Source organism: Cyprinus carpio, chromosome A19, assembly GCF_018340385.1.
Source record: "Cyprinus carpio isolate SPL01 chromosome A19, ASM1834038v1, whole genome shotgun sequence".
Lineage (NCBI taxonomy): Eukaryota > Metazoa > Chordata > Actinopteri > Cypriniformes > Cyprinidae > Cyprinus > Cyprinus carpio.
The window spans coordinates 3,131,966-3,276,144 of NC_056590.1; the positions used below are offsets into that span (position 1 = coordinate 3,131,966).

General features: G+C 38.5%; 8 protein-coding genes and 1 long non-coding RNA gene across 15 annotated transcripts; 3 read left to right on the plus strand and 6 right to left on the minus strand.

Moving 5' to 3' along the window:
* Nucleotides 1–12,138: 12,138 nt before the first annotated feature.
* Nucleotides 12,139–17,605, minus strand: LOC109111148 (nuclear receptor subfamily 1 group D member 2-like). Its single transcript, XM_042776070.1, has 8 exons — nt 17,473–17,605; nt 17,137–17,340; nt 16,570–16,658; nt 15,940–16,084; nt 14,832–15,469; nt 14,572–14,757; nt 14,269–14,479; nt 12,139–14,190 (listed from the first exon to the last, which is right to left on the minus strand). Exons 1-8 carry the CDS (start codon nt 17,588–17,590, stop codon nt 13,994–13,996), a joined length of 1,788 nt encoding a protein of 595 aa, XP_042632004.1. The 5' UTR covers nt 17,591–17,605; the 3' UTR covers nt 12,139–13,993.
* Nucleotides 17,606–24,999: 7,394 nt separating this feature from the next.
* LOC109110882 (60S ribosomal protein L15) lies at nt 25,000–28,126 on the minus strand. The gene is made up of 4 exons (XM_042776074.1): nt 28,000–28,126; nt 27,088–27,269; nt 26,827–26,963; nt 25,000–25,353 (listed from the first exon to the last, which is right to left on the minus strand). Exons 2-4 carry the CDS (start codon nt 27,257–27,259, stop codon nt 25,048–25,050), a joined length of 615 nt encoding a protein of 204 aa, XP_042632008.1. The 5' UTR covers nt 27,260–27,269; nt 28,000–28,126; the 3' UTR covers nt 25,000–25,047.
* A 1,276-nt stretch (nt 28,127–29,402) lies between these two features.
* On the plus strand, nt 29,403–34,038 carry nkiras1 (NFKB inhibitor interacting Ras-like 1; the record flags this gene model as incomplete). Its single annotated transcript, XM_042775882.1, has 3 exons — nt 29,403–29,502; nt 31,004–31,245; nt 31,909–34,038. Coding segments are annotated over 3 exons (585 nt in total), but the record flags the coding sequence as incomplete, so codon positions are not given.
* A 379-nt stretch (nt 34,039–34,417) lies between these two features.
* Nucleotides 34,418–58,646, minus strand: LOC109098921 (ubiquitin-conjugating enzyme E2 E1). Of its 3 annotated transcripts, none has more exons than XM_042776072.1 (6): nt 58,538–58,646; nt 57,858–58,012; nt 56,490–56,540; nt 37,139–37,271; nt 35,731–35,878; nt 34,418–35,014 (listed from the first exon to the last, which is right to left on the minus strand). In XM_042776072.1, the coding sequence occupies exons 2-6, from the start codon at nt 58,004–58,006 to the stop codon at nt 34,917–34,919; spliced, it is 579 nt and encodes a 192-aa protein (XP_042632006.1). In that variant the 5' UTR covers nt 58,007–58,012; nt 58,538–58,646; the 3' UTR covers nt 34,418–34,916. The 3 variants fall into 3 exon arrangements, with proteins under 3 accessions (XP_042632006.1, XP_042632005.1, XP_042632007.1); XM_042776071.1 differs by having other exon boundaries at nt 58,446–58,578; XM_042776073.1 differs by lacking the exon at nt 58,538–58,646 and adding an exon at nt 58,148–58,306.
* Nucleotides 58,647–64,590: 5,944 nt separating this feature from the next.
* On the minus strand, nt 64,591–66,441 carry LOC122134200 (ubiquitin-conjugating enzyme E2 E2-like). Its single transcript, XM_042775883.1, has 4 exons — nt 66,396–66,441; nt 66,259–66,297; nt 65,912–66,064; nt 64,591–64,954 (listed from the first exon to the last, which is right to left on the minus strand). The coding sequence occupies exons 1-4, from the start codon at nt 66,439–66,441 to the stop codon at nt 64,746–64,748; spliced, it is 447 nt and encodes a 148-aa protein (XP_042631817.1). The 3' UTR covers nt 64,591–64,745.
* Nucleotides 66,442–85,320: 18,879 nt separating this feature from the next.
* Nucleotides 85,321–94,529, plus strand: LOC109064135 (splicing factor 3A subunit 3). The gene is made up of 17 exons (XM_042776081.1): nt 85,321–85,531; nt 85,971–86,018; nt 86,106–86,158; nt 86,243–86,348; nt 86,428–86,500; nt 86,582–86,673; nt 86,763–86,845; nt 89,184–89,322; nt 90,400–90,468; nt 90,590–90,657; nt 90,815–90,922; nt 91,056–91,125; nt 91,360–91,524; nt 93,062–93,172; nt 93,472–93,562; nt 93,936–93,991; nt 94,135–94,529. The coding sequence occupies exons 1-17, from the start codon at nt 85,436–85,438 to the stop codon at nt 94,210–94,212; spliced, it is 1,506 nt and encodes a 501-aa protein (XP_042632015.1). The 5' UTR covers nt 85,321–85,435; the 3' UTR covers nt 94,213–94,529.
* Nucleotides 94,530–96,609: 2,080 nt separating this feature from the next.
* On the minus strand, nt 96,610–102,555 carry LOC109099479 (tripartite motif-containing protein 16-like). Of its 5 annotated transcripts, none has more exons than XM_042776080.1 (8): nt 102,190–102,555; nt 102,035–102,098; nt 101,283–101,865; nt 99,977–100,072; nt 99,633–99,866; nt 98,950–99,097; nt 98,778–98,825; nt 96,610–97,653 (listed from the first exon to the last, which is right to left on the minus strand). In XM_042776080.1, the coding sequence occupies exons 3-8, from the start codon at nt 101,853–101,855 to the stop codon at nt 97,109–97,111; spliced, it is 1,644 nt and encodes a 547-aa protein (XP_042632014.1). In that variant the 5' UTR covers nt 101,856–101,865; nt 102,035–102,098; nt 102,190–102,555; the 3' UTR covers nt 96,610–97,108. The 5 variants fall into 5 exon arrangements, with proteins under 5 accessions (XP_042632014.1, XP_042632010.1, XP_042632012.1 ...); XM_042776076.1 differs by having other exon boundaries at nt 101,283–101,919; XM_042776078.1 differs by having other exon boundaries at nt 101,283–101,959.
* An 831-nt stretch (nt 102,556–103,386) lies between these two features.
* On the minus strand, nt 103,387–104,616 carry LOC122148860. The gene is made up of 3 exons (XR_006162675.1): nt 104,590–104,616; nt 104,285–104,378; nt 103,387–104,046 (listed from the first exon to the last, which is right to left on the minus strand). It is a non-coding gene; the product is annotated as an uncharacterized LOC122148860 (long non-coding RNA).
* A 20,873-nt stretch (nt 104,617–125,489) lies between these two features.
* On the plus strand, nt 125,490–136,088 carry LOC109056040 (deleted in malignant brain tumors 1 protein-like). The gene is made up of 9 exons (XM_042776082.1): nt 125,490–125,591; nt 126,677–126,700; nt 128,837–128,860; nt 129,014–129,331; nt 129,523–129,828; nt 129,911–130,198; nt 134,775–135,095; nt 135,178–135,315; nt 135,455–136,088. Exons 1-9 carry the CDS (start codon nt 125,561–125,563, stop codon nt 135,520–135,522), a joined length of 1,518 nt encoding a protein of 505 aa, XP_042632016.1. The 5' UTR covers nt 125,490–125,560; the 3' UTR covers nt 135,523–136,088.
* The last annotated feature ends 8,091 nt before the right edge of the window (nt 136,089–144,179 follow it).

The following is a 144,179-nucleotide window of genomic DNA, read 5'->3' on the forward strand; positions in this document are numbered from 1 at the left end:
ATTTATCCACCACTGTGCTGTAAAAGACTGATTTTAAGTCATCAGAAAAGTTTATTTGCAGTTCTTTCTGCTAAAGGTGGTACAAACAGGTTTTAAGTTTAAAGGTGCAGTTAGTTTTTTCACATTGGGAGGTGATGGATAACAATTTTTATTTCATTTAGATATACACAATATTATAAAACAATTTTGTTGAAGAATTGCAATAAACATGTATCTTCATTAGCATAGTTGTGCATCTGAATGTGTTTTATAATCAATAGAGAACACTCCTATAGATTTGATGTTAACATTTATTTTTAATAAATACATTACTAGAAAAAATTGCAGTGCTTCATTTTGCATTAAAGTTGAGTGGTTTGGTTAAGAACATTTTGTCTTTGGATGGCTGTGCTAATTGTTTTGAGAACAAGTACATTGCATTGGAGAAAAGTGTCAAATCAAGTTTTTATTGCCGTGTTTATCTCCTGACCTAGGTCATTTATATAAAGTGAAAATAAAACAGGAGCTAAAATAGATCCCTGTGGGGATCTATTTTAGAGTGACTTTATTTATTTTTAATTCTGTAGAAATGAAATTTTCAGCTGAGACACACTGCATTCTTTCTGTCAGATAATTATTGAACCAATTAGACTAATTTTACTAAAACCCAAGCAACTGAGTCTCTGCAATAAGATTTTGTGATCTACAGAATCAAATTCTTTAGATAGACTAACAAATAGAGCAGCACAGTACTGTTTATTATCAAGGCATGTAATAATACCATTTGTAGTCAACATAGCAGCTGTAATACTGTAGTACTATGACCTGAGTGGGAACCTGATTGAAATTCATTTAAAATATTATTTTCCATTGTTTTACTTGGTCATTTACAAGAGATTCAAATACTTTCGCAATAACTGATAGTCTTGAAATAGGTCTGTAATTGTCTAATTCAAAAGGGTCACCCCCGTTTAACAAAGGGAGAACCATAGCTGATTTCCATGCATGTGGAATTACATTTGAAGTTAAACTTAAATTAAACATAGCAGTAATTGGTTCCGCTATGAAATCTGTCGCAACTTTTAAAAAATAAGGCTCTATATTATTTTATATATTATATTTTTTATATTTTATATATTATTTTAAGGCTATCTGAGTTTTTACAATCTAAATTTAATAGAGCTTTGTGAACTTGTACTATTAAAATATGAGTAAAAAGCTGAGTAGGATGACATAAATCTACACTCAAATTACTAACTACAGAAGTTAAACGAGCAGAAATAAAATGACTATTAACGGCATTAACAATATTTTCTTTTCCCTTTATAATTCTTTCCTTAACCTTTAAATATTCAGGCAAACTAGTAAAAGATTTTAGTCCAGAGACTGATTTGATAAATTTCCAAAATTTAGTTGGATCATTCAGATTTTCATTTATCATGTTTAAATAATAATCACATTAGTTCTTAACTAATTTTGTACAATTATTTCTTAATGTCCTATAATGTACCCAATCCAAATGCTTTATTTGTTTTTTTACTAAATAAACGTTTAACAAAAAGTGGCCCAGTTTAAAGTGGTGCTCCAAAAAAACTTTGTTTTATTTACAAATTCATATATATAGTTAACTATATATAAAATATGGCCATTTATAGCTATATATATATAAACCTTTATCTATATAAATATAATATATTGTTTTTTTTTTTTTTTTTTTAAATCTGTGTAACCAGCTCCAACACACTAGATCTTTGACCGTCTACACACTGATTAGCTGGTTGCTGTATGTAAGGGCTGTCCAGTCCTGCTCCTGGAATGCCAAAGACCTGCAGAGTGTGGCTCCAACCAGCTCCAACACACTTGGCTGGAAGTTTCTAGAGTCTGAAGATCTTGAATTGCTGGTTCAGGGTGCTTAATTAGGGTTGGAGCTAATCTCTGCAGGACAGTGGCTCTCCGGGAACAGGTTTGGACAGACCTGCTGTATACTGAAGTGAGTATGGATTATAAATTCAATAAGAAACAAAGAATTATATATCCATCATAAAAATCCCACTACATATCAAGCTAATTAAGCTTGTGTTTTCCTTTAGAAACATTGGAGTATATAGTGAGCTTATTATTCCCCCTACTGGTCAAGTGAGTTCCCTTCAGGATCCAGAGGCATTAGAGGTTAGTAATTGTTAAGGGGTTACTTCACCCCAAAATGAAAATTTTGTCATTACCTCCATGTTTTTCCAAACCAGTGAAAGCTTTCTTTCATCTTCTGAACACAATTTAAGATATTTTGGATGAAAACCGGGAGGCTTGATACTGTCCCATAGACTGTCAAATAAATAACAGTGTGTCAAGGTCCATAAAAGTATGAAAAGCATCATCGGAATAGTTCAACTATTTGTTCCCTTTGTATCACTCCGCATCACCGTAGCGCCATTTTGGAGAATATGAGCTGAACGCAAGCAGCATACGCTCTTCTGTGTCAGCGGCGCTGCAAGGATGCACTGTTTTCGTTCAAATCAAAGCGTAGAAAATTGTATATAAACAAAACGTATCCTTGAGGCGCAGCTGACACAGAAGACCGTACACTGCTTGCGTTCAGCTCATATTCTCCAAAATGGCAAAATCTATTTCATGTTCCAAACAAAACTGTAAAACTAAATTAACTTATTTTTAGGTTTTATGAGTTACAAGTGTGAAGTTCTTTTATTAGCTTTAAAACGATGCATAACATACAATGAAGGCCCTATTTTGAACCTCAATCATGGAAGGGGCTGTAAATGTTTAAATGAGGAAAAGAGGGCAAAGAAGGCAACCTCTCACCCCCTCCCCACCCCAAAGAATCTGGCAGAAATGTGAGATACCATAAAACAAGAGTCTTAAGGGTCAGAATTTGTATTCATTTCACTGACAGAACCATCAAAGAGCATTGAAAGGAAGGGAATTCAGGAGTTCGCAGTGGATTCACATGTACCACGAGAGGAAATTTAGAAGGAAAGGGAGCAGGTGAACAAAGGGGGAAGTCGAGAAGAGGGAGAGGAGTGACAAAGGAAAAGAAACAATAGAAAAAGGCACTTCTACTCTTTCAGTCACCAGTCTGATGCACCGATCTCTGGAATTAAAACAATATATTTGCACGAAAAAAAAAACAGAAGATGAGCATTATATAAAAAGACTGCAGCCCAAACACCCAACATAGAGAGCATGTAAACAAAGCCAGTTTCTCTGTACAACACCGACTAGACTCGCTTTTGTCGGTGGGAGTGACATTGTTTCTGAGACCATCATTGTCTCTGAGGCTGACATTGTGCCTGAGAACAATCCGTGCTGCAGTAAACAAACGCACTGCTGCATACAACGCAGGGCTCTCGTCGGGGAACATGAATGAGGACAAAACATCGTGTTATGCTCTCCGATGGGCAGTAAAAGCCGCAAAACACAGATACAGGGAACGCATAGGGTCCCATTTCCAACTAAATGACTCCCGACGAATGTGGCAAGGACTAAGAACCATCTGTGCCTTTGTAAAAAAATCATCTGCAGCTGTAAGATCAGATCCGTCACTGGCTGACGGGTTAAACTCTTTCTATGGCTGCTTTGAATGCAACCGCGGCAACGCGAGCCTGCCGATCAGCGTGTCAGGAAGCGGCAGTCAGAGCAGCGATAATCATGTGATCACCCTGTCTGAGGACGAGGTTCGTAGGGCTCTAAAGCGAGTGAACGTCAGGAAAGCAGCAGGTCCTGATGGGATTTCTGGCCGTGTTCTGAGGTCCTGTGCTGGTTTGTTTACATCTATTTTTAATGAGTCCCTTTCTACCTCGGTGGTTCCAACCTCCTTTAAAAAATCTGTCATCACCCCTGTGCCTAAGAACAATAACCCCTCTTGCCTGAATGACTATCGTCCGGTTGCCCTCACGTCAACAGTCATGAAGGTCTTTGAGAGACTTATAAAGAACAACATTTGCTCCTCCATCCCTGATACTTTGGAGCCTCTTCAGTTTGCCTATCGCCCCAATAGATCCACTGAAGATGCCATCTCTCACATCCTGCATTCTTCTCTCACGCACATTGACAGCAATAACAGAAACTATGTAAGGCTGCTATCGACTATAGCTCAGCTTTCAATACTATAGTCCCCATCAAGCTAGCTTATAAACTCATGGACCTCGGCCTGAATTCTTCACTTTGATTTCCTCACCTCAAGTGGTGAAAGTAGGCCAGTACACCTCCAACTCCATCACCCTGAATGTGGGAGCTCCACAGGGCTGTGTCTTCCCACAGCGCCACATCTATTATCAAATTTGCTGATGATACTGTGGTTCCGGGAATCACCCACAGCGCCACATCTATTATCAAATTTGCTGATGATACTGTGGTTCCGGGCCTCAATTCCAACAACAATGAAGCCGCATACATGGATGAGGTAGAGAAACTTACATCATGGTGCAAGGACAACTGTCTCTCTCTGAATGTGAGTAAAACTAAAGAGCTGATTGTGGACTTCAGGAAGAGAAAGCAGAAGCCCTACACTCCTCTTATGATCAGCGGGACCCCTGTGGGGAGGGTGAGCAGCTTCAAGTACCTTGTTGTAAACATCTCCGAGGACCTGACTTGGATTACTCACATTCAAACACAGGTTAATAAAGCCAGGCAAAGACTGTACCATCTGCGTCAGCTGAGAAAATTCAGGGTCTCACCAGCAATCCTGAAAACGTTCTATTCAGGAGCCATAGAAAGTGTATTGACTCAGTGTATCTCAGTGTGGTATGGGAACAGCTCCAGTCAAGACTGCAAGAGCCCTGCAGAGAGTTGCCCTCGTGCACTTAGCTGAGCGCACTCTACGGGGCTGCCCTGGTAACTATCAACTTTGCCCATCTGTAGCCTGATGGCAAAAAACTGAAAGACTTAGGAGGAGCTTCTTCCCCCAGGCCATCAGGCTCCTCAACTCAAACTTAGTGTCTTAACCTCTACATGACTTCACTTAATTATCAGTAAGATACTGAATATACTGACACTGACACTTGCACACAGCAATTTTTATCATTTTTATTTTTATTTATTTACTTTTTTACCTCTATTGCTGCTATGTTAATACCCTGTAGAACCTGTTTGCACATTCTGATCTTGTACATTCCTGCTCATCTTAATATTTATTAAGTCTACAGTATACTGTCCTGCACATTTTTTTTTTATAAGCATCTTATTTTAATCTTATTTTGCACTAATTGCACTGTCCGTGGAGCGGACCTGACTTACATTTCACTTCTGGTCATATGCTCTCCGTATAACCATGTATGTGACAAATAAAAATCTTGAATCTTGAATAAATCTTGCCTCCGCCGTGGTCTAGTAGAACGTCACATAATAGCTACCAGAAAGTTTGATCTGCAATCACCATCGAGACCGAAGGGGAACGGTTGTGTCGCCAGTCCTGCAGAACCACAACAGTTGGTAGCAGCTTCTGACTTCTCTGTAACACGTCAGAAATAAAATCAACATGACTGCAGTGACTGGGTTGAAATCATCGCTAAAGTAAGCATGTGTAAAAAGTCTCTTAAGATTTCTCAATCCGATCCCTGCACTATGTAAATTAAACATATTCTTGTTGAATCCAACTAAAGACAGGTTTTCGACATTTGATCAGAGGTTCTGATCCCATTCGCGATGGTACACATAAAGTGGTGGAACTGGAAAATGGACCCTGAATCATTACTTCTCTTAGTCAGTAAAACAAAAAGTCGAGGAGTTAGTGCTTTAGCCAGCAATGCATAGCATCACAGAACAACTTTTGACCCCCATTTGTGCCGTCACTTGATCTTTCAAGCAAGTAGTTAAGGAAGGAAGGAAGGAAGGGCCAAAGAGAGATGGGTGGAGCAGATGGCACATAAAGTAAAAAGAAAATTGAAAACAGTACAGCAAAGAACAGGTTTGAAGGTAGAGTTGTACGGGGAGAATGCCATTGGAGGGGAATTACCCTTGGGAGTGGGTGTGAGGTTAGGAGTGAGGGGATTAGGTACCTCTCCCCTCTCCGACGGGGGTGGGGGGGTGGTGGTTGGGGGGGGGGGTGTACTGATTTAGTATTTAAGCTTTTTGGGAACTTCCAAAGTGAAAGACTCACGGCCAAAGTGGCTATAGGCGGCGGTGGGCTGGTAGATGGGCTTCTTCAGGTCTAGCTCTGTGAAATTGCACAGGAGACAGAGTAAGACCATTGCCACACACAAAGGAGGATGTTCAGTCAAACTCAATGAGCCTCTCTAATGTTAATGGTGCAAAAGACCAAACTCAGGAAACACAGGAGCAAATGTAAAAAACAACTTGGGAACCATCAAACGGAGAGGCAACGGTTGGGCCGCCACTGAGGAGCACACTTTACCTAATGATGACTCCCAAGCGGAGGTCAAAGCTCTTCTTCATGATCTCCAGCAGCTCCTTCTCTCTCCTCTGTGAGGTCCCATAGTGGAAGATGGAGATTGACAAGGAGTGGGCCACTCCAATGGCGTAAGACAACTTAGGAAACCAGTAAATGGGTAAGACTGTACTTATTCCTTCCCTACTGCACTAATACATGGTGAAAGACTTCTAAATATTCACCTGGACCACAACACACTTGCACAGATCAGCCTTCACCAGAGACTTGGCCACCCAGCGGGCCACATAGGCCACTGAACGGTCAACTTTAGTGTAATCCTTTCCAGAGAAAGCTCCGCCTCCATAAGTGTCTACAATGATCTTACTCATTAAAGGGTTACTCCATCCCAAAATAAAAAAAATGTCATTAATCACTTACCCCCCATGTCGTTCCAAACCCGTAAAAGCTTAGTTCGTCTTCGGAACACAATTTAAGATATTTTGGATGAAAACTTGTAGGCTTGACACTGTCCTATAGACTGCCAAATAAATAACAGTGTCAAGATCCAGGAAAGTATTAAAAGCATCGTCAGAATAGTACATTTGCCATCAGTGATTCAACTGTAGCGTTATGAAGTGACAAGAATACTTTTTGTACACAAAGAAAACAAAAATAACGACTTTATTCAACAATTCCTCTCCTCTGTGTATCTCCAAATCAGCGTAGCGCTATTTTGCCAATTCTGAGCAGTACACAGTGAACGACATGGAGGTAAGTGAATAATGACAAAATTTTCATTCTGGGATGGCGTATTCTTTTAAGATTTGCTAAAACATTTATTTTATGCAATTGTAATTGCAGGGTAAATGCATTCATGCCACCTCCGGGATTCATTAAACAATCTTTGTAAATATACCTAAAACTCGAAGAGCGTATCTGGTACTTGAAACAGCTGCAGCTGAAGAAATAATAATAATAAAAAAAAAAAAAAAAAAAAAAACAGAAGTATAACTTGCCAAGCTGATTTGACAACTTTTTAGGTTAAATGTATAGTAAAGCATTTTAATTGCTACAGAGTGCACCAAAGTGCTGCACATTAAAACTCATCTACCAAAATGTCATTTTTTCTTATTTAACCTCAGTGACAATCAACAGTTCATCATTAAATCATATAACAAATCTAGGCAGGTTTCCTTCCAAATATACTTTCAATCCCTTTTAAAGTGCAATGTTTCTATAACTCAAATACAGTAGCCACAAGAACACCTGCCAAATACATAAATATAAATATTAAGTCTTTATTGGCCTGTATTTCTGGATGTGCAAAGCACAAAAAAGAAAGGGGAAATACTTTTACTCATCTTCTGCCTGAAAAATACTTTGCTAGGAGTCTGAGAGTCACTGTTCCTGATGTGGATCTTTATGAGAGCGTGTGCAAGTGTATTAGTGTGAACAGACCCTCAGGCCCTCGCCTGCTCTAGTCATTTGCTGGAGAAAAAGCCTCAAGACCTCCTTTTCCTCCTCACTGTAACTAAAAACATTGTTACTTTGTTTCTGAGTCTTAAATTATACAATAATTTAAGTTAATTTTGTTGATGGATACAGTTTTAGATGTAATGGGGCAGTGGCAATATTTGGAAATATAGTATGGGCACCTGCACACTCAAGTTTACATTTCAGTTCCACTGATTTCAGTGTAGATGATGTATCACAAAGACACAAGGGGGGAATAGAAATAATAGAAATTAATTTTTAATAAAAATAATTTTCTATTATGTAGCAAAACAAACTGACATATCCTTCATCAGTTACAATTTCAAAGAGGCTGGTACTATAAAAATCTTATTAGTCTTTTTCACAAGATTAATTAATTTAATTTTCATTTGGTTCAGGCCACTGATTCTTTTGAATTTATATACACAGCTGTGTGATTTGGCTTTCACTAGCTCACGTGTTATTAACAGGTATATTCAGTTCAAATCTTTCTGTTACATTTAGTATTTTATTACACAATATTTTATTTATAGAGTTTTTTATATCTTGTTCTTATGCTCCTCCATTATAGTTATTTGAAGTAGTTTACAATGGCCAATCCGGAAGCACACACACACAAAAAAAGTGCGAAAAAAAAAAATCTAAAAACAACTAATAACTCCTCAAAATAATTCACTTACATATTACAGTAATTCATTAACCATAATCTTCACACACTGGATCCACATCACTATCTACCTTACTGCGGAATTCAATTCAACCCTGATCAAACAGCTCATTAAGATCCTCAGAAGCACAGGGTTGAGCTGAACCCTGCAGATCTCCAGAAACAGGATTGGCCACCCTGTCTTAAATTGTCATATGCCAGTGAATTATACAGTTTGCATATTCAGTTATGCTTCCCACTTCAAAACTGTCACAGCTGGTTAATAAAGTGGCAGAAGTATACAGCCTGCATGCTGCCATCTTTGCTCAAGGGAAACTGCTGGTTACCGCTGGTAAAACTACAGCGTCCACCAACAGTGGCACAACTGACGAACATTACCAGCAAACTCCTGCCCCCCTGTGGCCTATTATCACCGAGATAAGTTCATTTTCTGAAAAGAAGCAAGAACAAGAAAGCAATTATTAAAACAATAGTAAAAAATAATAAAAGTGTAAAGAAATAAGAAACCTTAAACTGTAGAAAGCCCAACTTTTTTGCATCTTGGATCATAAATCTTTTCAAGTTAATTTATTTATCTATCTATCTATCTATCTATCTATCTATATATATATATATATATATATATATATAATATATATATATATATATATATACATATTAGAATGTTGTGGAAAAGTTTATTTCAGTAATTCAACTCAGATTGTGAAACTCGTGTATTAAATAAATTCAGTGCACACAGACTGAAGTAGTTTAAGTCTTTGGTTCTTTTAATTGTGATGATTTTGGCTCACATTTACCAAAAACCCACCAATTCACTATCTCAACAAATCAGAATACTTCATTTCAGCGTGAATAAAAAAAAAAAACATTTTTATTGAATTGTTGGCCTTCTGGAAAGTATGTTCAATTACTGTACATGTGCTCAATACTTGGTAGGGGCTCCTTTTGCTTTAATTACTCCCTCAATTCAGCGTGGCATGGAGTTGATCAGTTTGTGGCACTGCTGAGATGGTATGGAAGCCCAGGTTTCTTTGACAGTGGCCTTCAGCTCATCTGCAGTTTTTGGTCTCTTGTTTCTCATTTTCCTCTTGACAATACCCCATAGATTCCTTAGGGTTCAGGTCTGGTGAGTTTGCTGGCCAGTCAAGCACACCAACACCATGATCATTTAACCAACTTTTGGTGCTTTTGGCAGTGTGGGCAGGTGCCAAATCCTGCTGGAAAATGAAATCAGCATCTTCAAAAAGCTGGTCAGCAGACTTTGGTTTTCAAAAAACACAATGGACCAACACCAGCAGATGACATTGCACCCCAAATCATCACAGACTGTGGAAACTTAACACTGGACTTCAAGCAGCTTGGGGCTATGAGCTTCTCCAACCTTCCTCCAGACTCTAGGACCTTGGTTTCCAAATGAAATACAAAACTTGCTCTCATCTGAAAAGAGGACTTTGGAGAACTGGGCAACAGTCCAGTTCTTCTCCTCTTTAGCCCAGGTAAGATGCCTCTGATGGTTGTCTGTGATTCAGGAGTGGCTTAACAAGAGGAATATGACAACTGTAGCCAAATTTCTTGACACGTCTGTGTGTGGTGGCTCTTGATGCCTTGACCCCAGCCTCGGTCCATTCCCTGTGAAGTTCACTCAAATTCTTGAATCGATTTTGCTTGACAATCCTCATAAGGCTGTGGTTTCTCTCGGTTTGGTTGTGCATCTTTTTCTTCCACACTTTTTCCTTCCACTCAACTTTCTGTTAACATCCTTGGATACAGCACTCTCTGAACAGCCAGCTTCTCTCAGGAAACCTTTGCATCTGTGGCTTACCCTCCTTGTGAAGGGTGTCAATGATTGTCTTCTGGACAACTGTCAGACTGAGAGACCATTTTGAAGGCTCAGGAAACCTTTGCAGGTGTTTTGAGTTGATTAGCTAATTGGCATGTCACCATATTCTATTTTGTTGAGATGTGAATTGGTGGGTTTTTGTTAAATGTGAGCCAAAATCATCACAATTAAAAGAACCAAAGACTTAAACTACTTCATTCTGTGTGCATTGAATTTATTTAATACACGAGTTTCACAATTTGAGTTGAATTACTGAAATAAATGAACTTTTCCACGACATTCTATGCACCATTCGATGCACCTGTATATGTATATATATATATATATATATATATATATATATATAGTATGTAATATATATATATATATGTATATATATATATATATATGTGTATATATATATATATATATATATCTATATACACACACACACACAGAGTTCTAGACATTTAAAAGACACAATACATATTCAACTAAAAAAACTAGAAAAAAAGAGTTTTTTTTTTTTTGACTGTTAAGGAGAAAGGGTGTGTTTTAAATCGACGGGTGCCAATCTGATCTCTAAAGGCAGTTTATTTCATAACTGAGACCCAACCACAAAGAAAGCTCAGTCATGAGTAAGAGAATTTTTAAATGAATCTTAAATTGGATATACAGTAGGCAGCCAGTGGAGAATATATGAGTGATGTGTTTGCTTTTACGTCTTTTCTGCAGAAATGTTGTGAAAATCAGCCGCAAGCTGGCGCTATAAAAAGCTAATTAACATTTTTGCTAATAATTCTGAAATCAAAATGGCAAAATTGTTGTCTTCTGAATCCTTGCTTTAAGCCCCAAGAAGTATAAATCTAACTGATTTTTATGTTTATCTATGAAACATACCTGACACTCTACAAAGCCCATTATATTCCATTTCATTTTCAGGGATAAGTTCTTTTTGCAGATTTCTTTCTGCCTCATTAGCTGTTGTATAGAGAAATGCATGTTGTTCAAGGCTTTGCATAAAATATTTATTTTGAATTTGATATGATTAAATGCAGAATAGTTGACGTTAAATTCCATACTGTCTTTACCATTTGACAATGTTATGTTGCAGATTTAAACACTTTTACAATTAACTGATTAAAATGGTATGGCACTCCTCATTACTTCAAAGAACACTAGTATAAGCAATGGTAATGCCATACTTTGTTGTACTTTAATTGTTTTGTGCTGCACAGTTTGGGTTCGCTTTTGAAACGGTCAAATGTGATCAAAATGTGACAGTAAAGTATTTTATAATGTTAGGGAAGATTTCTAGTTCAAATAAAAGCTGCTCTACAAAGAATCCTGAAAAGATGTATCACGGTTTCTACAAAAATATTAAGCAGCAAAAACATTGAAAATAATCAGAAATGTTTCTTGAGCATCAAATCATCATATTAGAATGATTTCTGAAGGATCATGTGACACTGAAGACTGGAGTAATGATGCTGAAAATTCAGCTTGGATCACAGGAATAAATTACATTTTAAACGATATTGTAAAAGAAAAGAAAATTTTAAACTGTAATAATAGTTCACAATATTACTTTTTTTAATAGTTTAATGAATCCCAGCGGGCACCTTGATATCAATTTGACATTAGTCAAGACTCGATCAATACGCTGTAACATCATTTTAAATTCAGTTTGGGCGGCAATTTCAAAACCAAACAAAAATCATAAAGATTCCGACCTTTTAAACGATAGTATGTTTGTCCTTTTGACTTCAGTGGTTTTGTCAATACATTTGCACTTGTGACACACTGATGCAGAAATGACTAAATGCATGGAAAAAATGAGTTCAGCATTTATCTGTTTATTTTCTTATTTTATATGTATTGAATAATATATATTTATACATATATATATATATATATAAATCTAGCTATCTTACAATGCTTTCACAGAAGGAAACTGACAGACTGGATTATGGCAACACAACAATGACACTGAACAATCAGACAGGAACACCAACACCAAACAAAGAGACTTCTTTTCTAGACTATCCATCTACAGCAGCTTTGATATCAAAAGCGACCCCAGAAGAGTTCAGATGCCCAGAGCTGGCAGGGTGATGAGAGGCATTGCCGGTGTTACTTGGTGGTAAGTTTTGGGCAATTTCCTGTTTCCTCTTCCTGTCTGGTCCAACGCTGCTGGAGTATAAGCACTATTTGTTTACTGCAGCTGATCGCACAGACACAATAACTCTACAAGAACTTCCACTGAACAGAAAAAGAAAACATTCAAAAATAGAGAAATGAACAGAATTACAATTATTTGATGGGGAGTGTTTCCTCCCTAAACCATCAGTCAAAAAATCATAAATATTCAGCCTGAAAAGATCACCCATACAGATGCATCGGCAGGTGTCAGTTTATACAGACAGTATGACGTCACTTTGGATGGCTTTGTGTCCCATCAGTACCTGGGAGGAGCATGCACATCTCTTACAGTGAAAAAACACGTATGATCTACTCCTCCTTTTGTCATTTAGCATCATCACACATCACTAAAAGCCCTACGAATCAGGACATATACACAGACGCACCATTATGCAGATCTAAAACCAGAAGCATACTCTATGCAAGAACACAAATGTTTGGCCAAGCCTGCAGTCTGACCGAGTATTGGCGCTATCAAACACTCAAGCAGGCAACGGTCAACTTCAAATGTCTGTGCCAAATGCATCATTAGTCAGGTAGCTAGATATAAATGTGTCAGCAGCTGAACTAACTTCGACTTGCTCAGCAAGATTCTCTTCAAACTCTTGCTCCATCATGGCAGTGGCTGACCTGGAAGAGAAAACTGACTGTAAAGGACAGTTTGTCTGCATGCCACTTGCTAACGGATTCTGGAACGCAACCATCCACAAAAGTGAGCTTGTGTAGCAAGAGGCTTTTGTGTTCACATACTTACATAATATTTGAGGCCTTAAGAGCGGCTTCCTCTGCACTTAACTACAGATTTGAAGACCGAAAACGAACTACAAAAATAGATCAAGTCATTAAACATTCCTGTGTCTTTCTGCCAGAAAGCTCTGATTAGCAGCTTGTTCCACATTCTTCCATTTCTTAGTTGGTGCTTTTTTGTTTTTTCTTAGAAAGGAAGCCAAACTGTGCTCTATGTACTTCGTTTCTCCTTTGCTTTAGGTTTACGTGTAGGAAAATCCCTTCATAATCTCCCCTAAACAACACACAGCATTATGTGGCCACAAGATACCTTACTTCCTCTTCTCTGGAAGTATTAAGAGACCAACAAGGAACAATCCAAAAACAGTGAACGTGTCACTTATTGCACAGGCAGATTTATAAATCTAGAAACTAATTCAAGGTGCCTCTGCGCACACACAAACCCCGTAATCGTACAAACTCTCGTAAGCATCTACAACGAAACCCCTCCAGTTTGTGTCAGCGAGTCGTGTGCGTTAGCACGAGCAGAGGCGTTTTACAGTACGACGATGACCCCCCCCCCCACCTCCATGTTTAACCAGCAGTCCTTTGAATGTCATGGAGAGAAGTGTCAGGAAAGGGGCACTGAGTAAGAACAAGATGCCCATTGAATAACTGGCCCGCAGGAACGGGCCTGGAGGCTCTGGAGGCTCTGGAGGTGGAGGTGGGGGGGGGGTCCACAGTTATGAGGGTTGATGGGTGCTCAGGGGTGGACCTTGAAGGCCAAGAGCTGCTCAGAGTGCATGTTGTTGAGCGAGCGCAGGTCCGGCAGTTTGAGCAGCAGTTTAGTGAAGATGGCGATCTCGTTGGGGTGGTTCTTGGTGATCAAGCTGCGCAGCGCTCGAATCAGAGTTTCCTGAAGGGCCTCAACCGAGTTGACGTTCTCGAGACCAGAGCGATCTGACGGAAACATGGCAGGGGTAAGTCATGGCATCCTCTCAGATACAAAACTACAAAGCGTATGGTCTCTTAACGCACCTGCAGACACCAGCACTACGGCTGTGAAGAGGCTCATCTCTTCCTCGCTGAGGTTCAGAGCTTGCAGCTTCTCGGTGAAGTCAAACATTGAGTTGAGGAGATCTCCAGCACCCATCGAGCGCAGCGCCTCCACACTATACTTCCTGCCGCTCAGAAATGTAACCGTGCGCTCCTTCACATTGAACAGGGATGTAAAGCGCACCACCAGCACCTACAGACCAAACCAATGGAATTAAACTGGATTCAGTCAATTCACAGGAGTGATGTTAGTCTGTTTACTTCCGGGTTTTTGTTTGGACATACCTCAAAGGTGCCGGCCTTCAGCAGGCTGACCTGGTCATGCTGGGACAGGTCTTTGAATCCTGGGATGCGCTTTGCAAATTCTACCACCTCTCTGACGGCTGGGGTGAAGCTCATGGAGAACTCCTCCCAAATACTGTGACCCGACTTCTGAGGATCCACATAGGGCGATGTGTTCATGGGGCAAACCTGTGAACCAGAATCATGAGTATTTCTACAGACTACTGGAATTGTGGTATTGCTATTTTGGTAGTTTAACTCACCAGGTGCATCCTGTTAACCCTTGCAAATGTTGGGACACTACAGCTGCCATTGACTTGGGTCTCGCTGTCATTATGAGCTCTCAGAGAGAGGTTCTGCAGAGACGGTCCAGCGGAGCTGCTGCTGGGCAGTCTGACAGGACAGCCCGAGTCTTCAGGCCCCTGCGGAGCACCGTCTGATGGAGGCTTCTGTTCGCTCTCTGAGGATGCATTGTTCTGTTGGTTCCAGACGTCCTGAGTCTTCTCTGAACAATGGCTGTAGTTGTTGGGGGCCTCTGAAGGCACGCTGGCCTGCTCCTGATTGTACATGAAGGTCTCCTGGTGCGCTCTAGTCACCGTGCCGATGACCTCCTCCTCCCCGCTGTCAGTGGCGCTGGAGGAGTCTGAGCTCTGGCTTGTATCCATGGCGCTCAGCAGCTCGGGGTCAGGGCTGGATTCGGACAGGTGGCTCCGGGGGGAGGTGGAGGGGGAGCGGGAGGAAGGGCCGGAGCCGCTGTGCTCTGAAGCTGCATCGGTGGCTGATGTCTGGTCACTCAGAGGCTGGCTGCCGTGGCTGTTGTTCATCATGTTGTTCATGGCGTTCTGCATCTCGAGGAGCATGCGCTGCTTCTCTCGTTTGGGAATCCGGCCGAAACGCACAGCTGGGGAGCACAGACACGGTCAGCTCACAGACTTTACCAGACTTCTGCTGAGATCTAGACTGACATCTTTTGCTGAGATCTCTCTATCCATCTATCCGTCTGTCTATCAGTCTGTCTGTATCTATCTACCCTATCTATCCATCTGTCTATCTATCTGTCTATCTATCTATCTATCCGTCCAGTCTATCCGTCTGTCTATCGTCTATCCGTCTATCTATCTGTCTATCTATCTATATCTCTATCTATCTATCTATTCATGCAAGGTAAAATACTTTATTTCTTAATTTTCCTTAACAGGGCTCATCTATTCAAGTTTAAATGCTGAGATGTTCATGCAAGGTAAAATACTTTATTTCTTAATTTTCCTTAACAGGGCTCATCTATTCAAGTTTAAATGCTGAGATCACATATGTCGGTCTGTAATCGACTCCATTCTTTGGATCTGGGACACAGCGCCAGCTGGAGCTCACCGTCTCGGGACATGCCCACGAGCAGACACTTCTTAAAGCGGCACTGCTGGCATCGGTTCCTGTTGATGCGCATGATGGGACAGCTTTCGTTCTTAAGGCACTTCTTATACTGAATGTTCTGCTGAATGCTCCTCCTGAAGAAACCCTGCAGGTGCAAAAGTGAAAGAGACAGAGAGCGGTGTCAGGGTCACAGAGCCCACACAGAGAGTAACAGGTGTCAGCCTCGGGGTCTGTATGGAGAGCAGGTGTCCCGCTCAGGATTGATGACACTCTTCTGTCATGGAGCTTTGCTCTGATGGTTAAACAGGCTTTCTAGGCAAAAATAAAGCAAAGTGACATCTCCCTTCAGGACAATGTACAGGTAGATGTGACCCAGATAAGGCATGACAGCCGTGTCACATTGGCCCTACCCAATTCAACATGTGACAGGTTAACAGAGAAACACACTATAAACAAGCACAACCGCCTTTACTGAGTAGTAAGCAAAACCGAACATGAGTTTTTCAGACACCCCTTTCTGAGCTTTTGACTGCTCTGTATCTCAGAAACAACAGAATGAAACCTCTAATTCTTAAAATCATATACTGAAATGTGGCTGACTATTCACACTAACACTTAACATTTTCTCACCTTACATCCCTCACAGGCGTGAACACCGTAGTGAAATCCTGACGCCACATCTCCACACACCACAAAAAGGGTCAGATGAACAAGGAACGCTCTGCGCTCGGATCGGCTTCCTCACACAGCTAGAAAACCATTAACACAATAACAATCTCAAAATTAAAAAAAAAAAAACACCCCATTACATCATTATTATGATTAATGTGACCAATCTACAATACATGTTAACTGAAAATAATCAGCTCATTACATCATTATTATGATTAATGTGACCAATCTACAATACTTGATTTGTTTTCTTTCTGTTACATTTTGAACTCCCTGACATGTTAAACTGCATTAAAAAATAAAATAAAAATAAAAAACATAGGGAATGTAAATACATTGTGTACATTAGGGTAAACATGAGAAAGCATTTGACATGCTTATAATATAATAATTAACACTATGACAACAGAAATGTGAAAAATGAAACATTCATATAGTTGCTTAAAATATTGTTACATTTGTAGATGATCAGTCTTTAAGAACACTCCACAGATTCCTTTATTTTAATTTACGTCAGTCTCTCACTTGTAATGCCACTTTTGGTGGTGGAGGCCGATCTTGCCTTCCCTCCGCGGGACTGAGGGGTCCCCGCGAGAGCCTCGCCCTGTTGGCCCTGCCCCGCGTGGGGCGGAGAGCAGGACTGATAGCTGCTGTTGGAGGAGTCACTGTGGCACGACTCGGGACTGGAGGCCGAGCTGGCGGAGCTAATGTAAGCTATTACTCCACCTGCTGGATGACACACAGAAGAGCAACAAATGTCAAATTATTTTTCAAACTTCATTTTCAAAATCACATGGACCCTAATATGTGGATATAAATTATGAAACATATGAGTACAAGACATGGCCTCGAGACTGATACCAGCGTTTTCATTTATCTGTTGACAACTCTGTTTATCATTAATAATAGAAACAAATATATACACAGTAAATGCAAACCAAATAGGTGGATATTTACTGATAAAATTAAAAAACATCATCTTTGCCTGGAGCTGGTCTTATTGTCAGAAAGTGGACCAGGCTGTATGTATCTCTCTCTCTGTAGGGCTTGACCTGATTTCTACTGCCCTGCTCTCAATGGTTAGGTAACACCGTTACATAATACCTCTCTCAGGGTGTGGGTCTTACCGGCAAACAATTCAACTCAAATGAAACACTGAGAACTAATAAACAGCTTTTTCCAAACGTTAACATGCTATTATTTGTTAATAATTACAAAGATAAAAAATATCAAATTAAATAATAATCACATGATGAGTCAAATAGAAGGAAACAATATATATATATATATATATATATATATATATAATATATATATATATTATATATATAATTATATATATATGGCTAATGGGGCTCAGGGTGCATAATTTTTCTTCCTTTAGCCAAATCCTATTATGAAATTAAATAAATCTAAAATCTAAATGAAAGCTAATCCCAATGACATTTTTTCAATTCAGTTCAACTATTTAATTTATATTTAATTTTCCGCTGAGCTGTTGATTGACGTGTTCTTAGCCCCGCCCCCACGTGTACTCGGCATGTCTTGGGGGCTTGGTTGGATCCACATCTAGGGGTGGAGACGGGTAGGTTTGGGAATCAGGGGGTGGAGACGGATAGGTTTAGGGATATGTACGGTGGGAGGAGCTGGCTCTGGATCCAACCCCGCCCCCTGGATCTTGTGTTCTGCAGTGAGGACCATCTCTCGGAAAGTGGGTCAGACCGCAACCACCTCACGTGTATCAGCAGCTGCAGACGCGTCCATACCGCCATGCAAATTATGCAACACGCACGTCACGACCTCTCTCGACCAATCAGAGCAGACGCACAGGACGCGTAAACACAGATGCACATGGCTAGGCTGAGCGGTCCATGTGAGTCTGCTCAATAGTAACCCACAATCTATGGCATAACAACACAAGCCTGGCGCTGTTAACCTACTTAGAGTTTTCCTGCAGCAGATAAAACAATTAAAGCCCAAAACACACCTCAATGCACATTAAACATTCGCGGCATCACGTGCAACTACATGTTTCGGTGTCATTGAAGGTATCACTGCTTATGAAGTCATATTCAGAAGTAAATGATCTTACCAGCGTTTGTGGAGTCCATGTCCTCCGACAGCTTAGAGCCGCAGTCACCTGTGAGTTAGTGCCGTTTTTACTCAGTTTACAGCAACTATCGAGTCGCTGTGTGATCCCGTGAAGTGAAGCTCTCTCACACACTACCTGAGGAGCATTTATAACAAACCTACCAGACAGAGTCCGAATTAATCACCGGCGTTTTGCTTGGAAAAACACCCTCAGAAAAATACAAATGAATACAAACGTCTGTGTTAGTCGAAATAATTACAAACTCTATAGTAAAACCCGCTAGAGACCAAGTCCACGCGATTTCACGTCTATTGCAGACTCTCTGATAGCTCTGTAAGTCGACTGCACTTGCTGTAGCTCTGAGTTGTGAATAAACCCAGATTTAACGCGGAGAGCGGAACTGTGCGTCTCCAGATCATGTGACCCACTTCAGGGCGGCTCCGCCTCCAGCTGCATTAGTGTCAGTGTAACCCACTGACACACTTTCACTGCTCCTGCGGGGGCCTCCTGCGCCCCTCAGCCCACACCCGGAGTGCCCTGATGACCCCGGGCCCGGGGTGTAGATCCCATGTCCTGCCAACTAACCTCTCAGCACATCAAAGGGACGTTTTAACGGCCAGTAGACTATTTATAGAAATGTGGTGTTTGCTGTGCACCCCAAGTTGAAAAATAGATTTATGCTTATGCTGATTTGGCATACATTATTTGGTAGCCTTATGGGGTGAAAAAAAAGGAAATCTAAATTTCTAATTTTTAGGTTTTAAATTTAGGTGTTGTTTTTAGAACCATTAAAAAGTGTGTATTCTCATTACTATAAAATGTGACCCTGGACCACAAAACCATTCATAAGGGGCAATTTTTTAAGAAACCTGAGATTTATACATAACCTTGAAAGCTGAATAAATAATCTTTCCATTGGTGTATGGTTGGTTAGGACAATATATGGCCAAGATACAACTATTTGAACATCTGGAATCTGAGGATGCAAATATATATATATATATATATATATATATATATATATATATATATATATATATATATATATATATATATATATATATACAGAGAGAGAGAGACAAATCTAAATATTGAGAAAATAAACATTAAAAAAATCAAAATTAAATACTTACAAATGAATGTTACTAACGATAAAACATACTAAATAAAATACATTTTAGAAGGTAGGAAATTTACAAAATATCTTCATAATATGATTTTACATAATAAACTGCACTATTTATTAGTATAAAAATCGATAATGTTGACCCATACAGTGTATTTATGGCTATTGCTACAAATTTACCCCAGCGACTTAAGACTGATTTTGTGCTCCAGGGTCAGATATGATGTTTCAACTGCACTATTTATTAGTGTCTATACTGAATATTCATATAATATTGTAATGAAACAATACTGAGAATAGTGAATTACAGATTTGAGATTTAAAAGTCTGGATACAGTTCAGTAACTGGAATGAGAGTTGTGCTTATCTGTCATGGAAATAATGTTCCATTGCAATCACTGGTAATAACGCTTGAACAGGCTTTGTTTTGGGGCAAAATATAATATACTTACATATTTTGGGGTGTTATGTTTTTACTATGATCAGTTAAGTCAGAGCATATTAAACCTGACTGAGAGACTGGACGGACACACACACATACATGGATGCATTCATAAATAAATACATAAATCAGTTAATCAAATGATTTTTGTTGACATTTTTTGACATGGCTTCTTGATTTCTATTGAACAATTTGATTTTTGAACTTGATGTTAAATCTACACATCACGTTAAGCTTACTTATTCTAAACCATAAAAAAGAAAGCAAAAAGAAATGAAGGACAGAAGGGGTTAATCCTTAAAACCACTATAATTATGAGTCCTAATGTTAGAAAGGAGATGTATTTTCAACACATTATTGATTAGTGTTAAATTGGCATCTATTGCTGATTCAGTAATGTCACTTTAGGCCCAAAGACACAACAGTCTCCAGAAACCTTTAAGTGTGTAATAAGCAGCACTGAAGCGATGAGCAGATGGTTCACACACCAAACACTGCTTAGCTTTTCCATTCCATTTTAGGCTCTGGCCACAGAGGTCAGGGGTCAGAGTGTTAGGACCTCCGGCTAAATATGCATACACAAAAATGAAATTCCAAGGCTAGAGACGCCACAAGGAAGAGTTTAAAAGATTCCCAGGCTCTTCCTGAACTCAAATATGAACTTTTAGTGTTGGGTTCAACATAAGAGTGATTTCTGAATGTTGTTGAATTAGATTTCAATACAAGAGTCAATTTTTTCAAGTTGCTTGTATAATTTTATATCACCATCATGCATCACTCTGTCTGTTACATACTCCATTGGGACACTTGTGTTAAAAGCTTTTTCCACTCATAAATCAGAAGTGCAATTTATATTCTGTGCAGCTGTCATTAAAATGTTCCCCATTCCACTTTGCATAATGCATTGGTAGGATGGAGTAAAATTCACAGTGAGGGGCGGGCTTACCCATTAGGCAAAGGTAGGCGACTGCCTTGGGCCCCCGAAGCCAAGGGCCCCTTAAAATGCTTTTCATATTCGAGATGCGCATTAAGCGCGGACACGCGAACGGTTGCTGTTTACGGTGTTTATTACCACGATAACAGTCTGCGTGTCCGAGTTGAACATGCTTCTTGTGCGTCCTGCTTGTAGCAAATGAAAATATTATGCATCTGAAGCTGACTGCCGCTCGAGCGCGAGGTCTATCTTTCCCAGCGCGCGCGCACACTTCTCTCTCAGCGAGCGGCGGAGCGACTGAAAGGGAGCTTTCGCCTGATGGTCAAGCCTAAAACAGGCAGCATAGGCTGGGATGCTTAATCGAATTTAAATCTACAATCAGGCGAAGTGAAAATGACACCACCGAAATGACCCAACATAGCGAAGCACTGCTATAGGCTATATCTTGTGGCAGTTCATTTAGAAAACCGTGCAAAAAACAGGAGCAGAGCTAACATATAAAAAAGAGAAAAGCCCTGCCCACAGACGCATTAAGTTGATGCAGACATGTTCACCAGAAGGGAGCAGGCCGGTCAGCATTACATTTACATTATATTTACTAGGGGTGGGACGGTTCACTGAAAAAAATCGAACTGTTCGGTTCTCCACGTGCTGGAAACGCTGTTCAACTTAAATCTGACAAAGCATCTGTAATATGGTTTACTATAAATACACGTATACACGTAAAACAAAACAGGGTTTCAGTTAATATATGTTTCTGTTGATGGAAAGCTGAACATTTGGCTTCCCAGACATTACAACAACAGCGATGGAACAAAAAAACCTGTGCAGATTCACTCACTCTTGTTCAATACGAATACAAACACTGTCTTTATATTAATCGAACAGCAACATCATACTTCTTGATTGAAACCTTAGCATATAAAGATTTATCATTTGCCCAATGTTGTCTTTGATTACTAATTCAATTTATGTACACAAAAAAAAAAAACCTGAGTCAACGATTTGTGCACTTGATTATATGTTCTAGGAATTTTATTGTGCAAGGCAATTTTTTCCAACAATCGGTCGCGTTTCAATATTTAACATCCCGTTTTGACAACAAAAAAAGTCAAATATATCAATTTTAAAACAGTTTTGACAAACTAGAAATGCTTTTTACATATGGGGAACTGCATCAAAATACAAGTATGTGGCACAGAGAGGCAAACAAATGTAATAATAAATAATAAATGTACATTTTGCATGTTCAGAAGAAGTGAGCCGCCCTGTCTGCAAAAATGCAAACAGGTTTGTGTAAGTAAAATGAAGAAAAGTTTTCAGCTGAGGCAGCTCAAACATGCACTTTAGTCTGGGACTAGTTTAAGCCTTGTCTGTGAACCCATGTAGAAAAGGTACATTAAGAACAGATAAAAATGTGAAATTAAGTTAGGATTATTCAGGAGTTAACTCATGACAATCATGCAATAAATCGCGATTATATATTTTAGCCCCAAGTTAAAGTGACCTGAAATAAAATGCAACAGGTTTTTTTTCTCATTCTCACTAATTCAAGTTATGGCCTCTGAAGGGAACTAACTCATCAGTGGACTTTCCTCGTCAATATAGACTATATTTATTCACACTTTTCTCATTCTCACTAATTCAAGTTATGGCCTCTGAAGGGAACTGATTGTCTTCAGAAAAGGTTTGATCACATTTTCATTTTACCTGATAAAGTATAATTTATGAGCTGAGCTGCTGTGTTTACAGCCGTTACCGGGGAAACCACTATTTCTGATGTTCCAAAAGCGCCTCCTACTGGCAGAGAATGAATGTGCATTTTCAATAATCCAGTCTGCAGTTTTTATTCACACCAATGCGTAAATTCACCCACATAAATCCATTTTAAATAATATAATAATTTATATTTCCGACTCATCCCTTTTCTTAAAAAAAGATTTAAAGGTTCAGTTGTGAGGTTTATCATTTTATAATTTATTTTGTTTTTTGTTAAAACTTGTATCTCAACGCCTAAATCAATTGCTATTTCATGGTCTATAACATGAAATAACAAAAGTGTCTGCTAAATGAATAAATGTAAATGAAAGAATCCCATTATAACATATACATAAAAATGTAGAAAGATTGGACACAACTATGAGGCATCATTGTGCAGCAGCAAGCATCACAACAACAAAGGAACCTCAAGGTTGATCTAGGTACATGTGTGCAAATGTATATTTGATAATACATTCCTGGGGCCCCCAATTCACTAAATCCGTCCCTGCACCACAACATGCATTGAATGAAAATAAATAAATAATAATAATAATAATAAATAACACTGCTGGATGGGTGTTTCATATACAATTATGTGTGTTTGAGATCTTGTTTAACACACTCTCAGAAAAAAAAGGGGTACAAAAGCAGTCACTTTGTACCTTTTTTTTCTGAGTGCACGTTTAGTTTATTCACAGAGTTCAGAGGATGTCGTTTGCACTGATATTGAGCAAAACTGTGTTCTGGTTTTCAGTAAAGAAGTGAGAATGAGGGTATGTCTATTACAGGGGTCTCTAACCTACCGTCCTAGAGTCTGACACCTTCCGGATCCCTGGCCTATTATTATGATGGTAAACTGATTTTCCACAAAATAATTCAAAGGTGCAATAAATAAAAATAACAATACAAAAAAATAATTAAATAAATCTCACACATAAAAAAAAAAAAAAAAAACTGATTTAAACACAAAATAGATCAGTTTGCATTCTAATAGTCTACTTATTAGCCATAGATCTCACACAGTTCAGACATTATTCTACATAAACTGAGCTGTTTTCCTCATGTGTGGCGTCATTTCTCAATCATGTGACTTGAATAGTCTTAATAGAACAGTTTGAAAGGAATCTTTTTTTTTATGTATATGTTATAACAAAAATGAGTACTCCTTTGCTGGGGCAATGAAGTAGCAGTGGGGCATGATACCACCTGCAGCACCCTTAATCTATCGGCCATCTGAACTCTACAGAACACATAAATACATCTGATATTCTTAATTCATCTATTTGAAGAATGTGTCATTAATGTAAAATAATGACGGACAAATCAGTTCTGACAAAAGATCCCAGCTAGAGACTCCTTAAATAACAAAGATATAGAGATCACTGCTATTCTAATTTTAACTATTCGTTACCATAGTTTGTCGCGTACCAACAAAGTTAGATAACAAACATGGCAAGCAGTTAGCTAAACTGGTTTAATATATATATATATAGCATCTAAAATAGCATCAGTTTTGTCATCACTCTCGCCCTCAAAGACAGAGTTGAAGGTTTACTGATTGTGATCATTATTTTTAGCCAACACTGGTTGAATTTAATTATCTGAGTTGCATCCTAAAATATTAAATCCCAATAGTGTTATTTCCTTTATTATTATTATATATTATATCCCATTAATGCCACTGCTATGAAAACCAGTGTGATTGTAATTACCTGCAAACTCATGCTGCATATAGATCAAGTTGCTTTAATGTGAAAATATTGAGATTTAGAGACAAACACAGGCACAATTGGCAAGGGTTTCAACCCCAGGACGAGTCGAGTAAACCTCACCTTCATACTCAAACTCTCCCATGAAGCAGTCTTAACATCTCGCTTCACAGCCCGAAAAAAACAAGGGGGAGCTACACCTCGTATATCAAAACACATTATTCCTGCGGCCTCAGTCCGGCTGATAGATAAACACCTGCCCTGAAAACTTGTGTATTACAGATTCCCTGCTCATCTGCAAGCTCTCAATAAAGACACGTGATGTTAGCATACAAAGGTACTTTATTTGGGTGAATGTACAGCACGCGTTGTCTAGCGGTAACGGTGCAGCTGCAGGGTGTTGCGTCTCTTCCAGGCCGCGCGCCGGGAGCCGCCGATGGTGAGGTGGAACTTGTGGCCCTTGCCCAAACCACGGCTCTTCTTGCCGGCAGACGTGAGCCCACGCATCTCCCTGTGCTTGTGCACAGCCTTGGTGATCCATTGCGTGTCGGGGTTGCGTCTGATGGCTTTGTGGAAGGTGTCGATGAGGACCACTTCGAAGAACTTGTACGTGGAGTCTTCACCCACCCAGTATGAGCTGAGCACCCGCAGACCTCCACAGTGACGGCCCGCACGCTCCTGAAAACACACCAGGAGCAGAGACGTTAGAACAGACAGAACAAGATTCAGAATAAATGCATGCTTCATTGGTCCATTTGTGAATATGCATGAGACCACTCATCAGCTGCAGGTGGGAGCCTTCACCTAGACATCAAGCTGTGTAACCTGAACCCATAACTAACAGTCAAAATAAAATACATCACAGCACTGAGGGTGTTTGTACACAGACAGAGTGGCTGCTTGACAGCAGGGATCTCTGAAGCACCAGTACTCTGACACTAATATGACGCAGTAATCCCGTCTCAATGGACAAATACATTTCTACATGGTTCATGATTAAGGCCTTTTAAACAGATCAGGTGCTTATTAGGGCTGTGCAATTAATCCAAAAACAGTTTTGGCCTCCGACAATTATGAAAATAGAATAATCGAGATAAAATGATTATTGCGCCTCATTGCACCCCCTTTTGCAGCACTGCGCTTTCATTCCTCCATAAAAGCCCAGTTTCCCGTGCAAATCAGTAAAATCATTTAACACGATTTTTGCAAAATGGGACGTGCTTGATTTAACAAAGTATATTTATTCATGTTTTTAAAAGCCTGAAAGAGAACTTGCGCTGCCGCTCAGGAAGAGATATGCACTCAGAGACGGAGCAGAACACGGACATGTAAAGTCATCTTTTAGCTCAAGGTGCATGCTGCAGGCTCTTAAAGTGACAGTGGGCTATTTTCCTGCTGCGAGTGTGTGCTTATTAATCAAACAACAGAAGTCAAAATCAAACACTGCTCGAGTGAAGCACTTTTGTAGCTTTAATAAGAAACAAAAAAAAAGTTGAATTCTAACAGTGAAGACTGTGGTTTTATTTTACATTTAATTATTCATTTCTGTAGTAAGCTGTAAACTGCTTGAGACTTGCATAAAAAAAAACATTAAAGCACAGTTTGTTTCATGTGTATCGATTTATTCTATTGTATTTGTCCTTTTTTATTACTGAAATTACAATTAAATTAAATAAAACAAATCTGAGAATGAAACTCCGCTGCTCTCTACAATGTAGATGTCATAGCAACCTTATTTACAGGAAATACATATTTGATATGCATCACTATCTTTAAAATCACTCGTATAAAGTTTTGTTCATATGGCCACCTCATAATCATGTTAAATAATCGTGATTACAATATTGATCAAAATAATAGTGATTATGATTTTTGCCATAATCGAGCAGCCCTAGTCACTAAAATTAGTTCCAGTGTAGATCTGTCCATTATAGACATGGATTACAGATCATAAAATCCATAATCCGTCTAACCATAAATCCCTGAACACCCTTTAGGATAAACGTGTGCTTATGTTTTTTAAAAGTGCCCACATACATATAAAACCTGAGCGCGTGCCGATTTTAGCGATCATTTTCACTGCACAAAGTAGCAAGACGTCAGTGTGTCTAGCAGCAGATCAGCTCACAGGCGGAGATGCTGCTCACGTACCTCAGCTACTGACTGCAGGCTGCGTGCAAACTTGATCTGGTTGACGCCGTGGTGCACGGGTTTGCCGTAGGTGGCACCTTTAGGTACGGGGCGCTTGCGGCCTCCACGGCGCACACGTATGCGGTAGATGACGTAGCCTGTCCGGACGAAAGCACAGAGTTAAGATGCACATCTCAAGACAACATCAACCACAGAGAGACGACGTTCAATTGAGTATCACCTAAACCTCTTCGCATCACATACGCTGCTCTCGTCACTCACCCTGCTTGGCCTTGTATCCCAGCCTGCGGGCTTTATCGGGTCTGGTGGGTCTCGGGGCCCGGTGAAGGGCCGACAGCTGACGGTACTGCCAGCACCGCACGCGCAGCAGAAACCTCATCACGTCCGACTGCTTCTTCCTCCATAACTCCTGCATGTACTTGTACGCTCCCATGATGCCTCACCTGCAGCGCCAGGAAAACACAGCAATACGAGTCTCATGCATTAGATTCATCTAAAACGATTATACACTGCATTTTACTCCGCTTTATGATCTTAATTGAGACTATATGGAACTTTTACATTTTTAATACTACAAATGATTTTTTTTAACTAATGAAGGCAAAACAAATTCAGAAACACGTTTTGCATGTCATCGTAAACGACCAGAAACAGTTTAACTCAAATCTCGATGTTTCAGCAGCTTTATATCAAGCATAAACCAGCAAGTGTGTATAAATCCATATTATCATGAGTTATGATATCTCAGTCAGCAGCTCCTTCAGGGGGATTAACGTTAACGTTAAATAATAATAATAATGCAGTGTAATATTTCCCCAACATGGCAACATACAGACACAAAACAACTCTTCAGCCGCGGACAGTGATTTACAAAAAAACCTTTACAGAAAAACCTTTATAAATGTGTAAATACATCTGCCAATGTAACACGTTTAACTCAGTTTTGACAGAAACGGGAGAAAACGTGCAGACTCCGGCGTGACAGCCGCGGCCCTCCTCTCCACAATCCGCTTTAAAATCAGCGCGCGACATCGATATGGCGGGAAATGAGCGTCAGAGAGTAAAGCTCAGATATCCAGCACTCAATACACTAATCGTGTGATTAGGATGACATTAAACGCATACAGATTGTTGATGGATTCTACATTCAGAAACATGAGAAAGTTTGCTTACTTGATGGCGTACCAACCGGAAAGAGAAAGAAAAGCTACCCATAATTCTTTATGAGGCCGTTCCATCGTATTTCCGGTTCCGTTGTTAAAGATTTCTGGGAAATGTAGTCAAAGCTAGGAACTTGATTTTACCTAAAAGCAACAAATATATTTAATCAGATATCTACCCTGCGTTGCAACATGTTTCTGGAATCTCAGACTAAACAGTATGATTTCACTTTTCTCTTATTAGCAGGGGTTCAGGAAAGGAAGAAGCGAGGGATCGTCTCCCGGAAGTGACATTTGCTGAGACACTAAAAGTCTCGTATTGATAATCATCAGATTTATCATTGATCAGATGTGTCTCGTGTGTCGGTCCGCGTGAGGTGAGTCAGTATTTCTCTGTGTGCCTGTAACTGTGATGAATGAATGAATGAATGAATGAATGAATGAATGCATGCATGCTGACATCTTTAGTGGACAATCAAATCTGAGCTTTATGTACAGATTATGTCCGCTACGCGATATTTCATGACATTGTTATGCATATACTAACAGTTGCAATGTGAAATCTTGAGAAAGTAAATGAGAAGATTGTTCACAGTGCTGTCAGATTTTGTATTTACAGAGCTGTGTAGATTACTTACAAATTGTAGTCCATTCTTGATTACAAATTACGTGACAAAAATTGTAGTTAGTAACGTGATCCATTACATTACACACTTTTAGATTATATTTAGATTACTTGTCCTAACTCGTGATAAGAAAATATATTCCATTTGTTGTTATTAACAACATGAAGTGCATTAAACATCAAGGTTTCCCAAGCTGGGGGTTGTGAGTTTAATGAAAAGCTAATAATTCATTATTTAAATCATAAAAGCGGTCAATTAAAATAAATCTTTTTAAAATCTATCAAAAAAAAAAAAAAAAGAAAAATATTTTATATTTTTTTTACCTGCATGTCATGTGATAATTTACCAAAGTCAGAGAACCATGAACATGCAGACTGCAAGCAATATTTAAAAGATGAAAAAGAGGAATTGGGCAGAATCATAAATCATAAATTAAGAATCATTTATTGCTATTGTGTGAATAAACTACAATCAAATAATAAATGAAAAAGTACACTTATTGCCATAGTATTAAAAAACTTAAATCAGTCTTATTACAAGTACTTAATATTTGTCAGAGTATTGACCATATTTGGAATCTGATTATGTAATCTAGAGTCTTATTACAAGTACTTAATATTTGGAATCTGATTATGTAATCTAGATCACATGTGATCAGTTACATGCTCTGTGAATATATGTGTCATGTTTTTTACCCGACTGCTCTTCTGCGTGGTTCTGGCCACTCTGATGTGTTGTTTGTTTGTTTGTTTGTTTCAGTAGTTATTATGGGGTCTAATTCCAAAAAGGTAAGGTTGCATCTGTGGGGAAAACAGCCATCCTGGAGCAGTTACCATCTGTGGGGAAAACAGCCATCCTGGAGCAGTTACTGTACGGCTCTCACACTGTAGGTATGTGAGATGATCAGTCCTGTCAAGATGAAATATGATTTCAAATAACAGGTTGAATATACCTTAAAAGATAATTTATTCCTGTGATCAAAGCTGAGTTTTCAGCATCATTCCTCCAGTCTTCAGTGTCACATGATCTTCAGAAATCATTCTATGATGCTGATTTATTATCAGTGCTGGAAACTGTTGTGCTGCTTAATATTTTTTAGGAACCTGTGATAATTTTTCAGGATTCTTTGATAAATAAAATGTTGAAAAGAACAGCATTTATCCAAAATAGAAATCTTTTGTAACAATATACAATGTTATTCAAAAGTTTGGGGTCAGCAGATTTTTTTTTTCTTTCTTTCTTTTTTAAATAAATTTATACTTTTATTCAGCAAGGATGAGTTAAAATGAAAAAGAGATAATGAAGACTTCTATCATTAGAAAAGATTTCTATTTTGAATAAATGCCGTTCTTTTTAACTTTCTATTCATCAAAGAATCCTGAAAAATATCCAGTATTAAGCAGCACAACAGTTTCCAACATTGATAATAAATCAGCATCATATAGTAATTTCTGAAGATCATGTGACACTGAAGACTGGAGGAATGATGCTGAAAATACAGCTTTGGTCACAGAAATAAATTATCTTTTAAGGTATATGCAAATAGAAAAGCATTTTACTAAATTGTAATAACAAATAAAACAATACTTCAGTTTAAATATATATATATATATATATATATATATATATAAATATACCTTAAAATATCATATTATATATATATATAAGGTGATATATATATATATATATATCATTATATGATTGCAAAATTACATACATAAAAACCACCAACACCCTAGAAATAATACTAACTTACAGACTGATTCATAATAAAATACAAAAAGGCCATATCAATATTACTAACTTACAGACTGATTCATAATAAAATACAAAAAGGCCAAAATAGATAGAAATTAGATATGTAAAAATCAGCATGCTCTTTGAGTTCTTACTAACTTACAGACTGATTCATAATAAAATACAAAAAGGCCAAAATAGATAGAAATGCTGTGGAGTATTCTAACAATCACACTGCATTTAGCTAAATTCATTTTCACCTCTGGAAGACTGTGGCTTTATTTGCTGTTCTTCACTCTTTATGCTCTTAATTATTGCATTATGCATCCTTAGATGTTATTAAATATTGAGATGCATACATTAATTATAGGATCTTACAATATTTCTATGTTTGATAAAATATTACAAACATCACAATTAGTACTACATTTGCAGTATATTGAATATTCATTTGTTTATTTGTTAAAAATAAATGATTGTTTGTCAGTTAATAGACTGCATAAGTGCATACATTGTACTGCACTGGAGTGTGAATATGTCCAGAGAGTATGGATCAGTCATATGATGAATGATCCTGGGATGTGCTTCATTCGTGAAACAATGGATAGTGTGTGAAGATGTTAAAGCAGCATGTGAACGTCTGTCTGGTGTCAGGTGCAGAGACGAGCGACACTCAGGAGGACATATACGTGGCGTCTGTGGAGACGGACCGCGGCGTGAGGGAGCAGTTACGCCTCTACGACACAAGAGGGCTGCGAGAGGGGCTGGAGTTACCCAAACACTTCTTCTCAGTGGCGGACGGCTTCGTGCTGGTCTACAGCGTCGACAGCCTGGAGTCCTTCAGAAGAGTCGAGCTCTTGAAGAAGGAGATAGACAAGTCCAGAGACAAAAAAGAGGCATGAAAGATATATTTCAGTCTTCAGCGTCACAGGATCCTTCAGAAATCATTCTAATGCTGATTTGCTGCTCAAGAAACACTTCTGGTTATTATTTATGTCTTATAGTAATTATGTTATAATTTATGAAAACAGATGAGACATTAAATACATATATAAAAAAAAAAATAAAAATTATCCTATCCCAAATTAATGTTTTTAATATAAACTAATATTCATAAAAAAAAAAAAAACAAAAAAAAGATCAAAAGTGACAGCAAAAACATTTATGTTACAAAAAAATTCTATTTCAAATAAAAGCCGTTCTTTTGAACTTTCTATTCATCAAAGAATCAGGAAAAAAAAAAACACAAAATATTAAGCAGCAAGTGGTTTTTAATATCCATAATAAGAACCAATATAAATAACATGAGTACCAACAAGCAGCAAATCAGCATGTTATGAAGGATCATGTGATATATATTCCAATAGAAAATAGTTATTTCAGATGCTGTTTTACTGTATTTTTGATCAAATAAATGCAGCCTTAAGAGACTTCATTAAAACATTTAAAAATCATAATGTTTCCATAGAAACATTAAGAATGGCAAACATTCTCCAATAAAAATATGGCTTGTACGGCCCCTCATACATATATTAACCATACATAGTGTGCGTGTGCAGGTGATGGTGATGGTGCTGGGGAATAAGTGTGACCTGCGCGAGCGGAGGCAGGTGGATCAGGACGCGGCGCAGCAGTGGGCGCGCGGAGAGAAGCTCAAACTCTGGGAGGTGACCGTCACAGACAGAAGCTCTTTGATCGAACCCTTCACCAGCCTCACCAGCCGCCTCACTCAGCCGCAGAGCAAGTCCGCCTTCCCTCTGCCCGGCCGCAAGAGCAAGGGCACGCCGTCCAGCGACATCTGAGCAGCTCACACTACCACACATTAGCACTAGGTTCAGCTCTCTAGACGTACATTCTCTCCGGTACTTTAGAAGATTAAGGGCTTCTAGTGAAAGAGGTTAGCTAGGACTACATCTATTTACACTCAGAAATACATGCACTAATCTATTTTGTTGTTGTTGTATTTGTGCGCACTGATGGAAAATAGCAGAACATATAAATGCAGGACACTCATAGAGGTACACTGTGCTCGGCTTACTAAAGCCAGTCAATCACAGAAGTTGAGAATTCGTTTCGGTCGTTGCTGCAGTGAAAGGAAAATGACTAGTCAGACAAATCTTGTGCAAACATCGTTTAAACACCAAAATTAATCGGAAGAATAAGAACTTATTTTTGGACCGTTAAGATCTCTTAGAGCGTTAAAAACTGTATTCTGAAACTCTAAAGCAAAAGATTTCATTTTCATTAGCACAGTTCTTCCAGATTTAACACTGAGTTTATGTAATTATCTTTATTCTCATTTATGGTTCTATTAATTCAATACTGTATTTTACAATTTAAATATATTATAGAATTATAATATATATATATATATATATATATATATATATATATATATATATATATATATATATATATGTATGTGTGTGTGTGTATATATATGTGTTTTCTAAATGAATTTAATTTATTGTCAGGGGTGTAAATCTTCACTGACTTCATGATTCAATTACGATTATCATGTCAGCGATTTGATTCAATTCGATATCACAATGCATTGCACCCTCAATTTTCAATTTTACTGCACATGGCTACATTTTCAAATAAATTTTATATCAAATTTATTTTGCACATTTTTGTTATTATATTAGCAGGCCATTTAAAAAAAATAATTACAAACTAATAATAAATCAAAAAAGAATGTAACCAACTAAATATAGCTTCAAAACATACAAGCAAATATAAAGTAATAAAGGGGGGAAAAGACAATTACAAGTGATAAACAAGTACTTTCAGTATCTGAGAGTGCTTTAAGGATCCGAAAGATTACAGACAATCATAGTTATGGGTTTTTCTTTATTGCTGTTTGATTATTACTGATGATATCATAGACAGTGGCAGCTTTTATAGGCTGCATTCACACTAAGGCACAGATCTATTTCGACATATCAGATGTTTTGTCCTGTACTGAAAATATAACTGACTGTGTTTACATCGATTTCGTATTATACAAATATTCGGAGATGTAAGTGCATTTAACCACAGCCGCGCGCTTCAGGAGAACAAACACAAAGCAAACGTTAAAGTCTGACTTTACTTCATATTCCTTCACACACCGCATCAACAAAACACAAATCAAAAGTAAAACACTGCAATAACGGCGGGTGGTGGATGCACATCCTGTCAAGCGATGCACACGCGATTTTCAACGCGCAAACATGTATTTAACGCGTGAAATTGGCGTATTTAACATATTGTTGACGTGTCAAAATTAATGTGTTTTTGACCCTTTTGGTCTTCCATAGAAGTGCTTCAGTATGTCAGTTCATAAAAATATGGCAACATTAGGTTGTTAACGTCATATAGTGTGTATGATGATGTCTTCCAGCATTATTTCCAAAACTAACTCTGCTGTTCTTGCATTTCGTCTCAAAGCTTTAGAAACCCAAAGATATAATCATGTAGTCCTGAGATGAAGCCTGTAGCGGTGTTTGTGTAGGCTGGACTCAAGGGCACAGGAAAACTCTTTGAGGACGTTATCTTTGTTGCTGCAGTCAGTAGAGGAAAATTCCAGCGGTTATCAATGGACGTTTATGAAATCATTGTCTTAGTAACCTGTTCTAATTTAAATGAAAGCTACCTATTCACCATGTAATGAGGCGATTCAACCAAATAAATGCTTATTGACTGGATGTACTGTTGACTTTTTGTTGATCTCTGTTCCCCGCTGTCAATAAATCTCATGTTGCTTTATTAGCAGAGCCTGTAAACTGCTGTAATATTGGCCAAGAGTCGTCTGTAAGTTAATATTAATAAACGTGCTATAATCTTTTCATCGTCCTATTCAACATAATCCTAAATCAATAATTTGGAAGTTTGTCACAAATCTTATCACATTTCATTCCATAATCAAAAGAAATCAGCCTACATTTTGCATAAAGCAAACTAAGCCTATTTTAGGACCACTGCTTCATGACATGATTTTCATGACAATGAAGAAAAGCCCAATGCCATTCTCATTACCATAACATAAAAAATCAGCGTAAATCAAAACAGTAAAACATACTTTCATAATGTATAAACTCTTGATTTTTATTTGCATTACTGTAATAAAAATGAGATTTCACAATGCAGAAAATTCTTAATCATCCTTAATATATGTTCAGATGCAATATTACCCCAGAGATGTTCCTGACAGGCTTTTACCAGAAATATAACATCAGTGTTTCCCTCTGAATGCTTGCACTGAAAGATACAGCACGACTCTGTACACCAACGTCCACTTTAATATTGGTGGGAAAATACATACATGGAACAATCTTGCTTTAGGCTCATGCTGTGACTTCATTTGACAAATAAAACCAATTTACAACAGGAAGGCAAAGAAAACACATTAAGATCCTTTTTTGTCAAATCATGATGCTACTTGAGCCATGAAGAAAAAAAAAAAATGCAGGGAAAGAAAAATGTAATTCCATCGTAAAATCCACCCTCTATCTCTACCCTATGGACCATCCCCATCCCCTCTCCTCCCCTCTGATGTCCGACAGTCGCTCCGTGCCGGAGGAAATTATGTGGCGTAGCGTTTGGTCCACTGTTTGGCTATCCTGTCGTGCTCTGGTCTGTTGGTTGTGTACTGCGTGGCGATGCTTCCTACCAGAGGATCAGCTGCAGAAAAAAAAACACACGGTTAAAAACACAATCATCAACAAAACCTCCTGAGCTGCCTTGCTATCTACAGTCTACACAGTCCACTGGATGCACTGATAATGCATTTCACACATGCCATCACTTTCAGTTTTACTTTAAATTGGTTTAGGCTTGCATTTTTTTTTTTTTTTGAATAATGTTTATAATGAATGCCAGGATAATTTGTTTTATGCTTATATTTTTCATTGCTGTTCTGTTCAGAATACGGTTACATTTAAAGCTTTTGTTGTGGAGTGAGTACTGAACTATCAATACATATTTTATAATGTTTGTAAACATTTTATTTCTAGTATTTTACATTATTTCTGAACATAAAACGTGACTTACACCGATGAGATTTATTTTGTTCTCTCAAGTTTGACCCTGATACAATAAGCACATGCATTCAGGGCTCAGGCTGCGACAAAGTTTTTGTTGGCCTTTTTTCCTTGTAAGGAAAGGTGAAATCAAGTAGCTCAGACATGAGTTGAACAAAGATGTGTGCAGTTTCATACATGAGCATGAGGCGGCTGTGTCGATGCTCACACCTGTAACTGCTCTGCTGTCGTCTCGGTCAAACAGCTGGAGCTCCAGCATACTGACAAACACTGGAGCTCCAGCCCACGACCAGCGAACAAGCGCCTGCCAGCTCTAGCAGCCAACATCTCCTCAGACGAGCCGGAGCGGTGTCTTACCAGGGTTACAGTCTGTGAGGAGAGAGCAGATGGACAGCAGCACTTTGGAGATGGTGAGCGCCGGGCTCCAGTTGTCCTTCAGGATGTCCAGACAGATCACACCCTGACTGTTGATGTTGCAGTGGTAGATTCTGGTGCGAAACGTCACCTGAACACATCAGAACAGCACAACAGTCTTTAAGAGACTCTCTTAAGAATAAGCCCTTGTGTTCATTCATTACTGATTGCTCTTTACTCATTTAGTCCTAAACCAGAGGCTTTTGTACAAACCCTCACTTCCTTCTTTACAGCCCCGTTTCATGACTGTCATAGACACTTACAGGTGAACACTGTAAAGCCTCAGCTCAAGGAATTACAAGTTGTTTTTTTTTCATCAATTTAATAATTGAATAATTTGGTTGAACGATTTCATAATCCGAAAGATTAGAAGTCCCAACCTAATTTTGAGAGTGAGTCACTCTCCAGTACAGAAAACACAGAACCTGTGTGTGTGTTAACCCTTACCTCAATGACACAAGATACTGAATGTGTAGTGTAGGTGTGTTTACATGCATTTGACAGCAGCTTCCAGCGAGGCTCAACCAATCAGAATTCAGAGTCAAACCATGATACAAAGCTTCTATTCTCACTATCATTAACTGTCACTATAGTTACAAGTATTTCCATTTGCTGTTGTACAAACAGGGCAATGTATATAACTAGATAACTAGATGTGACAACGCAGAGAATGAACAGTGAAAGCAATAGAAGCGTGTGCGTTATACCAGGCATAATTAAGTGTGAAAGAACGGACGGAAACATATCTTTTTTAAACAAATTAGGCCAACTATTAGGCCATTCATATTCTTTTGGTTTCTCTACTCAAGATTTTAAAATGGCAAAAGCGATGAAAACACAAGTATCAATAATCAGCACCAGCAAGTACCAAAACTGAAAGTATCGGTATCATAGAAAAAGTGGCATTAGAATTATCAGAATTTAAAATAACTATTGCAATATCTGTTAAAATGTAATTTATTCCTGTGATGCAAAGGTAAATTTTCACTGCAGTCTTCAGTGTCACATGATCTTCAGAAATAATTCTAATATGCCGATTTGCTGCTTAAGAAACATTTCTGATTATTATCAATGTTGAAAAGAGTTGCTTCATATCTTTGTGGATGCATCTTCAGGACTTTTAGATGGGGGAAAAAAAGTTTCAAAGAACTGCACTTATTTGAAATAGAAATAGTCTTTCCTTTCACTTTTGATCAATTTAATGCCTCCCTGCTTAATCAAAAGTATTAATTATTAAAAAAAAAAAAAAGTTTCAATCCTACTGACCCCAAACCTTTGAATTGTAATTTGTAAGTGAAAACGTCTGTCCATCCCCAAAACTAACTGTGACTATCTGCGAGCCAGTTCTGACCTTGGGTGGTTTGAAGGGGTAGTCTGGTGTGAAAGCGATGTCCAGGAAGAACACTCCTCCCTCATACACTGAACCTGGAGGACCCAGGATAGTGGACCTCCACTCGTAGATGTTGTCTCCTTTAGGACCCGCACTGAAGAACAAAAGCAGACAGGATCATTTACTCAATGATTTTGAAACTAGAAATACATCACAATTTCTTTTTAACCCCCAGGTGACCTTGTAACTTGAAGAGGTGTAATCTCACTAATAATAAATTATTAATAAAAAGGTATACAAAGGTTTATCGTTTTGAGTTAGGCTTACAGTTAAAGGGATAGAGCACCAAAAAAAAAAAAGGAAAAAAAAGTTGTCATTGTCACCAAACCTGTATGAATTTCTTTCGTACACAAAAAGAGATTTCGATATTATAGTATGGGAAAAAAATACAACGGAAGTCAATGGGACCAGAAACTGTTTAGTTACCAACATTCTTCAAAATATCAGCTTTTGTGTTCAGCAGAACAAAGAACGTTTGGTGCAGCTTGAGGGCGAGCAAATTAATGATTTTAGATCAAAATTAGTATTAAATGTGACTTGAAGTGCTGTTAAGATAATCATTTTATAGCTCAAATGTAAATGACATCATTCACACACACACACACACACACACACACACACACACACACACACACACACACACACAGTGATAGGTCTGATAGGCTGTTATCAGTACAGCACTGACTACCTTTTCTGAAAGCCTTGAAACATGTACTCAAACACACAGAGGAAGCAAGCTGCTCGATGACAAGAACTGTACAGCAGTCGACAGTCGAGTCAAAGCATTTGTGTCCTCAAATGACTCTGCTGCTGCCATCCATATTCTCTAGCAAAGTCCTGTGCAGTTTAAAATCATCAGGAAAATATGGTAAATGTTTATAGCTACATAAAAGTTGACAAGTGTGTACTGTGGATTAAACGGTCTCTTTGAATCCCAAATGAACATGCAGAACATCAGTAAGAGATCTACATCTCTTTTCTTCCCTATCATTGGGTGTGTGATATATTTCATCTACGATAATATCATAATTGTTTAAAGGGGTCATATGATGCTGCTAAAAATAACATTATTTTGTTTGGTGTAATGAAATGTGTTTATGCGGTTTAAGGTTCAAAAAACACAATTTCCACATACTGTACATTATTGTTTCTCATCTATGCCCTGCCTACTGAAACGCGTTGATTTTTACAAAGCTCATCGCTCTGAAAAGTGAGGTGTGCTGTGATTGGCCAGCTATCCAATGCATTGTGATTGGCCGAATGCCTCAAGCGTGTGATGGAAATGTTATGCTCCTTCCCACATTGTAATGCCCAGTCCAGCCGAAGCGACGAGACATAAACATAAAACCCATTATAAACGTGACATAAACATGATTTCTAGTCGTTTCCTCTTTTGGAAGGCCAAACAAAGTAGTTTTGCTTTCTCAACGAAACAGCGTCACACACCGCAGCCTTGAGTGAGTAGAGGCGGGCAGCTTGAGAACGGCACGGCCGGTGGATTCTACGAAGGAGCAACTGGTGAAACACAGTGCAAAGTTGATGCATTTCCTCAGCGACCAACACGGATCAGCTCCAGACATGACAAAGTGGATATCGTCCTCTTTTGGAAGGCCAAACAAAGTAGTTTCGCTTTCACAGTGAAACACACAGCGTATATACGACATGGCGGCGGTGGCAACAACAATACTACAACAAGAATAAAAGGTACGCCTTCTTTCTTTGCGTGAACATTTGGGTGGTGTTATGCAAATCTTCCCATATAGTGATGTAGAGATGGGGGGTGTGGTAGAACGAGCTGTTTCAGGGGGGTGTGGACGAGTCTTAACTTTTATAAAGAATATCTCTTTGGATTTGAGACTTTAGTCTTTGTAACTTTACAGATCTACTTTATTCACCAAGAGATTGTAACACTCCAAAGAGAAAGGAAAAATTGAAATCACATCATATGACCCCTTTAAACGATATGCGATTTGACATTAACGAGTATTTCGCAAAAACCAATTCACACTTACATATAATGAACAGAGTAAAGGTTATGCATATTTGGCGTGCTGTCCGCCCTGACCGCTCAGAGCTCTCTAATCACCCCCAAGAGCGTGGTACTCCCCCTGTCCGGGGAGAGGGCTCCGAGCTCGGTAATTACCCTTGAGCCCGAGGTACTCCCCCGTCCGGGGAGAGGGGTCTGAGCGCTGCGTTTAGCCTGGACCCAAGCGCACCCCACGAGTGTTGTGGTCCCTGTGCTGGGGTAGGAACGGGCTGAAGGTGAGGAGTCGGGGTGGTGGAGGGATGCTATAAGACTAGTGATAATGAAGGAAAGACTGCTTTAATTATTTATAGGGGTTCTCTCTTGTGCTGACTGGATAGATGGTGTAATTACTGATGATGGACTGGGCGTGTTAATTATCTGTGCGTGCTCCTCCTGAAATTTGTTAATAAAACATCACTTCACAAGATCACACTTACAGATAATGAACATCCAACATCACAAAATACACACAAGCCCAGTCTACTCACACTGGTCCGAGCTCTGCGTTTAGCCCGGACCCAAGCGCAACCCCAAAAATGTAATTAGAACAGGACAGCAGCCAGATACGTGCATTTATAACCCCCCAAAAAGCAAGGCTAAATGTTAGAGGGGTGCTGGACATCCTTTTGTACACGTTTGTTGTGGCGGTATCTAGGAAAAGAATTTGGCTTCTGTGGAAGCGTTCACTGCTGAAAGAGAGAGATAAAGGCTCCTGCGGGAGACGCTACTAATTGCAGCAGTAGAGAAATACAGATAGAGGTTCCTGCAGGAGCAGAAACTGCTTCGGCCACCTGAAAAGAGAAAATAGCTTCTGCAAAAGCGAGCACTGCTGCAGCAGATTAAAATACAGACAAAGGCTCCTACTGGAGCGGGAACTGCTGTGGCAGTGGGGAAATATGGAAGAGCTCCTGCGGGAGCAGATACTGCTGAGACATCTGAAAAGAAAACTCCTGTGGGAACTGCTACGGCATCTGAAGAGAGAAATGGCTTCTGCGGAAGCAGCCGCTGCTGCAGCAGATTAAAATGCAGATGAAGGCTCCTGGTGGAGCAGTACCTGCTGCAGCAGTGAGGGAATTTAGTCAAGGCTCCTGCGGTAGCAGGAACTGCTGCGGCAGTGTGGGAATTTAGGTAAGGCTCCTGCGGGAGCTGCGGCAGCAGTGGGGGAAATATGGAACAGCTCCTGCTGGAGCGGAAAATGCATCTTTTCCTCTCGTTTTGGCCTTCCAGCCTTTTTAAATGCTCTGCAGAGCGGATACATTTGAAAATGCCATTTTACGTTGTAGTATGGACTGTGGAAATAGATACTTTTGAAAACGTTGAAGTATGTTTATTATGTAACCATTAGACATGTTTATACCAGTAACGTTAATTTTGCAGTTATGTGCTATTCACTTTCATACTGTTGCTAAAGATATTTACTTTGCATGCTCTTCATATTACAGTCCTAAAAAGACGACAGAAACTTTACTCAAAATTGCCTGCTTTTAGCGACTTCACCTGAAAATTAATTAATTTGCAGCACGGCCTGCGCCGCTAGCGGAGGCAGCCTCAAACTGCGCTGTGGCTGGATGAGCCGCGGTGAAAGGCTGAGCCGCAGTGGGAAGCGAGAGAGGCTTTGCTGCAGAGAGATCTGGGGCACGGCCGGGCTCGTTGAAGGCCTGCTGCAGCGACCCAGCGCTCGATGAGAGGCAGGTCTTGTGCGGGACCATGGTGGTGTCGAGCAAAGCGAGCCCGGGGCTTTGCACGGTCTATTGGCTACAGCGTGTGGCTGGTCGAGAAGAGCAGCGGCCACGATAAAGCCTTGTGCTCGGCGGCCGTGTCTGGTGGGGTAGGAGTGATCATGGGGCCGGCAAATTGTGGCAGAGCTGAAAAAAAAATCAACGCTATAGTTCTCTTCGTTGGACAGGAAATTGGGTCTGTGATAAGATGGCAAATGGAGCGAACCGAATGCTGAAAGACTAGAGATAATGAAGGTAAGGCTGCTTTGATTATTTATAGGGGTTCTCTCTTGTGCTGATTGGATAGATGGTGTTATTACTGATGATGGATTGGCCGTGTTAATTATCTGTGCGTGCTCCTCCCGAAATTTGTTAATAAAACATCACACAAAAACACACGCAGAGACTGGACACATACACATTGAGATGTAGGTCAGACTACTGCCAAGCGCATGTAGAGTTCACGCTTACACTGCGTGACTTAGTCTATTAAAATACATTTAGAATTCCCATAAAATTCAAGATAAGGGGGCAAATATGACCACATATGACTTATGTCTTTATTTTTAAATAAGCTGATATAGTTAATTTCACACAGAGTAATTTTTTTTTCTCCAAATATCAGTATGATTGCAAATGTGATACTGATTTTAATATTGAAGTTAATATAAATTGACTTACATTCTATACACAATCACCTGTTTTTGCTGTATTTCAACAACGAAAATAGTTCCAAACAAAGCCACAGCAGAACTGTTTTGTGTCTCTGAGCAACACACGACGGTGTTTCATTACTGAATCAATCAGCCGTTTGAACGAATCAGTTGAACGAATGACTCAAAGATTCACTCTTGCAGTGATTTGTCGCCACCTACTGGCGATTTTAGGTTTATATTTAAAATATATTTTCCTTTTTTTCCCCAGAAGCATTTCAAAAACCACTACTGAACAATTTTTTTTAAAACATCAAAACATTTATGCGTTAACTGCAGGTTAACTGCATTCATATCCTGCATTAAACAGTCTGTGTGAATGCATCTAAATGCCACTTCAGATGCAGTTTCTGTGCCAACTCTGCATTGCAAACACAAATTTTGTTGATACTGATTTAATTTGATTGGTAGCCCTGTCTTACTATTTGAATTGATTGACTAAATGTAAGAATTTGACACAAAAGATGATAAATACATTAGGTTAGGAAAAAAAAATTGCCTTATAAATGTAAAAATTAACATAAAAGGTAAAAATCAATATAAACTTATTGGAAAAGTTAATTTCGGTTACTCTTGCAAACACAGAATATGAGCACAATAAAACACTCACAATTAGTAGTCGACCGATATTGGTTTTTCTGACAGCCGATGCCGATATCCTGGAAAGCAGGGGGGCCGATAGCTGATATATATATATATATATATATATATATTATTCATATTTAAGAAATTTGAAAATCATTTAACAATGGATTAAAAAATAAATGTGTAAAATAAACATACTTATACTTTAGATGACAAAGTATTTTTCACAAATAATTAATTCAATAAAAATTTAATTGAAAAGAAAGTAAACAGTAATCAACAGGGCACTCAGTATTCTGGGAAGTTTGTGTGAATTGGGAATCATATATTTTAAATAAAGCCAGGATAACACTCATTTTACATACAGCACACAGAGAAAATGACATGAATATGACAGTGGACAAATGCATAAAGCGCAGCATAATTTAAAATCACAAGTTTAAAGTTCAAAGCATTCAATTCACACGGACTGGCCATCACGCAGATAAAAATACACACTTCACAAGATCTCACAGCTGGATTCGACTAAGTTTGCAAGGTTTGTGAAATGTTCATTAGCCATTCAAAGATTTGTTTAAATAATATAAATATGTATTTGCTTAATGCTGATGTGTTATGGTGTAAGGGTGTGTGTGGGTTTTTTGCTTTTTGTTGTTTTCTCTTGTGATTTCTTCTAGGTGATGGCGTAATGAACAACACCTGTTATAGATCGGGACGTACGAATAAAAAGTGCTTCTGAGACGTGGGTCGAGGCACGTGGGAAGTGACATCATCCCATGCTGCCACTTGATCGCGCGTTGTTTGTGGATCTGTCGTCAGTAGTTAAATTGATGTGTTAATTTTAAATGTAAACCCCTAGAATTATGTAATAAAAAATATTCTTCATTATACGTTTTTGGTTTGGTCTTCGTCGTTTTTGTTGCAGTTTTGAGCTGACCGTAACAAAATGGGGGCTCGTCCGTTTCTGTTTTTTTAAGAGGAAAATATTATATTATTTCTCCCAGTTTTGTTTTCCTCTCATAGTTATGTTTTTTTCCGTTTTTTTTTTCATTCGCATAGACGAGTTAAATCACTGTGCGTTTGTTTGGATTTGTGTGGTAAAGCACGTTAGTAATTGGAAACACCTGTTTTGCGTTATCAGCAGATAAGCTGTTTGCACGCGAAGCTGCCGACAGATCTTTGTGTAGTTTGATGCTTTTGCCAGTTTGTGAAGTTTTTTCCGTCTTTTCTTCCACTTTTAATGGAAAAGGATATGGCGATGGGTGAGTAAACACTTTAACAGTTATTTGGAAACTGATTCATGCGGTTGAAGTGTTTTGCTCAAGAGTTTTGTGTAGTCTGGTATCAGCAGTTGATAATTGTAAGTTCCACGAGGACTTTGTGAAAAGCGCAAGGTTAAGTGTTAGTTTACTTCTCACATTTGTGACTTTTCCTGGTTAGGCTGAAGCAACGCTTGCGTTGACCCTTTATTATTTTAGTTTGTTATTTTTTGTGCCGACGCTGGGCTGAGGGCACTGCCGCAGATGTTGTCTCTCTTTGGTTTGTCCGAGAGAGGTCGGGCGCTGACGGTATTAGAGTGCTTAAAGTCACTTAGCTCTTGGCTGAAGTACGAAGTCTAGGGTTGAGGTAGTATTGTTAGGTAGGTGGGAAACGTCACTAAATGTGAGAAGTCTGAGTTTGTAAATATTGTAAGTTTTTTTTTCTATCTCACAATGAGTGTAGAATTGACGGATTTTTTTGAACATCCTTCTGAGGAGGGCTTTAGTCAGCTTTCTAAAAAACAGCTATTAGAGGTCGCAGACAAATTTGAAATTTCCCCTTACCACTAAAGATAAAAGTCTAAAGGAAGGACTGGGGCTGGTCATTAAGACTGCTCTGGTAAAATTAGGCATTTTGACATGTGAATTAGGAAGCCCTTTACCTCTTATAGGTGATCAGGAACAGACTAAAAAGAAATTTCCTGAAGGGACCGTTACATCACTTACATTTGAACAACAGAAACAGTTGCTGCTCTTGGAGATGGAAAAGAATAAAATGAGTCAGGAAGTTGAATTGCGTAGGTTGGATGTGGAGGCTCAGAGGTTTGCTCTGATTAGAGAGGGTAGATTAGGAAACTACGATTCAACTCCAAAAGCTTTTGATGTGGCACGTGCTCTTAAATTGATGCCAAAATTCGATGATAATGATTTGGATACTTTTTTTAATTTATTTGAGCGGTTGGCAGGTCTTATGAGGTGGGAAGATTCTGAGCAGACGCTTCTGTTACAATGTGTGTTTTTATGGTAAAGCTCAAAGAGCGTATTCCACTCTTACTGTTAGGGACAGTCAGATTTATAGTAAAGTGAAAGAAACCGTGCTAAAAGCCTATGAGTTGGTTCCAGAGGCCTATAGGCAACGATTTCGAGCTTTAAGAAAAGGGGCACAACAAACATTTACTGAGTTTGCAAGGGAGCTAAGGATTCAATTTGATCGTTGGCGCTCAGTCTCACAGGTAGAGGATTTTGATTCTCTTTGTGAGTTGTTGTTGTTGGAACAGTTTAGAAATACTTTGCCAGAAAATTTGTCTGTTTATTTAACAGAGCGAAACGTTCAGAGTGCAGAGGCTGCTGCTGTTTTAGCCGATGAATATGTGTTGACCCATAAAGATGTAAAAAGAACTAATTGGCGTCGTCCAAATAGCTCTGTGGACAATGTTTCAGTGGAGGTTCTATCTTTGCCTGCTAATGTAAAAGCTGAGAAAAAGTTAAGAGCTTTTGGTGACAAGAGTGATCAGTGTGCTTATTGCTTAAATAAGGGACATTGGAAAAAAGATTGTCCAGCCCTTAAGGCAAAAATGAACCGTACTAAATCTGATCTAAAACCTGCTCTTGCTGCTTCCTCGGTTACTACATAAGTTGAGGGGGTTGATGTAAATACTGCTCAAGGTAATTTGGTGTTGTGTAGTGATGAAAAGTTGAGTTATGCTCCTTTTATTACTGATGGTTCTGTGTCTCTGGTTGGGAGTGATGAGAAAATTCCAGTTAAAATCCTTAGGGATACTGGTGCTTCAGAGACATTTATTTTGGAGTCCGTATTACCATTTTCAGAGAGTTCCAGTACTGGGAGTGAGGTATTGATAAAAGGAATTGGTTTACAAGTTTTGTCTGTACCTTTGCACACTATGGTACTGGAATCTGAATTGATTACTGGTCAAGTTGTAGTAGGTGTGCGACCCTCTTTACCAGTGGAGGGCATCGCTGTAATCTTGGGAAATAATTTGGCTGGAGGTCGTGTATGGAGGGATGTACCACCCCCACCTATTGTAACAGATTCTCCTTCTTCTTTACTTGAACAGGTGGATGTTGATAAACAGTTTCCTGATGTGTTCGTAACGTGTACTGTTACTCGGGCAATGAGTAAAAATGTTGTCGAAAATCAGGATAAGGAACCTAGACAGATTAGAGATAGAAGGAAAGTGTTTCCTAATCTTTCTCTTCTTTTCCCTACAGTCTCTCGTCAGGAGTTGGTGGTGGCACAAAGGGAGGACCCCAGTCTGAAAGAAATGTTTTCTGAAGTGCTAGCTCCGGAAGAGGTAGCGAGTGCAATGAGTGGTTGTTTTGTTGAGGATGGCCTCCTGTTAAGAAAATTGCTATCTGGTAGGGTAGTACCCATAGGTGAGCCTTATGAACAGGTTGTTGTGCCAATGTCTCTTCGAGATACTGTGTTTGCGTTGGGCACATGGAGATGTTGTGGGGCATCTTGGGGTTAATAAAACGTACAATCATTTGTTGCGTTATTTTTTATTGGCCACAGTTAAAGAAAGATTGTAAGGAGGTTTATTAAAACCTGTTCAACCTGTCAGCTTACGGGGAAGCCAAATCAGTGCCTTAAACCGGCACCGTTATATCCCATACCTGTAATTGATACACCGTTTCAACATCTGATTATAGACTGTGTGGGTCCATTACCTCCATCTAAGTCAGGAAGTGCATATCTTCTTACTGTAATGTGCCAGAACACTAGATATCCAGCTGCCTATCCGCTTCGTTCAATCACTACCCGTGCTATTGTTAAAGCTATGACACAGTTTATTTCTGTATTTGGGATTCCAAGAGTTATTCAAAGTGACCAGGGATCCAATTTTACTTCGCATATGTTTAAGGAAGTGTTGCAGCAACTTGGTGTGAAGCAAAATCAGTCTAGTGCTTACCATCCACAAAGTCAAGGGGCTTTGGAACGCTTCCACCAAACTTTGAAGTCGTTGCTGCGGGCTTATTGTGTGGAGTTAAAGGGTGATTGGGAGGAGGGGTTGCCCTGGTTAATGTTGGCAGCTCGTGAGGTGGTTCAGGATAGTCTGGGTTTTAGTCCCAACCAGTTAGTCTTTGGTCATAAAGTGCGTGGACCATTGGCTTTATTTCATGATGGATTAAAGGAAGTATCTGACCCACCTCAGGGTTTGCTACAATATGTAGAGGGTTTCAGGCGTCGGTTATTTTTGGCTGGTCAAATGGCTAAAGAAAATTTGCTGAATAAGCAAAAGAAGATGAAGCGGTTGTTTGATAGGAACACAGAGTCTCGTGTGTTTTGTCCAGGTGACCAGGTGTTAGCTCTGTTGCCTCTTCCTACCTCTCCATTTTGTGCAAAGTTTTTGGGTCCCTATACAGTTGTACGTCAAGTTTCAGAGCAGAATTATTTGATTTCAACTCTTAAGCGGAAGCGACATTCACAGCTGTGCCATGTAAATTTGTTAAAACCTTTTTACTCTCGTTTCAGTGAGTCCGAGAAGGCTCCAGCTGCTGTGGCCATAGCATCTTCTGTGACTGAAATGGCTGAGGATGTTAAGGTACCCGAGGATGGTATTTTACAGCCTCGGCTTAACAATTCTGAAACCTTAAAGAAACTGGATGAGTTTGTTAAACACTTGCCTTTTAAGCAGAGAGATGAATTGTCGTCTTTAATTTCAGATTTTCCTATGTTGTTTTCAGATTCTCCTTCTCGTACTAATGTGATAGAACATGATATAGATGTTGGTGACGCCAAGCCAATACGCCAGCATTTTTATCGGGTTTCTTTGGAAAAACAACACCATCTTGAGTCTGAAATAAAATACATGATTAAGAATAACATCGCTAAACCTTCTTTTTCAAGTTGGGCATCACCTTGTTTATTGGTGGGAAAGCCAGATGGTACGTACCGATTCTGTACTGACTATCGGAAGCTTAACAATATTACAAAACCAGATTCGTTCCCTTTGCCCAGGATGGAAGATTGTGTAGATGCGGTTGGCTCTGCTCTGTATGTTAGTAAATTTGATTTACTCAAAGGATATTGGCAAGTGCCTTTAACCACTCGTGCACAGGAGATTGCTTCATTTATTACTCCTTCTGGACTATATTCTTATTCAGTAATGAGTTTTGGCCTTAGAAATGCACCAGCTACTTTCCAACGCTTAATGAACCGTGTAACTTCTGGTTTGGATGGATGTGCTGTTTACTTAGATGATGTGGTTGTGTATAGTGATTCATGGGAACAACACATTGTACGTATTCGAGCACTTTTTGAGCGATTAGCTGAACCTAAGCTCACAGTCAACTTGGCCAAGTGTGAGTTGGCCAAGGCGACTGTGACTTATTTGGGGAAAGTACTTGGGCAGGGAAATGTACGTCCTGTGCGAGCTAAGGTACTGGCAATAGATAATTTTCCGCCACCAAATACAAAACGAGAGCTTATGCGGTTTTTGGGAATGGTGGGCTATTACAGGAGTTTTTGTTCAAATTTTTCTTCAGTGGTAGCCCCCCTGACCGATTTATTGAAGAAGAGTGTGAAATTTGAGTGGTCCTTGCAATGTAAACAAGCATTTGACAATGTCAAACTGTTGCTTAGTACGGCACCTGTTTTGGCTGCGCCTCGGATTGGATACCCGTTCCAGATTCAGGTTGATGCCAGTCAAGTTGGGGCCGGAGCTGTCTTATTACAAACTGATGAACATGGAATAGAAAGACCAGTTTGTTATTTCTCCAGGAAGTTTAGGGCTCACCAGTTGCATTATTCTACTATTGAAAAGGAGGCATTGGCATTGATCTGGGCTTTGCAGTTTTTTGAAGTTTATTTGACTAGTGGCACTTTTCCGATTGTGGTGTTTTCAGACCACAATCCACTTACTTTTTTACATTCTTTGCAGAGCCCAAATCAGCGCCTTATACGCTGGTCTCTTTTTCTGCAGCCGTATCCATTAGAGATTCGACAAATAAGGGGTGTCGAGAATGTGTTGGCCGATGCCTTGTCTCGGGCTCCATGTGAGAATCTGGATACCTGATTTAAAAAACTTGTATGACTGTGACTGACTTGTTTTCGTAGGTGGCCGAGAGTTGCCGTGGTTCCAGTTACAAGTGAGGCCTTTTTGAGAACATCTGGTACATTGTAACCCTTATTTTTTCTGATTAATATAGGTCCTTTACAAGGATCCTATATCTTAAAGGGGGAGGTGTTATGGTGTAAGGGTTGTGTGGGTTTTTTGCTTTTTGTTGTTTTCTCTTGTGATTTCTTCTAGGTGATGGCGTAATGAACAACACCTGTTATAGATCGGGACGTACAAATAAAAGTGCTTCTGAGACGTGGGTCGAGGCACGTGGGAAGTGACATCATCCCATGCTGCCACTTGATCGCGCGTTGTTTGTGGATCTGTCGTCAGTAGTTAAATTGATGTGTTAAATTTTAAATGTAAACCCCTAGAATTATGTAATAAAAAATATTTTTCATTATACGTTTTTGGTTTGGTCTTCGTCGTTTTTGTTGCAGTTTTGAGCTGACCAACCGTTCTATCTGATTATGCTTAATGCTGATGGCAAACGAGAAAGTATTATAATGTTTGCCTTTCTATTATTAATAATATAAAAGCAATCGTTATAATACATTTTGTATACATTAATTCCTTCGTTTAACCGTTCTATCTGATTATTAGACAGACTTCTATCTGTATTAGTCAGAACTTTTAACAACGACAGTAAACGAGGGAGAATGTGAGCACTGTGTGCTCAGGTGCTGCCTTTCTCAGTGCCGTCAAAATAAAAGTCCCGCCTCGAACACATTGGCCAAGCAGAAAAACTTATCATCCGATGCTGATATTTGAAAAATGCCTTGGCGATATATCGGTCGACCACTACTCACAATAGCATGCCAAAATACCAGCACAATAACACACTCCGCAAAATATTGTCTAATTATCGTTATCGTCAAAATTCCAGAAAATATCAAGATATATATTTTTGTCACTATCGCACTCCCCTTGGCAGGACTTGATTTTGTCTATCAGGAATAAAATGCGTATCAATATATTGATTCTATGCATCAGGTCTTAAAGTGACAGCAGCCTCAAAGAATTGTGAAATTCCACTGCTACCTAAAATTTTGATATCATAGTAACCTAATTTCCGGCAAAATATACTCGTAGCCTTTCTTGAATATGGTATTCATCCATTTGGGAGGAAGAATACAGTTGGTTTCCAGTTCCCTACTATTTTTGGTAAATGTATATAGGCAGTGTACTTATTTGCAAGAATAAAGAAAGGCTTTTTTAAGCCTTGCTAGCAATTACTGTGGTTTCAGACTAGAGCTGCTACATAACAGTGTGAATGTGCTTATAGTATCTCTTTAAAAAAGAGACAATAAACAGAATAGAGGAAAAGCACTTTGATTTTAGCAACAGAAGAAGAATATTAACACGTGCAAACCACAGCTGAAAGAATATTAAAATATTAAATTATGGATCTGAAACTTCATAGCAGCATAAAAGTTGGCCAAACATACCTGGCCCTCTGTGTTTTCAGAGCAGTGCAAATAATCAGACCTAAATATATAACAAAAATAATCAGAGGCAAATTTAGCTTTTTTCCATAACCAAACTTGCCTTTCCGGTGACCGTATTTGGCAGCAAAGATTCACACAAACCGTTCCTGTGTCAGCGTCTGAGCGTAACAGCCATGAGATGAGTGCATCAAACCGGCCCCGTGTCATTTCCACTTGGACTCATGCTTCATAACAGAAGCATCTCAACAGCTGAATGCAACCGCACACAGGAGGCACTGTCTGAACACACACACACACACACACAGTGTTTGGACGTGTCAGGGGTCCGTCACACTGCTGCGACTGCCTTTCAGTTCAGTAACACAGGCGTCTTTTCTGCATGCAGCCAGAGATAAACAGCTCACAGTACACAGACACACAGTTATTCCAGAGGAGCTGAAGCTTCAGCTTGTTATAAAAAAAAAAAAAAAACAATAATGCAATGGGGAAGTCAATTTCAGCTATTTTATTTTTCAATTACCATTATTGCACTACATGACTTATAATATTACAGTTCAAATGTTTGTGGTTAGTACGATTTTCTATGACTTCTATTCAGCAAGGATGTTTTAAATGAATCATAAATTACCGTAAAAACATTTATAATGTTAGCAAAATATTTCTATTTCAAATAAATGATGTTCTTTTGAACTTTCTATTCAAAGAATCTATCTATCTATCTATCTATCTCTCTCTCTCTATATATATATATATATATATATATATATATATATATAATATATATATATATATATATATAGATATATATATATATATATATATATATATATATATATATTATATATATATATATTATTTTTTTTTTTTTAGATTAATGATACACAAGTAATAATAAAACGTAATATTTCACAATGTTGCCATTTTACTGTATTGTTGATCAAACAAATGCAACTCTTTCAAAAACATAATAATAATCCACAGGAACCAGTTGAGTCCTCTGCACAATGTGACTTTACTGCAACCTGGGGATAGTTCACACCCAAAAATGAAAATTATGTCATTAATGACTCACCCTCATGTCGTTCCAACCCGTGAGACCTCCGTTCATCTTCGGAACAACAGTTTAAGATATTTTAGATTTAGTCCGAGAGCTTTCTGTCCCTCCATTGAAGAATGTATGTACGGTATACTGTCCACGTCAGAAAGGGTATAAAAAACATCTTCAAAGTAGTCCATGTGACATCAGAGGGTCCGTTAGAATTTTTTGAAGCATCGAAAATACATTTTTTGGTCCAAAAATATCAAAAACTAACGACTTATTCAGCATTGACTTCTCTCTCCCGGGTCCTGTTATGAGCGCGCCGTTCACAGCACATCCGGTTCGCGAACGAATCACTCGATGCAACCGATCTTCTTGAAACAGTTCACCAAATCGAACTGAATCGTTTTTGAAAACGGTTCACGTCAACAATAAGCATTAATCCACAAATGGACTTAAGCTGTTAACTTTTTTAACATGGCTGACATCCCCTCTGAGTTCAAATAAACCAATATCCGGAGTAATCATTTACTCAAACAGTACACTGACTGAACCGGCCAGATAACGAACGAAACATTGACTCGTTCTCGAGTCAAGAACCGTTCTGTCGGACGCGTGCGATTTCGAGAACCGAGGAGCTGATGATACTGCGCATGCGTGATTCAGCGTGAAGCAGACTGACACACAGCGCGTCTGAACCGAACTGGTTCTTTTGGTGATTGATTCTGAACCGATTCTGTGCTAATGTTATGAGCGCGGGTAAACGAAGGCTTGAATCAAGGGCAATCATCACCAATGAAGTCATTACGTGATACTAGCGCAAAAAGAACTGGGTGAAACGTTTTTACGGCAACCGTTTTATGAATCAAACTGTCCGAAAGAAACCGGTTCGCGGAGAAGAACAGAACTTCCCATCACTACCGTGATCCGAAAAACGCGATGCAACAGGTTCTTGACTCGAGAACGAGTCAATGTTTCGTTCGTTATCGGCTCGGTTCAGTCAGTGTACTGTTTGAGTAAATGAATTACTCCGGGATAATAGTTATTTGAACTCAGAGGGAGTGTCAGCCAGTAAAAAAGTTAACAGCTTAAGTCATTGGTTGATTAATGCTTATTGTTGACGGCGAACCGTTTTCAAACGATTCAGTTCGATTGGTGGTGAACTGGTCAAAGAAGATCCGGTTACATCGGAGTGAAACTGGATATCACTTAAACTGCACACCAGGGAGAGAAGTCAATGCTGAATAAAGTTAGTTTTTGGATATTTTGGAAAAAAGTTATGTTCGTTAACGATTCTTCAAAAAATTCTAAAACATATGATGTCACATGGACGACTTTGAAGATGTTTTTATTACCTTTTCTGGACCTGACACGTATACCGTAACATACAGTCTCAATGGAGGGGACAGAAAAGCTCGTCCGGACTAAAATCTAAAAAATCTTAAACTGTTTAGCCCGGAGGTATCACGGTGTTTGGAACGACATGAGGGTGAGTCATTAAATGACATAATTTACAATTTTGTGGTGAACTATCCCTTTAAATCCACAGGTTGACCATCCTCTGCCAACAATGTGACTTTACTGCAACCTGGAATTGAACTAGTTTTTTGTCACGGATTGGAATGTGGGGAAACTTAAAGTTGACTTTATTGATACTATCAAAACTGAACTGAGCTGGATGATGACATCACTGATTCAACTGATTAGAAAGCCTTTAACTGAAAATTAGTGTTACTCCATTTTGCATTAGTGACACATCTATTTTTCCTATGGACTACTGTATAAAGTGTGTGAAATCTGTAAACCGCTATAAATAATGGTGACTTTTTTTTCTGAAATCAAATATAACAGTAAACAAAGTAAAACTGTTCACTCACTTTTTTTTTTTTTAGTATTTTGAAAATTTTATTTTTTCTGCAAGCAAAAAGCCTTGGAATCTTACTTTGCGTTCATGTTAAATGACCTGTTGTGAAAAGCGTAAGCTGGTTTTACATGCATGCAGTGCATATTTATTTTGGTGCCCATATTAACAGGTTACAGTCACACAGTGTCTGTGTGAGAGGTTTGATTGTGTGCAGCAGGAGCCTAGTTTTGCTCATAACACACAAAACACTTTTAAAATGCGGTATAATGACATTCATCAAAATGGTTTCCGAAAAAAATGGCTGTCGTGTAAATCCAATGTGTTGCAATTCAGCAGCTGTAACTGACTGATATAGGATAAAGCTATATTGAATTACAATAATCAGTTTTTTTAATATTTAAGATAATTTGTTATAAACCTCATTATTTTACTCCATACTATTTCACACTGCTTGTGTGTGATGTGAAACACAGCCTCATGTTCTTCTATATCATAAATACCCAAGCAGTCACTATCATCTGAGCGATAACATGTAAAATGATGGAGACAACCCATTTCATTTCATCACGTTTTTCATTACTAATCATTTGGCACTCGACTGAGAACAGCAAGGTGTTCACATCATCACCAAACATCAATCAATCATGCAAACAACAGCTCAGCTTAGTACAGCGCCGAGAGAATCACTTCAAGTCTGTCAGATACTCCAGCAGCGAGATCAACTTCTTTTAACTTCAGGGCCTTACGTCTGTTATCAGAATTCCTCAGCGTCTTCAGATGCAACGCGGCTGCTCTCTTTACTGAAGTTTACAGTAAAAACCCCTAAGCACTGCAGCTCTCAAACGGGTTCTGCTTGTCCTGCGACAGTCTCCAAGCTTACATCTATAAACACACACACACACACACACACTCACAATACTTGTGACAACACCAAAGGTCACAGGAACCTCTGGAGTGTTTACAATGCTTCCTTTCGCCTTGAGACACAACACATACCCCAGTCATGTGACAAGGCCAGCAGTCTGATGTCTGAGCAGAAAAACAACAACAACTCTAGAGTAATAACACATATTAAACAACAGAGAAAGACTTGTGCGAAGGCAAACACTATTTAATTCATCATGTGGTTTGCTTAGAGGAGCTGTCACTTTTCTGTGCCATTGGATTCATGGTTTTCACTCCGTGGACAAGCAAATAAGCAACTCCTCTGTCAGACATCTGAAAGCCGGATGTATTTGTATCAGATAAACAGGCATGTGTGAATGTAGTGTGACTTTTGCTGATAAAAATATGAGGAGATCTTGAGGAGACATTGCACATTTACATACACGACCGACATGGTAACAACACAAGGCTGGTTGAAAATCGGTCAACTTCTCTGTTCACACCCAGACAAATTTTGGAGAGAAATTCAGTGCATTATAACTTAGAAGAACAATCGTAAATGCACTTGTTCAGACTGACGCCAACATTCTCCTGCTGTTGAGGTTTTAATCTCTTTTAATTGCACTGCAAATAAAGCTGGCCAGCTTTTGGTCACATGCCCAGAGCCGCTGCTGTTGCATAAAACTATGCGTGCAAAAATCTGAACGGCTGATTGAAAACATGTAAATACTGTTTGATTTCCTTTCATGTGTGAGACGAGTGGGTGTCAACAACAAAGTTGCTTAGTCTTTTGTGCACTGGGGACAACCAGGATAGTACTGAGAGGATTTGCTTGCTTTATTTATTGAGCCCGTCTGCCGAAAATCAGGCCGAATTTGAATGCATTTGTGTTCATCCTCACAAACATCTAGCAAGAGCCACACAACCACACAGATGTACTGGATTTTTTTTTTTTTGCCCATCATGCAAATATCAATGTTCAAATCAATTCAAAATCTGCTGTGGCGTCTCACAAGTGTGCACACTAGACGAGTGTCATCGTTGGCTACAACCTGAACCATTTTGTTCAAGACTTCAAATATGAAAGAGTAGCACAAGCCTTAGTGGTGCAGCATGTGTTTGGCTTTAGCAAACGCTGCTAATAAATCAAGATGAGAGAGAAGAAAGCCACGGTGGGGGGGGGGTGATGTGATAAAAGAGCGAGTCAGACATGTAAGAGAACGCAAGCGCTGAAGTGTATAAACAGATGCTAAAGATGACGAGTGGTTTTAAAGACGAGGAGTGTCAGCTGTGCAGCTCTGAGTCAGGTACGATTACCTTCAGATACAGACGGCTGCGGGCGCACAGTAAAAGCAGCATTAGCCTCCCATCCATAATCACTCATTTGAGTTTATTAGATAATTGAGGTCAGAGGTAAAGGTCAAAGCTCTGGACGACAGACTCATCAAAACACATCGCACTAATGGCGCTTTTCCACTGCACGGTACGGCTCGCCTTAAAGGTGGGGTGAGTGATGACTGGTAGCCAATGTTGATATTTCAAATCACCAAAACAAACACACGCCTACCCCAAAAGGGTCTCGCCCTGTTTTGATAGCTCCGCCCCACACATACGTACGCAATGATTATGGCGGAATCCGATTTTTTTAGCCCAACAAAATTTCATTTATTTATTATTTATTTTGTGAGCTGGTCAAGTTCAAATCTGAGCTATCTGCCCATCTAGAAAAACTCTTTTACTGGAGCACGAGCCTCTGTGGAAACAGTCCAATATTACTGATAACTCCTGGTCTGATGACACACAACCGTATTCTGACCAGGGAATCACTGTCATTTATGGTGTTTTTGCAATCGTGTCCTTCGTGTGTTTCTATTAGCTTATTAGAATCAGAACTAACGTCTGATTCACAAATACACCACACTTGTGATCCAATTTGGTCTAGCGGGTTTGCAAAAATGGTTCATGAATCAGTTTGATTCATTTGGACAGTTCACTCACACACCGAGTTGTTTGCCACATTTCCCTACACCACAATAGTAACAGGAGGCTTCATAGAATCGAAAACAAATTTTTTTTGGACATTTACCAAAAATACAGCTCGCTGGAGGAAATAAAAGACGCAAACGTCTTTCACTGTTTCACAGCGATGAAGCAGCTCTTACTGTGTGTGCAGACTGGGAACAACTCTGTACTTCAGGTAATAATCCAAATATTGGGACTTTTTTAATGGGGCCTGTATTCCAGCCGCTCTCTGACCTCTTTGAATGAGTTGTGTAAATGCACTTCGACATGCAACTGATGCCAACCACAGAAATTAGAGAGCCAGAGGAAATGCTGCAACAGCTACAGCCCAGACCACAGTTAAAGCACGCTCACGTTTGCCATTGCTCTGTGAAATTACATGGGCGAATTTCAGTCATTTTAATAGGAATCCATGCAATCTCTTTGCATCAGGGTGAAAAAGCTCCTTACGCAGATTTCACTTGACACACACAAAGTCGCCACCTTCACTAACAGAAATGTGTGTGAGATGTGCTTCATAGTTACACTATTGACCTTTTTCCCGGCAAATCACAGCTAAATTTTGCTAATGTCACAGCACCATCTTTGCTGCAGGCAGCAGATCCCACATGAAGTTTGTTGCTTTATGGTTCATGCACGCAGAAAATTTAAAAGAGATGCGAAGCATTTCCTCACCTGCAGTTTGGTGGCGGGTCCAACATGATGTCAGCCAGCTCTTTCTGAATCCTGAAAAAGAGACACACGATTGAATGATTCCCATGAATATCTCTGAACTCTGACATCCAAATAAATCTCAATAAAGTACTGTGGAAGCAAATGACTTCTATATCAAAACCTAACAAGCTGCTTGCCTGAACAGCAATTCTAGGTAACATGGGTTCATCTGGATACCTATGACGGCCAAAAATGCGGTCTAGAAGCATGTTTGATCATATCAGTCATGAGTTTTGGAGTAAAGCTCTTTCAAAGTAAAAGCTGCTGCCTGAAAGCTCAAAAAACACACACCACACTGTCTGACAAGATAACAGTATGCCATGAAGGTGTCTAACGAATGAAGCATACTGTCTACTAATAAGCCTTCATTTTGGGGAAGTCGTGGCCTAGTGGTTAGAGAGTTTGACTCCTAACCCTAAGGTTGTGGGTTCGAGTCTCAGGCCGGCAAAACCATGACTGAGGTGCCCTTGAGCAAGACACCGAACCCCCAACTGCTCCCCGGGCGCCGCAGCATAAATGATACCCACTGCTCCGGGTGTGTGTTTCTCCCTGTGTGTGTGTTCACTGCTGTGTGTGTTCACTTTGGATGGGTTAAATACAGAGCATGAATTCTGAGTATGGGTCACCATACTTGGCTGTATGTCACGTCACGTCACGTCATTTGGTTGGTTTTCAAATGCTGCCTATGATATCCCACAATCCTGTGTGTGTGCAGTTCTGTGTTCGATGAAAGAATAAAAATCAAAAAGCATGATAGCAACCAATCAACAATCCAGCAGCTCCTCCGATAATTAATAGAGCATCCTCGAAATACTGTTGGTTATGTTTTAAGTGAACGTAAACACTTGAGAAAGAAATCAGACGTGTATCGTTATATTGGATGCATTGTCTGCAGTCGGGGTCCTTTATGTTACTCTAAAAAACTAAAAGAGAGAAAATCACTCGCTACTCTTTACTGAATTAATTTGTAGTTATAACAAGAATTCATCTATATTAAGTTTATACACCGAAGACTACGCAATGATGTTTTACATTAGATTATTAGTTTTCTGTACACTCTAAAAAAAAAAAAAATGCTGGGTTGTTTGAACCCAACTTTGGGTTAAATATGGACTTACCCAACCGCTGAGTCTAAATTACATTTTGAACCCAAAAGTTGGGTTCAAACAACGCAGTATTTTTTAGAGTGCACCTAGACATCTACAAACTGAAACATTGCTTAAGTTGTGTCTTTGTTCTATTTATTTATTTATTTGTGCTATTTTCACACAAAACCCGCCGCCTTGGCCTTGGCTTCGGGACACGGCCCGGATCCGTCCTCACGCTCACCTCTTGGCGCTGGTGGACAGGAGTTTGGAGGTCTTGCTCATGTTGGCTTTGCTGTCTCTCTTTTTCCCAGGTGTGTCTTTCTCCTGCTGCTGATGGCTGGAGGAAGAGGAGGATGAACCTGAGCTGGCACGCGAGTCCTCATCCGACATCCCGATCTATGAAAGACACACACACACACACACACAGAGAGACACTGAGTGAGTGTAGCGCAGACGCAGGCATGTAACACTGTAACACTGCATCACTGTAACCATGCATCGATGGGTAACGTCTGCAGGCGCGGGTTTGACCTTTAACTCCAGATCAACAACACGACGCGACCCTGCGTGCGATTGCTCCGCATTTCAGCTTAGAATAACCGCAGAACGATCAGACGCGAGTCCGTCGCTTTTCTTTGATCGCACAGAGCCGAATCAGTCCGCGCGCGATCATGACACGACGTTAAACCGAATGTAGTCGAGCACGAGCACGACTCGACAAACTCCAGCTTCACACCATCCCACGAACGCGGTGAACGGATCAGTAATGTGTCATCAGCTCTGGAGGCTCGTAGTTCGCCGCCGATGGAGAAATGTTTCGGACCCTTACCGTACAGGCGAGAATAATGGCGTCGTAACGCGCCGCTGGTGGAAATATAATGGAAATGTGAGGCATATTGTGAGGTTTGAAGGGCTGTGTACCTCTCTTTGTGTCGGTGTGTGTCCGTGGACGCGCGTGTCTCTCAGAGCGGAAGTGCTGCTGCTGCTGCAGACACACACACACACACACACACACACACACCCACACACACACACATTTACTTAGCTATCTAAATGGGGACATTACATAGACTTCTATTGTTTTTATATAAAGAGAGTTACACACTGTTTACCATAAACCCAGCCCTGACCCTACCCCTCACAGAAAACTTTCTGCATTTTTACAATTTCAGAAAAACTTTGTTTAGCCTACTTTATTTTTATAATAGCTTTACAAATGAGGACGTCCTCAAATGGAGGTTTTTGGCGATTTTGACAGGTTTTGCTCACTTTTGGGTACAAATAAAAAAATAAAATAAATAAATAAATGTGTCCCCAAAATATGGTTGAGTAGGAACACACACACACACACACAGAGAGAGAGAGAGACACCACACACACACACACACACACACACACACCACGCACAAAAAACTACTCTAAAACACGAGACGACGTTGAGAAACGACGCTCAAACACGTAATATCAGCACAAAACTCTCCTTGATGTCTTTATTTATTTATTTATTTATTATTATTATTATGGAAATTCTTTATTTTGATGTAGCAGGATAAACAACTGTTTTTATTTCAAAACAGATGTAGTTAAAAAATTTTCTCTGCCATTATTATTATTATTATTATTATTAGTTTACATAATACAAAAATTAACTGAACTGAATGTAAATAATAATCATATTAATAACAATAATAATTGTTACAATTCATGGGAGGTAAAAGGTATACTTAATCAAACTACATACTATATGATGTTAAATGTTCATTCTTGGTTTATGATGAATACTGGGGGAGAAAATCTGCTAGTTTCTGATCTGTAGTAGGGGAAGGTGTGTGAGGGAGATAACAATGACATTTATCATTCAGGAGGGAAGGGTCATTTGTTTTATACCTCCACAAGGTCTGGCTGTAGTGGCCTTTCATATTCAACCCACTTAGTCCTGAGTTTAATTAACACAGTTTTTTCTGAAGACAAGGGGAAAAGTAATCTTTTCCAGAACATAAATATAATTTACTGTCGTTTCTCAATATTTACTATATCCCTCCACTCTTGTATTGTGGGGGGTTCAGGAAGCAGCCAACGCCTTCTGAGTGCTTTTTTACCGGCACATGTTAAAATGGCAAATAAATATCCATCAGGCCATCTTTCCTGGAAATCAGCACATGTTACATATGTTTAATGTTTAAATTGTTTTTTACATGTACATTTAAGCTTACCTATGGAAAACACTTAACTGTTTTTTTACTGTTATTATTATTTCCGCGACACAGTGTACAATAGATGTACTGTGTAAATTAAGGTCTATAAAGTGAAATTAGAGCAAAAAAACAAGTAATATTATGCAATAAAATAAAACTGAAAAATGGGCCTAAAAAATACAATAATGCAATACAATAAAGGAAGTAACATTTAAGCTAATTAATAAAAATAAAGGTGAAAATAAAATATGATAAAATACATAAAGTGAAAATAAAGACTTTACTGACACAAAAGCAAAGCAGGTCTCTATGGATGTCTTCACACACACACACACACACACACACACACACACACACACACACAGAGTTGAAGTGTTTCTGTCGTGTACATAAACACAATGACATGAACACATACAGTATAAATTACACACCTTCAAGGAAACTTGTAGAGACATTCAAGGACACATAAACACACATTAAAGTACTGAATTAGGGTCGTTTTTATACTTCTGTAGAGTTTTAGATAGTAATTTTAATTGAGTTTGTAATGTGAGGACTTTTCCCATCAATCTATCAATCATGCGATCTGTTTTCCTTAAAGAAATACACTAACCACAGTGAACTGTGTCATCAAAAATGTCCTCAAACATATCGAGTGACAAAGTACCATACTCGTTTATCATCTAAAAGTAAACTAAAATATCCTTGTGATATATAATAAGTGATGTGACATACAGCCAATGGTGACTCATACTCAGAATTCGTGCTCTGCATTTAACCCATCCAAAGTGCACACACACACCGTGAACACACACACACACACACACCGTGAACACACACACACACACACACACACACCGTGAACACACACACACACACACACACACACACACACACCCGGAGCAGTGGGTATCATTTATGCTGCGGCACCCGGGGAGCACCTCAATCGTAGTATTGCCGGCCAGAGACTCGAACCCACAAACCTTAGGGTTAGGAAGCAAACTCTCTTACCATTAGGCCACGACTTCTTCAAAAATTTAAATGTATTCATATTCATTCAACTATTTGTAAATGTATTAATAAAGGCTGAATAGAAAAATGACTTTGGTTTCTATAAACATCTTTTTGTGTGATTTCATGCTCCCAGCAGCCACAATTCACAACGTACTTTAAACAAACCTGATTTATCTTTATTATTTTATACCTGCGGCTGTCAGTGAAGAAAACATATTTCACATTTTGACTGGACACTCAGCCTGTGCCATCAACAACAGATAGAGAAGTGCTTTACTTCCCTTTTGAGCCTTTATTATTGAGTTTATTTTGCTATCCCAATTAGCTTATGCATGATTATGTGTTATGTTTTTATTCGCTTTTGCTGTTGTTTTTTCCCTGTCATTGACGACTATCAGAACAGACCTGTGACCTTTTTGTGTCTTTTGAGAGCTGCTTAGTAAAGGCTTAAATAAACTGTGAGAAAAGATCTGTCTGGTGTCGTAAGCAGAGGTCATGATTGTGATGTAATATCAGTAGAGAAACACTACTGAAAATGCGGTCAAAAGACCATTCCTTCTTTCAGGCAATGATGGCTGTGGCATGATCTCACAAAGGTCCTTTTAAGACAAGTCATGTCCCTCGGCGGCCATCTTTGAAACACCTCTCGGGCATCCAAGTGCAGCTCCTATCTCTTTGAATGAGAAAACATCAAGTTCTCCAAAACTGTTCACTATAAGCATAAATGTTGTTTCTTTTCCACAAATAGCATTATAAAAAGCTTATTATTCAGGTTAAGATCAGCCAGTGCGCATGTGCAGTCCTGAGTGCACGTCTCAAAACGATGACTTTACCGATTAGCGATTGGCTCTTTCATTCAGAAGGCGGGGCTTCCTGCGATTGAACGGCCATATTGAGCCCCCCATTCAAAACTATACGAGTGACATGTCTATGATCTCACCCACATCGTGTGGCCCTGTTTTATAGGAAACCCCCATTGATTCCATCTCAGAACTTTGCATAAACACACACCCTCGTCACACTGAGAAAGTGGAAAGGGAGATGATCTACTTCCTGTCTGTCTGCGTCACAGGCTCTGAGCTGCAGTATGATTGAGTGTCATGTGGCACGTAAAATCTGATCTGAGTTTTATTGATGTGGGCAGATAGTTTGACTTCTGCTCGCTTGCAGACAATCATGATGAGTTACTCTCAACCGATGCTCCATATGCACTTAAGAGTCAGTGAGAGATGCTTTAATTGCCAATCAGAAGTGTTTTTTTGACTCTATGGGCCCTGGAAAGAAGGGAAGATGTGTACATTGTTGACAAATAAGCACACTGGCTATATGTGCACAATGGAATATATACAGTATACTATACACTAAATAGTATGTAGTGTGCAATAAAGTTTCAAACAGTTCTCTTGTAGCCTACATTGCTGTCATGTTTAATGTAACGAGTGTATTCACAATGCTTTCATGATGGACTGAAGTGCACACAGCTCCGTGTTTAAACTCCTAGTCTTGTTACTCTCAAATAAAGATGGCTTTTGTGTCTGGAGATGATAAAGAAATATAGGTTTGGGGTTGCTGCGTGAAAGGAATACCTACATCTGAATGCCTTTTAAAGTGTCATTTCTAAAGGTTTTTTCCCCCTTCTCTCTCTTTTTTCAGGCTTTATTTACTTTGCGAGGCAGTTTGGCAGAAATGACTGAGAAAAGATTGGTCTGTGAATACATTTAGGTCCTTTTTAGGAAACCGTTCCATTTTGTGGCCAAAAATGTCTGGCTTAAATTGGTAATTTGTAAATGTTGCTGCTGGTAATCATATTTTCTGTCTCTAGGCTCACACTACCAGAGCCTTCCATCTCATCACAGTATGTTTGGAAGAAATATCATCGAAATTTCAACAAAGTAAAAAACAGGTAGAATGTATTTTTGTTCCATTATAAGGAGAGTTGCAAATGATCTGCATGTAATATTCAGACACAAAAGTAAACAAAAAGTAAAATTCATATAAAATATTTTGTTACAAGGTTTGGTGTGATTTTCCTGTAATGCTGATATTACAGAATATATAGCGTACTTGTTTGCATACACAATTATTGCAGCAACTGCATTTGTGGCATGAGGGGTTTTTTTCATGAACAACACTCATAAAGCTGCTCATAACAATAGCGTTGTGGTTTTGATGTGTGTCATATTGAAAGGTGGATGCAAAATACTAACAAGCCACAGAGCAGCATTCACAAGACTATTAGTGGGGAAACTTACCCGTGTGGTGAGGTTTTCTGAAGGAAAGTATAGCAGCTGTGGTCATTTCCAGCACATATAAAACAACCGGATCAATACTAACAGTAGTCAAACAAAACCCTTTTAGTCAATCAGTTGCTTATTAGAATATGAACTACTTGTGCATTTTACAATCAACGGTCTCCGAGTCTGTGGTGAGCAGCAAACTGATATACAAAACCAAACAGGATTATATCAGACGAACATTTCTATTTTTTTGCCATAAACTTTAACAAATCATACAAAAACAAAATCTGAACTTGCTTTATGAAGCAAATCTCACTCAGGAATATCCAACTCATTACACAAACTCTTAAAACAAGTTAGATTTAGCATTTTTTCAGGATCATTAAGTCCATATTTAAATTACAATTAAAAACTAGCAAATTCTCATTACATTAATGCAGTTTGCCAAATTTTTAATGAAATTGTCATCAAAATGCAAAATAACTTAATAGGCTTTATTTTAGTATGTATAAATAACTAAAACACACAGATCAGGCATAACATTGAGCACTGACAGATGAAGTGAATAAAACGGATCATCTCTTCATCATGGCACCTGTTAGTGGGTGGGATATATTAGGCAGTAAGTGAACATTGTTGATGTGAAGTTTAATTAAATTAAATTAAAATGTGTAGTTTATAATAGTTATAAAATAATAATAGGTATAGTTTAGTGGTCAGTAATGTGAAGTTTTGTTAGAAGCGGGGAAAATGGACAAGCGAGTTTGACAAGGGCCGCACTTTGATTGCTAGATGACTGGGTCAGAGCATCTCCACAACTGCAGCTCTTGTGGGGTGTTCCCGGTCTGCAGTGGTCAGTATCTGTCAAGTGGTCCAAGGAAGGAACAGTAGTGAACCGGTGACAGGGTCATGGGTGTTTGATGCCTGTGAGGAGCGAAGGCTGGCTCGTGTGGACCGATCCAACAGATGAGCTACTGCAGGTCAGATTGCTCAAAGTTAATGCTGGTTGTGATGGAAAGGTGTCAGAATACAATGTGCGTATGGGGGTACGCACTTTGTATTCTGACGGGGCTGTGTACGGGGCTGCATAGCCACAGACCAGTCATGGTGCCCATGCTGACCCCTGTTCACCGCTGAAAGCAACAACAGTAGGCACATGAGCATCAGAACTGGACCACGGAGCAATGAAAGAAGGTGGCCTGGTCTGATGAATCACATTTTCTTTTACACTGTGGATGGCCAGGTGTGCATGCGCTGCTTACCTGGGGAACACATGGCACCAGGTCAAGTCAAGTCACTCTTTTGTATAGTGCTTTATAAAATACTGGTTGTGTCCAAGCAGCTTTACATTGTCAGACAGGAAAATAGTTTGTCAATGATGCAAGACGACAATAAGTGTCATTTTTCCATCTAAAGTCAGTTCACTGATGAGTCAGTGATGTCCTCATTCAGTTCAGGTCTCTTCCAATAGTGTCTGTGCAATCAGTCAAGCGTCCCCAACTAAACAAGCCAAAGCAAGGAAACAAAACTCCACTGGTGACAAATGGAGAAAAAGCCTTGGGAGAAACCAGGCTCAGTCGGGGGCCAGTTCTCCTCTAGCCAGATGAAACCAGCATGGTGTGGTTTAATTCCAGACTGCAACACAGATCAGATGGAGCAGAGGACTTGTCTGGTTCCCATGGTCTAGTGCCGATTGTCAGGTTTACGCTGGGGATCTGTCTCTGGGGCACATCTAGTGGTCCCCTCTAGGTGCTGATCCACCATCTGGTCTGGATCTGGGTGGCTACAGTAACCTCGGGGTAAGACTGAATAGCGTTTGGTCCCATGTTTGGCTATCCTGTGGTGCTGTGCTCTGTCAGTCTGTGAGGCAATGCTTCCTACCAGAGGATCAGCTGTAAGGAGAAGAAATCGAGAATGGCGTTAGGAGCATAAAACCAGAAAAAAAAAAAAAAGCATGGGGCCCTGTGCAGCCTTAAGTCTTTGTAGCAGATGAAGTGGCTCTTATGCTAAACCATGTTACAAAATTTAAGAAAGTTAAAACTGAACAATCTTGCTGCTCAACAATTGTTTGTATTTATATGCTCCTTTTCTAATTTGATTCAACTTGCATTTTACTTTCAATACTTAAAAAAAAAAAAAAAAGAAAGTCTGATAGGCACAGGCTAACGAAGTCACTTTTAAGTGAGCTCACAGCAAATCAAGCTCACTGATCAATTTTTGCACTGGAGTCATGTGAGCGCACTAGAAAGAAAATCAATACCTCAGGAAAAGAAAAAAAAAAAAAAAAAAAAAAAAAAAAAAAAAAAAAAACTCCCTCCAAAGTTTCAGGGCTTTATTACAAAACTGTTTTAAAGAATTGGTTCAAGCACAGATTCAAAAATTTGTGCATTACACTGAAGTCCTAAAATGTGGCAAAAAAAAAAAAAAAAAAAAAAAAAAAAAAAAAAAAAAACCACACACACACCATTAAGACCACAGTAGGATATTGTTGCATCACAATTTTTGTAGTAAGAGGACCATCTAGATAGACAGGACCATTGCGTTTCTGAAACTAATTAGGTGTTGTGTAAAAGCCATGCCTTTATTCCCTAAACCTAAAGAAATGCAATATTTACTCAGAATCACAGACCGCTCAGACATGAGATAAACAGATGTGTGCAGTTTCATACATGAGCATGAGGCGGCTGTGTCGATGCTCACACCTGTAACTGCTCTGCTGTCGTCTCGGTCAAACAGCTGGAGCTCCAGCATACTGACAAAAACTGGAGCTCCAGCCCACGACCAGCGAACAAGCGCCTGCCAGCTCTAGCAGCCAACATCTCCTCAGACGAGCCGGAGCGGTGTCTTACCAGGGTTACAGTCTGTGAGGAGAGAGCAGATGGACAGCAGCACTTTGGAGATGGTGAGCGCCGGGCTCCAGTTGTCCTTCAGGATGTCCAGACAGATCACACCCTGACTGTTGATGTTGCAGTGGTAGATTCTGGTGCGAAACGTCACCTGAACTCATCAGAACAGCTGATGTGAACATAATGTGCATTAACCAGTGACGAGAGAATCCAGAGAGCTGTTCAAGGTAACACTGTGAAAACCATTCACTGTAAAAGTGGGGCATGTGGCGAGCCTTTTCCTCAAAATGATGACTGATCTAAATGCCGTAAAGCTTTCAACTACTGTAACAGCAAAAACAAGAACTGACAAAGAACGCTGGGACCACAAGGGCTTAAATACACCGACACTAATGAGTGAAACAAGACACAGGTGAGAACAATCAATGAGCCATTAGGGAATCACAGGAAACAGGAACTGAACTAGACGACAAACTAAAAGTCCAACAAGGAGCCAAACACTGAACATGAGTGTCCTTCTTGTCTTGACTCATCTTGCTACATTTTTTATTTAAATGCTTTTCTTATGAAATACATAGCTCTGGTCCTGGATGTTAACTGGTCAGGCACTATATGTTCTAGTGCAGGGTTTCTACGTTTGTTGCACAGACAACTGAATATTTTTTGATACAAATATCACAGGATGTCTCATTAGGGCTCATAAATAAATAAATAAATAAATAAATAAATAAATAAGAATTCATGTTCTAGTGGAAGGATGTCACATAATGAATTTGCATGGTATTCCTGTAGTTCAACTAGTAGTGCATGGCGTTTAAAATAAATAATTAAATTAAAATAGGGGTTAGTTTCTAAAAAAAAAAAAACAACAACAACAAAAAAACAGCATTAAAATGTATAATTTGAATGCGGTCTATATTGCTTTGGATTGAAGTGCCAAATGCATTAATGTAAATGTAAATTGCACATGCTAGATTGGCATCAAGGTCAGTGATAAAATCATAGCAATTTTCTGCCCATTTCCTCAGCATGCATATAGATTCAGAACATGTTTGGTGAAGCAAATCATCTTTAAGTGTTGTTGAATCAGCCCTGAGGTTCACTCTCAACACATTCTGTATCGAGTCATCGTCTCTTCATTATCCGGTCATTATCTCTCATTAAATCACACATCTCCCCCACACTCTTCTCACATGCTTTCTTGAATGTGTTTTTAGGGCCACGCGAGATGTTAGCAGCTAACTAGCAGTGAGTAGAGTGAAAGGTGAGAGTGAAAGCTGTGCTGATAGAGTGATGATCCATCTTTCTGTCTAGAGAGTTTACTAATGTAAAGTCAAGCTCTCTTTTGGACCATTATCAGCCTTAGGCTTTAATGCATGGATTCATTTTTTTTTTTTTCTGGATACTACAACCTCATATCTTCCACACACAATCAAACACTTTCAAAAATTAATTCAGAACTGTATTTAGAATGCTTTTTAAATTCCAATTTAGTTCCTGAATATGAATTAAGACTGAATGCAGAATTATAGCTGAATCTAAATCCACAATCCATTTTTTCATTCGGCAGATGCAGCCACCCAAAGCTACTACAAATGAGGAACAGCACAACTGTACTATAAAACTGTACTATAAAAACATCCTCAAAACCTTCTCCTTAGTCTAAAAACAGCTTATATTGAAGCCAATCTGCCGAAACATCAGCTTGTGGATTGTGCTGTTTTGTGGCAGTCGTGGCCTAACGGTTAGAGTCAGACTTGTAACCCAAAGGATGCGGGTTTGAGTTTTGGTACTGTCAGGAAGAACACGCTTGAAAACCCCTTTTTGTTTTTGAACCACATACGTTTCATATATATAAAAAAATAAAAAATAAAAAAATAAAAATGACATAACTGGACCTTCTGAAAAAAACAGAATACTACAACAAACAATTACACCAACAACACCACCCCAACAACAATCATCACCTACCTTCACTTACTTTTGAGTGCAATGCTGCATCTACGCTGAGGATCAGAAGTGCGAGTCTCAGGAACCACCATGCGCACAAAACAAGGTCATTTCCTGGAGATCTACAGAAATGCCAATATCGCAACGCAACAAACCGACTGGTCAACTGGGAGTCTGTTCACAAACTCTTTCTGTCCACAGACACACATCGAGAGAATCAGAAACAGAGAAACAGGAACTGTGAGCAGCAACCTTCGCTTAAGTGTGTGTGCAGACAGGAAGTGTCAGAAAGGATTTCCTCCTCATCATCAGTTGTTCTGTTTGAAAGCTTCATTTTTTAAGGGATTAGCAAACATCTCACATTTTCAATTTACAGCAAACGATCTGTGAAAGATGAAACACCCCTGGGCAGACCAGATTTAGCCGTGGAAAGAGAAAGATACTTATTTTAAGCATTTAAAATCATTTGGCTCGACATTTGAGAGGCGCATGGCTCAGTGTGAACAGATACGACGCTTCTGTGTGTCAGACTGCATGTGTTAAATATGAGAGAGACTTACATCACACAGATGATATGAGTGAGAGGAATATAAGAGACAGGGGCTGAAAACCACACACACTGTCTTTTAAACTCCATTTTTATTTCATAAATGAATGAAAATAAAATAAACACATATACAGATTACATATGAGTGAATGTGTGCATAAGTTAAGGCCTTAGTTTCAGATGTTAATTTCTGATAAATCTGCAGGTCTTTTTCACAATTTTTAAGAAAGCAAATTTATCAACATAAAATAAAAATGCATACAAACAGACTTTTGTGCTCCCTGACAATCCTGTCTTGAATGTCTTACAGTATTTGACTTCGCAGCTCAAGCCAGAGTTCAAAGAACTCAATGGATCTGTACAAGGCAGTGGAAGTCTAGAAATTACCCTAAAACCCCTTACAGAAAAAAGTCCTTTAGTGCTTTGTGTCGGCTGTGTTTTCTGGCTTGGAGCTCCGTGACCCTGGTGGGCATCACACATCCTCTGACCTTTCCATGAGCTCAAACTAACTGTAACAAGTCCCCACTGGTTCAGCCATCGTTGCTTAGCAACCTCTCCCAAGAGGATGAAAGATCCCTGTTTTACTGCAGGGGAGGATTTCCATGGAAACAACAGCAATCCCGACACGACAGGATGGGAATTCTGCTGCTGTTCGGAGTGACAGAGGATGACTGGAGCTGCAGTGTAGTGTGTGTTTTTTTTTTTTTTTTTTTTTTTTGTGTGTAGATTATACAGAAGATTATCAGAAAAATCAGAAAACTGTCAAAAAATAAATAATTAACCCCAAATAATAAAAAAATCATACCACAAAAAACAGCAACCAACCAACAACAACAACCTCAACCAACAGTAAGGCTTTTTCTGCATGTCTGTCTCATAAAAAAACTTTCATTGTGTGAAATAAAATAAAATAAAATATATATTAAAAACTTTCACTTGATGTACTAGATTAACTAAATTAAAATGAATGAAAATATAGATATATTAAAAAACAAAAGCTAGTAAAAAAGACAAATACAAACAAACGAAATCACTAAAACTTTAACTAGAATTAAATTGAAAACAGAAAATGTTATAATAAAAACAATTTCAAAATATTTAAAAACAACTAGAAACGTATCTCAGTGATATTATAATAACACTGACTTAAGTTAATATTATTAATTAATGGAATATGGAATAAGTGCTTATTTTTTGTTTATTTAGTAATAATTACAATTTCTTTGTTGTGTATTATTTGATTTCTTTCTTTTTTAAATCATTCTATCATCTAAACCCCAAAATACCACACACACACACACACACGCGCGCGCGCACTAAACCACACACAACACAACGCACACACACCACACACACACACACACACACACACACACACACTCACACACCCAAACCCAAACACACACACACACACACACACACACACACCGCACACGCACACACACACACACACCACACACACACACACACACACATGCACACGCCCACACGCACACGCACGCACACACACACACACCACACACACACACACACACACACACACACGCACACATGCACGCACGCACACACAAGCACACACACACACACACACACACGCACACACACACACAAAAGAACTGTGGCTGGTTGTTTTACATGGTGTAGAAATATCTGAGATCACACTTTCCAGGGTTGTTGGCTTACAAGATGCAAACTGCGGGGGGTAAAAAGCCTGTGAAGAAAAGCATTTAGTCTAGTAGAATGAGTCAATCCAGCACTGAGAGAGAAACACTTACTAAAACATTTACTTACTTCTGTGAAACACAGCAAAATGAGCTAATAAAACTCAATAATTAGATTTTGCATCTTGACTTGATGTGTCTTCATTATAAACACAGTGACTCACAATCTCAGCAGCTGCTGTGCTTCTTCACTGGGCTCTGATTCAGTAAATAAAGAGGCGTGTGATGGGCAACAGAGCTCAGTCTGAGCAGATTCCCACAGACGCTACAGTTCTGTTCTGAAGAGAGCAAATAGTTAAATGGCTTGTTTCAGTGATCTGCACTCTGGAGAGATCTTAAGCGTTTCTAAAAATATTTCACGGATCTGAAACCCATTAGTGAGAAAAAACAAAACATGACACTTTCATCTGAAACCATAGAGAGAGAGAAAGCAAGCGAACAGTTTACGTTTTGACACACACACACACACACACACACACACACACACACACACACACACACACACCGCCCTACATCAACCCTACACCTAAACTTACGTCTTACAGAATACTACTGGCTACTAAATTATAGCAGTGAATAACCACCTTTGTATGGTTAAACATCTAAAGGTTGAGCAGGATGTGAGATATAAAATCTGGAGTAGAGTTGGAGTGGAGTGATTACAGAACACTTTAATCATCTCTTTGTGCATTCACAAAGTGACAACCAATCTTTTTTTTTTTTTTTTTAAATAAAACCCACAAATACACATTTATGCATACAGTGTATATCTAAATAACATGTGATTTATACACCAATGCAACTTATCTGTGTCTTTTCTCCTTCAGCAATACAATTTTGACCTGGTGTGACTTCTTTTCCGGCTGTAATCAAAGCAAATCAGTGCAATCTAGACTTTACATAGATATCTTTGATTCAGATATTGCAGCTGTGTACAGTACTGCCATTTCTCATTTATATCTAGTTCCCTATAGCATCACTCTAATGCCTCCTGAAAGTGTGCGCTGACTGTCACCAGTCCAGCACCTTCTTTTGTCGGGAAGGTGGCCAGAGTCAGTGTGGTTCAGCCCAGTCCGCGCCAGATCAGTGACGTCTCTCACTTTGTGAGACTCAACCAGAACGGCCCATGGGAATCAGCAAAGCCGTCCTCGTGCTCAGTTACACACAGCCATTAGCTTTAGTTAAAACCACATTCATATTTTTGCTGTTTATAAAGCAGGTGAGAGATGAAAGGAAATTGCATGCCAATAACACAATAACAAAATGGCAAAATTTCAATAAATAAACAAACAAAAACAAAATAAAGAAACATTAAGAATTCAAGAGCGCTGGAAGCACAGCTCACACGATCGACGCCCGCTGAGAAAATTACACAGGGATTTTCAGTCTGTTACAGAGAACAGGCTTTGTCCTGTCAGCGGCTGGTTTGAAACACCTGAATTTGCTGATCTGGAGACACAAGCTACGTGCAAATCACTGGGTCCTTTCACAGTGTTCACTGCTCCCTACACGCCAAGCAGGGGATATCTGTGCCCTTCACAGTTTCCTTCACTTGACTAAATATGTTCATCTGAATGCCCTGCAATGTAATCAACACAGAACACACACTTGGCTGTAACCAGGGTTTGAAAATGAGTGAGGTCTGGGGTGGCATTAAGAATTGTGTTATACACTGCAAACTTTAAAAGGGACAGATATGTAGACGTTTGTGAAATATGTTTTTTTTTTTTTTTGTTAACACTTTATTATAGGTGTGTGGAGATGGGGGGGGGGGTATTTTAATATTTTCTTATTATTCAACAATACTTATTACTGTAATAGTTTCATTAGTATTCATTGCTATATGATAAGAACTTTGTCTAGTGCTCATATGAATGTTTTAGCATGACTTTGTGAAAATGTAACTATATTCTGTAACCTACTTGTTCTGTAGATCTCTGTATAACTACGCTACTGTTTTGATTGCGAATACAGTTTCTTGCAGATAACATCATGATGATCGTTGTGTTTGTCTGATGAATGTGGTATGCTGTCAGCAATAATGTTCCTGCTCTCTTCGGGCTGGTTTTGATTATTGTCAGTTTGAGTGCCGTCGATGCAGTGTTGCCAGGTATTGCTATAGCAAACAAAAACAAGCTCCTCCAAAATAAAATAAACCGAAATAAGTTCAAATCTTTTGTTTTAGAAATAAGAAAAATATATCGCTAACCCTAAATGGCAACTTCACCCTTTTTATTAATATCCTAAAGTGTTTATTAAGTTCCATTAAGTGGAAAAAAAGAACAAGCCCAAACCCAGTGCTTATAATAACTGGATCTGGCAAGACCAATCTGGGCAAACCGTCTAAACTGAATTACACATGCAGACACTCATGGGAAGAGTTTTAAAGCGCTAATTAGTCATTCAGAGATTTTCACATTTTATTTTTGAGTATGAAATATTTAACAAGGTCTGGACACGGCCTTGAACACACAGACTAACCCAAGTTTCTCCTCAGTCACCCACTGCAATCCACACACACACACACACACACACACACACACACACACACACACACACACACACACACACACACACACACACACACACACACACACACACACAGACACACACACACAGAGGAAACAGGCTGACCCAGTGAGTCAGATAAAGTGTGTGTGTGTGTGGGTGGGTGCTAAATGTAGGTTATTCGGCTTAACAGAGTCTGTGAGGGATGTTTGAGAAAACAGTTTATCATGACTCACTGTCAGTATGTGTGAGCTCAGAAGGAAAGACATGGATGTGTAGAGTTGATTTCATTCTGATATTGAGCTCAGATAACAACAGCTCAAGTGTATGTCTGGTTATCAAGAATTAAAGTATAAAATATCATAAATTTGCCCTCAGAAGGACGACAACAGACATCCTCCACTGGATTTAAAAAAAAAAAAAAAAGTTTTATTTAAGGGGTAAATTTAACATCTGGGTTAATCTATAGTCATCATTATTAATAAGCATTATATGAAAACCACATAAGTTTATGACATATCCTCATTTAGTTTAAAGATTAAAATATGTACATTTTAGAATTGCAGAAGTTGGTCAGTGAATTATTAAAGACAGCTGGAAATCATTTCAGTGGCACACTCTGTATCAAGGTCCCAGATCACATGCACTTTTCAAGGCTCACAACATTTTGTCAATTAAAATGTATCTTTTGGAAAGACGTTTTGTCAGCTGAACTACTGGCATGTTCTTAAAGTTCAAAGCAAAATTCATCCTCAATTTAATTTGTGTCAAATAAATATGCTTCTCTGCTTAATGTCTATTCTGACAAAAACACTCCTTTAGGCAGGTATTAAATTGGAAAAAATTTTTTTTTTTTAAACATGTTTGTGCCAGTGGCATAGTTCTGATTGCTCAATGAAAAAAAAAAAAGGAATGTAATGTTTCAGGGAAAACAGCAAGGAGACTACCGTACCATTTTAATAATTTAATAAGTTAATGATGCTTAATCGTCATCTCTGCGGTGTACTCACAATATACCCATTCCATACAGTTTACATTAACAGAGAAAATTTGTTTTCTATTTGAATTGGTTCATTATTAAAACATTTTGTGTTTAATAGATACATTTCTCATGTCTGTGAGGCGAGTTTCGGTTCATTTTTGTCACGCTCGAGTTCCCCGACACAAAAACCACAAAAATAATACCCTTTTCTCTCACAATATTACACACCACACAGCTTTTTTTTTTTTTTTTCACAGTGTACACAAATGTAGACCCTTAACAGATTCGAACGATGTAATTATACTTGTCTGTATGACCAAAAATGACGGAGTATTTTAAGTGCACGTGATCGCATGTTACAGTACACTCAAATACTGTAAGTATGCAGTTGTAAAATCAGGGTCAATGAGAGATTCATTCTGTCTCAGCATCATGTCTCTGTGCTTGAGTCCGGCCTGAGGACTTTGTCCACATCACAAGTAATGTTCTCTTTTTTGCTAAAGAGAAAAAAACCCTGTGGCCTGACAGATCCAGCCTTGATAACACTCTCTAAACCTTCCTCTTTCTCTCCTCATCCTCCACTTCTTACATGTACTCTTCCTCCTCTCCTTCTCAAATTGTTTCCATCTATTGTTCGTATCATCATTCAGTCACCTGTGCCATTAGTGCACTCTGAACTGGCTCATATTTTGAACAGTTGGTTTGATCACATCATTAAAAACAAGTGTGAACAATTTTGAATCGTTGTGTGTAAACGATGACAACTGTACTTTAGTTGTGTTTAACTTTTGCCACTTGTGTTTAGCATTTTGCAGCACAAATGCATCACAGTGTGAAAAGTGTTTAAGTGAATGAGAATGTGTTTAAGGTTTAGCAGAAAGAGTGCTTTATTTGACAAATTGGTTTAAGCTAGTGAGAATTTGGTTCAGAGATTGGGATTTTGTGTTTTAGAAATTCAGAAAAACTGAAATTAAAATTCTGGCTACGCCACTGGTTTGTGCATTCCCTCTATAGGTAATTTGTGTGTGTGTGTGTGTGTGTGTGTGTGTGTGTGTGTGTGTGTGTGTGTGTGTGTGTGTGTGTGTGTGTGTGTGTGCGTACTTGTTAGGGCCAAATTTCCTCAGTTATATAATGAAATAATATGGCTAACCACTAGTGAAAACATTTTACTAGTCCTTACTATTTAAAAAAGGCTTATAAATCAGCCAAAACACATCTTATGTAAACCCAGTGTTTTGCATGTTTCTGTGAAGGGTAGGTTTAGGTGATAGAAAATATCATTAACCTGATAGAAAATCAGTGGAAGTCTATGCAATGTCCTCACCAATATATAACAAAACAACTGTTTGAGTGTGCATATGTGTATGTGGGCTTTGATTTGCAGTGTGAACTGCTGTGACACAAGATAATGTGCACACCACAACTTGACTGATAAAGTGTGTGTGTGTGTGTGTGTGTGTGTGTGTGTGTGTGTGTGTGTGTGTGTGTGTGTGTGTGTGTGTGTGTGTGTGTGTGTAGGTGTGTATCTGTATGTGTCCTGTGTGTGTGTGTGTGTGTGTAGGTGTGTGTGTATAGGTGTGTGTAGGTGTGTGTGTGTGTGTGTGTGTGTGTGTGTGTGTGTGTTGTGTGTGTGTGTGTGTGTGTGTGTGTGTGTGTGTGTGTGTGTGTGTGTGTGTGTGTGGGAGAGAGAGAGAGAAATACATGAATAGAAAGTTGTGGTTAGTAAAGTGAAACACACTTTCATGACCCACTATCACGAAAAGCATTCCTGAGTAGAAAGCATGTGCATGTTAAGTGCAGATTAATAACACAGTGAAAGTAAGAGAGACAGAGAAACATGATGCGGTCACAGCACTGAGCCTTGACTTCCTATTGTACTCTTTCTGTATGAATTCAACAGAGGTCTCATTTACAGTCATTGCCAAAATTTTGGCAGTGACATACAGTACTGTGCAAAAGTCTTAGGCCATTAGTATTTTCACCAAAACAAACAAACAAAATGGTTTTAAGACAGTTATTTCTATGTTGCTTTAGTGTGTCAGGAAATAACAGTTTACATTTTGCCATTAATTGTAATACAGTGAAATTTTTGTATGCACAAGGAGGCTGACAACAACCAGTGCTCCACAGAGATCTGATCTCATCATCATCAGTCTGTCTGGGATTACAAGAAGAAACAGAACAAACTGAGACAGACTTAATCCAGAGGAACTGTGGCAACGTCTCCAAGATGCTACAAGAAACCTTCCTGTAAAGCTACCTGAAAACTATGCACAAGTGCACCTAGGACAAAAGCTGTTTTAAATGCAAAGTGTGGTCGAACCAAATGTTGATTTGATTTAGTTGATTGATAAATAAAGTCTATTTATGAGCACCCTCACTTTACAGCATTTTTACACAAGTGAAAAAGTAATCAGTCTGCTTTTACAATATAATTAGTATGATAGTGATTTCACCTGACTAGTACTCATTCACACTTTCACATGTGCTGCTGATATGATTAGTCAGTTAATGTTAGCTGGTCATTCTGTGTCAGGTTTTTTTGTGAAAAGTTTTTTTTTTTTTTGGCCAATGAACCTTTTAGCAATTATTTAAAATGCATCTGATCACTCTACACAATAATCTAGAAACAATGTGAATGAACACCACAACATCTTAAGCAGCAAACTTTGCAAAACACAAAATTTATGTCACTTCCAAAACTTTTGGCTATGTGTGTAACTCTAACACCTCCAGACACACCAGCACCACCTCTTTGCTCTCATTATTTGAGCTGCTTTAAAATGGTTAGTTTACTCAAAAATGAATAATCGCAGTTGAATGTACCACAGTGAGATTGATTATGAGAAACAAAGGAAAATGGCATAAGTGCCCTATTTGAGCATGAATGAGATTTAAGAGCCACAGCAGGCAGAACAGTTTTCAAGGAATAACAGCTTGGATTTTGATTTGTTCTGCCTATCAAATGACTTCAAAAGACTCAGATGACTTCAAAAGACTATTGGATTATACTTTGTGTTTTTTCATTTAAATGCATGACAGACCCAGTCCAAATTTACTTCCCAAGATGTCCTTTAAAATTTCCTCTTTTGTGTTCCAAGGAAAAAGAGAAAGAAAGAAAGATATACTGATCTTGAACAACATTGGAGTGTATAAATGAAAATTTTCAGTTTTGGTATCCGTTTCTTACTTTTAATTGTTGTACAGGTAAATGGATAGGTGTCTATTTTTAAGTAATCCATGCAAACACAACTCATGGCTAAATGTGGTGAAAGCTGGCAGATATTCCTCCTCTAGGGATAATCTGAATGGATTTGAAGATTGGCTCTGGGATCAGAAACAGTACAAGACATTTGGGTCAACAAACAAGAAAGCAATGCTGATTTGAGAATGTCTGATGCATTTAAGAGTATGGTTTTAGTATATGAGTATAGTGGTCGACCGATAAACAGAGCACACAAGTTTGCAGTCTACAGATGCACACTTCAGAGAACCTCACAACTGAATTTGATCATGTTTACGACATTAATGAGAAATTAAAATGATTTTTAGATATTTGAAGAGTTTGTTTAAATGTAGATGAGAAAGTAGCTTGAGAGAGAAACAAACACTGTAGCTTGTTTGTGTGGGTAACATCATGTCGAGAAGACGCTGTGAAAGTAAATTAGTTTTATTTTCACTTCCGTATGAAGTGGCTGCAAAGAATCAGTGGCTAAAAAAAAAAAAAAAAAATTTTCACTGTATCACAGCAGTACAACCCCAATCTGTTTTGTGTTGCTGTTATTTTACTGACGGCTGCTTCCCTGATCTCAGGGATTCACAAAACGCTTGCTCTTGAAAGATGTCTCAGTACACAGTTTATTTGGAGCAGCTGGCTCCACTGAATCACAATCTGTAAGTATGATAAATAATAGATGCATGAGTGTAAACCTATTGTAGGAGACTCCCAAAACAATATTAGGAACCTCAAAAATGACACAGGGCCACTTTATATACAGAGAGATGCACACAGTAAACTGTCAATTACAGGAAAATACTTCTGTTCATGAATAACACACTCATTCACAGAACTGATCAGAGCCATGCTGAATTTATGACTCATCAATTCATGCAGAAATCACCCACACACACCCACAGACGCACACACACACACACAGACGCACACACAGATGCACGCACGCACGCACGCACACACACACACACACACACACACGCACGCACGCGCGCACGCACGCACACACACACACACACACACACACAGAAACACATGCACACACACACACACACACACACACAGATACACACACAGAAACACACACACACATACACAGAAACACACACACACACGCACGCACGCACACACACAGAAACACACACACACACACACACACACGCACGCATGCACGCTTGCACACACACACACACACATACGCATGAACACTCACACACACAACACACACACGCGTGCACACACACACAAACTCACTCACACAGAACACATGCATGCACACACCACACACACAGACACACACACACACACAAAAAGACACAAACACACGCGCGCGCACACACACACACACACTGACCACACAAGACACAGAGTACACACCACACACACACACAGACAACGAGCTGAATGTTTACAAAAGAGATACACACACACACACACACACAAACATACATGCTGAATGTTTACATAAGAGATGCCACAGCTGGTCAAGATATCACTCTCAAGGGTTTATTTCACTACAGTAGACTGACTGTAAAAAAACCAAAAACCAAAAACCAATAATCCAAAAAAGCAAAATAAAGTAGTACTGGAGTACAAAGACATCTCCTTTCCATCAAGGTGACACAAATCATTACAAAGATCCTCATGAAGACCCTCACAAACGAATGCTGTGTTTTCATTCAAATAATCATTTCACTAAAGCTTTTATGCTTAAAAAATTCGTCAACAGACCTGACGGAGAGCTAGAAAAATCATTTTCTAATCTTGCCAAGAACTGAATTTGATAAGTGTTTGTTCAGTAACACACAGATGACAGAGAGATTCGTGCTGCTCACAGCAGGACTCCACACACACAGACAGCATTTACAGGACTTAGATCAGCACCATGAATTCATTACTGACAGAGCAAACTGAATCGAGATATACATTTATTAAAAATCAGATTTACAAACAACAACATTTTACTCTGTAGTAGATCACTTTAAAGATCACTGTGCATCTTCACTATTCAGCAACCTTTTTTAAGATCTTCAGCTCTATCATTAATAATTCAGTCCCACTGATGAAGTTCACAACTATATAAAGAGTGATTGACATTCAATTTCCACTGCACTGATTACATTGCTAAAACATTTTCATTTAGGAAATCTAATAAAGGTTCCACACCTGCAGGAATAAGGAACGGTTTAGAGCAAAATGTAATCTCTGTAAAGTCAATCTGTATATGACTCTCTCTTTTTTCCTGCTCTTTGTGGAAGTGAAGTGTTTCTATGAATAATGACTTACTGTAAATTTTACTCTGTTCCTCACAAAGCTGACTTGGCATTGCACAAGCAGCATGAATTTCTGGTAACACTTTATTTTAAGGACCAGTTCTCATTATTAACTGATTGCTTAAAACCATGCATATTACTAAGCATATTGGCTGTTATAAAGCACATATTAATGCCTTATTCTGCATGATCATATTTTAGATCCCTTAATTCTTAAACCCCATACCTAAACAAAAAAAACACCACAATATATAAAAAAAAAGCAAACAAATAATTAATTTATTGAAAAAAAACTATTAGTTAACAAGTGGATATGTGTTCTCTATTCTAGAGCGTTACCAAAGTTCATTTATGTTACTTTTATTACAGTTTTTCTCAATTGTTTAAACACTATAACCAGGCTTTTGAAACCATAATGCCTTTTATCAAAAAGCACACCCATTTCCCTAAACTACAGAGGAGGAGGAAGAAGGAGAAGTAGAAGAAGAAGAAGAAGAAGAGGCTGGGCAATGAGTGCAGCCAAACCTGAGTAATTTCAAGCAATGTGTTTTAAGTAATGAAGAAAAACTGTAAGCTCATTGTTTGGAAAAGAGCATCATGATCATTGTGTTTTCTACTGGAGAAAAACTAACAAGGATGACATAGATTTCATTGAGTAAATTATTCCTTTAAATACACATTCTCCAAAATCTGTTTTGTTATGCATCTCATGACATACCACTAAAGACCAGATTGACTACTGTTTTTGGCAGGTTTTTATCCCAAGATGATTTAATTATGAGCCTCCCATTAGACACAGCGTGTTTATTTCAAGCGCTGATGATGTCTCCACCCTAAAAAGCATGAGTTATAAAAGTGTCACAAATGACTGTCTGGCGGTGTTGAACTAAAATCTGAAGAAAAGCTTAAAATGGTGAATTTATGGGCTGTGAAATCCCTTTTCATATCAAATGTGTCTAGTGGAAAGCTTTTCCTGCACGCTGGGCTGGAGGCAGATGAATGTGAACAGAAGCAGGTGAATATCACACACACACATCATTAATGTGAGCGGAGAGGCACAGATACATGTTGACACTTGCGTGACGCTCCCAGATGTTAGTCATGGAGATTTTCCATCAATTCGCCTTTCCACAAGCCTCTCAAGAACCCACAAACACTTCTTCCCAATTCCTCCGCTGAACAGACGCATATTTAAAAGAACTTCTGGGTTTGAATGCATCTCAAGTGCTATTGCCATGGAAGTTTAGTGCAACTGGAGAAGAAATGTGGGCAAAATAGTTGCTTGAAGCTTGTAAATTAAGAATTAAAACTATCTTTTCCTGTCAGAACCAATACAACCAACATATTTCATGTCAGTGATGCTTGCTCCACGTTAAAAGATCCCATGAAATCAATCCTTTTAAATGTATTTCCTTGAAACAAGATGCAACCATGTCAAATAAGCTAAAACAACTACCCCCCCCCCTTTTTAAGAGCCAGAATTCCCACAACATGAAGTAGCTTAAAGTCTGATTTCTATACTCAGAAAATGTAAATTAATAAAACCTTAAAACTTCATGGGGATTTATAAAGAACATACTTTTTTCCTGGCTATGCCAGGTTTATATTTCAGTGGCTAATATCAACTGTTTGGTTACACTTGTAATTCAAAATATATTCTTTTTTGTTCAACAGAAGAAAGAAACTCATACAGGTTTGGAACAACTTGAAGTTCACTAAATGATGACAGAATTGACATTTTTGGGTGAACATTCCCTTTAAAATACAAAAACTTAATTTTAATATATCTATTATATAATTTTAATTAGTTATTTATATTCATCTATGGACACTACTAGTTATTGTAAAAAAGAGTTTTGAAAATAATATTTGAATGCTGTAGCAAATGGGAGGCCTGAGATCAAAGCTCTGTATTGGGAGTCATTGCCATTCAAGAATTTGGTATGTTTAAATCAATCAAATCTCATTAAAACTGTGGCATGTTTATCAACTTTTCTTAGACTGAAAGCCATGAACAATAATACAACAGTTATGCAAGGTCCCTCCCTTCCTCGTACATCAATAATAGGTTGAAAGAATGCACAAAAGTCTCATGGTAATGTAAAATGCAAATATGGGAACATTTTCAATACACATCACGTCCAGCTTTAAACTGTATTTAATCCAGAATATTCCTTTCAACTGTCTGGGCCTCAGTGTGAAAGAAGAGCAGAAAGCTCTGCTCTGGGTCATCAGAACAGCTCGAACAGAAAATGAACATTACAAGGCAATCTTCCACACAACAGGCCGCTTTACCCAAGAGCTTCAACTCTGGACTCACAGATACTGACCTGACAGTGCTGAGGGCATCACACAAAAAACACCAAGACCCCGGGACTATGACTGTAATCTGTGATAGACACTAGAACCAGATATACTATGTACTGCAGACTATCATTAGCACGGCAGACTCCCAGACCTACCTGCAGTTTAGAGGAGGATCGAGGGTCATCTCTGCCAGTTCCTACTGAATCCTGCACAACAAGAGAGATTTCACTCAAATAAATCAATCTACACATCTCCTGTGCTGCATATAGTGAACACCATCGATTCCTTTAAGATCTCACACACACTCAAGAGGACTAGAGAAATAATACAAAAGGTCAGAGTAACACTGTTTATCATCTAATGAACATGAGTGTGGAAGATTACAGCCCTCAGTCCTGCATGCTCGCCGGATACATCTTGCTGACCCCAGGAACATAAATGATATGAAAAGCAGAACTTACACTAAGTTCAAGTTCAAGACATTGACACTTTCATAAAGAACAGCCACAGCCACCCTCCTACTTCCACTCAGTACTACGAATCTACATCCCCTCCAGAAGTCTGAGATCTGCTAGTGAGCGACGCCTTGTGATACCATCACAGAGAGGCTCAAAATCACTTTCCAGAACATTCTCGTTCACCGTTCCTGGCTGGTGGAATGATCTTCCCACCCCTATCCGGAATGATGAATCCCTGACCATTTTCAAGCGACAGCTGAAAACACATCTCTTTAGACGCTACTTGACTTCCTCCTAAATTCCATCCTAAATTAAACAAACAAACAAACAAACAAATAAATAATAAAAAAAACATTGTCTTTCTCTTTATTTATTCCTTCCCTTTCTAGCTTGCACTTATTTGAACAATGCCTAAAATTTGCTATTACAAGAACTTCCTGTGTCTATTTGCATCTTTAAGAAGAATCACTTTATGTATCCCCTAATTGTAAGTCGCTTTGGATAAAAGCGTGTGCAAAATGACTTAATGTAATGTAAATGTTTGCCACTAAAGAAACATTTCTTTTTATTGGCAGTGATGAAAACAGTTTTTGCTGCATACTATTTTTGTGGCAAACTTGATACATTACCATTCAACAATCTGGGAAAAAAAAAAAAAAAGACAAGACAATAAATTAATTTTATTCAGCAAGGATGCACTAAATTGATCCAAAGTTTCTAATTTTACAAAAGATATCTATTTAAAATAAATGCTGTTTTGAACTTTGTATTCCTCAAAGAATCCTGAAAAAAAGGTGTCACAGTTTTCACAAAAATATTAAGCTGCAAACACAAAAATCTTAATTATCCCAACTTTTGACACACACACACACACACACACACACACACACACACACACACACACACACACACATATTCAGAATTAAAATAATATATAGTGTTCAAAGGCTCTATTTCAAACAAACACTTTTGACTCTATTCATTAAAGAATCCTGAAAAATGATCATCTTCCACAAAAAAAATTACAATATATTTTTAAATATATTTTAGTTTTCAACATAAAATGATAATAAGAAATGTTACTTGAGGACCAAATCAGCATATAAAAATATTACTTTTTAAAAAAACAAAAAACAAATAAATGCAACCATGTTGAGACTGCTTTCAAAAACATAAAAAACATTTTTTTATTATTTATTTTTTGCTTTTGCTTGCCAGTAAGAAACCACTATGAGAGCTTTAGAAAAAAAAAACGAACAAAAATCTCAAAAAAAAAAAAAAAAAAAAAAAAAAAAAAACAACAGTTACTGCTGAGAGAGTGCTATCAGGAGAAAAGAAGAGTGCTTCTTCAGGGTCAGTACTGGAGCAGCAGCAGCGCTTACAGAGTCACCAAGAGGATGAGTGTCTGCTGTGTAATCTGATCAGAGGAGCTTTTCCTGCGGTGGCACATTTGTGTGAGTGAACCTGAGGGATGAAACACTGAACATGAGCTCGAGGGCGCTGAGGAGACCGATCACCTCCGTATCTGAAAGGTTTCTGCCACACATAGCTTAAAATCACACCAGCCATCATAACTAATCAAGTGCTAAATGCACATTTAATTTCTGAACAAGAACATCAGAAAGAATAAATGCATCTGTTTATGAAGTGAAACAAGTTAAACTGCTTACAGTCAGAACATTTCTATAGAAAAACATGACTAAAACGAGTACCTCCTTGCCATTTTGGTCTTTGAGCACAACCCACTTCACCCACCATCCCTCACACTCAGAGACGGCTCAATAATCAAGGCTGGGTGGGACTAATAATTCAAACTAATAGTTTCCTACCACTGTCATAAAACCTCAGAGAGAAAAAGATGGCGGAGGAGACAGACATGGACAGCCAGGGTTATGAGACTGCAGCGGCGTCCTCAAACAGATCTCATAACCTGTTACACAATTACAAAAGCAGCTCTTCAACAGAAGAAAATCTCGACATGTCTGACTGCCGGCAGGCCAGTCGTATAACTGGATATAAGAGACTGGCATGCAGAAACACAGAGAGGCACTTTTGATCTGATGTAGTTGCTCAGCAGTTTCATTAAGGGTTAATAAAACAATAATACATTCTGTTGCACTCAAATTTAATCACTGTTTCTGTATGAAATAATGTGTCCAGTAGTGGTGTGTAAATCATGAGCTTTGATATTATGGTGAGCTCGTTCTAGGAGTTTTTTTTTTTCTTTTACACTTCACTATATATTTGGACATTTTCGCAGTCAAACCACCCCAGCTTCTTAAATCCAAAATAAAACTGCAATTACACTTAAAACTGTGTGAACATCTATGTGCTCATAACCACACACACACACACACACACACACACACACACACACACACACACACACACACATGTCTCAGGGCATGGCATATCTTAACACAAATTAAATCTTAATTGTGACAGTTTACCAAATTTGATATCAATACCATTTTATTCTGCTTTCTAAAGGGTCAGAAATCATGAGTCATGGCATTAAATTGCAACTTTTTATTTTATTTTATTTTATTTTATTAAATTCTATAAAACTTTATTTTAAGAGCCATATGGGTAGCTGTACGGCATTTTTCTCTGTAAACTGCTTTAAAACTTTATTTACTGTAAATAATGCATCACAAATTAAAATTAATTAAACTCCATTTCTTCATATCTAGCATTACTGTGAATAAAAAAAAAAAAAATAAAAAAAAAAAAAAAAAAATACGAAATAGTGATGGAGTCTATAATGCCACAGCAGAGGGTTTGATTATTATAATTATTTTATTAGCATAAATTATTCAATAATTAATATCATTAGCATATCGTCTTTTTTGTGAGCACAGCAGCAGAATATCTCTGAGAATAAAACCTGAGAAGCCAGCGGAGGTGGACGGGTCTATAATGAAGCAGGTTTCTGATTAATAAACTTTATTATTATTATTCGTTCTGATGAACACACGCTGAGGACATCTGCTGGCCAAACACAACGGAAAACAGCGACCAAATTAACCCAACAGGGTACATATTTTATTAATCTATTAATACATATTAATACTTTATACATATTGAGACTTTGTTAATACTCGGTGTTCCTAGTCATATGGAGATGGAGGACATTTTTGACCGCGAACACCAAAAGTGTGACGATTTTTTACGTTTAGCTTGTTCGAATCAAGTCCACAATTTTTTTTTTTTTTTTTTTTTTTTTTTTGTGGTCACATAGCGACTGCCATAAACGTCATCGATATACATACCATTCCGATGAACTAGCGATGTTTACCATTTCAAAAATAATATATATATATATATATATATATATATATATATATATATATATATATATATATATATATATATATATATATATAGATATATAGAATAATTGAAATATTTATTCTGTCGTCAATTCTTCAATCCTACCGGCCAAATGAAATAAGCACTGGATCTCTTTCCTGCAGGTTACACGCGCGTACGCGGACTCAACGCAACAACAGTTGAATAAAGCAGATATCCAGAAACTACTGAACTGCCATGGAGACGATTCTAGAGCAACAGCGTCGATACCATGAGGAGAAAGAGAGACTAATGGACGCCGAAACGAAGGAGATGCTGACGAAGAAAACCACGGTAACTTCACGCACCTCTGAAAGGGTTTAAAACGGAGCTAACGTTTACACACCCATCATGTTCTTAATAAACTAAACTAAACTAAACCCAACACTATTACATTACTTACGCCTAGCAGTGATTAATGTCAAGTTATGTGTGTTGTTTTCACAGTCTACTGTAATCTACAATATACAACACATTATAATGTAAATATGTAGGTTTCTCGCACCAAACTATGAATACTTTAGTTTTCATGATAATTTCCTTTCTCTCAGTATATCTTTATTACTTCTACATGTAGTTGTTATGATTGAGTAACTGTTGGTTGCTCTTTTTGAGAAGTGCACATAGTTTTTTTTTTTTTTTTTTTGGAAGTAGCTTCAGAAGTTAAGTTTAGTTCTACATGGAGACGTTTATGTTTTCATTCAGCACACGTTTTCTTTTCTGTGTTCATCAGCTGAGAGACCAGATCAACTCTGATCACCGAGTGAGAGCTATGCTGGACGTGAGTTTCATTTTACGCTCTTCTAATAATCCTCAAAGTCGTAATCCTGCATGAAGCTGGTGTGTTTGTGTTATTTGGTTCTTGCAGAGGTACATGGAAGTGAGCGCAAACCTCAGAGACTTGTATGAGGACAAAGACGGGTAAGACAGTCTCTGAGTCCGGATAGAAGTATATCAGCCTTGTTTAGTTCGATCTCACGGCTGTGTTGTGTGTCTGTTCATCAGTATGAGGAAGGACGAGCTGAATGCGATATCGGGACCTAACGAGTTCGCCGAATTCTACAACCGACTCAAACTGATCAAGGAGTTCCACAGGAAACACCCTAATGAGGTGATCTGTCCTCCTCTGTCCCCTCGCCCTGAACGACACGCCTCTGTCTCACTCCGCTCGTCTTGTGTGTCACTTCCAGATCTGTGTGCCCATGTCAGTGGAGTTTGAAGAGCTCATGAAAGCCAAAGACAACCCCAGTGAGGAGGCACAAAGTAAGTCTGGAGTGATGCGAGTGCTGTTTGCTGAGGCGGGCGTCAGTCACGTGATAGTAACTGTCTCAATGCTGATCTCAGATCTGGTGGAGTTCACGGATGAAGAGGGTTACGGACGCTACCTGGACCTCCACGACTGCTACCTGAAGTACACTAACCTCAAAGGAGTCGAGGTACTGTCTGACTTACTGTTATCTGATTCAGCCATCTCCAAATAACTGAACCAAAGCCTCTCATGCTTCTGTCTGTTGCTCTCTTCTAGAAACTGGAGTATGTCTCTTATCTGTCAACATTCGATCAGCTCTTTGACATCTCTAAAGACCGGAAGAATGCGGAGTATAAGAAGTAGGTGAAAGCTGGTCATTTAAATGCCACATGACAGGGCTGAACGATTGAATCAAATAAAAACAGAATCATATTATGTCCTAGTGTAATTATATTATATCTGCAAATACTGTAGTTTAAAGGGGTAGGTTTTTTTTAGTATTTTGTAATGTTCTCTGAGGTCCAAGATTCTTACGTCACAAAACATAATATTTTAGCAGTAATAGGCTCTTCCTGTCCTGCTTCGAGCCCCTCGTGTGCACGCTCTGTGTGAACAGGTGTGATGATTGTAGACTGAAGTAAACCATCACTGCTGTGATTTAGGTTAAAAACACACAAATATTCAGTTCATATCAAACAAAGCAATAGTGAGCCGGTAATAAAATGTTTACTCACACTTGTGTGTTATAGTCCGTTATAGTCACACAGCATCGTCTTTCAGTTTCAGTCTTTCTGAAAATCCTGCATTAAATTGTGCCTTGTTTGTAAACGAATCTGCGGTGAAATGAAGTGAACAAATGTCCAATCTTATACTGACGCGGTCTGGATCTTCATTAAAAATAAAGCTCTTTCCTAATGTTGGGATCTGATGGAAGGCGATGCAAAGACTGTTTCTGTGCAGCGTCTTGTTGTCTTCGGAGCATCTTTATCGTTTGGTTTCTGTGTAGACCTCGTTATTTACACTACATGAGTGAATCGGTGGGCGGGGCTAAACAAACAGACAATAGGCTTGTTTGAGATGCGCCTTGCCTCGCCTGAAATGTAGGCGGCTGCAGTAAGGGGAGGGGTCAAAAAAAGTAATCGAAATACCACTGTTTTGTCATCATGTGCATCAATTCCCCTGTAAACTTCAGCAATGGAGGAGATCGTGTTCGCGTTTTTTATCGCAGACACAGTGGATGTAATCGAAATACCACTGTTTTGTCATCATGTGCATCAATTCCTTTGTTCTGCTGAACACAAAGGAGGAAATTTAGAAGAATGTTTGCAAACAAGCAGGTTTCTGCCAACATTTCACGTCCGTAGTATTTTTTCCATACTATGCAAGTCAAAGCTGTTTTTTGTAGCAAACATTCTTCAGAATTTCTTCCTTTCCCTTGTTTTAAGCCAGACCCTGACACTTCTCACATGAAACCACACAAAGATGAGGAATAATGGCTAAACAGTCCATTTACATATGTATGTGTGCATGTATGTTTTTAATGGATTGATTTATTAATTCACACAAACATACAATAGAATAAAGTGAAAATTACAACAAGAATTCTAATTAAGAGAAAAATTAAATACAATAAACGCATGTCCTGATTCTTAACTTCACTAGGCGTGTTTTGTTTTTGTTTAGTTCGCATGTAAATATAAATAAATAAATGGGTAATCTAATTCAGAATAAAGAGAAAATTATCAGCTGAGATTCTCAGCCAGCCAATGAGCATCTGTGTCGTCAGTCAGTCGTTTCCCATCATGCTTTTGAATAGCGCAGTCCGGTGGAGAGCAGCTGCGCTTGACTGCTCAATCCGACACAGCCGCCTCGCCGTCGCGAGAGTATTTTGGCACACGTCAGCATGACATCAGAGCAAGGCGGACGTAACTCGGACACTTTTCTAACCGGCATGCATCTCGCGGTGATCACCGGTGATCGGTTCTGCGCAGATTTTGCTCATCTCAAACAAGCCTAATGATGTAGAATCGGTGGGCGGAGCTAAACAGGCAGTGATGTAGAATCGGTGGGCGGAGCTAAACGGGCAGCGATGTAGAATCGGTGGGCGGAGCTAAACAGGCAGTGATGTAGAATCGGTGGGTGGGGCTAAACAGGCAGTAATATAGAATCAGTGGGTGGAGCTAAACAGGCAGTGATGTAGAATCGGTGGGCGGAGCTAAACAGGCAGTGATGTAGAAGCGTTTTATGTCATAGAGCGGCACATTCCACAACCTATCGTTTTGTCAGACTGACTTCAATATAAACTGTTTTTACACTGAGAAAGTTATCTTATATGTCAAAAGATCAAGGGAATTTTGATTTCTCAGTTCATGACCTCTTAAATGAACCAGATCTTCATGTTTCAGAATGAAAGGCAGCACTGTGCTGATTTACTCGTGTACCTCTCATGATAAGATTGTTTTCAGTGACTCAGAGCGACTAGGTTGGCATTAAATGCTGCTCCACATGAACTTTAGTAATGAGAAGTGTTTATAAACCTGCTGATCATGTAATCTGTAGTTAACTTTTTTTTTTTTTTTCTCACTTTTTCGTTGAATCATGTAATCTGTAGTTAACTTTTTTTTTTTTTTTTTTTTTTTTTTGAGTTGCCTTTCTGATAATCCCTGGGTGTAATGTGATTGGTCTGTGCTCTCGCAGGTATCTGGAGATGTTGCTGGAGTACCTGCAGGAATACACTGACAGGGTCAAGCCTCTGCTGGATCAGAATGAGCTCTACGGAAAGATCTTGGCAGAGTTTGAGAAGAAGTGGGAGAGTGGGATGTTTCCAGGCTGGCCGGTGGGTTTGTGTTTAAGAGACAACATTAACTGAGCTCTACAGAGCTTATTACAACAGTAGAGGACATTATATTTCTCTGAAAACTTACGTCACGGTTTTAATTCTGGATGTCCTGCACTGAGCACATTCAGGGCTTTCCAGAGAGACCAAATGATTGGAAGTTGAACCATGAACACTCACTCTGCTTTAAAAATGGCTGACATTAATTTAGTGATCAAATTGAACATTCTTATGGAAATATATAGTATATTTTGTAATTATCATTTAAATCTGACTAATTTTTAAACTGTTTGTCAAAAATCAACATCTCAGGAAAATGTTATGGGGTTTCAGATCAAAATATGATCTTCTGTTATGAAACAGGACATCGATCTCATACATATCCACTGTACAATACACCAACAAAAAAATAGAGTTTATTACACGAAAATCTTGCCAAGTATTTTCTATTTCTATATTCCTATGAAATATTAGATGATGTTATGAAAATCTTGCCAAGTATTTCTCCCATTCTTCTTTTTTTCTTCACATGTTGGCCCAAAAACACATTAATATGCTAATTAGATGCATTGTATATAATGGGAAAACCCTCTTATGGCCATTTTACACACACACTGCATAAAGCAAAATAGTATATCAAATCATCCTGTTATAGCTTTCATAGCATAGCTGAGAATCATCTTTATACAAAGTTTGGTATAAAAAATCCTGAAACCTAAAAACTTATTGATGTTTTGCATATTTACGTTTATTCATGTCTTTTTCTCTTTTTTTATTATTATTATTATTTTTAATCGTCGTGGCATTCTCTATAGAGGAATTATCATTCTTCAAAATTGTTATTTTTATTTTTTTCATAATGCTGTAATCAATGTAATGACATGAAAAAAATACTACATTCACAAAATGTTTTTTCTGGGTCTCAGGAGGCTGTAGCACAGTATACTGTCATGTGACACACATCATAAGGTTTATCACTAGCTATGCAGCGACAGGTGCCTCATTACATATTTCAGGAAATGTTAAATGGATTAGTCCTGCTGTAATTGAGATGTTTTCTGAATGTGTGTGTTACAGAAAGAGACGAGTAGTGCTCTGACTCACGCTGGAGCACATCTGGATCTGTCTGCCTTCTCTTCCTGGGAGGTCCGTTTCTTTTGGTCTTGTCTGCTACAAATGTGACTTTATTTTTACTGTATTTTTCTTGTCACACATGCATACTGTACTCGGACTGAAAGGTCAGTAATGTTGTGTTTGATTGGCGCAGGAGCTGGCGTCTCTGGGTCTGGACAGATTGAAGTCTGCTCTCATGGCTTTGGGTCTCAAATGTGGAGGGTGAGTGTGAGCACGCTGTCCTGCGCGTGTTGCTCTCGCTGTAACTGTAGTCTCACATTTAACTACAGATAAAGCATCCACAGAACTGTCTGTCCCTGGTTCTTGAGTCAGTATGGGATCTCCAGATGTGTGATTGTTGTGTGTTTGTTCACTGTAGCACACTAGAAGAGAGAGCCCAGCGTCTGTTCAGCACTAAAGGCAAATCCTTGGAGGCGCTGGACCCCTCACTGTTTGCCAAAAACCCAAAAGCCAAGGGACCGAAGAAGTAAGCCTATCTCTGTTTGGGAAGCTATGTAAACACAATACAGTCAAATTTAAATTAGTGTAGAAACAAGTGATTTATTAAAATATTTGTGTTTTCTTTTCCATCCGTCTGTCTGTCTGTCTTGTGTCTGCAGAGACTCGGAGCGTAACAAGGAATCTGCTTTTCTTGAAGCTCAGATTTATGAATATGTGGAGATCCTGGGGGTAAGCAGTCTGCCTGCTGTAGTTTGGTGTTAAGTCGCTTCTCATTTCACATTTATACTATCATTTTGTACTGATCAGCCACAACATTATATAGCATTACAGAGACACTTAGTAAATGACGTTCAGGATAATGTATTTTATTGTTTCTCTTCTGAGTGGTTGTGGTTTGGGGACGTTGGTGTGAATTGTCTGCAGTGTTGTTGAAGCTGATGTGTTTCGTTGTGTGTGTTGCAGGAGCAGAGGCAGCTGACGCATGAGAACGTCCAGAGGAAGCAGGCGCGCACAGGAGAGGAGCGTGACGAGGAGGATGAAGAGCAGCCCAGCGAGAGCGAGAGTGAAGACGAAGATAATGAGATCATATACAACCCCAAAAACCTGCCGCTCGGCTGGGACGGAAAGGTGTGTTTGCTTTTTATTAAGGGGAAAGGAAATCTGTTTATTAGAGATTAAAACAGAAAGCTGTTTTTATATTCAGTTTAGACATTGACATGGTCTGATTGATGGGTAATTGACTCTAGAACATAATGAACAGTAGTGATTAAGACTAGGGATGCACCGGTTGACCGGCCATAAATCGGAACCGGACATTTTTTGGTCTTTTTTCTGCCAATTTTTTTTCGGCATGCACAGACTACATTGTAATCATTCGCTATCATGTCATTTGTGTGGAAGTATTTCGAAATCTGTGCGCGGGACACGGGCAGCTGTTCAGCACTGGAAGTGCAGAGCTACATGTCTGAGGCACAGACAGCAGGAAGCGAACAGCTGTTGGTGTACTCGCACACAAATAAGAGCCCCTTTCCTGCGCTCGCTGAAGCTGCGCGAGCGTACTGTAGCTGTCCGCACCCTACACAAGCGCAGACAGTGAAGCGATGTTCAGCTCAACTTCTCGCGTGTTGGATGTGAAACGAAACGGAATAAACTGTGACAAAACTGAATTTTTATTTATTATTATTATTTATTTTTTTGTAAAGTAGAACTTGCATACACGTTTGAGAAGCCATAAGTAAACGTCACTTCTGTATAGGATGATTATTTTTATTTTACCTTCAAATTACATTGACTTAATTTGATTTAAAAATCACCTGCTGTAGCACACTGAAAAAAAGTGTTTCATTCATCCAATTAAAACATTTTAAATTAATCACACACATATATATTTTTAACTTAACACAATACAATTAATTTATATTTTCTAAAGTAAAAAAAAAAAAAATATAAATCATAACCATTACCCTAATTTTTTTTTTTTTTTTTAATTGGATGAATGAAACACTTTGCATCTTTGTTTTATTCGCACCAACATTATTTAATTTTAACATTTTGGAATAATTTATTTATAAAGCATACTTTTATTTAGTCTCACTGGTAAAGACCTTTTTTTTTTTTTTTGAAACCAAATTGAAAAACTAAAACAAATACTGAATGCTGATTAAGAAACATCTTCTGTGAATGTGTGTTGAATTGTGTTGCAGTTGTTGCCTTTAATTTCACATGGTTACAGTTACTCTTTTCATTTAAGGCCAGTTCTATGTAGTTTCAACCCAATTCAAAAACAAAAGCTTTGTATTGAATGTAGGCTACTTACTGAGCAGTTACTGCCGTTAATTTCAGATGGTTACGGTTATTGTTTTCAATAGCCAAAAGCCAGTTTGGCCTATTAAATACCAAATAAACATCTTGTTTATGCATACTTTCTTTCTTTCTGGTTTGTTGCATAAAGAAGAAAAAAATCGGAAATCGGTATCGGATTCGGCCAGTTTGCTTGTAAAAAATGGGTATCGGAATCGGACATGAAAAATCATGATCGTGCATCCCTAATTAAGACTGAGCTTTAGTAAATAACATCTCTGTTTTTGTATTATTTTAACTCTTTTCTGTATCACACAGCTCTGTTGGTAAAAGGCTGATAGTGTGTCATTAACTTTGTCTTTAGCCGATTCCATACTGGCTGTACAAGCTGCACGGCCTGAACATCAATTACAACTGTGAGATCTGTGGCAATTACACGTACAGAGGACCCAAAGCCTTCCAGAGACACTTTGCGGTAAGTTTGCAAGAACAATTCTTACGTTCCAGAATTTGTAGTTATGGAGCAGGATCTCCTTTGTTTCTATTTCAGCTAGTAATTTTAAAGTCTTTCAGTGCATGTACTGTGGCACCTTTACTGGGACTAATCAATCACTGATGAGAGGACTGCTCATAACGAGAAATACTAGTCCTGCTAGTATGTTACACCGTAATGCATAGAAACATGTTTGTCACTTTCCTCTTAACCCCACTGCTGTATTGAGAAGCCTGTCACGCCTTTGGTGTTCCCAGTCAGAAATCAGTTTTCTGTTTCAGGAGTGGCGTCACGCTCATGGCATGCGCTGTCTGGGCATTCCTAACACAGCCCACTTTGCCAACGTTACCCAGATCGAGGATGCAGTATCCCGTGAGTACACTACTTCATCTAAGATTTACATAAATCACCCAGTTACTGCTAACAGGATTGATAGTACTAGCCTTCTGCTCAAATTCATGACACTGTAAGGTATATGTTAATGCTGATATTTTTACCAATATCTATTTTCAGTAATCAATTAATAAATGATGGTTGATGCATAGAACACAACATGTATCTCTGAGCTTAACAAAATGTATTGAAAGTACGTAGAAAAACACGGAAGATAATCTACCATTTGAAACCATTGCCCATTTATTGATGCATGATAATTAATGGCACAAAAGAGACCCGTTTTGGAAAGTGACCCTCATGGTAACTGTCCTTGCACTTCACATGAGCTTCTCTCTTTTCTCTGGAACAGTCTGGTCAAAGCTGAAGTCACAGAAAGCATTAGAGCGATGGCAGCCAGACACAGAGGTGAGCTATTCTGACATTAAAACTCTGCTTCGGCTGCTGGAGTTGTTCCTTGTCGGAGAGTGAAAGATTAGTGATGTTGAAGTGGGAATAGGATGTTTATGAGCTCAAAAAGGAAATGTATTTGCATTTTATTTGTCTTGCAGGAGGAATACGAAGACTCCAGCGGAAACGTGGTCAACAAGAAGACTTACGAGGATCTGAAACGACAGGGGCTTCTGTAGCAGATCTCTGAACACCTCGCAGTGTAAATACTGAAGCAGAAATGTGATCGAGTCTAGTCCTCTTGTCTTTTCCACCGTTAGAGAGAAATGTGATTTGTCTTTTTGAAAGTGATCAGTTTGTACATTTTTATTACTATTTGATTATTCCCGATTTTTCTCATTTGGCATCTTAAATATGAGACTTTCGTTAATCTTTAATTAATCAATAAATGTTAGTACATTGTGTGGAAAATGCTGTTTTTAACCAGTCTGGAGACTTTTAAGCCTGCTGTACAATAAAATCAAACTTCAGTGGGCATCTGTCACTTCACTAAAAATATTCAGACCCCTTCGTTTATCCTCCACATCAGTCTACACTCCATACATCAGAACGACAAAATCAGATGTGATAACTGCAAATGAAAAAAGAAAGACTTAAAAAAGAAAGAAAAACTTTTTTTAGACGAACAAGAAAAAACAGAATGCAGATTCACACTGTGTCTCACAGTGGACTGCACCCTGTTTAAGGTCCTCTGTGTGATGAGAGCACAGCTGCATCAATAGATCTCTGCAGGATAACGGCATCTTGCCAGCTCTTTCCCCAAAAGATTATGAAAGTACAAACTCATTCTGCCTCTTTCAATCTTTTTGCCAAGATTTTTCTGATGCATCAAAAACTTTTTTGAGACACTGAATGGTTCAAATTGTAAGTTTGGTTCTAGAATGAGATGTGAACCATTTTTTTCATAGACAAACAGTGTGGTTTACCAATTTTACAATCAACATTAATCTGATGAAAAAGTATTTGCTCAGTTATATTGTATAATATGTTATTGTCAGTGACAGAAGTTAAACTCTAGTTTTGCTTTAAAGATTAAAAAAACAGAAGACCTACAGTATCTTACTGTTTCTTGTTTGTAAGCCACTTTGGTTAAAAGTGCATGGTAAATACACAAAATATTAATATATACAGCTCAGAGTTGGCATATAACACAGGGCTTAAAGTTCACCGGCGTGCAGCGTTTGGCTGCGGGAAAAAAAGTAATCCTACATTTAAAAACACTTGTTGATATCACGTTGTTTGAAACGGTCCTGTTCACACATGATCTCTAAACAGTAATTTACCAGTGAAGACTGTGTGTGAAAGGGGCTAACTCTTCCTCTGAATATGTCGTGAGCTTGGGTTGCTTAACGTTCATATTTGTAACAGAAATCATTTTAACCTATGCCAACACAGGAGAATACATCAACATATTTCTAAATATGCGATTTATTTTACATCACGATTCCAAAATAAAAGTTTCTGACTTGCATTGAGGCCAAATATTAAAATTAAATGGATTTAAACGTCTTGAATCACACGAAACATCACCAGGCCGTTGGCGCCCTCTGCAGGTATTTGTTATAATATAGGCATATTACATCATGTATTTAACAGTGTTGTGCAATAAAACCATGTACTTGGTTCTGATAGCTACTTTATTTGAGGCCAATTATTATTGCTTCACTGTTACTTTATATAAATATAGTCAGGGCTGGAATTGAGGAGGGGTGTAGGGGGATGGCATCCCCCTGGTGGTAAAAAATGACAAAAAGCAACCCCCCACCATCCCGTCTAGATTAATAATGTTGTGTATTATGTAAAATTTATCATGCAAATTAAATGTTACAATTCTCTACATACGATACTTCACGCACTAAATAAGAGCCACTGGCCAATCAGAACTCGCCACTGTAAGCATTCACTGCTCGATGAAGCCCATTAGAATGCAGTTAGAATGCCCTTATAATTCAAGAAATGATAGAAAAAATACCCATATATGAGTTTTTATATTCATTGCACAAGCAATGTACTTTTCTGAATATCAGCACATAAATATGCTAATAATTTTATACAACAGTGTAGAGCAAAGAGGTGTTTCATTCCTTGAATGAATCAGTTTTTGAACGAATCACATTCAGCAAAATATTGTTTAATTATCAACATTGACTCAAATTTCTCCATTTCAGACCCTAGAAGGAAAAAAAATAATCTTAAAAATAATAGTTTGTGTTATAAGGCTAATTTTTTCATTATATAAAAACCTTTTTTAGACAAATTTTGTAATCATTGTGTAAAATTAGCAACAGGACAAACCCCAACCACTAAATTAGCACTAGATTGGTGAAAACATTTCAAAATACAACCGCATTGTTTTACATTTTGTGATTAAAAGACAAATATTTTGTCATTTGAAAATTTCTTAGTTTTAAAACATTGTCTCGTTCTAGTGAACAAAGTATCTGCATTTTGTCTCACCTTGTGAGTTAAGTGTATTTTCAAACCCTAGTGTCTATGAGCGTGATAAAGCTCAGAATTTTCCAAGTGTATTATACAGATTTCATTCTTCAGGTCAATCATAAATTCATGAAAAATAAAATCAGTTTGAATAAGGAAAGCGATAACTTTGGCATAGTATCCTTTCAAATGTTAAAGTTACCAAAGTCATTGCATTCTTTGCATGTGCTGCACTTTATTTATACCATTTTGTTTAATTAGTTTATTTATTAGAATTTGAAAGATAACAATATTGATAAGGGAGATCTGATTTTAGTCCTTGAAAACCAAAAAAGTAGTGAAAGTCCTTTAAAGTCCTCAAATTTTATTTTGCAGTATCTCTATGAACCCTGTTTAAGTTACCAGCTCTTGGACCATTTTAATGTTTTAGATGTTGTTAATTAAACTGAACTGTAGTTTTCTGTAGTAAACTGTCTTTGTATATTTCCTATTTTATATTCATTTCCTAGTATTTAATTTACCATTATTCCTTTTGAACAACATTTCAGAATGTTTTTCCCCAACTCCCGGGAAAAAGTTCAGGCTCAGGATTTTTTTTTTTTGCTTTGACCCCTGATAACAGTACAACGTGTAAAATCTCTACACTGTACATACTTCTAATAGTTTAGCTGATGATTGACGACCGTAGACGTTGAACCCAGGATAGAGCGGCTGCGTGAATGTGGTCAGGACTGTGTGGATGAGGCTCACTGTGTCAGAGACGCTGTAGAAGGACAGAGTTCCTGCTCCGTGATCCACAAACACTCCTATCCTACAGCAGCTGGAGGGAACAGGGAGTTTAGTCTGTTTGTTATTGTGCCAGAATGAGAAACTGGAGGGAGAGCAGGACAAGCTCCAGGACTGATCATTGAATCCAAAGAAGCACTCATAACCCGAGCCCTTCCTGCTGATGCTCTTATAGGACACTGATATACCCACACCATAAACAGATCCACTCCACTCCAGCTCCCAGTAACAGCGTCCACACACACTCTCTCTACACAGCAGCTGAGGGTAATAATCAAATCTGTCGGGATGATCAGGATACAGCTGGGGTGTGCCACTGCAGGTCACCACTCGGTTCCCCTCAGACAGACTGAGGCGTTTGTGGGCCGTGTTTGGATCCAGAGTGAGCTGGTGGGAATCTGATGGAGAGAATAAAGTTACCTTTTATTTTAAAGCGCCCCTATTATGGATGTTTGTAAATGATCTTTCATGCAGTGTAACACAGCTCTAGGTGAATGTAAACAAGTTTTAAATCTGAAAGATATAAAGTTATTATCTCTCAAAATAAAGAGTCGACTCTGAATCATTGAAACGAGTCGTTTTTAAAAGGAATCCCAAGCCGTTTCGTGTTGACACATGAGACATTAGCATATTGCCCGCCCACTTGTTTGAGTGTTCGCATTGGTCTGAATGAAGATGCAAATTCATTCCCGCCACTAGGTGCCGCTTTTGTAGCGGTAAAAACAGTGGTTTCCACAGTAACGCAGATTAGCATCACCAAAGGAGGGGTTTGGAAAAATGAATCATTAAAAAATCGTTTGGGAGTCGTTGAGCAAATATGGTAAAAATAAATGCATATTTTTAGACCTTACATGCACGTCAACCTACTGTTGGGGACTCCCAAAACCAAAATATGAACCCATAATAGGGGCACTTTAAAAGATTGGTATGATCTATTCTCTTGATCTGGAAAGTTTCGGGTCCAGATTCCCCCTCTCTCATATCTATCTCAACTTTCTTTAATATTTATCTTTTTGTGTAGCTGAATTATAAAAGCTTGTTGCTCAGACTGAAAAAAAGTGCTTCTTTGAAAATGGATTCATTTCGTTTATAATGCTTTTTTTTTATATTTTTTTTTTCCCCATCGAGCACAGAAGCCTGTAGATATATGGACATTATTAGTATCACATCATGTATTTGTATTTTGGGTTGTAGGATCTGTTTTGGGTTGTAGTGGTTTTAAGAATGTAACTTAAAAATAAACAATAAATAAACACTAACATTATTAGTATCACATCATGTATTTGTATTTTGGGTTGTAGTGGTTTTAAGAATGTAACTTGAAATGAAACGAGTATTACTTATTAAATTAGTTTTAAATATTATTAATACAGTAACCCTAGAGAAATAATTAGCAATTCAAAGTAAACTGCAGTAATTTGGAATAACTTTGTTTATTAATGAACGGTGAACACTGATAATGTTTTCTAAGCACTTTTAATTAAACTTTCTAGATGTGTCATTGTGTTTGTTAGTGACTTACATTGCAGGAGATCCTCTCTGGTTCTGGGAACAATGTAACTGTGAGTGACTGTGAAAATAACAGATATAAACACTCAGAGAGAATATCACACCTGTAGTCATTGCTTAAGATTTTCTATATGATATTAGATGATGTTTGGCCCACGACAGCAGCTGAATCTGTAATATTTTACCAGATAGATTTTTCATCTCCTCTTTGCAGAAATCCTCCAGTTTGAGTCTCAGCTGACCGACAGATTCTCTCACGTCATCAAAAGAAGAGAGGACACCGACAGAGATGTTTTCTGTAGATTCAGGAGGAGCCGAGAGACACTGAAGACTCTGCAGGAATAAAAAAATCTAAGATGAACACAACTAAACGCAAAGATACTGTACACTACATACACTAATAGACATTTAATAACAGCTTCCACGCTCACTTTTGAAGTTCGAGCAAATATGAGCTGACGAATAAAATAATAGTATGATACCCATCAACCGATTTTTCACTAATGAAACGTTTAGCTACCCCCAAAATAAAATAAATAATGAAATGTGAATAAAGATTTACTCTCTCATGAGGCATCATCAAAGAGGAGACGTTTTTAAACATGATTAAACCCAGGATTTTAGTGATTAAACATCTGGCAAATTAAAATGCACAAAACAGATAAGTCTCTATTATTAGATTAGGTGACCTCATTACTGCAGTGTACCTGAGTGAAACCAGGTTTCATGGGAACGACCACATTTCTGTCAGCAGAATGATGCTTACGGTCTCCTCAATCAAACTGTGTGGCTCATATAATCACTGATAACTAAAGACTTTAACAGCAGATCTTGCTAAAATCCAGTTGTTTTTCTAGATCTCTGTCACCTGCAGGAAATGGATGTGATCTTCTGTGTGTGAGAGCTGCTCCAGCTCAGTGTTTCTCTTCTTCAGATCTTCAATCTCCTGCTCCAGTCGCTCCATTTGTCCTTCAGCTCGACTCACTGCAGTCTTCTCCTTATCTCTGATCAGTCGTATCAGCTCAGAGCGGCTTCTCTCAATGGAGCGGATGAGCTCAGTGAACATCCTCTCACTGTCCTCCACTGCTGTCTGTGCAGAGCGCTGTCAGACACACATCACAATCAGCTCTTACTGCCTCCTCACAGCGGCTTCAGTGGGACTGAAAGAGGAGTCAAACTGAGTCTCACACTTCTCTTCTTCTCCAGACTCACCTTATGAGACTCCACAGCCTCTCTCAGCTGCTGGAGATCGGTCTGTCTCTGCTGGATTCTCTGCTGGAGATTTCTCTGTGTCTCCTTCAGGTGTTTCTGGAGGAAAGAAAAAATAACAAAACAACCAATATTAGATAGAGGAGTTTGAATCAGTTCAAATTGATTAGGAATAGTACATTTTAATGGAGTCTTATGGGCTTCAGTTTGTTTACATTTGAATTTTGAAAGTTGGAGTTTGAATAGTCTTGGCTCATTTGAACATTCCGTCAGTTTAAGTCTATGGGATTTTTATGGATTTTAACCTTCATTTTTATGAAAACCATAAGTCGGATCAGTCTGAACAAATCTAGCACACCAAGTCAGATCAGTCTGAAGAGCTGGGAAAAGCCCGTTCACACCAAGAACAATAACTATAAAGATAACGATATTAGCGTCTGTTTATTCTGGTGCACGCGCGTCTGCCGCTTTAAATTCTCGTTAGGGCTGTAAAGGCCACATTCATCACCAAGAAAAAGTTTTGTTTTACACAATAATACTATAAACTGATAACGATATTAAATACGTCATGTTTATATTTTTAAGTTTATTTTATGGTAAATATATAACATGTAAATATTTTCGTATATAATTTATGTGTGTGTATTTATATATACATAATAATACTTTACATATATTATTCAAAAACATTTTGGATGTGATTACAGCACAGCCCTTATAAAGCGATTCTGATTGGTGCATCCAATTCTCGTGATTGTTACAGCAGGTTGCATTCTGATTGGCTGTCAATATTTTTATCATCCACGAGCTGGAAAAAATAATTATGAAAGTGATTCCAACGATATCGTTTCTCTATTCCTTTATCGTTACAGTTGTGGTGCGGACTCTGCTATTCTTTAATACTGAGAACGATTTTTACAACTGTATCTTTATCGTTATCTTTATAGTTATTGTCCTTGGTGTGAACAGGCCATAAGAAGAAGAATAAAAAGCTTAAGTAGCAGATCAGTAGGTTGTCTTTCTGAAGCCAGCCTAATTATTACTGTCATCATCATTATTATACAATGATGAATTTATGTAAAGGAGAAATGGACATTCAAACTGAAAGCAATTTGCAGCAAAAAAGAAACACGTTTAGTTAGAGTTGGGAACTTGAGCGGTGTGACAAAGGTGAGCAAAGTTCATCTTGTGCTGTCATGTAGTGACTCCCAATGGAAGAGCAGATCACATGACGCACTCGTGATACAGCTGGACACTGCTGGACACTTGAAGAGTCAGCATTAAAACATCAATGTGTTTCAGTTCATACCTCTTTCTCTGTCCTCTCTGCTGCAGTCGATACAGTCTCATGGTTTTTATGTTCATCCATTGCACACATCATGCAAACACATCGCTGGTCAGTACGACAGAACACCTCCAGAAGCTTCTCGTGTTTCTGGCAGATCATCTGCTGCAGTCGTCCAGTGGCATCAATCACTTTGTGTCTCTTTCCGGAGCGAAACTCCTGGTGACTCTCAAAGTGAGTTTGACAGTAAGACTCCAGACACACCAGACAGGACTTGACAGCTTTGTGTTTTCTTCCAGTGCAGATGTCACACTCCACGTCTCCGGGTCCAGCGGGAACAGCAGCCTTTAGTTCGGTCTTCTTCAGTTTCTCCACCACTTCGGCCAGCATGGTGTTTTTACTTATACTAGGTCTTGGGCTGAAGGTCTGTCTGCACTGAGGGCAGCTGTAGACTCTCTTCTGATCCTCTTGATCCCAGCAGTCTGTAATGCAGCTCATACAGTAACTGTGTCCACAGGCAATGGCCACAGGGTCCTTCAGGAGATCCAGACACACCGGACAGATGAACTGATCCTCTGACACAGTGGCTTCAGCCATTTCACTGCATCTGCACCCATACATACACCAGCCGATCAGTGTCAGTTTCTTCTCACGGAGTTTCCTGGTTGTGTGTTTGAGAGAAGTGTGCAAAGCAGGCGTGTCTGTAAACAACTCACATACTGAAAGGTCCACTAGAGGTGTCAGTCTCATACAGAACCTGTTAAAGCGTACAATACCTTCGTCTTCGAGGATGATAACGGTGATGGAATCAAGCTTGATGATGTACTGCTCACTGTTTACCTAAAAAAGAAGGAAACTAATAAGATGTGTTCCTGCATGCTGCATTAAACACTGTTTGATGTTAGACTCAAAGCAAATACGTGCTACTTACAGATCGTTTAGTGATACAAAGGTCGGACAACGTTTGTTGAGAAACACAGAGCTTACAGTCCAGTGGCCAGATTCACGTCTAAACGGGTGGTAAGAGCGTGCACGTGATCGGTGCAAAGCCCTTCGAAGGAAAGCAAGGCGCAGAGCAGGATAGCTGCGAGCGCTGTGGTACCGAGCATCGGTCTGAACAGTGTCAGCATATGGAAAACACTGTGCAAAGTGTAATGGTAAAAATTATTTTGGCAAAAAATGGTTTTCTAAAGGAAAAGTTAATCAAAACGAACATTTGTCGGCATGTTAACCTGCAGGCGCGCGCTCGCAGAGACGAACGAGAGTGCGCAGTCATCAGTTAAAGTAGGGGAGAGGTCTTCATACACCCCCAGTTCCGCCAATCAGGGGTAAGATAGGAGTCACGTGATAATTTCAGTGCGTACCCACCAGAGTTGCCAAATCTGCATATTATACAAACTTTGGCCTTCTTCTTTATAAAGTTGCGCGAACAAATCGATACGCCTGTTGCGGTTTTGGGGCTCATTTGAAGGAAAACCTGACAAGCAACTTAGTTTCTTTTCATTTATGTTCATTGTATTCTACTGGACACTCTGTCTGCTCACATTTAATAAGGGATTGAAAAAAAAATCGTTTAAAAAGAAGTTCATAAAATATTACGCCCCCTCCTCACGCGCCTTCTTTCTGAACGTGATTTTTGTTTAATGAGGGATTGAAAAAAAAATCGTTTAAAAAGAAGGCAGATGACGCTGTGATGATAGTTGTAGACGTAGAGGAGTAGGATGACTTTTTTTAGCCTTTTTTTTTTTTTTACGATGTTTTTGTAATGTATTAATTATCACGGGCTGTAATTAAAAAAAAAAACAACAACAAAAAACACCAACAAGTAGACCTATACTAAGAGTATATTTGGTTCGAATAGCAATATTTTAGTACTCTATAAGTATGTGTAATTAAACATAAAAATGGTCCAATACCTGGTCACTCAGATTAATCCTGCAGTGATTTGTTAAAATCTGTTGTCCTGTAAATAGTTCTGTAAATAGTTTCTGTATGTTCTTGAATTTTGTTACCTCAATTTTGTTTTCTGAATGTTATTAAATAATTATACACTTAATTTTCTTTACAAATGTTCCTTTTACTTTGAAAAGTATGGACAATAAAAAAGAAATACAATGAATGAGAAGTATTTCTTTCAAACAATTTATTTCAAACAACTGAAGCTAACAATGGAAACAATTTAATCCCTCCCACCCCAAAAAAAAAAAAAAAAAATTTATTTGGGGACCCAACGCTCCAGAATGGAGAAGAGCCTGTCCATCCTCTCCCTGCTCTCCTGTGCCCTCCTCTCTTCAGCCTCTCTCTGCTGCCTCATGTCCTCCCTGATGAGGTCTAACAGCTCCTGGTCACTGTCCCTTCTCCTCTTCTTCACTGCTGGGTGCCTATCTCCTTCCCTCTCTTCTTCCTCTCTCTCCTCTTGGTCACTCACTGCTGCACTTGGCCCTGGAGTGTCCATAGGGATGGAGGCAATAAGGACAGGGGGGCAAATTGAAGGCCTTTGTCCTAAAACCTCATCCATTTGGACAAACCAGGGCAAAGTAGCAGCAGTGGGCTTCCCACTCACTCCCTCTACTGACCCTGGATACTTGTATTCCTAAAGACAAGTCAAAATCTAAACTGTTCACAAAACATGTAAGCTTAAACCTAGGATTTTTTTTAACTGTTACTAACAAAAATATTATTTTCTATATATGGACATACTTTATATTTCTTTTTTAAATTGTCCCACTTTTTCTTTGCTTGGGCTGGTGTCACTTTACCAGACAGGCCCATCTTCTCCAAAACTATCCTAATGTAGGAGAAAAAGAGAAAATATTGGAATTGTGTTAATCACAGATATCAAAACGACAATTGTGGAACAATACTGTACAGAATTATACTACAAAAGGACAAAAACAAGAGAAGTAAGAAAATGTTTTCAGCTGTTTAATGAATGCAGGAAATGTTATCTGTACTGCACAAAACAAAAAAGAAACAAAACTGCCTTGATATTACAATGGGATTTCTAAATAGATTTATTCCTGTACCTCCATCCCACAGTGGCAGAGTTCTCTGCTCTGGTGAAGAGCTCATCGTTCTCTCCCCGGAGCTTTATAAACATTTCTGTCTGCTCTTTCGTCCCTAGAAGCGTTAAAAACAGCTTCAATCACTAACAAATTAGCTGTGTGTAAGGGGATATTCACACAGGCAGTAAGGAAGAAGCTAGTTTATGAAAGTAATGGGTTTTTTTTTACATATAAACGTACAAATTAAAAAAAAATGCTAGACTAGACAACTAGACAACCACTGAAAAAATATATTTTTTTGAAAAGCCATTTTTTTAAAAACTTACATCGAAAAGCATACTCCTCTCCCACTCATAGACAGTAAAAGAAATGGACACAGCGACCCCATTTGAACTCAATTGAGACAAGTGAAGCCCATTTTTAGCGATTTTTTGCACTTCCGTTTCTGACACGCAGACTCAAACTAAGCTTGATGACGTCAGCAACCTGTCTGACAGATGTAAACCTTCTAGTAGCTGTGCGTGCAAACTGCCATCGTTAATCTTGCAGAGACGGCGAGCTTGAGCGGGGAGTTCTTTGGCGTGAGTGAGCAGGAGTAAGTATTCTGATTAATTATTTTGTATAGTATTTTAAAATGAAACGCCAGTATGCCATATCTCTTGACGTCTCCCCGATTGCCTGCGAGCTTCTCCTCCTGTCTGTACGGTAATTTCTCTACTGTGCAACAGAGAGTCGAGTGGTTATGACGCAATCGTTAGCCTATTTTTACAAAAACTGTTTCTACGGGGCCATAATGTAACATAGAAGGTAATGGAGCCCTTTATACATTGTCGTGTATCTTTAGAAATAAATAATGGACAAATGGAGTCTTTAAACGCCTCAGATGTAAAGTTATTCGCTGTCAAAGTGACGCCAAAATGAATGGGAGTCAATGGGATGCTAACACAAGTGAAGTTCTGCTACAAGATGGCAGCACACGGCCGACTTCAACTTCCGGTCGACTTCCTTCCCACCTGCTCCCACTCCGCTACCACTCGCTTCGTCCGCCATTACGCTCTGCCGAAAATAATTATGGGATAGGTAGGACAGGAAAGGATCCACCACACCCATCCTTCCAATTCGGGGAAAAGGAGGACGTATTTGTGGGCCGCATTTGAAGGATCCTACGAATTTGGACAGCCTTCGTCGCGGCGCTGTGACGTAACGAGACCAGTTTTGTGATTTTTGGCAAAACCATTAATAAAACATAAGAAAAAATACATAACAGCTCCCCTTTGAAGCTCTTGTGTTTTTCTCATAGACTGTGAAAAAAAAAAAAAAAAAAAAAAAAAATGGATGACTTGTCTCCTATTCAACCTCAACGCATCTCAGTATGGCCGCTGCCATCTTAAGTAAATTATGTCATTTGGAGCTAGAGTCTGCGCAGTAGTGTCTCGGGGTGGAGCCGCGGTATCAAACTCCCGCAGACCAGAGCCCGTCTACGGAGAGCCTTCCCACTCCCTATTAAGTCCTATTGTACCGAATTTTGGTTGCAGTTCCACCAGAGTTCCACTGGGGGCGATCGCCATGAGTGCAAAATGAATGGGAGTCTATGGGGCTAGAAGGCTAAATTCGTCCCTTTCACCCGATTGCCGTTGAGAAATCTCAGATCTGATTGTAGGTTTTGCAAGTTCAACATGTGTTATAGGTCGAAAGTTGAATGAACGAGTACTTATGTCCTTTCGATTTCTTACAGGTTGAGTTGTTGTTGCCCATAACACGCTAGCATTCTGCTAATGAACATATAACGTATGACGTCATTGACATTTTAAAAAACTTTTTAAACCAAATAAGTGAAAAATCTAACACCCAGCAATGTGTAATTTCTTTGCATCTTCTTTCGAATACAACATTCAAATTACTAGACAAAAAATTATATACTGAGAAAAGTGGATTTTGAGGGGTATACCACCATTGACCTGCATTCATTCTGCACTCGTCCTGTGAGCGCCCTCATATGGAATCAGGTGTAACTGCAACCAGTTCAGAAGCCGGAAGTGTAGTGAGAGTGAAACTTCTCGCCATATTAGACATTCTCTGCACAGACCCAATCAACCATAACGACACGCCCATTTGTATAGCATAAAATTACTAGATAAAATCACACTTATCACAAAAACGAACATTTGAACAAATATCAGCGTGATAACGGTTTCTCTCCTTTTCCCTCTATCCAATCCTATTCTGCTCACTGGTGACAGGAGTTGAGTTTTGTTCCATGCTTTGTTACAGTTTGCTGATTTTTGTAAAATAATTTATATTTTTGCTTTTCAGATAAAATGATAGTTTCAGTTTAATATCTTGCAGGCTCATTTATTGGTAATAAATAATTGGTAATAAATAATATTGATGATAATAAATTATAAAAAAATATTGGGCTTGTTTTTGAAGCTGCGGTTGGCGGTTATAAACAAGATGGTGGTGCGTCCTCTCTTTCCCTTCACAACGGTGTTTTTCGTGTTTTTTGACTTGTGAGTCGGTGTTTTTGTACGTCTTCATCGCATCTTCCTGTCTTTAAGCGTGCATACAGTCATGGGTTTCTGCTGGATGTCGGCAGAACCATATTTTTAGAGTTAAACTCCACGCAGCTGCGGGATCTCGGTCTGCTCCGGAGGCCTACATCATCACCGACCCCCACTGCTGCATCTCGCCCACAGTGGAGGTGCCACTACATTCAACTCAAAGGACTGTAAGAGACTGTTGTGTTTTTGTGTTCACGGAAACATGGCTCAGCAACAGCGTTCCAGACGGCGCTATTCAGCTCGACCAGCTGACGTGCTATCGAGCAGACAGAGCTCTCGTCGTGGGAGGAAAATCACGCAGTGGCGGAGGGCTTTGTGTTTACATCAATGACGCGTGGTCCTGCGATGCTGTTGTGATCTGCAAACACTGCTCACCCCTGGTGGAGTTTATGATTATTAAGTGCTGGCTGTTCTATCTGCCGAAAGAATATTTAGCTATACTGCTTGTTGCTGTATACATTCCTCCATACAAATTGTGAGTAAAAAAAGGAATGGAATAATTTACATATCTCATAAACTTATATTTTATTCACAACAGAATATAGATAACATATCAAATGTTGAAAGTGAGACATTTTGAAATGTCATGCTAAATATTGGCTCATTTTGGATTTCATGAGAGCTACACATTCCAAAAAAGTTGTGACGGGTAGCAATAAGAGGCCGGAAAAGTTAAATGTACATATAAGGAACAGCTGGAGGACCAATTTGCAACTTATTAGGTCAATTGGCAACATGATTGGGTATAAAAAGAGCCTCTCAGAGTGGCAGGTGTCTCTCAGAAGTCAAGATGGGCAGAGGATCACCAATTCCCCCCAATGCTGCGGTGAAAAATAGTGGAGCAATATCAGAAAGGAGTTTCTCAGAAAAAATTGCAAAGAGTTTTGAAGTTATCATCATCTACAGTGCATAATATCATCCAAAGATTCAGAGAATCTGGAACAATCTCTGTGCGTAAGGGTCAAGGCCGGAAAACCATACTGGATGCCCGTGATCTTCCGGCCCTTAGACGGCACTGCATCACATACAGGAATGCTACTGTAATGGAAATCACAACATGGACTCAGGAATACTTCCAGAAAACATCGGTTGGTGAACACAGTCCACCGTGCCATTCGCTGTTACCGGATAAAACTCTATAGGTCAAAAAAGAAGCCATATCTAAACATGATCCAGAAGCGCAGGCATTTTCTCTGATGAAAGGTGTATCCAAGTTCTAGAACAACATATGCTCCCATCCAGACATTGTCTCTTTCAGGGAAGACCTTGCATTTTCCAACATGACAATGCCAGACCACATACTGCATCAATTACAACATCATGGCTGCGTAGAAGAAGGCTCCGGGTACTGAAATGGCCAGCCTGCAGTCCAGATCTTTCACCCATAGAAAATATTTGGCGCATCATAAAGAGGAAGATGCGACAAAAAGAGTCCTAAGGCAGTTGAGCAACTAGAAGCCTGTATTAGACAAGAATGGGACAACATTCCTATTCCTAAACTTGAGCAACTTGTCTCCTCAGTGCCCAGACGTTTGCAGACTGTTCTAAAACAAAGAGGGGATGCCACACAGAACTAAACATATTTTTCCCTTAAATTTTTTTGAGATGTGTTGATGCCATTAAATTTAAAATCAACTTATTTTTCCCTTAAAATGATACATTTTCTCAGTTTAAACATTTGATATGTCATCTATGTTGTATTCTGAATAAAATATTGAAATTTGAAACTTCCACATCATTGCATTCTGTTTTTATTCACAATTTGTACAGTGTCCCAACTTTTTTGGAATCGGGTTTGTAGATTAAACTACCCAACAGTATATTTAGTAGGCAACTTTAAATTTAATGACCTTGTTGAACATTAAAATGCAACATACACATCAGTGCAGCAGTAATATTAATGTAAAACCATTCTGACGAATTATACCTTTTCTTTTACTCTCAATACCTTAAGTATATTAGAGTATGCAAGATAACACTTTTACTTAAAGGATAGTTAATCCAAAAATGAAAATTCTGTAATCATTTACTCACCCTCAAGTTCTTCCAGGTTTGGAATTTTGATTTTTGGGTGAACTATCCTTTAAGTAAAAGTATTATCTTGAATACCCTTAGCTAAGGTTTTAAATATGGCTAGTAGTTTTTTCCCAATGTGGTATTATTAGTTACTAAAGTAGTTTACTAAAGTATCTTAATATTTCTTCTACTAATTACATTGTCACAGCTCTAAACAATTTCTCTTTTCCTTCTTTCCCTAAATCAGACCAGACCCCTGCTGCAGGATAAAGCTGAGTGTGGCAGAGCTGGACAGGTTTTTCATGGTTTTGGGCTGAGCAGGTAGGCCCTGACAGTGCTGCTGGATCTTCTGAGAAGTGAACAGCAAAAGTGATGGAGTGCCACAATCCAGACCCTATAGGGTCACTGAAAATACTAAAGGTTCCTGGAGGCACCTTTTGGGGTTCTTCACTTTGCCATACTGGTGGAACCCTCTGTAGAGCCTCTAGGCACCGTTCTAAAAGGGGTGGTTCTCTGAGGAACTTTTAACGGTTCTTGGAGGAACCCTTTTATTAAGAATAATCAAGAACCACCTTAGGTGCTTCAAGGCACCATTTCCTAATTTCAGTTCTTTAATATTTACACCCATATTAGAAAAAGAGCTTTGAGGCACTTAAAATACATTTTTAAGTTCCTAGAGTACTCAAAAGGATACCTGAGGCACCTTTACTGTGCTGGCCATTCACCAAGAGATTGACCTCCTGAAGACCCAGGAACACATGGAGGCAGGGCTGGGCTCAAAACTGATGTTGTTTTTCTGATGTTAAATATAAGCTATGTTGTAAATAACTGTAAAAAGTACCTTCAGTAATATATTGAACTATTTGCTTTAATGTGTAAAAAATGTATTTACAGGACAAAAAAATAAAATAAATGTATAGAAGACTGTTTTGTAAGCTGCATTAAACAAATGAACAATGTACATAATTACTTCTCTTTTATTTACACATGTGAATATGCAAAACAAAAATACAAAATGTACAGAAAGTACTCAGGTTCATTTACAAATAAATTACACTAGAAAAAAGAATAATATATACAACTTACTCATTTAATTTTAAACTTACATCACAAAAATAAACTACAGAAATTAGGTTGTTCATTGACAATGTGACATTAAAAAAAAATAAATTGAAAACTTGTAATGTACCCATTTTTTTTCCACTGTTTTCTCTTCTTGAGAGAAGGGTTAATAAATAATTTATTGTCTCTCCATTCTCTCCATGCTCTCCTGTGCTCTTCTCTCCTCTGTCTCTCTCTCTGGAGTTTGATGTCCTCCCTGAGCAGCTCCACCAGCTTCCACTTACTCTCTCACCTGTCCCAGGACACTTGCAATCCTGAGGCAGAGCAAGAAACCATGCCTGTTAACAACAACAGCACAGTGAATTTCAGCAAAAATGTGTCTATTAAAATTGGGCATTGTGGCAACCACATGTGACGACCCCGGGCTGGACTCGTCCACGGTGAAAGCCGATCCGGCAATTCACAGTGCAAAGTTGATGCATTTCCTCAGCGACCAGCACAGATCAGCTCCAGACATGACGGAGCGGATATCATCCTCTTTTGGAAGGCCAAACAAAGTAGTTTCGCTTTCACAGTGAAACACACAGCGTCTATATACGACATGGCGGCGGCGGCAACAGCAAAACTACAACAAGAATAAAAGGTACACCTCTTTTCTTTGCGTGAACATCTGGGTGGTGTTATGCAGATCTTCCCACATAGTGACGTAGAGATGTGGGGGCGTGTTAGAACGAGCCATTTCAAGGGGGCGTGGACGAGTCTCAACTTTTATAAAGTTAAGACTCATCGTCAGGGGAAGTTGTGGCCTAATGGTTAGAGAGTTTGACTCTTAACACTAAGGTTGTGGGTTCGAGTCTTGGGCCAAGGCACCGAACCCCCAACTGCTCCCTGGGTGCCGCAGCATAAATGATACCCACTGCTCCGGGTGTGTGTTCAAAGTGTGTGTGTGTGTTTACTGCTGTGTGTGTGCACTTTGGATGGGTTAAATGCAGAGCACGAATTCTGAGTATGGGTCACCACACTTGGCTGTGTGTCATGTCACTTTCACTTTAAAGAATATCTCTTTGGAATTGAGACTTTAGTCTTTGCAACTTTACAGATCTTCTTTATGCACCAAGAGCTTGTAACACTCCAAAGAGAAAGGAAAATTTGAAATCGCATCATATAACCCTTTAAAGTGCACTTTTTCTTTTTGTAATTTTCAGTGTGAACGCACTACTCACACTATTTATACTACAAAACATCATAGAATAGTGCAAAAGTATGCAATTTGGGATGCACCTAATGAATATAGAATACCCAAGACATGTCACTCGTATTGTTTTGAATGGGGAAAAATGCAACGCTCAATATAGCAGCTCTACCGAATGAAGCCCCGCCTTCTGAGCAAAATAGCCAATCACTAATCTGTAAAGTCAGCAGCTGCCGTTAGAAGTCCCGGTTACTATAGAAACAGTCAGTGTTTTGAGACGTGCGCTTAAGACTGCTTATGCGCACTGGCTGATCTAGCCTGAAAAATAAGCTTTTTTTTATGCTATTTGGGCAAAATAATAATATGAAATTTAATTAAGCTTACTAAACAGTTTTGGACAACACGATTTACATCAATTCAAATAAATAGAATCTGCACTAACATACCAAAAAGGCATTTCAAAGATGACCGCTGAGTGACATGACTTGTCTTAAAGGGACTTTGGATGTGTCCATCAGATGTACACTTAATATTCCGGGAAACGGAGGGAGCATTTGATGTAGCTTTCGAAATACGTCAGCCTTCGTCGTGCCGCGGTGACGCAATCGGCCTTGGAATGCGGTCTTCAGAGGGCACATTCTGACTTTGGGACAGCTTACGTTGTGACGCTGTGACGTCACACTTCAAATGCGCCCTCTGGAGTCCACGCACTTCAGTTTGGGACACAACTCAAATCTTAACACTTAGGAACCTATATGAATCACTCTTTTTCTTAAGTCTAGGAATAAGCGTAAAATTACGTCATTCTTAGAATTTTGACACACTTAGGACTAAAATTTTACTCAGAGTGGCTTTATACATATGGCCCTGGGTTGTTATTTCTTCTCCCTCCCTTCTCTTACCCCGCAGCGACACCTAGTGTTTCAGTAATAGGGCACTTCAGAGAAAGAAGTGCTTGTTTTCAGAAGTTGTCTTGTCTGGTTGTTCTTTTGTGTAAAAAAAAAAAAAAAAACCCTGTTGTCTGAGGCTCATCCCATATTATTAGTGCTGGAGCTCCAGGGCTCAGTGCTCAGGACATGAGCATCAGCACACTGCTCATGTATTTGTTTCATACATGTATGTATTTCCTGCAACTGCTTTCTCGGTTGGCTTGGACTGCATCTTCTTGCAGACACTTATTTTAAGTGCTGTTTAGGGAACTAGGTGACTATACAGCAAATACAGCTGCATCTCTGTAGTTGCTGAGGCAGTGAAAATATCTTGGTTAATTCCTGTTGCACCTGCATGTGTTAGCAGTTCTCTTCAAGAGATTTGAATTAAATTTGTTTAGAGTTTTAAAGATTGTGCTTAGTTCAGTTCATTTTATTTTAAGAAATAATCTTTTTTTTTTTTTTTTTTTTTTGTGGACTCAAATGAAATTCAGAGTACTAATATGCTCACATTATAAATATTAGTTTATAAACAAATTGCAGTTGGTCAATTTAAGGCAGTCGGTTTATACAAACGAAATGAAAAAAATAAATTTCGTTTTAATTTAGTGCTTTACTGTAAAGACAAATTAACTATAAGCAAATGTGCTGCCAGTATTTTACCATTAATTTACAGGTCTATTTTAACTACAGTGCAAATCTATATAAAAAATGTAAAAAATAATACTAAAAATAGTACTTTGATAAGAAGCTGCTGCCAGTTATTTACCTACAAATTTGTATTACTTTTAGTTTTATTAGGTTTAGGAAATTGGCACACAAGTTCACAATTCTACACCTCACATTACTCCTGTCTGGAATAACAGGTATGTTTAATTCAGAAACAAATATCTATTTATTTTATTTCATGGTAACACTTTATAATAACTTTCATTTATTAATCATTAATTATATAATGCTTAACAGATCATTCGTTAAAATATATTCACATAGCTAGAAATATGAGATAATGTTCTTGTTAATGTTTACTAATGAACTTACTAAACATTACCTAATGATTAACACATGATTATTTAATGTAAATTGAAATGCTCACAAATGTAAGTAAACTTTCAGTTCATATAATCTTCATTTGTGGGTCTTTACACATCTTAACAGATAATCTACTAATTATTTGTTTATGTTTTTGCAGTACCCAATCTAAAGTGGAAACTATTCATCATTTGCAAATGTTTATAAATGATTACTAATCATTTTGTATCTTTATAGGCATTGGACTTTCAGCTAATGTAACAAGGTTTGTGTAAAGGGTGGCTGGATAAGTTTATCTAAAGACATGATGGATTATCATTTTGGTGCAAACTTTTTATTTTTTATTGCCTCACACACATTAGTATACTATTCGTCAGTTTATCATTAAACAGGGTATCCCTTGAATCATAAATAAACAGGAGAAAACAAATCATTTTAAAAAGAAAAAACTTCAATTAGTCATTCATCAAAACATTATAATATAAACAGACTGAAGCATCTTTCCTTATAATAATCAAACTGACCCGTGTACACTTGACCCTTTAACCAGCCCTTAAACCTACCTATACCGCCAAATCTGGCCCTATTCTTACACGTAACACACCTCAACAGCAGCAAAAGTGTTGTGCATTAACTCATGCTTTAAATAATTTTTATAACATCTGTTAAAATCATTTGTAGATTTTCAATAAGTGCTTGATCATACGGAATTGAAAGTTTAATGATATTTGTAAGCATTTTACCTTATATGAAATAATGATTTGTTTGAACATTGTCTAATGTTTAATACTTGTATTAGCAAACATTAACAAGCACATTACCTCACGTTTCTATTCTATTTTTTGAATACATATTAATTTATTATCCATTAAGCATTATGTAATGTTTGTTAATGATTTAAAGGGGTCATATGATGCTGCTAAAAAGAACATTATTTTGTGTATTTGGTGTAATGAAATGTGTTTATGCGGTTTAAGATTCAAAAATTACATTATTTTCCACATACTGTACATTATTGTTTCTCCTCTATGCCCCGCCTTCTGAAACACAACGATTTTTACAAAGCTCATCGCTCTGAAAAGCGAGGTGTGCTCTGATTGGCCAGCTATCCAGTGCGTTATGATTGGCCGAATGACTCAAGCATGTGATGGAAATGTAACACCCCTTAACATATTGTGATGCCTTATCCGGCCAGAGCGACGAGACATAAACATAAAACCCATTATAAACATGATATAAACATGACTTCTAGTCTTGTCTTCTTTTGGAAGGCCAAACAAAGTAGTTTCACTTTCTCAACAAAACAGCATCACACACCGTGGCCTTGAGCAGAGCAGAGGCCGGAGGCCTAGAGTGAGCCGCGGCCTAAATTGAGTGGATGCGTGCAGCTTGAGAATGGCGTGGCTGGCGGATTTGACAGTGGAGCTTACGGCAACAAGATGTGACCCCCGGCTGGACTCTGCTTCATCCACGGTGAAAGCCGATTCAGCGATCCACAGTGCAAAGTTGATGTATTTCCTCAGCGACCAGCACAGATCAGCTCCAGGCATGACGAAGCAGATATCGTCCTCTTTTGGAAGGCCAAACAAAGTAGTTTCGCTTTCACAGTGAAACACACAGCGTCTATACGACATGCCGGCAGTGGCAACAACAATACTACAACAAGAATAAAAGGTACACCTTCTGTCTTTGCGTGAACATCTGGACGGCATTGTGCAAATCTTCCCACATAGTGATGTAGAGATGTGGGGGCATGTTAGAACGAGCCGTTTCAGGGGGGCGTGGACAAGTGTTAACTTTTATAAAGAATATAAAGACTTTAGTCTTTGCAACTTCACAGATCTTCTTTATGCACCAAGAGCTTGTAACACTCCAAAGAGAAAGGAAAAATTTAAATCGCATCATATGACTAATGAAAGTTTTTATAAAATGTTACCTATTTTATTTTTTTTATTTTTTTATTCATTTTTAGGATTGGTTAAGCAGAGATATCTAGTCTTTCATGGACCTAATGGATGATAATGGTTAAATCTTAAAACATGGATTTGCCTGTCATCCAAATCAATTCTTTGCTGTTATAAATCCAGATTCATGAGATATCCTTATTCAGAAGTTACTTTAGTTCATCCCTCTTGATCTCCTAATATATAATTTATTGTAGAAATTATTGTTATTATTATTATTTTTCACATGTCTTGGATTTGACCTTGTCTAGAGAAGTGTTGAGTCTTCCATGACAGTTTTATGTTGGAAATTGACTATTTGGTCCATTTTGTTATAACCATGTAAACCAGCAGAGAAACATGACAGATATGGTAATATAATACACTATAATTTAACTTTTATTTCATTTTATTTTTTAGAAAGAAAATTAATTGCAATGTATATTTAATTTAAAAGAAGCCTTTGTCAAAAATGGCAATTTCTGGTTAAAGTAAAACTTAAAAAAAAAAAAAAAAAATAACATATGTTCACTTAACTGTTATATATTTATGGGGAAATAAAAATGTACTGCATTGAGGCAATAGTTTGTGCAGTGCAGTCAATGAGCAAATTTCCATAACCACTGAACTTTTTTTTCTTAAGTAAATTTTATTCTAAAGACCCAAGACCAGATGTTGTTGCCCTGCTTATGAGACGGTTTGTGCTTTACCTAGGTAGAGAAAAGACCTGTGTGAACTAATTCTAACCTGCTCACGTAGGCTCCGACAGTATAATATGGCCACAATGTGAGAAAATCAGTATGAATAGTCAACACTCTTCATACTTCTAAATAACAGTCAATCATCTTTAAGGATTCTTGTTTAATCAGGTTTCTGGGGTGTGCAGACCCATCGAAACAGTGTGTAGTTATGTGTACATGTGTAGTTATGACCCTGTCTTGGGTTTTACTGACCACAAACTCACTTATTTCCTGCACACAGAAAAAATGAGAAGAATGAAACAGGTAAAAACAGACTTACATTATATTAGGGTGAACTCTAGGCTATAAATGTACAATCGGCTCTTCACAAAAGCACACACAGCAAAATCCCAGATGTTAAATGAACACTGCTCAGTGCTTATATGGGAATCACCAGCAGAGTGTTAAAAGAGAAGGTTGTTTCACATATATTCCATTTGCAGTGCGTATGTGATTCATGTGCATTACGAATGCATTTCAGAAGCAGCACTGAATCATTGTGCTTTCACACAGGACTCGTTTGCAGTCCGCTACTGATCCACGGCTGTTTAGGCAACAAACACAACATTTATGCATTATTTTGATTTTAAATACAAACGTTACTGAAAAAGCTTTTTCAGCTTTGTGATCCTCTTTTATCACAGTACAGTAACAATCTTTCATAGACATTAGTTTAAACTCAATAAATATAAACAATGTATTATTCATGCATTTGACTTTTAGGTTTGTATAATACATTGCTCAAGCAAGTGGCAACACATTTAAGCACAACGTATAACCAACTTTTCTTTACGATAAAAGTAGGCAATCACAAATATTTTAAATTAAAACTCACCACTGACAGAAACAGTTGACTCTCATGCCTTTTCTTTTGCATTTAAATCTTTATTACAAGCAATCCCCTGGGTCTTGAACTTTGTTTTTCTACTACCACAAGTGCATCTATTATGTTGCCTTGTTTATCTAAAAGCGCACTTTTCCTTGTTGTAAATCTAGCCAAAAAGCCACCGGTTTACTGTGAAACACAGTAGACTTTAATTATATCAATTTATTGTGAAATTAATACATCTCTGTGTCAATCCATGTTCAATTTTACTGCGAAGAATGCACTGTCACTTTAATTCAGCGCATGCAGCATAGCAAAAATAGACTCGGTGCATAAACGATCGTTCCACTGCTGCAGACGCGCTGCTCCTGGAAAGCACTGACAGACCGCAACTGCTTGCATTGTGAACGCTCTAAATCAGTTAACATGGGAGTGTAAAAACAAAACAAAACAAAACAAACAAACAAAAAAAAAACAACCTGCAATGCATACCCACTGCATATGGAGTATGTGTGAAACAGGCTTAACTCTGAAGCAGTGTTAGAGTTAATGAGATAATTAAGTGAATAAATGAGTGATGATTGACCATTAATGAAAACACCTGATGATAACGAGCAGAATCACAACAGAAAAGAGAAACACAAGAACTACAAGTGACTTCCAGCTACAACTTTAGATAAAAACAAATTGTGATAAAAGACATTAAATCTCTCAAGATCTCAGCAGAGGATGATTAAACAAACAGCATTACCAGCTTCACACATTACTAAACAGGGGTGCGTTTCCCAAAAGGATTGTTAGCTATTTATGGTGGTAAGTTCCCTTAAACTCAATTGGTAAAGATGGAAATTGTGACCATAGTTGGTTTTGGGAAACACACTCCAGACTGACTTTACTTCTGTCAGATGACTACAGAAGTTCTCATTAATAATAGTTTGAAATCACCATTGTGATGATCAGGATTTTTTTTTTTTTTTTTTTTTTTTTTTCGTTCTTGACCTTTTTGCTTTTTTTTTATGTCTGTTTGTGGTCTTTTCAACATTGTCTTTATCAAAACACATGATTTGGAAAGGAAACAATAAACAAACATGGTAAGGTGATGTTGTTTATTAAATTTATCAACATAAAATAGAATGATTCACAAAAGTGGTTACTTTTCATAAATAGATTTGAATTTGTCACTGTCTTGCTACAGATTAGACATTTTGAGAAAAGAAATGTCATTAGCACTCATTACCATCAACTCTTAATGCATGTTAATGCTCACTAAAGAAACCTGAAACATGTTTTTTATAGTTGCTTTAACTGCTGTATTGGCAATAAGTTAAAGGTGCCATAGAATGCAAAAATCACTTTTGCAGTTGTGTGGCTGCAGTGTGTGAAAACAACCAGCATATAATGGTAAAAATTCCAAAAAAAAAACAAAAAACCTTAAACCATCTCTACACACAAGCAGTTCCAGACAATGACAACATAGTCAGTGAAAGTCCCGCCCATTTGTGACACTCTCTGCCCTATTAGCATATACACAGCCCTGAGTGAGAAGCTGTGGTCCGCCGTTACGGCTTTCTTACTGTACCTTCTGGAAATACAATGTCAGCGCCAAAGAGCCATTAAAAGTGTTGTGTGTTGGGATGCACCAACGAACATAGGAGTCTCCATAGACTGCTGAGGGCACGGTGGTTAACTTTCAATTTCAAAGAAAATTTCCTGGAAAAAAAAACAAAAAACATGGAAAAGTCCTATACTTTGTGTTATCATTTTACACCGGACTTAACTGCCTCACAAACAAGGGTCAGTTCAGTGCTTGAGTTGTGCAAAGATTGCTTCTGAAAGAGGGACTGATACCAACGCTTTGTGTGCAAATGTCCAGACTTTAGACAAAGTAAGCATTAAGGCTAATGTTGCTAAAGCTACCATTGTTTCTGCCTGTTTTCACTAATGCTGCCTTCACGTGCTACCAGAATGATTGTGAATAGGAATGTGGTTGTTAAAAATTGCGTTTGGAAGCAATGTGTGAGGTCAGTAACACGGTCACCATGACACTGGTGTGCCCATGAGCATGAGCATCTCAAACCCCAGAAAAAAAAACCCCAACTGCCAGGGGTAGGCAAGTTCGGTCCTGGAGAGCCGCAGTCCTGTAGAGTTCAGCTCCAAACCTAAAAAACCCTCACCTGCCTGTAGCCTTAGTAATCCTAAAGACATTGATGAGCTTGTTCAGGTGTGTTTATTAGGGTTGAAGCTGAACTCTGCAGGACTGGGGATCTCTAGGACCAAAACTTCCCTACAAAACCTCCACACTCTTCTGAGAGGGAGGGAGCAGGGTTGCCAGGTTTTCGCAACAAAACCCTCCCGCAGACATGAAAAGCAACCCGCGGCAACAGTGTTTAAGTAGCCCTATTCTGCAGGAAAACCGTGGACTTGGCAACACTGGACGGGAGGCAGGATCACCAGCTCATTTTCATTTAAAGGGGACATACAGTACACTTAAACTGAGCATTTTGGCTCATATCCTAAAAGTGGCAATTTCAACAAGCTATAAAAAAATTATCTGTGGGGGATTTTGAGATAAAACTTTTAATACACACTCTGGAGACATCAGAGAAAAATTTAAAATATTGTATCAATGCATTCTATGGCACATTTAAATGGTTTCCCTGGCAATATTTCAGTCAAGTTGTTTTTCTGAGCTAATGGCATCTTGACCGAGAATAATTAGATAAGAAATAGCATAGACTTTTCCATGGCTAGTGTTTGCACATTTCATTTCATTCTTCAGTCTACAGATCTTTGTAGCCTATAGTGGTAAAAGACGATACCGAAAATTCTGAGTATCTGCCGATACAGATCCAATCAAACACAACACACTGAATAAATGTAGAATTTTTATACTTCTCTGTGTTGACCTGATTGTCACTCTTTTGTGTGTTAAACACAATCTACTGAATATAGACAACTTCATTTTAATAAAAAATAACAAATGAAAAAATATATAATCACAATCTATGACAGAAATACTATTATGAACTACAAACCAGATTCCAAAAAAGTTGGGACACTGTACAAATTGTGAGTAAAAAAGGAATGGAATAATTTACAAATCTCATAAGCTTATATTTTATTCACAATAGAATATAGATAACATATCAAATGTTGAAAGTGAGATATTTTGAAATGTCATGGTAAATATTGGCTCATTCTGGATTTCATGAGAGCTACACATTCCAAAAAAGTCGGGACAGGTAGCAATAAGAGGCCGGAAAAGTTAAATGTACATATAAGGAACCTCTGGAGGACCAATTTGCAACTTATTAGGTCAATTGGCAACATGATTGGGTATAAAAAGAGCCTCTTAGAGTGGCAGTGTCTCTCAGAAGAAAAGATGGGCAGAGGATCACCAATTCCCCCAATGCTGCAGCGAAAAATAGTTGCGCAATATCAGAAAGGAGTTTCTCAGAGAAAAATTGTAAAGAGTTTGAAGTTATCATCATCTACAGTGCATAATATCATCCAAAGATTCAGAGAATCTGTAACAATCTCTGTGCGTAAGGATCAAGGCCGGAAAACCATACTGGATGCCCGTGATCTTCGGGCCCTTAGACGGCACTGCATCACATACAGGAATGCTACTGTAATGGAAATCACAACATGCGCTCAGGAGTACTTCCAGAAAACATTGTCGTTGAACACAATCCACCGTGCCATTCGCCGTTGCAGACTAAAATGCTATAGGTCAAAAAAGAAGCCATATCTAAACATGATCCAGAAGCGCAGGCATTTTCTCTGGCCCAAGTCTCATTTAAAATGGACTGTGGCAAAGTGGAAAACTGTTCTGTGGTCAAAGAATCAAAATTTGAAGTTCTTCTTGGAAAACTGGGATGCCATGTCATCCAGACTAAAGAGGACAAGGACAACCCAAGTTGTTATCAGTGCTCAGTTCAGAAGCTTGCATCTCTAAAGGTATTGGGTTGCATGAGTGCATGTGGCATGGGCAGCTTACACATCTGGAAAGGCACCATCAATGCTGAAAGGTATATCCAAGTTCTAGAACAACATATGCTCCCATCCAGACGTTGTCTCTTTCAGGGAAGACCTTGCATTTTCCAACATGACAATGCCAGACCACATACTGCATCAATTATAACATCACTAGTACAAAAGGAAGAGATATTGATACATAGTGTATAAATATGTGCGTTAATTTGAGCCCTTTCTTTTAACAGTTTTAAACCTCAGTTACTGTGCGCTCTTGAAGAGAGTTTCAATCTTTTTGACTGTAGTAACCGAACGCAACATAAAGTTTGATTGCTGAATGGAGGATGACAGACAGTCACAGCGGAAAGAAGAGTTTATGTGAACTTGAATTTAATGACTTAAATATTCATCTGTACATCACATTGAACTATGGCACAGCTTCAGAACACTTGAAATATAGTGCACGAAAACTTTTTGGTGCTTTATAATGTTTTTGTGCTTTTTGTGGGGCTCCACAATAACACAGAATAGTATACGCACAATATTGGATTTTGATCGGTCTCATCTGACCGATACCCGATCCGCAGAAAATGACAGTCAAGTCAAGTCACCTTTATTTAGATAGCGCTTTAAACAAAAAAAGATTGCATCAAAGCAACTGAACAACATTAATTAGGAAAACAGTGTGTCAGTAATGCAAAATGACAGTTAAAGGCAGTTCATCATTGAGTTCAGTGATGTTATCATGCATCTCAATTCAGTTTAAATAGTATCTGTACAATAATTTGCAGTCAAGTCAATGATATTGCTGTAAATGAAGTGTACACAACTAAGCAAGCCAGAAGCGACAGCGGCAAGGAACCAAAACTCCATCGGTGACAGAATGGAGAAAAAACCTTGGGAGAAACCAGGCTCAGTCGGGGGGCCAGTTCTCCTCTGACCAGACGGAACCAGCAGGTCAATTCCAGGCTTCAGCAAAGTCAGATTGTGCAGAAGAATCATCTGTTTCCTGTGATCTTGTCCCGGTGGTCATCTGAGACAAGGTCTTTACAGGGGATCTGTCTCTGGGGCTCTAGTTGTCCTGGTCTCCGCTGTCTATCAAGGCTGTAGAGGTTCTTTCTAGGTGCTGATCCAACATCTGTTCTGGATACGTACTGGATCCGGGTGACTGCAGTGACCCTCTGACTTGGATACAGACTGGATCTGGTGGTAGCGGTGACCTTGGAATAAGAGAGTGAAACAGACTAATATTAGCATAGATGCCATTCTTCTAATGATGTAGCAAGTACATCAGGTGTTATGGGAAGTGTTCCCGGTTCCAGTTTACCTAATTATTGCAGCCTAAAAATCCTTTAATGGATTTGGATATTAGAAGCATATTAGTGTGTTATGTGTAAGCCAGGTTAAAGAGATAGGTCTTTAATCTAGATTTAAACTGCAAGAGTGTGTCTGCCTCCCGAACAATGTTAGGTAGGTTATTCCAGAGTTTAGACTCTAAATAGGAAAAGGATCTGTCGCCCGCAGTTGACTTTGATATTCTAGGTATTATCAAATTACCAGAGTTTTGAGAATGCAACGGACGTGGAGGACTATAATATAACAAGAGCTCGTTCAAATACTGAGGTGCTAAACCATTCAGGGCTTTATAAGTAATAAGCAAGATTTTAAAATCTATACGATGTTTGATAGGGAGCCAGTGCAGTGTTGACAGAACCAGGCTAATATGATCATACTTCCTGGTTCTAGTAAGAACTCTAGCTGCTGGATTTTGGACTAACTGGAGTTTGTTTACTATGCGTGCAGAACAACCACCCAATAAAGCATTACAATAATCTAAGCTTGAGGTCATAAACGCATGGATTAACATTTCTGCATTTGACATTGAGAGCATAGGCCGTAATTTAGATATATTTTTGAGATGGAAAAATGCAGTTTTACAAATTCTAGAAACGTGGCTTTCTAAGGAAAGATTGCTATCAAATAGCACACCTAGCTTCCTAACTGATGACGAAGAATTGACAGACCAGCCATCAAGTCTTAGACAGCATTCTAGGTTATTACATGCAGAGCTTTTAGGTTCTATAATTAACACCTCTGTTTTTTCAGAATTTAGCAGTAAGAAATTATTCATCATCCAGTTTTTTATATCGACTATGCATTCCATTAGTTTTTCAAATTGGTATGTTTCGCCGGGCCGCGAAGAAATATAGAGCTGAGTATCATCAGCATAACAGTGAAAGCTAACACCGTGTTTCCTGATGATATTTCCCAAGGGTAACATGTAAAGCATGAAGAGTAACGGCCCTAGTACTGAGCCTTGAGGTACTCCATACTGCACTTGTGTTTGATATGATACTTCTCCATTCACTGCTATGAATTGATGGAGGTCATATAAGTACGATTTAAATGCAAAAGAATGGTGTGGTCAATAGTGTCGAATGCAGCACTAAGATCCAATAGCACTAATAGAGAGATACAACCACGATCAGATGATAAGAGCAGATCATTTGTAACTCTAAGGAGAGTGGTCTCAGTACTATGATACGGTCTAAATCCTGACTGGAAATTCTCACAGATACCTCACAGATATATTTTTCTCTAAGAAGGAATATAATTGTAAGGGTACTACCTTTTCTAGTATCTTGGACAGAAAAGGGATATTCGAGATCGGTCTATAAATAACTAGTTCTTTGGGGTCAAGTTGTTTTTTTTTTTTTTGATAAAAGGCTTAATAACAGCCGGTTTGAAGGTTTTGGGGACATACCCTAATAACAATGAAGAGTTAATAATAGTCAGAAGAGGATCTATGACTTCTGGAAGCACCTATTTTAGGAGCTTAGATGGAATAGGGTCTAACATACATGTTGCTGGTTTAGATGATTTTACAAATTTATACAATTCTTCCTGTCCTATTAGAGAATGAGTGGAACTGTTCCTCAGGGAATCTATAGTGCACTGTCTGATGCGATACTGTAGCTGACGGCTGCATGGTTACAATTTTATCTCTTATAGTATCGATTTTAGAAGTAAAGTAGTTCATAAAGTCATTACTGCTGTGATGTTGGGAAATGTCAACACTTGTTGATGCTTTATTTTTCGATAATTTAGCCACTGTATTGAATAAATACCTGGGATTATGTTTGTTTTCTTCTAAAAGAGACGAAAAGTAATCAGATCTAGCAGTTTTTAATGCTTTTCTGTAGGATAGGTTACTTTCCCTCCAAGCAATACGAAATACCTCTAATTTTATTTTCCTCCAGCTGCGCTCCATTTTCCGGGCTCCTCTTTATAGGGTGCGAGTGTGCTCATTATACCATGGTGCCAGACTGTTTTCTTTAACCTTCCTTAAGCGTAAAGGAACAACTGTATTTAAAATGCTAGAAAAGAGAGAATCCATAGTTTCTGTTACATCATCAAGTTGTTCTGACAGTATCGGAGACGATACTGATCCTGAGTATCGGATCGATGCATCCCTAGTTTTGATAGAGTTTCTAACAGATAATATCATGATATTTATTTATTTATTTATTTTTGCATTTGCTTTACCGAATGTGGTATCCTGTTAGCAATGACCTGTTCATGGGCTTTTTTGATTACAGTCAGTTTAAGTGTCAGTGATCAGTGTTGCCAGATATTGCTATGAAATAAAAAAACATAAAATAAATAAAATTAACCAAAATATTTTCAAATCTTCTGCAAATAAGATAAGATGAGGTAAATATATCGCTAAACCTAAACTACAACTTCCCACTTTGTTAACTTTCTAAAGTGTCAAATTAAGTGGAAAAGTCCAAAGTCCAAAGATGCTTATAATAGCTAGATCTGACAACACAGTGGAGACTGCGCCCGCGGCCGCGCCCTCACTCACAACTCTCTCAAGCCTCATTCACTCCGCCAGTGTCTGTCTAAATATGCAAACAGTCATATGAGGAGTTCTAAAAAGCAAGTTCGTCATTCAGAGAACACATTTTATTTCTTAACATGAAAAATTTACAGATGTCCGGACCTCTGTGACCTCATAGCTGGCTACGGGCCTGCCCTGTATTCTTCATTTGTAGCTTGATGGGTGGAGATGGAGGTGTCTTCTGCTTGTTTTAGTGTATTAGGGCTGATCTTGTTCAGCTGAGCTTTTCCTTTAATTTGGAGGAAGTCCATTTCAAATTGTTTGAGATTGCCCTGAATCATTACAGTCTCATTTTAGTACAGAGAATGTGATGTCACGCTGCATTGCATGCTGGGGCATTGCCGCCATTTTGGTAGGATTGACCTTTGCAACAAATGCTGAAATTTGGATACCTGTTCATCTTTTGTTTTGTTTTTGTGTTGAAGTTAAATATTTACATTCTTCATTGTATCGTTTTCAGGGAAGAGAAGCCATTTTATCACTTTGCATGATAATTAGATTTTTATTTATTTATTTATTTCACTTGTTTTGTGGAATTTCGTTTACGGATTTGATTACCACCTGCTGGACACTTACTCATTGCTCATTTTCTTGCTGCTGCTCAAGGAAGTCTCTCTTTCTTTCTCTTTCTCTCTCTCTCGCTCTCTCTCTCTCAATCCATTTTTTTTCACCATTTCTGAATGTCTCTCTTTCTTTATTATGTTTATAGTATAGTATTTGAAACTTTGTATGGTTAGCACTTCTCCTGTATTTAATTCCTTAAAATGATTTGCTTGGATTCCTTATTAATATACTGTGGATAAAAGTGTCTGCTAAATGTATATGTAAATGCAAGATGTTTTGGTAATCTTAGGTAAAAGGGTTAAATACTGCTTCAGATTGTCATCTCATTGTGGAATATAACTGTAGAATGCAATTCTTTAAAGAAGAATTTGTTGAGTTAACATTTTCATGAAGACCACAGAAATAGGCTGGGTAAAAAAAAAAAGGATGTTGCATGTTGTTATCTTTGCATTTTTTTTTTTTTTAAGTTTAAAAGGGGGAGTGAATGAGTGTGTTCTGCTGTTTTGAAAGAAACTGAATTATACATCTATGTATAAACAACGCAAGGATCACAATGCCAAGACCTCTTCTCACTTTGATATTGGGTAAATTCACTTTTCAATATTTGCACTTCCTATTTTTAACGTCAGAAGGAGTTTAAAGATTAATATTTCACAATGAAACATTATTTTAATCCCTCACGTCATTTTAGCAGATTAGGAACTGTAGTTGCTGGTTTTGCCATCTAACTATTCCTCTGAATAAAGTAGCCTGTTAATCTGTCATCTCTCAGGTATTCAGTGAGCTAGCAGGTTATGTTTTTTGGTAAACATAAAACTTTAAACTGAGACACATTAATTACTGAGACATTTGAGCAAACATGGTTGATTTTGAAAAGACTTTCACCAACAATTTAACTGTTCTATTAGCTGCTTTATGAAAACTGCCTGATCAGTAAGCTAACATGATATAAACGGTAAGCTTACATTATACATATATAACATTATATGTATATATATACATTATATATATATATATATATATATATATATATATATATATATATATATATATACATATAATATTTTATTTATTTGTTTATTTATTTATTTTTACTTCTCACGCCAGAAGAGACAGAAAAAAGATACAATCGTAATTTCTTGTCTTGGGCACAAAAGCTTCTTGGTCAGGACAGTTCAGGATAATAAAAAGTAATAAATAAACATGTACATACATACAATAATATGCAGCTGTTAATATGCTTATTCTTGAGGGCAGCTATTATTATTATTATTGTTATTATTATTATTATTATTATTATATTTTTTAATAGGATTAGTTTAATGTTTAATTATGAACAATGTTTAGGGTAAACATGGCCAAAAAAGAAGAAGAAGAAGAATTTATAAATATATTGTATTGTAATTATATAACATTAAAGAAAAAACAAAGCTGGCATGGAAGTATATATAATTTTGCTACACTAACCATAGTTTAACCATGGTATTTGTAGTAAAACTTTGGTTTTGAAGTCATCTGTTTTGTCATTACTGAGACATTGCAATCATATCTAGGCCTATCTCTCTGTCTGTAATTGCATTAAGACAGTGTGTGTGCTATTGTTTGTTTTATTTTATTATAATTGTAAGACTACAATGTTTTTAAATGTCACTGTTTTTCATCTCAACAGCCAGTGCTCTTACTTCTGTAACTGGTAAGTAACAGGCTTATTTAAAAGTCAGTTCTCATTCTAGTTACATAACATATGAACGGTGACAGTTTTGGCTAGTTTGCAAGTCTGCATGTTGTAAGATGGAGTTTTTTTTTTTTTTTTTTTTTAATTAAAAAAAAAATTGAAAATTAAAATTATAGGAACTTATAGCATTAGACTGGTAGATGGGACTTATAACTGCTCTAGTATGTATAATTACAAAATGTTATAATGGTTGTTATTTTTTTCTAAAGTGTATGTGTATATGGAGAATATATTGACAATGAGCTTGTTTCAGTATTTGGTTGTGTTGTGAGTATTTGCAGTACATGCGTTGTCAAACTGATGAAGATGGTTTCTTAATTTTCCAGTTGCATGTGTTTTCTTAAGTTGCAGCACATTGAGTTTTCTCTGCCACCTTAGGATAGGGATGATTCAGACCAGTGTTGCGGTTTTCCAGCACAATTGAGCTTATTTGTCTTGGGAAAAATTACTTGACTGAGATCAGAAATTATAATTTTTCATTTATTGTATGAAGATGTGTACAATCTAAAATGTTAAAAGAATTGTGTGGATGGCTGTCAGCTTATCACATCGTGAAATCATATTTCTTTTTTAGCTTACATTTTTAAACAATTCATCATCCAAAGTGCTTGAAATTAAAACCAAAGAGTAAAACATATATTTTTTAAAGTACCAGAATGAGTAAGCAATTGAAAAGGAAAAAGAAAAAGGCAGATTAATTAATTAAATATGCACATACTACATAAAAAATGTGCAGCCAGAATCATCTAAATACGATTTTAACCCTCTGGAGTCGATTAACGCGTATACGCGTTTTGGACCCTTTATTGGAATCAAGCAGCTGCCAATTTTGTTGGATGTGGGATTTTTTAAAGCTAGTTTTCATTACTTTTAGGTGGGCTTTGAGTCTGCTTTGGGCTGAAAATTCTGTGATCTGGCAACCCTGATTCAGACTGTGTAAATATGCAGTTTCGTTTCATGTTTATGTCATGAGAAACCACTGCAGCATGCACACAAGCCAAGTTTCCATCAAGTTTTTCAAAATTTGCTGTCTCAACACTGTTTCCATCCAGTTGGCCTTTTATCAATAAAATGGTGTGCAATATAACATCCCTAAAAAAAATAAATAAATAAAAATAAATAAATGCAGTCGCATACTAGGGCTGTGCAAAAAATTGAATACGATTTTCATGCGCATCTCTTCAGTAAAGACGCTCCTGTAATTAGTAGTATATCTCCAGCACGTGCGTTCAGATCAGGGTTGCCAGGTTTTCACAACAAATCCTACCCAGTTGCTTCTCAAAACTAGTCCAAAACTAGCCCAATCGCGTTTCCAGGAGGTTCCCCGACAAAAATTGCATCCCGGGGTTAAAATGTACGTTTTTTGGCATGGTTCCCTTGGTAATATTCACATTTTAGGGGCTAAATATCACGTTATTGGTATTGGGGTCGCTTCAACCCGCGAACACGAAAAAAACAACCACAGACTTGGCAACACTGGTTGGCATTTACTACACAGAGCCGTAATTCACCGACAGTCTACACAAAATCGATTTTAAAAATCGCAGGCGATTCTTTGTCGATTTTGAAAGCGATTTTGTGTAGCTTGTCGGTGGACTACGGCTCTGTGTAGTAAATGCCGCTCCACCTGAACCAGTGTTGCCAAGTCTGCGGTTGTTTTTCCATGTCCGCGGGTTGAAGCGACTCCAATACCAATAACGTGATATTTAGCCCCTAAAATGAGAATTTTACCAAGGCAACCATGCCAAAAAAACGTACGTTTTAACCCCGGGATGCAATTTTTATCTGGGAACCTCCTGGAAACGCGATTGGGCTAATTTTGGACTAGTTTTGAGAAGCAACTGGGCAGGATTTGTTGTGAAAACCTGGCAACCCTGATCTTAACGCACGTGCTGGAGATATACTACTAATTACAGGAGCGTCTTTACTGAAGAGATGCGCATGAAAATCGTATTCGATTTTTTGCACAGCCCTATCGCATACGTTTTGTTATATCGCTATCGATATTGTATGTGTGCTATTGTTTGTTTGTTTGTTGTTTTATTATAATTGTAAGACTACAATGTTTTTAAATGTCACTGTTCATCTCAACAGCCAGTGCTCTTACTTCTGTAACTGGTAAGTAACAGGCTTATTTAAAAGTCAGTTCTCATTCTAGTTACATAACATATGAACAGTGTCAGTTTTGGCTAGCTTGCAAGTCTGCATGTTGTAAGATGTCAGTTGTATCATAATGGATTTATTTATTTATTTATTTATTTATTTTTTTAGGAAATTACAGCATTAGACTGGTAGATGGTACTAATAACTGCTCTGGAAGAATTGAGATCTTTATTGATGGCGTGTGGGGGACAGTATGCGATGACGACTGGGACATTAATGACGCTTCTGTGGTGTGCAGGCAGTTGAGATGTGGGAAAGCTGTGACTGCACACGGAAGTGCTCATTTTGGTCAGGGAAGTGGTGAGATCTGGTTGGATGATGTGGGATGTACAGGACGTGAATCATCCCTCACAAAGTGCTCCCACTCTTCCATTGGAAAACATAACTGCGGTCATTCTGAAGATGCAGGTGTTGTCTGTGTACAAGGTAAAATCATATTTGATTTTCTCAGAAATAGAAAACTAAATAAGACAACAGAGACTCCTAACACTGTCACACATATACAAAACACAGCTAACCCCCCACCCCCCCCCCCCCCCCCCCCCCCCCCCCCCCCCCCCCCAAAAAAAAAAAAAAACAACTCACATTGTAAATTCATTTTTAATGGCATCTATCAGACACAAGGTTGGTAAATGGGTCTGATTCATGCTGTGGGAGACTGGAGGTTCATCATAATGACCATTGGGGAACGGTGTGTGAAGATTACTGGGACATGGAAGATGCTGCTGTGGTGTGCAGACAGTTAGAGTGTGGATCAGCCATCAGTGCACCTCATAATGCCACTTTTGGTCAAGGCAGTGGATCAATCTGGCTTGATGATGTCAAATGCTTGGGAAGTGAGGAAAGCCTCACACAGTGTTCACACCGTGAAGTAGGAACACATGACTGTAATCATGGAAAAGATGCTGGTGTTGTTTGTTCAGGTTAGCTAAATCCTTAGAAACACATTATTTTGGAGGAAATTATATTAAGCCATTAAAGATGATGTATTGATTTATTTTGCAGGTGAACTGCAGATGCCCACACTTTCCCTGACCTCCACACATTCAATTTTTTCTCATGGAGAAAATATCCAGTTCAGATGCACAACTTCTAAACCAAGATGCAATGCTAAAGCTGGATTCCAGCTCTTCATAAACGGGCAATCTATATCTTTCCAGAAACATGTATCTAGTGTGACTTTCAACATTTTTAATGTAGACATCTCACATCAGGGCAACTACAGCTGCCATTACTCATACCAAAACAACACTATCAAGTCACCTTGGAGCAACAGAGTTAACATCACTGTGGGTGAGTGCGTTCAGTCTTGTCCCGTTGCCTTCATCATATATTAAATGCATTAGTTGAATGAGAGTGATTTCGTTATGTACTGATGACTTATTTATTTATTTTTGCCATTTGTAACACAATGTAAAATTGATGGATATTAAATTGATCATGAAAAAATGCAGTTCTTGAAGCCATTTTGTACCTGAGGGCCCTATTCTTCTAATTCTGGAACCATATACACTGCCTTGCAAAAGTATTCATCATCAAATTTTATGTTTCAGCCTACTGCAATTTTTTTTCTCCACATCAGTCCATACCCTATAGTGACATAATAATAATAATAATAATAACAATAATAATAATAATAATAATAATAATAATAATAATAATAATAATAAAACAGATTTATGATAAGTTTGCAAATTAATTTAAATAAGAGAATAATGTAACAAAATGTGCCCAGTCTGAGGTCCTGAGTGCTCTGGGCCAGGTTTTCACAAAGAATATCCATATTTTGCTGTGTTTAGCTTTCCATCCCTGACCAGTACCCCACAATCCTGTTTAAGATGTCTGCAGGCAGTTCCTTTGAATTTATTAAAACCAATCACATAAAAATTAAATAAAACAGCCACAGCATTAAAACCACTGACATGTGAAGTGAATAACATTGATTATATTGTCACAATGGTACCTGTTCAAGGGGTGTGATATATTAGGCAGTAGGTGAATAGTCAGATCTTGAATTTTATGTGGATGACCTAATCCATGTAAGTTGTTTATTACTAACCGAAGAAGGTTTTAGATCTGGTGGATGACCTAATCCATGTAAGTTGTTTATTACTATTGGAAGAAGGTTGGCTGGCAGTGGTAGTGCTATGCTATAGGCAATGTTCTGCTGGGAAACCTTGGGTCCTGGAGTTCATGTGGATGCTACTTTGACACATACCATCTACCTAAAGATTTCTTTAGACCTCTTTTAGCATGATAATGCATCCTGCCACAGGAATGGATTGAGGAACATAAAGAGTTCAAGGTGTTGCCTTGAGCTCCAAATTCCCCAGATCTCAATCCGATTGAGCATCAGTGTGCTGGACCAACAAATCTAATCCATGGAGGCCCCACCTTGTGACTTGCAGGACTTAAATGATATGCTGCTAATGTTTTGGTGCCTGGGACCACATGACACTTTTGGCGCTTTGCCACAGCATGGTAACTGTATGGTACGGTTCTCTTTTGGGGGGTTTCCACTGGGTACAGTACCCAGGCGTGCAGATGGCACTAGGGATGGGGGGGACACAACCCCCCCAGATTCATAGTGACCCGATCCGTCCCCCTCACTGTCTCAATGAAAGGATCTATTGGTAAACAGAGGATTAATCAGGGTTTCCGCTATGTACATTAACTAAGTAGTGGTGACCTGGCCCGCAGCTCCTTAAACATGTACTAAGCGATTTTTGAAAAACGCTTTTGACCACATTGTCTGACCGAGTACCAAAACACACTTGTAGCCAATCAGCAGTAAGGGGGCGTATCTTGTCCTGATAGAGAGAAAAGAGTGCTCAATTTGAGTGCACAGGGGGGATATTAGCAAATTGACTATAGATAGAGAGAGATGGCAGATAAAAAATAGGAAAATATCAGAGAAACAAAACATTAAAAAGAAGGGTTACAATCAGGCAAGAGGTAGGACCTGCGTAAATATCAAATACTTGCAACACAACAAAATACAAAAACAAGCTGCAAATGCTCATAACACAAGCAAGTAAAGAAACGTGCTGCAAATACTCACAACACAAACACAGAAACGAGCTGCAAATACTCAACACAAACAAAATTACCCCAACAAAGTGAAAATTAACCATGTCAATTGTCCAAGCACTACCTCACTGGGTGAGATTGGATAGCACTGGGGAAATGTACACGCTCCGCTTGGAACCGGGATGCTGCGGAAGGCAGAAGTCTGCCAGGGAAACACGGCTCTAAGGCTATACCATGGACTATACGCATACGCGTACCGCTTAGGTCTCAATATGGAACCCAGTCTTCCAAGGTTCTCATGGATTCATCATGAAGACCTGGCGCCGGACGTTCCGCCACGTCCAGCTGTCTAGGGTGATGGAGGAACTCAACAGGGTCTACAGTATGGACACTCTGGAGCAGTTTTAGCAAGCCGACACTAACCGGGGCCTCTCGGTGCCACTACCCATTTGAGGTGAGAACACAGGTGAATACTGGCTCTACACAAAGGCTATAGAATCTAGCGAACGTGTTAGGGGTCGCCCAGCCCGCAGCTCTAAAAATATCTGTCAGTGAGGCGCCACGAGTCAGCGCCCAGTAGGATGCAACACTTCTAGTTGAGTGAGCTCACAACCTGAACGGGCAGGGCACACCCTGTGCCTGATAAGCCAGGGTTATGGTATCCACAATCCAGTGGGCCATCCTCTACTTAGAGACGGCATTCCCCTTCTGCCGGCCTCCGTAACAGACAAAGAACTGGTCTGAGGTCCTGAAGCTTTGTGTCCGGTCTACGTAGCATCTCAATGCTCGGACGGGACAGATTAAAGCCAGGGCTGGGTCTGCCTCCTCCAGGGGCAGCGCTTGCAGGTTCACCACTTGGTCTTTGAATGGTGTAGTGGGAACCTTGGGCACGTAGCCGGGACGGGGCCTCAGGATTACTTGGGAGTCAACCGGCCCAAACTCTAGGCATGAATCGTCGACCGAAAATGCATGCAGGTCCCCTACACTCTTGATGGAGGCCAGTGCAAGCAGGAGCATAGTTTCAATGAAAGAAACTTTAGCTCAACTGAATGCAAAGGCTCGAATGGGCCCTGCTGTAGTGATTTCAACACCAGAGTCAGGTCCCAAGAGGGTACCAAGGGGGCCGGGAAGGATTTAACCTCCTGGCCCCTCTAAGGAACCTGATGACGAGGTCATGCTTACCTAAAGACTTCCTATTCATGGGGTGATGGTATGCAGCAATAGTGGCAACCTGGACTTTGAGGGTGAAAGGAGACAGCCTTTGCTCCAGCTCCAGTTAGAATTTGTACTCTGCATTTAACCCATCCAAAGTGCACTCACACAGCAGTGAACACACACCCGGAGCAGTGAGTAGCCATTTATGCTGCAGCGCCCGGGGAGCAGTTGTGAGTTCGGAGCCTTGCTCAAGGGCACCTCAGTCGTGGTATTGCCGGACCGAGACTCGAACCCACAACCTTAGAGTTAGGAGTCAAACTCTTTAACCACTAGGCCATGACTATCCCCACGAATAACACTACTCGACAAACAGGTTCCACTTCAAGGCGTGAGCATGTATCGTAGACGATGCTCTTGCCGAAGTGATGGTGTTCACTATCTCCTGGGGTAGGTCACCTAGAACCTCTGTGTCCCGTCCAGGGACCAGACGTGGAGTTTCCAAAGGTCTGGACGTGGGTGCCAAACGGTGCCCCATCAAGGAATCGGCCAAGGAGGGGCTGATGCGAGGGGCACTAGTTCGGGGGAACCAGGTCCGAGTGGGCCAATATGGAGCCACTAGCAAGACCTGCTCCTCATCCTCCTGGACTTTGCACAGTGTCTGTGTGAGAAGGCTCACTGGGGGAAACGCGTATTTGCGTAAGCCCCACGGCCAGCTGTGTGCCAGTGCGTCCATGCCGAGAGTTCCCTTGGTCAGGGAGTAGAACAACTGGCAGTGAGAGGTCTCTGGAGAAGCAAACAGGTCTACCTGAGCGGCTCTGAAATGACTCCAAATCAGCTGGACCATACGGGGGTGGAGTCGCCATTCTCCCGGGAGCATTGCTCGAGACAGCTCGTCAGCTGTATGGTTGAGCAGGCCTGGAATGTGAATGGCACAAAGTGACCTCAGAAACTTCTGACTCCAAAGGAGGAGGTGGCAGGGAAGTTGTGACATGCGACGGGAGCGCAGACCACCTTGTCGGTTGACGTACGACACGGTGTCTGTGTTTTCCGTTCGTACCAGCTCGTGCTTGCCTCGTAAGCGAAAATTGAGACGGTTCAAGGCAAGGCGCACTGCTAACAACTCTAGGCAATTGATGTGCCACTGCAGCTGCAGGCCAGTCCATGCCCCTCAGCCAGTGGTGGAGGCATCAGTGTAAACCACAGGATGCCTGGAGATCTGCTCTAGGGGCACCCCTGCCCGGAGAAACGCACGATCTGACCACGGGGTGAGGGTTTGGCGACAGGCCGGTATAACTTGGACCCAGTGAGTGCCGCCCTTCCACGCCCACCTCGGGACTCGGCCTTAAAGCCAGTGCTGGAGTGGTCTCAAATGTACCAGGCCGAGCGGTGTAAGTGCCGCCGTGGCCGCCATATCGCATGGGGCGCCTGTATAGGAACTAACTTTACCCTGCGCTGACATAATTTCTGATTTTTGCGAAAAAGGCTAATCAGCACAGCCACCGAAGGATCGAACCCAACTGTTTTGAATGAGCGCACCTTTTTTTTTTTTTATCACAAATCAGTTTTTTTTGTCATTATGTAATATAGATTCATGTGGAGCAAAAAAAAGGAAATGGAAAAAAGAAAAAGAAAAAAAGAAGGGGTCTGAATACTTTCTGAAAGAACTGTAAATGTGTCCCTGTAGTGCACTTGAAGCAGCCCAGCATTTCCCACAGTGTTCCTGATGGATGGTTTGACGTGGGGTCTCAGGGACCAGTAATCACCAGAGGCCACGGTTTCACTATCATCTGTTCCACTGAATCTCATTATTCTGGAGGCTCCTTCTACTTGATTAGTGAATCAAATATTACCAGGAGTCAATCAGCTGTCAATCACTCTGCCTCCTTCTCCTTTCCTGAGGCAGATTATTCAGATGAAGGAAAATACAGTTGTGTTTATGAAGTTAGTGTGTCCTCACGCACCTTACGTTCATCTCCTTCTGAACAGCTGGTCATCACTTTGAAAGGTATTGATATACTGTACAAGAGTATAAAAATAAGCTGGACTGCTGATAATGAAAGTTTTACTCAAACAACTGTCTCTCTCAGCCTCCCTGCTTCCTGTCATTATTGCTATGGTTTCAGCTGCACTGCTTTTATTGTCTGCCCTCATAATCATGCTCCTGGTGAAAAGAAGACAAAACCAAAGCAATAAGGAAACTCATATGAAGTGCTCCTTTAGAAAAGGTAACAGAGTTGCATTTTATAAAAGACAGAAAATGTATTTTAAACTCTTTCATTCCTTGTCATCCAGTGTCACTGTCTTCTCTGTGTCTTTTAACTACGTCCTTTATTTTGTCCCTTCAACTCATTGCAATGTCACTAGGTCCAGCACATTCTTGTACAGGTGCATTCAGTGACAAGAAAATTGAAGATGATGGGGCTAATTATTAAAACCTGGAATTTAATTATTAAAAACATGGATCATGATGACTCTGAAAATGACTGTCAATGTGAACTTTACTGATACAAAAAATCTGGTAGACAAATCTGATGATGATATTTATGAAAGCTTTTGAAATGAATACTGAGTGGACTCAAAATACTACAATTATTGAGGCTCCAAACAGATGAATTGAAGCATGACATTGATATATGTCATGAATTGAAAAATCTAATTTCCATGGATCTTTTGATATATGAGAGGTCATTGTAACAGTGTAAGTTTTAGAACTCAATACTTCCACATTAGTCCAAGTCCTTCTTTTATTGAAACTAAGCCACCCAACCACCTTTTAGTATATCTATAATTATGCATTAGATATGAGTACATCAGCACAAGACTGCCTGCACAGACAAGCCTCTTCTTTATTGTTGCCTCTTTGACCCGGCACTTGCAAATAATAACAAAATGGTTTGATGTCTTTTATGCTTCACTTGTTTTAATAGGCCACTTATAAGTGATGGCTATTGTTGTATTAGAAAAAAATAAAAAATGCTGTGTCTTATGGTTTATAACATTTTGTCTGTATTGAATATTTCTTCACATTTTTGTTTGATTTAAGATAATTGGAAATTATTGAAAAATTCTAACTAAAAAGTTATAAAAACAATCCATTTTACCCACAAACCTTTTCTGCATATGTAATCTACAAAAATATTTACTATAAACTATTAAATATTAAACATTAATTAGAATATTAAATTACAAACAAATATCAAGTTATTTGTTAAAGTGCATACATTTGTTACAGTTTTCAAGTCTCTACAACATGATTTGGATAGAAATCGCTCTACTGAAGATTTGGCCCTGAGAATTGTAATAAGGGGCTTGGACCGAAATGACTTAATATTCAAATGTACAGCTACATTCATTTTATCTAAGCATTGCACCATGTGTACAACACTACACCTATATGCAAGCATCAATGTCTTGAACTTTCTCGCATCTGTATTGATTATTTTGATTATTAAACTTTAACGTTAGATCTTTCCTTTTCTTGGAACAAAATTAATGCTTAAGGTTGATTTAATATTACTCTTAATGACCCTACCCCCACCACACACTGTACAGTAGCAGCCTGGTTGAAATAAAGAATTTTGCTACTGCACTGATGTTGTAATTCACATTGACTCAAAATGAAAAGAAACAATCGGCTATCTTACAATAAGACAATACAAAATAACATTAACAATATAAAGTTACTTGTAATCATGCAAAAACATATAAAGCAAGCTTAAAGGGTTAGTTCACCCAAAAAATAAAATTCTATCATTAATTACCCACTCTCATGTCGTTCCAAACTCATAAGATCATTATTTATCTTCGGAACACAAATTAAGATATTTTTTGATGAAATCCAAGAGCTTTCTGACCCTCCATAGACAGCAAGGTAACTACCAAGTCAAGGCACAGAAACATAGTAAGTACATCATTAAAATACAAAAAATCTTCTCAATGACTCAACAAAAACAACCAAAAACCAGAGTAAAAAAAAACATGCACAAAGAAAACAAAAATAAAAATGTTTTTCAAAAATTCTTCTCCCTGAGTTACCATGTACCACCATTATCGAGAGTAACACAAAGCATTTTACCTCTGCAGTTTAAATAAACCATACACTCTAAAAAATGCTGGGTTGTTTTTTCAACCTTAATGCTGGGTTGAGACTGCTGGGTAAGGACGTTGGGTTGTTTTAACCCAATTTTGGGTTGAAAATTGGTCTTGAGCTATAACCCAGGAGCACTGGGTTGGAAACGCAGAAGTGAAAGAGAGCATGCATGTCACGTTAACATCAGATGACACCAGTGTGAGAAGCCGCCATTTTCTCAGCATCTTTAGATGGAAGTGGGTGAAAGACGGTTTATGGTAAGTGAATATTAAAAATGTAAAGTCATCATTCATTGTTTGAGTACAGTAGTTTTTTTTAGATTTCATGGAAGGTGGAAATATTCCGAAAAGAGCTTATATTGAAAAATACGCGGACGCGGATTTTGCCTCAGAAATGGTCTTGGTCTCTTTTACTGAACGGAAGAGGTGCTTTTAATATAATGTCAGTGAGTGTTTTATGTCATATTTACATAAGATTTTACAATATTTAATTTATTTGAGGTGTTAAGAGAGTTATCTTCTTTTTCACGGTTAAATTGAATGTGTTTCCTAAAGGAAACAATGTTATGTAATAAAGACTAGCATAATTATTTTGAGGCTAATGAAGTGATAATTGTTAAAGTAATGTTTTGTATGTTATATTTCAGACTTGTTGAGCTTTGTGTCTTCATTGTGCCCACGCCGAGAGTTAACCACACAAGCCTGCTTGTGTGAGGAGGCGATTTTTTTCGGAAGAGTGGGAAAGATGATTCAAGTAAACTTTATATTTCCATGTAATCAATTTTTTTTTTTTTTTTAAACATAGAGTTAAATAATGTTTGTTTTTGTAGATGTTGAAAGCCAGAGCATAGGAGAGCATCATTCTTTTGAGATTGATGTGTTATTTTTAGAAAATAAATGTTTCCATTGTCTCCTGCCTGTTTATTTCACATTTTGATGCAACAACAGTATGATTGCATGTTAATATTTTATTAAACCATTGATGTCCGTGTTTTTCATTGCAGAACTCAAACCAACTTTGGAGTCAATGACACAGAAGCCTGCTTGTGTGAGGAAGTGATTTTCTCAGCTCCTTCGGAAGAGAGGGAATGACGGTTTAAGGCAAGTAAACTTCAGAATTACACCAGGTTATCATTTTTCTTTCTTTTTTCTTTTTTTTTACTAAAAGTAAAAAAAAAAAAATGTTTGTTTTTGTAGATGTTGAAAGCCAGAGACATAGGAGAGCATCATTCTTTTGAGATTGATGTGAGTTATTTTTAGAAAATAATTGTTTCATTGTCTCCTGCTTGTTTACTTCACATTTTGATGCAACAAAAGTATGATTACATGTTAATATTTTATGTAAACAGTTGATGTCTGTGTTTTTCATTGCAGAACTCAAACCAGCTTTGGAGTTGTCTGATTTGGAGAGTCATCTTTCTTGGTCTTCCTTAAAGGGATAGTTCACACACAATTTGTATTTTATTTTTTTACTTGCCCTCATGTCATTCCAAATCTACAAGACTTTTGCGTATCTTTAGAACACAAATGAAGATTTTTTTTAATTTTCTCTCAGAATTTTTTGTTAATCCCTTGAAAGTGTAGATAATCAGTATTTTCAAGCTTCAAAAATACAGAGTTATTGTAGAAGTAATCCATACAAATATTTATATATGAATAAATGTTAAATTATATCATAGCTAACATGGGCCGTATACAGAATTCCTAAAAGAATTTGGAGATTTCCTCTCAGACCTGTTGGTTACCGCTGATAAAGCGCTAATATTCGGAGATTTTAACATTCACGTTGATAATAAAATGATGCATTAGGACTTGCGTTTATTGACTTATTAAACTGTTTTGGAGTAAAGCAAAATGTCTCCGGGCCCACTCATCGTTTTAATCATACGCTAGATTTAATTATATCGCATGGAATCGATCTTACTGACATAGATATCGTACCTCAAAGTGATGATGTTACTGACCATTTCCTTGTATCATGCATTCTGCGTATTGATGATAATAACTATATAGCTTCGCGTTATCGTCCAGGCAGAACTATTGTTCCAGCCACCAAAGACAGATTCGCAAATAATCTGCCTGATTTATCTCAACTGCTCTGTGTCATATAAATACACATGAACTAGACAAAATGACTGGCAACATGGGCACTATCTTCTCTAATACATTAGAAGCTGTTGCCCCCATCAAATTGAAAAAGGTTAGAGAAAAACGTACTGTGCCATGGTACAACAGTAATACCCACGCTCTCAAGAAAGAAACTCGTAGTCTTGAGCGCAAATGGAGAAAAACTAACTTGGAAGTTTTTAGAATGGCGTGGAAAAACAGTATGTCCAGGTATAGACAGGCTCTAAAAACTGCCAGGGCCGAGCATATCCACAAACTCATAGAAAACAACCAAAACAATCCAAGGTTTTTATTTAGCACAGTGGCTAGATTAACAAATAACCAGACACCACCGATCTAAATATTCCCTCACAGTTAAATAGTAATGACTTTATGAATTTCTTCACTGATAAAATAGATAACATCAGAAATACAATAACAAATGTAGATTCTACAGCATCTAATACTTTAGTTTCATCCATCGCACCCAAAGATAAACTGCAGTGATTTACAACTATAGGACAGGAAGAGCTAATAAATGTATCACTGCATCTAAACCAACAACATGTTTATTAGATCCTGTAACCACTAAATTACTGAAAGAGTTGTTACCTGTAGCAGAAAAACCGCTTCTCAATATTATTAACTTGTCGTTATCTTTAGGTCATGTCCCAAAACCATTCAAGCTGGCGGTTATTAAGCCTCTTATTAAGAAACCACAACTAGATCCTAGTGAACTGGCAAATTACAGACCCATTTCAAATGTCTAAAATTTTAGAAAAGTTGTGTCTGCTCAATTGTGCTCCTACCTGCAAAAAAATGATCTCTATGAAGAATTTCAGTCGGGTTTCAGGCCCCTCCATAGCACAGAAACTGCACTTGTTAAAATTACAAATGACTTGGTTCTTGCGTCAGACCAAGGCTGGATCTCATTGCTAGTTTTACTTGATCTTAGTGCTGCCGCATACTCATAGATAGATTACAAAACTATACAGGTATCCAAGGGCAGGCTTTAAGATGGTTTAGATCCTACCTGTCCGATCGCTACCACTTTGTTTATTTAAATGGGGAGTCATCTCATTTATCACCAGTAAAATATGGAGTGCCACAAGGATCTGTCCTAGGTCCTCTGCTATTTTCAATATACATGTTGCCCCTTGGTAATATCATTAGAAAATACGGGATTAGTTTCCACTGTTATGCTGATGATACTCAACTATATATCTCAACAAGACCAGGTGAAACTTCTTAATTATCTAAGCTAACAGAGTGTGTTAAAAATTTAATAGATTGGATGACCAATAATTTTCTCCTATTAAATTCAGATAAGACAGAGATATTACTAATTGGACCAAAAAACATTACACAGAATCTTGTAGATTACAATTTGCAATTAGACGGATGTACTGTTACTTCTTCTACTGTCAAAAATCTGGGTGTTATATTAGACAGTAACTTGTCTTTTGAAAATCATATCTCCCATGTTACAAAAACAGCATTCTTCCATCTTAGAAACATTGCCAAGCTACGCAACATGTTACCTGTTTCTGATGCAGAAAAGCTAGTTCATGCGTTCATGACCTCTAGACTGGACTATTGTAATGCACTGCTAGGTGGTTGTCCTGCATCCTCAATAAACAAGCTACAGGTAGTCCAAAATGAAGCGGCTAGAGTCCTTACCAGGTCAAGAAAATATGATCATATTACCCCAATTTTACAGTCTCTGCACTGGCTACCTATTAAGTTCCGTATCAGTTACAAAATATTAATACTTACTTATAAGGCCCTTAATGGTTTATCTCCTGCGTACCTAACTAGTTTTCTACCACGCTACAATCCATCACGCTCCCTAAGGTCACAAAATGCTGGACTTTTGGTAGTACCTCTTATAGCAAAGTCCACTAAAGGAGGTAGAGCTTTTTCGCATTTGGCTCCCAAACTCTGGAATAGCCTTCCTGATAATGTCCGGGGTTCAGACACACTTCCTCTATTTAAATCTAGATTAAAAAAACACACTTCTTTGGCCAAGCATTCAAATAATGCATCTCATAATTTTGGACTGCAGTTATATCTGATCAAATGTGCATTATTATTCTTTAGCTTGGGTTAAACTAGTTAATTTTACTTGGCTGGAACAGCAGCTACGCTAATTATGTCTCTATTTGTTTCTCTGTTTTGCCACGAGATTTACATCCCGTGGTAACTAGGATTTACACAAGCTCCAGTCTGGATTCAGAACACCTGAGAAGAGATGATGCCAACCCCTCAGAGGACATCAGATGATGCTAACCCAGAGACAACATACAGAACTACCACATTTTGCTATAAGTTTGATTGCATAATTGCTGTTAATAGTGTTAATCGTCTGTTTGTTTACGTCTTTTATTGATTTTTCTGAACATTTCTGCCGTATGCACATAAACTGACAGTCATCACTGATAAGCTACTACTAAATATTGTAGAAACTTAATTTTCTGTAAAGTTGCTTTGCAATGATTTGTATTGTGAAAAGCGCTATACAAATAAACTTGCATTGAACTGAATTGAATGTCTGTTCAGAGGAAATTATTGGTCTCCCAGACTTGCAATGGAGGACAAAAATTAAGAGAATATTAAATATATTTCTTTGCAGAGTTTGTATGGGTTTGGAACCATTTTTTGTTGAACTAACCCTTTAAAAAGCAGCCCTTTCAGCAATCACATTCAGCTATCCGCCAAAGACTTCATGACATCTGATTGAATTGAAGTACAGTACACACACACACACAGAGTTGTCACACATAGATTGTGTGTGTGAGAATGGTGTTATTCAACTGAAAGTATTTTCTCCTGCCTTTGCCTGTATGTCTGTGAGAGGAAGGGGCTTAAATATGGGGGTAGTTCACCCAAAAATAAAAATTATGTCATTAATAACTCACCCTCATGTCGTTCCAAACCTGTAAGACCTCAGTTCATCTTCGGAACACAGTTTAAGATATTTTAGATTTAGTCCGAGAGCTTACTGTCCCTCATTTGAAAATGTATGTATGGTATACTGTCCATGTCCAGAAAGGTAATAAAAACATCATCAAAGTAGTCCATGTGACATCAGAGGGTCAGTTAGAATTTTTTTGAAGCATCTAAAATACATTTTGGTCCAAAAATAGCAAAAACTATGACTTTATTCAGCATTGTCTTCTCTTCTCACAGAAGAGAAGACAATGCTGAATAAAGTCGTAGTTTTTGTTATTTTTGGACCAAAATGTATTTTCAATGCTTCAAAAATTCTAACTGACCCTCTGATGTCACATGGACTACTTTGAAGATGTTTTTATTACCTTTCTGGACATGGACAGTATACCGTACATACATTTTCAAATGAGGGACAGATAGCTCTCGGACTAAATCTAAAATATCTTATACTGTGTTCCAAAGATGAACGGAGGTCTTACAGGTTTGGAACGACATGAGGGTGAGTTATTAATGACATAATTTTCATTTTTGGGTGAACTAACCCTTTAAGCCCCTTCCTCTCACAGACATACAGGCAAAGGCAGGAGAAAATACTTTCAGCTGAATAACACCATTCTCACACACACAATCTATATGTGACAACTCTGTGTGTGTGTGTGTGTGTTTACTGTACTTCAATTCAATCAGATGTCATGAAGTCTTTGGCGGATAGCTGAATCTGATTGCTGATAGGCTGTGTCCCAAACAGTGGCGCCTGCACAATCCAATCACCTTTGAGAGGGAAACAACACATTTCCGAGATTTTTCTTTTTTTCCGTCGCACAAATTTTTTATCGGATAGGCGTTTCGTCCACACGGAATCCGGCGTTTTGGAAGAGTGAAACCGATGTTTTTTTTGAAACCGGGTCCCAGAGTGGATAAATCTGAAAACGCCGCCCTTGCATTTTCGTCTGGACAGCGAATCCCCATATCTCCCCAAAATAAGAATCGCCCTTACCGAACATAAAACACAAATTTTCACACACTTTTCCATAAAAATGTAAAAAAATAAATAAAAATAATTATTGATTATTCCAAAGGGCAACTAATGACACCTCGTTTGGATATTTCCATGTCTGGGAAAAAAAATCAACGTTTAACGTGTTTAAACGAGATGTCCACTATACATTTATTTTTGTTATACTGCACTCCATATGGTTTTATATTTGAAAAGAACCCAAATGTGTGTAGAAACTTGGATTAAAATCTCTCTGTCCAATAAGAAATTGCGATCTAAATGTAGGTTCAGAAGGAGCCTAATAATTCAGTCAATCATTATTAATATTACATGTGGATATAAGCAGCAGTCATTGCACTGTCCCAGTAGAAATTCTTCTGGCATCTCTCTGCCTTCCCATGTCCTCCATTTCTCTCATTCTTCCTCCACATAGTACCATTATCACATGGCACGTATAGCCAAACCTATACTCTATACTGTGATGTACATTCATAACTGTCAACTTGTGTTTCAGGCCCATTGTCCAGTCATCTTTATATTCAAAACACCGCACCAGGCAAAAAAACAAAAAAACAAAACAAAATGGAATTCGTTTATTCTGTTTATCTATAAATTTACTAGCTTTGTTAAAGGTCCCTGATTTGAATGAGAACATTTCCTTGGTAAAAAAAATAAATAAAAATAAAAATATCTCTGGCTCTGGTAACTGCATCTGCAGAAGTGTGAAGTGATGGCACTTCATTACTATATTTATGTATTATTCTAGTAAATTAAACTGAATAGATCAGATTTTATGAAGTTATGCATAATGTATGACAACATCATTTATGGTCATGTGCTTTGGGTAGTGACCAGAAAAAATGAGATTGCAGATACAAGTGGCTGGAACTAACCTCCTTCGTCTTGTGCAAAATATCTCAGTTATGTATGTAACCTTTGTTCCCA

Coding starts and splice junctions, on each gene's coding strand:
- LOC109099479 (XM_042776075.1), bottom strand. CDS start 102,008: ATGAGACTGACACCTCTAGTGGACCTTTCAGTATGTGAGTTGTTTACA. Junction 99,098..99,632: donor ATCACATCCATTTCCTGCAG/GTGACAGAGATC, acceptor TTATTCCTGCAG/AGTCTTCAGTGTCTCTCGGC. Junction 98,826..98,949: donor GGAGATGAAAAATCTATCTG/GTAAAATATTAC, acceptor TTATTTTCACAG/TCACTCACAGTTACATTGTT.
- LOC109056040 (XM_042776082.1), top strand. CDS start 125,561: ATGCCAAGACCTCTTCTCACTTTGATATTGG. Junction 128,861..129,013: donor TGCTCTTACTTCTGTAACTG/GTAAGTAACAGG, acceptor TTATTTTTTTAG/GAAATTACAGCATTAGACTG. Junction 135,316..135,454: donor GAAGTGCTCCTTTAGAAAAG/GTAACAGAGTTG, acceptor CAATGTCACTAG/GTCCAGCACATTCTTGTACA.
- LOC109098921 (XM_042776071.1), bottom strand. CDS start 58,511: ATGCCTCACATTTCCATTATATTTCCACCAGCGGCGCGTTACGACGCC. Junction 58,013..58,445: donor CCATTATTCTCGCCTGTACG/GTAAGGGTCCGA, acceptor TGTCTTTCATAG/ATCGGGATGTCGGATGAGGA. Junction 56,541..57,857: donor CTGTCCACCAGCGCCAAGAG/GTGAGCGTGAGG, acceptor TCTCTTTTTCAG/GATTCAGAAAGAGCTGGCTG.
- LOC122134200 (XM_042775883.1), bottom strand. CDS start 66,441: ATGAGTCAAGACAAGAAGGACACTCATGTTCAGTGTTTGGCTCCTT. Junction 66,298..66,395: donor TGTTCAGTGTTTGGCTCCTT/GTTGGACTTTTA, acceptor TTCACTCATTAG/TGTCGGTGTATTTAAGCCCT. Junction 66,065..66,258: donor TTGTGGTCCCAGCGTTCTTT/GTCAGTTCTTGT, acceptor TGTTCTGATGAG/TTCAGGTGACGTTTCGCACC.
- LOC109111148 (XM_042776070.1), bottom strand. CDS start 17,590: ATGATGTTTTTTAATTTTATCAGTAAATATCCACCTATTTGGTTTGCA. Junction 16,085..16,569: donor ACGCCTGTGAGGGATGTAAG/GTGAGAAAATGT, acceptor TTGCACCTGCAG/GGTTTCTTCAGGAGGAGCAT. Junction 14,758..14,831: donor GGGTTAACAGGATGCACCTG/GTGAGTTAAACT, acceptor TCTGGTTCACAG/GTTTGCCCCATGAACACATC.
- LOC109064135 (XM_042776081.1), top strand. CDS start 85,436: ATGGAGACGATTCTAGAGCAACAGCGTCGATACCATGAGGAGAAAGAG. Junction 90,658..90,814: donor TTGGGTCTCAAATGTGGAGG/GTGAGTGTGAGC, acceptor TGTTCACTGTAG/CACACTAGAAGAGAGAGCCC. Junction 90,923..91,055: donor AAAGCCAAGGGACCGAAGAA/GTAAGCCTATCT, acceptor TTGTGTCTGCAG/AGACTCGGAGCGTAACAAGG.
- LOC109110882 (XM_042776074.1), bottom strand. CDS start 27,259: ATGGGAGCGTACAAGTACATGCAGGAGTTATGGAGGAAGAAGCAGTCG. Junction 26,964..27,087: donor GGGATACAAGGCCAAGCAGG/GTGAGTGACGAG, acceptor TCGTCCGGACAG/GCTACGTCATCTACCGCATA. Junction 25,354..26,826: donor GCCTGCAGTCAGTAGCTGAG/GTACGTGAGCAG, acceptor GTGTGTTTTCAG/GAGCGTGCGGGCCGTCACTG.